This window comes from Grampus griseus, assembly GCF_964374135.1.
Source record: "Grampus griseus genome assembly, chromosome: 1".
NCBI classification, from domain to species: Eukaryota; Metazoa; Chordata; class Mammalia; order Artiodactyla; family Delphinidae; genus Grampus; species Grampus griseus.
Genome location: NC_139017.1, coordinates 182,823,982 through 182,954,985, shown reverse-complemented (window position 1 = coordinate 182,954,985; position 131,004 = coordinate 182,823,982). Strand labels below are relative to the sequence as shown.

The following is a 131,004-nucleotide window of genomic DNA, read 5'->3' as shown; positions in this document are numbered from 1 at the left end:
GGACGCACAGCTCAGCCCCGGTGACAGCCTGTGGTCAGAAAGGAAGCAGATTCTCAACTTCAGCAAAACAGAGCACACGTGCTTTTTCCCAGGAGGAACCTGCTTCATTCTAAGTAAACACAAATGCCAAAGCCCAATCCCCTGACCCACCCATGGCTGTCCCCGGCCAGCGGGCCCCGGGCCACCCTGCCAGGCCCCCAGCCACCCTGCCAGGCCCCCGGCACTGCCTGCCGAGTCAGAGCTCCACACTAAGAACGCACGCAGAGTGTTGGATAGGCATCAAGTTTTATATTTTTAAGTGACCAAATCTAATAAAATGAAAAACAGATTACTAAAATAGATCCAAAAGACAATACAGGAGATAAGCTATAAAACCAAAGCGTGAGGCCCTCTCGTGGACATGGAGCCTCCCAGCCCCCAACAGACGCCAGGGCAGAATGGGGGCTGGGAGTCTCACGTCTCCAAATCCAACTACACACTTTGGTTTGTGTTTTCCTTTTGAAGGTTTTTAAAAAGCTAACCCCAGGAGTCAGGCAGGCCCGCCCAGTGCTCGGCGGCACGTCCAGCCAGCCCACGTCGAGCTCGGGCCCAGCGTCCCTCGTTTCCGACCACCTCTGCTGGTCGTGGCGGCGGCTCACTCCTGCGCTATGCTTCTCAGCACGTACTTGACCGTGTAGGCGAAGGCTGCAAACCCAACTATAACAAACAAGTTCGCCAGGGCACCGCCCAGGAGTCCGTGGTGCCGGTTGGCCTGCTGGAGCCCCGCGAGGTGCGGCCCAGCGCCCGGCGCGTGCCCATTGAGGAGCGGAAGCCCGTTCTGGCCGTGGTGCGTCTCCCCGTCTGGAACCACGTCTGGTAAGGGGAGAGCCTGGGGTCTGCTACTGAGTTCGTCTTGTGCTCTCTGTTTTTGCTTAATTTCCTAAGACAAAAACAGCAAGAAACAAGGGTTGGTTGAAACAAGCCAGCTCCTTCAGGGCTAGGGAGGGGACCGCGGTCTACTACAGAGACCCTGCAGGGTCGGCGGGCAACGGCTGCACGTTTCGTCCTGACAACTGCCCTCGGAGGCAGTGCCGCTGCGAATCCTGTTCAACAGACGTGGAGGTCACATGACTTGCCAAATCCGCCAAGCCTACGCCTCACGAGCTAGGACCGAGCCAGGTCCGAGCTACTCTGAACCACCAGGGCCCCGACTTGCGTGTGGCTCAGCCTCCCGTTCATGGCCAGGTTGTCTGCTCTGGCACCAAGACCAGCAAGCATCCCTGCCCCTCACCCCTGGCCCCCCAGGACCTCGACAGGCCCAGCGGCCTTCCCCCGACTTCTCCCCGTCTCCAACCCACCATCCAACCCCCAGACCCCGGAGGAGAGGGTCAGGTCTTTGCACCTAAACACCCCCCCACTCCCGGTCTGCAGTACAGGAGCACATGTTCTCTGTGGAAAGTATTGAATCAAAGTGTCCCTGACACGGGGAAAGCAAAACTAATGGCCAACTTTCACTTTCTTACCTCCACGACTTCGGGAAACAATTCACAAAACACTTTGTCTTTTAAATTAAACACTAAACTTTGTGCAGCCAGTTGTCTTTTCTAGGAAGAGAAAAGAAGAAATATCAGCCCGAAGGTTAATTTCAATTCTTTCACATCTAAACACACACTGACAGACAGTCGAGGGCTGCTGTCTTCTTGGTGTGGAAAGGACTCCACAAGCACGCTCCTCGTGACAAGCTGACGTGTGGTCTCCGAAGGCTGTTCACCTTCCTGCATCATCCACTGATGATGCTAGACCTGACCCCTACTTACAACGGGAGAGAAATGAAAGCCCGGTATCAAGGAGTCGCTGTCCTGACTGGGTACAGCAGCTGTGGAGACCAACCGCACTGCCCCCCTCCCGCCCCCAGCTCACTGTGAAGTCCGAAGTCTCAATGCTGCCCAGGGTGGGGCCCTTCTCCACCATGAAGCTCAGGAGCCCCGTCAGGATGGTGGAGACGGACCAGGCCGGGTTCCACGTGTCTGGGTGGAAATCCGTGATGGAAAGACACAGCCTGAAGAAAGGGACCCAGTCAGCGGGGTGCACACTCCTCAGGACCCCAGTCCCACTTCAGAAGCACCCTGGACGCCTTACCTTGTGTTGCACTTAAATCTTCCATTAGGAGTTATCATATAAATACTAGGAGGTTTAAAAGGAAATTCTCTGGGAAAAATTAGTTTTCCATGATAATAGCCACCTGTATCAGAACAGAGAAGGAGCCTTGTCATTGTTCAGAGCGCCGACAGGCCCTCACTGCCCTCAGGGTCCCGGCCCGGCCCAGCTAGGTGTCCCCACCCGCTACCCACCAGCCGACCATCCCTGGAACACACACATCTCACTGGGGCTCACGACCACCAACCTAGGGGGGGGCCCTTACCCCCACTGCCGACTACACGTCCCTCCTCCACCCTCGCGTGCCCCCCTCCCCGAGAGCAGAGCATCAGGACAGAACCTCCAGGCTCCTCGCTGGCCCCACGTCCACCCCCGCGAGTGGCAGCTCTTCCGGTCCCCTCACTGCTGCCCCACCTGCCTCTCCTCCACCAGACCACACCCAGCAGCAGGCAAACGCACCATCATTTCCCCCCCTTAAAAACAAGTAAACAACAAAACTCTGACCCCCCCCCCCCCCCCCGCTCCCCTCCAAGCCCTGCCAGATGCTCCGCCTCCTTTATGTAAAATTCCTGACCTTGAAGTCACCAGACATCCCCGCTGGGCCACGTGACCCCATCTCAGGCCTCACAACCGTTCCTCAAGGCCCAACCCGAGCCTGGCATCCTCCCGGCACCTCCAGACCCTCCCCCACTCCAGACCTGCGTACTGACCGTCCCGGCAACACTGCCCCAGACGGGTACAAGATGGAATTCCTGCTTCTTCCCTCAAGCAGCAGCTCCGTCCTCTTAGTTATTCAGACTAAACTCTGGGGGTCCCCTGCTCCCGTATCACACCTACTCCATCAGCAAATCCCAGCAGCCCCACCTTCCCACAGATGCAGCCCCCAAAGCTTGGAGTGACCTCACCGGACCCCTGGCTTCCATCCCTGCCCACCCAGCTCCAGGTCCCACCATCCCGTCCCCACTGGAGGCCTCACCCCCTTGCTCTCAGGGTGGCACCTGGGAGCCTGTTGGAAATGCAGAGCCTTGGGCCCACCCACACCGGCGGGGCAGAACGTGAGTTTCACAGGATTCCCAGAGACGTGTGCGTGTCTGTGCATGTGTGCGTGTACAGCGAGGCTTGGGGTAGCTGCCCTGTCCTCCCACTGGAACTCCCAGCTGTCCCCCCAGCCCTGCAGGTCTCCGCTCCAGCACCCCACCAGGGCAAGGCCTCCCACCGCCTTGTACGGCTGCAGCATCCCAGCTACCTGGTGTGCTCTCACTTCCACTCTCACTGTCGGGGGTGGAGGGGTGACTGAGACCAGTGTCACCTGCGAGGACAGCTCGGCACACAGAAAAGCCCACCAGCAAGGGACTAACTCTAGAAGCGACGCTGAAGCACACCTGCAACCCACAAGTACTGAGAAAAGCCCAAATGGAAAAAGCGCAGGAGATGGGAACAGGCGCTCGGCCCAGAGAAGACCATGGTGGCGCGGTCGTGACGGGAAGCAGCGGGCTCACACCACAGGAACACTGTCCGTCTCGTTCAGTCGGGGGCGGGGGGTGGGGGGTGGCGACCCCGCCTGGCTGATCCAGAGGGGACCCGTCGGCACCCCCCGCCAGTCCCCAGAGGGAAGGGCTCCAGGCGCGGCCGAGCACAGCGAGGGGCTCAGGCAGAGCCATGAGCAGGGTCCACGGTGGCGGGGCCTGCAGTTCTCCTTGCACCCAGGCGCACACTCCCAACCTCAGAGGGTCCGTCCCGGGCCGGGAGGTGCATCCGAGGGCGTGAAAGGCCCCTGGGCCTCTCCTCCGGCTTCATTCCAAGTGTCCACAGGCACTGAGCCCCGGGACAGACAGACAAGACTGTGAGCACCGGGCCGGGAGGAGGCCTAGGAGAACCGCGCCTGGAACCCCAGGCACCTCCGGCCCCGCCCCGCTGACAGAGAAGCTGTGCGGGGCGATCCCTGGGCCCTGCTCCACCCCGGGACCCGCCCCGGCCACACCATCCGGTCCACACAAAGACACCGCAGAGTCTCAGAACGAGGCACGGTGACTCCCCCAGTTTTATGATTTTAAAAAACTATGTTAGCTATTCTAGGTCCTTCGCCTTTCCATAAGTTTTAGAAGCAGTTTTTGAATAAGCCTGTGCTCACCTACAAAAACCTGTTAGGGTTTTAATGGGATGCTGTAAAACCTCTAGACACAGATCAACACTCGTGTACTACCGGGAAGCCCACCGGAACTGTGAAACTAGTGTCACAGTTTTGGCACCGGCAGAGCCCAGAGCAAGGACCAGGTCAGCGGGCAACCGACACGGAGCCAGACAGACGTGGACGTGGGAGGGAAGGGTCAGAGCATCCGGAAGTCAGAGGAGCAAAGGAGGAGGGAGCCAGAGTCCACACAGGCCCAGACCCTGAGGCCTGAGAGCCATCCACCAGATGCGGCAATTCTGAGGGTCCCTCCGAGACCCTGATGGGAACAGAGTCAGCAGAGGATGGCACTGCAGACAGCAGAGCCCTGAGCTGAGGAGGGGACAGGCATCAGGAGAGGGCACAACAGCAGGTGCTGAGGGGAGAAGGGCAGCGTGTGGGCGGGGTGCAGCGGAGGAGGGGGAGGGCAGCAGGAAAAGCTTTGGTCTCCGAAGGAAAGCTTTACAAGGAGGATGAGGACTTTCCCAGCCTTTAGACCGGGAACAACAGGGACACACAGGAGAACAGATGGGGCAAATGAGAGGAAAAGTGACAAGGTTGGGTCTGGAAAAGGAGAGCCTTTCATCCAGCTCAGAGGGGCTGGGTGGGCGGGGGTCTCCTGCAGTCCCAGCCACCACACCGCTCGCTCGGGGCTGCCCTCTCCTCTCCCTGCCACCTCTACCCTCTGCCCAGGTGTCAGCCTCACTTACGCCACCAACAGTTCTGGCTGGTCCTGGGCTCAGTGTGTGGGGGGCTCTCATCACACAATTAGTAAGCAATGTTCTCTACTGTACGTTAAACACTCAAACCACAAAGAATAAGAAAACTCTGAAACCAGGCCTAACCCTACTCGCGAGAGAACACTGCTCGTTCTCGGTGTCTGTCCAAGTTCGCTAAAAACGTATCGTGTGTTTCGTAAGCGTCTTAACATGAGCTGTGCAAGCTGTTCTGCAGCCTGTCTTCCGCCCTTTCTCCTGGAACCCCCACGCAAGGCCATCGCCGAGCCCGTTACCCTGTGGTCATGACACATCCACCCTATAGATACGCTTCTGCACACTGTTTCCCTAGGGCAGGTCATCCCCCAACAGGGATTCCTGGGCCACAAGAGTCCCACGAGGCTAGTGGCTTGTCTTCCCAACTACCCACAACACTCCTGGGCGTCCCGAGCACCCACACTTCCTCCCCAGTAGCACGGGTCCTCTAGTGGCATCGAATGCACAAGCCCCAGGAGGAAGACCCAAGTGTGCTGCTCCGGCCACCCGAAATCAGGACCCAGGGACTAGAGTGCCCACCTGGCCACAGCTCTGTCCCAGGCTCCACCACCCGGAGGCTGGCGCCACGCTCCCCTCGGGCCCCTGGAGGCTCACTGACTGACAGCTCCGAGATCTGTCTGCAAACACCAGAGGATGCTGGGTAGCACCACCTGACCACGGCAGGCCCTGCAGCCCCCTACACCTCAGGGTCCTACCCGCACAGGGGCCCGCCCCTCAGCTCAGAGGACTCGGCACAGAGTGAGCACTCAGGAAATGACCCTTCTTTCCTTCAACAATACACATGTTAGTCTTACTCTTCCCCCGTCTGTTCTCTCAGCTCTGATCCCACTGACGTCAGAGGCTGGGTAAATTCGATACTCACAGCAGCCCCTGAAGACGGAGGTACATGGGCAAAACCAAACCGAGCAAACCCCTCTATGACTTGTAGGAAACCAGAAGGGGCTCCACACGCGTGCGGTCTACCTCACGCACATCCAAACCAGAAACAGTGTTATTTACAAATAGGTGTTTCTCAGGCAAGGGCAGCTCTGAACACAGACGCCGCCACTTGTTCCTCTAACTCAGGGCAAAGACTTACCTTCGTAGGGAGTCATCTCAGGGCCTCGGACCACATAGTGCCTGAGGGAGGGAAGAAAATGAGTTGGCTTTGGGGACGGCAAGTTCTCCAAAGTCTGAGTCACTCCAAGGCCAGGATTTTTAGCGCCCACCCGCAACTAGACGTTCACAGACGCTCAGTAGGGGAGCTGAAGGGTGAACCCGACCAGCTACCCAGCTCCCAGCTCTGCAGCTTCTCCAGCTGCTGGCACGTTAGCCGCTCTGTAACGGGATCAGAGAGGCTGTGTCTCCCAAGTTTTCCACAGAGTACTTCTGTATCCACAACACAATATGCAAAAAGCTAATCCTCTCTAACCGTCAACCGACGATTTAAAAATTAACTTCACGGGCTTCCCTGGTGGCGCAGTGGTTGAGAGTCCGCCTGCCGATGCACGGGACGCGGGTTCGTGCCCCAGTCCGGGAAGATCCCACATGCCGCGGAGCGGCTAGGCCCGTGAGCCACGGCCGCTGAGCCTGCGCGTCCGGAGCCTGTGCTCCGCAACGGGAGAGGCCACAACAGTGAGAGGCCCGCGTATCGCAAAAAAAAAAAAAAATTAACTTCACAATTTATTCTTGAGACGTACCTGAAATCTGGTATTTTTCAGCATGCCCAAATATCACGCAGTAGCTAACCCGGGAACAGCTGGAGACACGCAGAGGCTGGGTCCCCGGCCCTGACGTCCTGGAAGAACCAGACTCGACCTCAGAGCAGCTGCCCTCCAGCAGGAGGGACAGGGACAGCCCGTGACTGTCACCAAAGTCCTCACACGCAGAGAGCCTCAGTCCAGGAGCACCAGCCGCCATGGACTCTGCTCTCCACGTGAATAAACGAGGCTTCATCTCTACGTCAAGAAGCATTTGAACTTATGATTTTTTTTTTTTTTTTTTGGCCGCACCTCTCAGCTAGTGGGATCTTAGCGCCCCGATGAAGGGCTGAAACCTGGGCCCTCAGCAGTGAGAGCGCAGAGTCCCAACCACTGGACCGCCAGGAAAGTCCCTGAGCTAATGAATCTTCAAAGAAGACAGAGAGGCACAAAGAAGAAAGTAGACCTAACCAAAAATACCACACCAGACACACTGAGCACAGGTCAGTAACCGCCCCTTCGGGCGCTGCTTCCCACCAGGACGCTGCGACAACCCCTACCCCCTGCTGCCTGATAACGTCTGACTCAAAAAATACTGTCGTCCCGTGTCAGCAGACCAGGAACACACCAAGGAACGTGGCCTTAATTTGTTACTGCTCCCAATTCCTGTGCCCAATCTGAGGACACCGGGAAGGGCCGGTGAGCAGCGCTCTGAGAGCGCCCAGCAGCCCTGGGGCAGCAGAGCAAGGAAGGCTTGGAGGACAGGCATCTTCCAGAAAAACACGCTCTTCTCCCAGCTGAAGCAACAGACACCCACAGCTGAGCAGAAGAGCCCACGCAGCAGGCCTGACACTGCTGTCCTCAGCCAGCGTCTGGGAACTGGATTCCAAGGGGTTCTCATCACCCCAATGCATCTCAACTATTTGTGCAGAAAACGTACTTAATGCTGAAGGGAAGCCTGCTGTCCTGCTGGGAGTCTGGAACACTGGCGGGTACCAGGCAGAGCTGCCCGTGACCCACCCCACTGAAATCCCTGGTGCTCAGTCCCGAAAGGCTTTCCCTGGTGGATACACCTCACAGGGCTTGCCACAGCTGGCCACAGGGGAGGGGAAGCTTGTGTCCGGTCTCCAACGGACTCTGCCCTGCGCCTCTTCCTTTGCAGCGGGTCCTCCTAACGAATGATGGAGCGTAGGACCCGACTCGACTCACGTGCAGCAGGGGCCCACACAATGAGGATGTTCCCCTAGACTGCCATGGGACCCATCTGTCCACCTGCCAACTACGTCCTGGGGGCCACGCTTGGTTTTTGTCGTCTGGGGGCAGGGAGAGCTCTGCTGCGACACTGATGCCTCCCCCACATGCCAAGGCCAGTCTCCCCCTGAGACCCTCTGCCCCACCTGCCGGCGCTGGCCCTTCTCTGCGAGCCAAGGGAGGAACGCAGACCCAGAATCCTCGAACACCTGTCCAACTTGGAAAATGCTTTTTAACTCAGATCTCTTTTCTCTGAATTTCAAAAAAATTCTTCAGTATTTGTTAAGAACAAAACATAACAAGGAGAAAACCCTCCTTGCTATTTCCGCCCTACGCTTTGTCTCTCACAAAATCACCAGCAAACCTGGTAGGAGCAGCTCTTCTACAACACGGCGACCATCACTATGAAATGCACGTTCCCGAAACACAGAGCTGGAGCATCAGGACCCGCCCCCCGTCACCAACTCGCCAAAGTACGACAGGGCGCCTCACAGCACCAAGAAGCAAAGAGCAGAGAAGGAGAGCCTAAACGCGCAGCTCCGCCAACAGCCGTGCGGCCTGCAGGCCCCAAAGCCTCGCCCAGGAAGGGCCCTCTCTCTGGCCCCAGCACGCAGGGGCCAAGGACAGCCCACCACACCCCCAGCTGCTGCCCATCGTGAAGACACCCGGGCAGCGTCCACAGGCCTCACAGTCCACTCACACCTGCCAAGGGCACAGGAGCCCCTTCCCCGCGCCAAGACGGCCCATCCGGCCCACACAGCCCAGCCCGAGAAGCTGGGTGACGGGTGGTGTGGGCGAAGGAGGATGCAGAGCCTTACCACTCAAGGATGTTGGAAGGGAGGGGCTCGGCACAGATGTAAGGCACGGGGTCTTTCTTAATCCGGAGGTAGTCCTGCTTCAGGCGCTGCGTCGCTGTTGTGGGTGCTCTCTTAGCGCTGTTGCTGCTCATCTGTGGAAGACAAAGGTCTATGCTGACGAGGACAGAGGTGTTCCCTGCCGCCCTCCCTACAGGCAGCCCCCGCCACCCAGAGTCAAGGCTCATGGGCCGCGCTGACTTGCCTGAGCCCTCAGACACCCGCGGGCCTCGCGGAGTCCCCTTTCCTGTCTGCCCGCTAGGATCTTCGCTGACACGACATCGTCAGACAGAAAGGTTAAGAAAAACCCTGCAGCCACACTCCTGTTTTCAAAGAACCTCCACGGGGAGAGAGAGCTCTATCTGCAAGGGTCGCGGGAGGAGGCCCTGACCGCCTGCCACGCGAGCATCTCCCCAGTGCCGTGCTGGGCGGTGCCACTCCCCCGCCACGGCCCACTGACGCCCGCTGTTAAACATTTTCCAGCACACCTACCACTGGCCACAGGTGGGTGGGAGCAACAGAGGAGCAGAGAAAGAGCCTCTTTTTGGGACTGGAGAGAGAGACGGGGACCCCAGAGAGACTCAGGAAGCGGCAGCTGGACAGGCAGAGATACGGAAGTGTCCTGCATCCAGGACACACCACTGGGTCACCGCGGCAGGAGCCAAACACAGTGAACAGCGGCCGATGAGGCCAACCAGGGATGCGAGGCCAGGCCATCAAGCGGTGCCCACAGAGATTTTAGGCCCAAACCTTAAGGCACATCAGATCTTCTGTTAGAAAGGTCACTCTGGTGGCCCAGCAGAGGATGGATGCGACACCATGGGACATACAGGATGGCACAGGACAGCACTGAAGGCTGGGGACAGGGAAGGAGGGAGCAGGCACCATTCAAGGCAAGAGACCTGAGGGGGCCCTGGGACACCTCAGCTCTGCCCCAGAGGCGGGAGGGCAGGATGGGGACGCGCAAGACAGGGCTCCCCACTCTCACGGGCACCACGACGGCTCCAGCTCGATCCACTTAACCTACCAGAATTTCTCACAACGTAAGGTGCAAAAGCAAAAAAGTTCTACTGCTAAAAATAAAGCGCGAAAGCCACTGGTGTAAAACATGGTGGAGACAGAGAACACACCAGGGTGTGCAGCTCAGGATGGACAGGAGTGTCCAGGCTAGAGGAGAGGCCAACTGGATGGGGGGCAGTGAGGGAGGAGTCACTCTGCCCGAGTTCCCAACCTGTCCCGCCCACAGTGGCCAGGATCTCCACCTGCAGCCAGCCACTCCCCGCACCGGGCCGGCCCCGCCTCACCTCAGCCCGGGGCCTCTGCATGCCCCTTCCCTCCCATCAGCCTCTGCCCACGTCGCTGCACCAGAGGCCATGGACTCCTGCCCAGTGGGATCCTCCTCAGAGTAGCCTCCCCACCAGACGACGACCAGGGCTTGCTGTCTCGCTCCGCACCCCCGGGGTACCCGCAGTGGTCCCGCCACACGCATCACAGCGCAGCCCTGCTTCCTACTCTGGGGCCCCTAAACCTCGGATCCCCATTCACCCCCACTCTCCCCAGCCCCACCACACACCCCTGATGCAGGGCCCGCTGCTCTGCCCGTCAGAGACCTCGAGACTTCCGCCCAGCCTCCCGGCTCGCAGTCTCCCTCCATTTCAGTCCATCCTGTTCGCTGAGGTCGGATGACCCTTCTCATCGCACAATTCTGATCGCAGCCCTTCAGGAGGCACCCAGAACTAAGCAAATAAACGTCAACACCTCCACCACCTGCCAAGAGCTCTCCGGAGCAGCCCCAGACCGCCCTCTAGCACCCGACTCCCAGGGCCCCCGACATGGCCTGAGCCGACCCCGTCCTCATCCCAGCCACACGGCCCCTTCCCGCTCCAGCCTCTACTGGCAGACAACTCGCCGAGGCCCTGGTCAAGCGCCTCCATGCCACCCAGCTCCGCTCCGCACAGGTGCCCGCCAGGCCCCCGCAGACACCACTGGCTGGTGTGCCCTCGCAGGTGGCTAGACCAGCCTGGGGGGAGCACTCCGTCCACAGCACCGCCCCAAAGGCCGGAGAAGCCAAGGGGACCAGGGCGATGTGTAGTGACAAACACAGCGACAGTCCAAAAGTAGGGCCACCACCCAGGACTCGTTTCCTTTAACTGCTCGCCGTAAAGTTAACTCTGCCGACACAAACCAGCTCACTGGGTAATTCAGATACAGCCGTGCGGGCCTCAGTCAAGCGGCCAGCTGGGTGCTTCACAGAGGGTAGCGCACGGCCACAGAAAATAAATAAAACAGATCCTGCCCGCCTGGGCACAAATGGACTTTTCTCTCGCTTTTGCTTCCAAAGCCGACTTACAATCCAGCTACCGGGTCCCTCAAAGGAAAGGGCTCCCTCTGCGCAGCGGCCTCAGGCCCCTCCGGGTGACTTCCGGTGAGCCGGCCTCTCCCAATCCGCCCGTGCGCACAGACCAGGCGCCTCCACAGGCCATGAAGCGCTCCTCAAGGGCCCTTCAGGCCACGTCCCCACGGAGAGAGCATGTAAGGCGTGTCACACTGAAGGAAACAAGGCGCAGACGTTCAAAACAGAACAGAACAAGAAACAGGGCCCGTGCACAAAACCGCAGGGCAGAGAAGCTGAAGGCGGGCAGCCCGAGGCAACGGGGGACAGACGTGCCGCCCGCCCCTTTCTCCCGCTCGGCGGCTGAGTGCTCCAGTGACTGTGCGGCACGAGACCTTGGCCTGACCCGCCAGAGGGCACGTGACACACCCGTGCCCGGGACTCGCACGGAATTCTCTCCCTTCACCAGCAGGGTTGCTTCACAGGCCGGACGGAGGCCCGGGGCTGATGGGGGCCGCCCCGCCGCCACTCCCGCACCTGCCAGAGATCGGCGCGGCCAAAGTGTGCGGATGACTGAGCGCCAGTTCTAGGTGCCGAGATCCAACGGTGCCTGCAGACACGCGGGACCTTTCAATCAAGCGAGACCCTTAAGTTCCTCTCCGCGAAAACGAGCCTACACCGAGGGCCTCGCACCTCCAAAGAACAGAGCCGCGACCACCGCCCTCACTAGCTCCGCTCGCCGCCCCCTCCACCGGCTGGGGCCTGACCTCTCTAAGTGTTTCATGCCTGGGCCCGCGTGCGGTCGGGAATGGATGGGAACTAAACATAGACCAACTAAGTGGTACTAACTGGAAAAGGGGCGAGACGCTTACACATGGCCAGACGAGAGAGCGGGCGTGCACAGGCGAGGAGCCGGCCCAGGGCCCACTCCGGCCGCCCGGCGTGGAGCGTCCCACTCTGACCGCCCGGATTTTCTCTCAGTTACCACCCCAAGGGCGTCAACCAGGCACGCTCACTGCTGGGGGGACATAAGGGGCGGTCTGGAGTCCTAACTGCTCGGGGATGAAGCGGCGGCGGGCTGGACGGCAGTCACCCCATCCCAACACGGATTCCCAGAGCAGTTTACGAACCAAGCTCTACGCCGGCCCGTCCTGACGGCAGCCGTAAGTGTGCCACTAACGGGACGCCTTTCCGTGGGACGCCAACCGTGTAACCACCCGAATCCCCAAGCTAGCCGGAGGGAGAAAGAGCCGGCCCGGAGCCCCGGACGCCCCGCCGTAACCGAAATCGGGTTCCACGCACGGAAGCTCCAGGTCGGGCCCCGCGAGCGCGGACGGGGCGGGGATGGGCCGTGCGGAGGCCCCGCGCCCCCCCGCCCGCCGCTCGGGCCGGCTCCGGCGCGGCGGACGCGCGGCCGAGGCCCCGGCACAGGCCCGCGGCGCGTACTCACCTCTCCCCGTCGCCGCGCGTGGGCCGCCGCCGCGCTCAGGCTCGCCGTGCTCGAGGCCAGAGCAGGGAGCGAGAGAGTGGGGCCCGCGACGCAGAGCTGCACCGCGCCAGGACCGAGCCCACCCCGACCGCCGCCGCCGCCGCCTCCGCCTCTGCTTCCAAGATGGCCGTTCGCGGGGCGGGGTTATCCACGCTTCCGGTTCCGGGGCGCGGTTAGCCGGGGGGCGACCTCTCTAGGCGGCCGGGCGGACGTCGCCTGCGTCTCGCAGCCGCCACCCGCCCCAGGAAGCGGAAACAGTAAGCGCATGGGCAGTGGCTTGCAGCCTCGCGGGGCGGGGCCCGAGCCCTTCTGCACGTCTGGTCTGACAGCTGCGGCCCTCCGGTTGATCCTTCAGCCGCAACGCTGTCCGGCTGGCGGCCCCGGGGAGAGTCAGCAGCCGCAGCGGACCGGGGTCCCCCACCGAGCACGTTCCCCTCCTTAGGAACCCCGGCCTTCCGCGGGAAGACAGGTTCTGTTAAGAGGGTGACCCCCGCGGTGCCGGCGTGAGCCCCGCCCGACTTCTCTGGGACGCCGACCCTCCCGCCGGCCCCCTTTCAAAGGATCGGCCCAGTGCGGACTGGGGGGCCCAGTTCTTGTGCCCATTTAGCAGGAGAGCGCGGGAGGCACTCTGCGTCCCCGGGCCTCAGTGACCGAACCACCTGGGGCCCTGAGAATCGAGTCCTGGGTGGCCTTGTGTGGCTGCGGTAACGCGTGGGACCCGGAGCCCCGCCAGAACCTGTGCCAGGTGGGGTCCGCCGTGGGAAGCCTGCCCAGCCCCTGCCCAGGGGGAGAGCTGTCCTCATAAAAAGTGTTGCACTGTTTCCCGACCGAATTTTCCACCCAGCCCATCAACAGGGTCATTATGCACCGTGGATGCCGCACTGAGGCTGGCTTTCCGCTCCCACGGCCCCCTCCCTGGCCCTGGGGGAGGGGGAGGGAGAGCAGGGCGGTGGGGCGGCCAGGGAAGGCCCCGGGGAGCAGAGGGTGCTGCCACTGGGACAGCATCAAGACAGCCCTGACCACGGGGCCTGGAGGTGTCATGTGCACCTCACATCTGCCTTGGGGAACACTGGGGGGCACGTGAGGATGGCACACAGGTGGGGTTCTGGAAAAGGGAGGGCTGGGCAGCTGGGCAGGCCGACACACTACCCTTCCTGGTGAGTGGGGCTGGGGGTGCCCACACAGGCTGTGCCATTGCCGGCTCGGCTGTGAGGCTGGTGGTGCTCGTCAGCCAGGACCCATCTGGAGGGGCCGTCGCTGGGCAGAGCACAGGGCTCCGTGCAGCAGAGCTGCAGTTCAGACCCCAAGTTCTCACCCCTGACCACGACCCTGACTGCCTCTCGGAATAGACCACCGGTCAACGGGGTAACTGACCACGTGGCGATTGACGGTGGACTCCAAGCCCTGACGGGTGTAGCCGTGGCCACTGGCAGAGGGCGGGAGGGCGGCCATGCTCGCCCCCGAGTCTGGCCCACCCAGGGCGCCTCAGGCAGGATCTGAGCGGCCACTGCAGGGCTGGCCCCTGACCCAGGGCAGAAGCAGAAGGAGTGCCCGTCGTCCCTCGGCCCAGCACCAGGCGAGTCGGCCCGTGGGAAGCCAGCCTGCTACGTCTCTGGCCCCCAGTGTCCCCCGGTGCTGGCCCGCCCTCCTCCTGGGGAGGCTGACAGTCCCCAGGCCCCACCTCCTGCTGCCACGCTCAGGAAATAGCTCAGCCTGCCCTTCACTCCCCCGCCTTCCCCCCCACCCGGGCTCTGCCATCCCCACACAGGGTGGGCCCAGCTGTTTCTAGCTCACGGAGAGTTCTACAAGGGAGGCCACCCTGAGGCGCCAGAGTGTTTCAAACGCAGGTGTGGGGCAGACCCACGGCCGGACCCTGAGCCCCACACGGGCAGCGTCACGCACTCTGCCCACCGCAGCCAGCCGGAGCCCCCTCTGTGGTGGCAGGAGCCCCTGCCTGCCACTGCGGTCAATGCCTGGGGGATGGAGAGTTTCTGCAGTTGCACCGAGGAGGCCCCTTACCCTCCGGCGGGCATGGACTCCAGATGGGCCAGCTCCAGGGCGGGGAGGATGCCCCTACCTGCCCACCCCCCCAGGAATCCCACACACACGTGCAGAGCCCATGAGCTCAGACTTCACGTCTGTTGCACTGGAATTCCCCCAGGGCCAACCCTGAGCTGTCCCTGAGGGTGGAGGTGGAGCCCAGGCACCCGCAGTCTGCAGGGCAGCCCCGGCCTGCAAAGGGACGCCTTGGTGCCTCTAGGCCCAGCCTCGGTGAAGGCCACCACTTGAAGGCTAGGGCCAGCCGTCCTTCTGGGGAGAGGGCGGGGGACGGGGGCCCTCCGCCTTTCCCTTCTCTAATCCTTTCAACATACAGCCGTCAAGGGAGCTGGGGAAGCCCTGTCCCGCCCCCAGACACCACCTACTGCTCCTCCAGGGACTGGAGGGGCCTGGTGAGGCAGGCGAGGGCACGGGCCCAGAAGGGAGGAGGGGGCTGCTGGCCTCACTGCCACTGGACGCAGTCTCTGTGTCTCTGCCCTCCCAAAGGCAGGCTCTGGGGTGGCCGCCTCAGGAGGAGGAAGGAGGGGCTCTGACACTGGCCCAGTGACATCAGTTGGTCTCACCTCTGAGCCTCGAGGAAACTCAATCCCACTTTGTACCTGAGGAAACGGGCTCAGAGAGGTTGAGCAACTTGGGCAATGTCATACAGTCGATGAGTGGCAAAGCTGTGATTCGCACTCACGCCCAGATGAGTCCAGGGCCAGCTCTTCCCCAAGCGTGACTTCCCTCTCCCAGAGGTCTCCTGTGGCCATCTGCCTCCTTCCAAAGCCACGAGGCTGGTGACCTCACGCCTCCTCAGAGCCAAGGCCCCACCAGAAGGGCCTGGTGGAGGTGGGGGCTTCCTCCCTCATCTCAGCCCGGGTCCTCAGCACCGATTTGGGGTGGGGTGTCAGGAACCCAGAGCCTGTGTGGGGAGGGGCAGAGGGCCTGAGTCGACCCCTCAAGCCTGGGACCAGGCTGAAGGTCCGGTCACTTGGGATGACGAGGCCTCTGGGTCATCCTAGAGCCATGTTGGGTCCCCCGGCCTGTCACCCTGGGGCTGTCCTGCCTCCAGCACACTGGCTGGCCTCATGCAACCGCACTGAGGCCGAGGGTTTCAGCAACCGAGATGGTGTGTCCCTAGGGTGTGGTGCTGTCTTCGTGGGTGGTGCGTGGTCTTAGTATCTCCTGGGAGGCTGAGCTGTGGGCGCCATCTCCCACCTGGGCCCCAGCTCCTTCCCACAGTCCCCGCCTGTCCCAGGGGCTGGGCAGCCAGCCCTGGCAGACCCCTGTGTTCTGGGAATGAAGGCCCCTGCCCAGCGACCCTTGGCCACAAACACTTGTGGTCAGAGGCCTGGCAGGTGGAGGCGAGCAGGCATCCTTGCAGGCCAGGCTGGAGGAGAGTGGACAGGGTAGGGGGCATGCAGGGTCTGCTGCTGCGGGGTCCCTCCTAGCCCTCCAGAAACCTCGGGCCCCTCACCCCAGCCAGGGCCAGGGCCCCAAGCCTGGCGCAAGGAACCGGGGCAGGAAAGCTTCCCACCGGGGAAAGACGCCAGTGCCTGCAGCCAAAGGCTTCCCCTTCCAGGACCAGAGCAGGTGTGACTGCCCCCAGCCGGGTCCCTCCCCACCGCCACGTCCCACGCCCAGCCTGTTATAAATAGGAGGCTGCCTGGCCAGCGTTGGGCCACGGCTGCTTTGTCACCTGCTAGAACCGCCAGCAGCACCACCACTGTCGCAGCCACCCAGCACGGGAGGTTGGAGACACCCACACAGGGAGGCTCCAGCCTCAAGGTCCCAGGGGTGCCTGAGGTGGCCTGTGGCCGGGGCAGTTGGGGCAGGCCATCTCTCCGGGTCTCCCCTGCCTGAAGTGGAGGGGCCACATCCCACGTGAGAGGGCAGGGGCTCCTGTCCACACCTTCATCACGCCACCCTCACTGACAGAGGGCTTGCTGTGTGTGAGAGGAGTGTGTGTTCGTGCAAGTGTGTGTGTGTGCGTGTGCTGCGTGAAGGGGCCATGCACCCCTGCTCCTGCCGCAGCTGAGGCGTCAGGGACCCGCGGTGCCCACACTCACCCCAGCGCATCCGCCCCAGTGGCAGGACCCTGCTCCCCGTCTCAGGAAGCCCTGGAGGTGCCTGGGTCTCCAGAGCCACCCTCCTCCTGCTCCAGCTGGGGCGGGAGGCGGCCGGTACGGAGTCCCAAAGAACCTTCTGGAGCCCCTTTTGCCTCGCCAGTATCACAGGGCTGAGGATCCTGCCTTCCCTGTGAGGGCTCAGTGTGATCACGGGACACACGTGTGGGCAGCGCTCTGTCCCGTGTGGGACGCGCCATCAGCACCCCATGCTGGCATGTGCCCCTGGCCAGGCCACCTCCACAAACCCGAGGCCTGGGCCCCACACAGCTGGCTGGTGCTAGGGTGCCAGCACGTGCCAGCTGAATGCACCAGGCCCTTCCTCTGGCTCAGCGCCCTCCCCAAGCGCCAGCCCAGGCCCCATTGGCTGGAGGGGCCAGAACTCAGGGGGCTGCACCCCAAGTGTGAGAGGCCTGACGATTCAGACCAAGATGGGGACATTGTGGGAAGTCCACAGTAGGCCCGGGCAGTGACTCAGTGCGTGTCCTGGACCGGCAGGCCTGACCTGGTCAGGGCTCCACGGCCCTGCACACTGGGGGACCTGGGTCCCGGGACGCTGGAGCCTCCGGGTGGGAATGGGGGCCAGGCAGGCCTCGGGTCCACCTCCTTGCGGCCCTCAGATCCCCACCACGTCTGGCCCATCAGCCTGCTGCCTACTTTTCCGGAAGCCCGAGGCCCACGAATGGACCATCCCTGGGGACTCAGCTCGGTGGACAACTCCCCACCCCAGGCCAGCAGCGCCCACCGGTCTACAGGCCTGACCCTTGGCCCAGATGTGGCCAGACCTGCCTGGCTCCATCGGCCCCAGTCAAAGTGGCCATGCTGGCCGCTGAGGGTTGGTGGAGGCCGTGGAGGCCCAGAGTCCCGTCAATCCTCAGCACTGGGCTCTAGGCCCACCCTGAGCAGGTCACCTGGCTGCCCCTCACCAGAGGCCCCTGGCCCACTTGGCAGATGGCAGCAGAGACCCACCCAGCCTCGAGCCTGCCTGCAAACAAGGCCAGGCGTGGCCTGAACACCATGTCCCCTGCTGTCCCTGCCCCACCGCCCAGGCTCAGCTCTGGCCATGACAAGACACACCCGCGGAGGCCGCCTGGTGCCCTGCCGGTCATCACAGGGGAGGGCCGCAGCGTCGGTCCCAAGTATGGACCAGCTTCTGATGGGGCCTCTCTTGGGCATCAGCAGGCCGGGCTGGGCCACTGGAGGCTGAGGGATGCGACGGTCCCGGGAGTTCCCAGGGACAGAGAATGGAAGTCGATGGCATGGCCCCGGGTGGGGACACCTGGGTGGGGTCAGACCGGACGGTGGGCTGGGACCCCACTGAGGCTCGCTTCTGGGATTCAGGCTGGAGCCATGGCCCAAGCAACTGGTGGGGGGCCGGGGACCCGAACGTGCCCCCAGCTGCCGCCATCGCCACCACCGCCCCCGCCCGAGGAGGAGCGTGGGGAGAGGCTGGTGGAGCTGCGCGCCTCGTTGAGGGAGCTGGTCGCCACCTTCTGCACCAACGGCACCATCCACGGCGCCATCCGCCTTGTGTGCTCCAGCCAGAACCGCCTCAAGACTGCATCCTGGGGGCTGCGGCTCGCGCGGGCCCTGGGCGTGCTCTGCTGGCAGCTCGGACTCCTCTTCAGGCAGTACTGGCGCTACCCGGTCATCATGACGGTGTCCGTACACTCGGAGCGCGGCACAGCGCAAGCTCTTCCTGTCAGTCACCCTGTGCGACATGAACCCGCACCGGTGAGGGCTGCAGCCAGCTTGGGGCCCTCCCCACGTGCTGTCACAGCGGGAGCCCCCATCGTGGACCACTTGCCTTCCCCAGCCCTGAGCCTTCCCCAGCCCTGAGCCCCGGGAGCGGGCTAAAGGGCGAGAGCCAGCGGAATCCTGGTGTGACCACTGCCACCCGGAGGGACGCTGAGGCGCTGGGCAGCCCGGGGAGGGGGAGGGGAGGGTGGCAGGGGACTTTCCAGAAGGGCAGGCCCCCCGAGAAAGGAGCAGGGCAACACTCCAAAGACAGGGAGGGGCCGTGAACGAGCCAGAGGGTGGCGGGGTCCACGGTGGGCGGGGCAGGCAGGCCGGGGATCTGACTTCCCTCTGCAGCCCCGGCTCCCGAACCCCCTCCTAGGCTTCTGAGGACGGCGGGGGATGGGGGCCGCTCTGCTCTCCGTGACACCCAGGTCAGTGCCGTGGGGACCGGCGTGGCTCTCCCCGCAGTGTGCGTGGCTGTCGTGGGGACTCGGGGCCTGGCTCTGGCTCTGCTGCCCCCCACCCTGGCCCTGCCCCCAGGCCACACCCAGCCCGCCGCCCCCTGTGGGCGCTGGACAACTTTGCCCGGCAGAACATCTACTCCCTGTGTGGGTTCAACTTCAGCGACAGCGTGGACGCCCCAGGGGCCAAGGCCCCGGGCCCCGAGCCCACCTTCCAGCTGGACCGCGGGATCCACCTCCAAGGCTGAGCCCCCTGGGGGGCCAGAACAGAGTGGGCTGCAAACTGGTGAGTGTCCCAGCCCTGGGAGGTCTGCATGGGACGGGGCAGGTTGGAGCCCCACGCTGACCCCATGCCGCCCAGTGTAACAGCGCCGGAGGCGACTGCACCCAGCAGGCCTACTCCTCCGGCGTGGTGGCCGCCCGGGAGTGGTACCGCTTGCACCGCGTGAACGTTCTGGGCCTGCTGCCCACGAGGACGGCCACCACAGCCGCGGCAGACACTGTCTTCTCCTGCCGCTACGACGGCCAGGACCGCCAGGCCCAGTGAGTGCAGGCGGGTGGCTGCTCGCCCCGCCACGCCCCATGCAGTGGTCTGCCGGCCCCACGGCTCCCTCCAGAGATAAGGCAGCTGTGGTCCCCTCCCTGCAACCCCGGGGCTGCACACAACAGGGTGATGGGTCAGGGGTATGTGCGGGTCTGAGCGTGGCCCCTGGTTCCAGACGCTTCCAGGCCTCGCACCACCCCAGCTACGGCAGCTGCTACACCTTCAACGGTGTCTGGGCCGCGCAGCACCCTGGCATCACCCACGCTGAGTGCCAGCCTGGGCTGGGTGTGGGCGGGGTGTCCAGGCCGGCCTGGCCTCACCCCCGGCCTCCCCCAGGGGTCAGCCTGGCCCTCGGGGCGAAGCAGCAGGATCATCTTCTTCTGCTGCCCACGGAGGCCGGCATCAAAGTCGTGATCCGCACGCGTGAGCACACGCCCTTCCTGGAGCACCGGGGGCCTTCAGCATCGGCCAGGGACTGAGACCACCTCCGAGAGGTGGGCCGCCCAGCCTCAAGGCTCCTGGCCTCCGTGCCCAAACCTGAACCACACCCCCTCCCCCAGGACAAGGTGCACCGGCTCGGGAGCCCCCGTGGGCACTGCACAGACAGCACGGGGGGCGTGGACGTGCAGCTGCTGTACACCGCCTCCTGCACCAGGCAGGTGAGGCGGGGCCTGGGGGGCATGAAGGAGGGGGGAGGGGCCCAGGGAGGGGGTTGGGGAGTGGGGGGGCTAAGGCAAGGAGTGGGAGCTGGGGGGCGGACAGGCCAGTGGGAGGAAGGTGGGCGGGCGGCAGGCCCGGAAGAGGGGCGGCGGTCCTGGACCCACAGCCCCAGTCCCCGCTGTTCCCCCAGGCCTGCCTGGTCCCCTGCTTCCAGCCGCTGATGGTGGAGACCCGCTCCTGCGGCTGCTGCTTCTACCCCCTGCCTACGGGGCCAGCACTGCAGCTCCGTGCGGCACCCGGCCTGGGGTAGCCCCCCCACTCTGCCGGCCTGCATGGGCTGTGGGGGGCAGAGTCCCAGGCTGCCCCGTCAAGGGCAGACCTCCCCACCGCCCCGGGCCATTCCTAGCAGGCTCACCCATGACCCCCTCCCCAGGTCACTGCTTCCGCCGCCTCTGCAAGGACCTGGAGACCCACCGGCTTCCCTGCGCCTCCCGCTGCCCCCGGCCTTGCAGGGGAGTGGGGAGTGCCGGGGTGGGGTCCGCCCGGAGGCACCTCGCAGGGATGTGACGGGGTCTGTCTCTCCCAGGGAGTCTTCGTGCAAGCTCTCCGCTGGGACCTCCAGCTGGCCTTCCTCCAAGTCAGCCGTGAGTCCCGGAAGCGGGGTGAGGCCTCAGGGGCAGGGAGCCCTCCCCGGACTGACCTGTGTCCCCGAGGCCCTGCCCTCACACTGCCCCACAGCGCCCGGGGAGGAGCCGCAGCCAGTGAGCCTTGTGTGTGCAGGGCGGGCCAGGCCCCCGGAGCCCGAGCCCCAGGTGGGTGCAGCCCCCTCCTGCTGAGGTCATGTCCTGGCGCCCCCCCTGCCATCCTCGCCCTTCCGCGCCCCCAGGGACGGCCCCGCCCCTCTCGCCTGTGCCCCGCCCCAGGAGCAACCTGGCCAAGGTGAACATCTTCTCTCAGGAGCTCAGCTACCGCACGGTGGACGAGGACACCCGTCTACTCGGCAGCCACCGGGCCGATGAGCGGGGGTGGGGCAGGGCTGGCGCCCGGGGCCGCCGCTCACCGCCCGCAACACCCATATGTGCCACAGCTGCTTTCAGTCACGGGCAGCCTCTGGAGCCCGTGGTTCGGCTCTTGTGTCCTCTCAGTCGTGGAGATGCTGGAGCTGCTGCTGGACGCTGCGGCCCTCGCCCTGCTGCTGTGCTGCCGCCAGCTCCACGGGGCTCGGGGCCAGCCCAGGGCAGCCACGGGGATGCCCGCTCCGAGCCAGAGGCCGGCTGGTGGCCGGGTAGCTGCAGGCATGACGTCGAACGCCCGGGGGCCCAGCTCCACCTCCCATGATGTTGCAGGGGCTCCGGCAGGGGTCTTGGCTGGAGGTCAGCCCGGTGTGGGCCCCGGAAACTCCTGACACCTGAACCAGCCTGCGAGTGGCCTGACCCTGGGAGCTGTGGCAGCAGTGGGCTCTCCCGGCTGCCCAGGGCCGGCCAGTCCCGCCCCACAGGCCCCCCCCACCCCCGGCCAGCCGAGCCAAACCCGGGGCCCAAGAAGCAGCGGCACCAGAGCCCGAGGGCGGGCAGGCGCCAGGCGCTAGCACACAGGGCCTTCTTGGCGCAGCTGCCTGCCGGGCAGTGACCTCACAGGTCTCGGGGAGGCCTGGGGCAGGGGGCAGGGGAGCGTCCCCACCACTCGGGAGCCTCGCGTTCAGGGCGTGACGGAGCATCTCCCGTATGCAGGAGTGTGCACGCGTGCATGAGGTAGGGGGGCGCCCCAAGGGAGTGTGTTTGTCTGGTGTCAGCGTCATACATCCACATGTTTCCGAGCATCAACACGTCTGTCTACACCTCCGTGCAGGTGTGTGCAGGCATCGGGCAGAGCCCCCCTCGCTCAGGGCCAGTGGGAGAAAGGGCAGGATGAGGCCTGGGCACTCAGTGACCTGGGCCCGCTTTGCAGTAAAATGGATGATTCTACCTGGTGGCTGTAGTGTGTCCTGCCGTGCGCCCCCCCCCACTCCCCCCACCCCCGCAGCGAGCTGAAGACCTCAGACCACACCCCCACACCCTCAGTCACGGACACGGTGGGAGCTGGGGAACGGGAGGGCGTGGGGCCAGAGCTTGCCCAGGGGACAAGGCCAGGGCCAGAGCACCCTCGCCAGTTGGTGTCCATCCCAGAGGAGAGCAGAGGGCCAGGGAATGGGGTATCAGGAGTTGGTTTTAATCAAAGCAGCCCGGGCTTCCACGAGGCCGCCAGCAGGGGCACTGGGCTCTGCCTTACTACATGCTTTGGGGGCACGACTGGTACTGTCCCACGCAGGGCCTCCCCTTGGGGAAAGCAGGGGACGCAGAGACCGCCCCCCCCCCCCCGTCCCCAGCCAAGACAGAGCGGAGTGAGGTGGGCGAGGCGAGGGAGCAGGTGCAGGCGGCCGTTTATTAACTGTGATCTGGAACGGAGGCGGGTCCCGCCAGCCAGCCGAGGCCGCAGCAAAGGCCCTGATGCAGGCAGTGGGGCGGGAGGCGGGGGCAGAGCTCAAGCAGGGAGAGAGGAAGGCATTGATTCTGCTCTCTAGGGGTCACAGCCAGCAGGAGAGGGAGCTGGGAGCCCAGTCCGCACCCACCTTGCTGCCCATGGGGCCTCCCTGGGCAGTCTTTGCATAGTGAGCAACCAACTGGCCTAGGCCTGGCCGAGGGCCCGAGTTGGGGAGAGGCCCAGCCGGTGCCCCAGGGCTCTGGGAAGGGGAATGCAGAAGGCCTCAGAGGGCCCTGGGGAGTGAGCCGAGGCCCCATGGGTCTAGCCGGAGGTGGTGGTGGGGGAAGGCTGGCGAGGGGGCAGGGCTGAGCTGCAGGCGCCTCCCCTAGCAGCAGGCAGAGCTGGGGGTCAAAGTGGTCCTTGAGTCCAGAGAAAAGATGTGAGACAAAGTGAGAAGGAGATCATTGTAGAAAACCCCTCAGTCCGTGACAAAGGATGTCGGATGCAGGGGTGGGAAGAGCCACACCCCTGCCACCCGCTGTGGGAAAAGGGGGGGATGGGTGGGGCTACGGGCACGAGGGCCTGCATGGCCAGCCACGCGGCCTCGGGACATCCGCACCCAGCCAGGGCTAAGGCCCCAGGCCAGAGCCCCCCGAGCACCCAAGAAGCCCAGCCTGGATGCTGGGGTCGCTAAGTGAGGTACGCGGGTTGATTCCCTGGATGGGCGGCCCCTTCTGCCCTCGCCACGTGCTGGTGGCCAGCCACCAGCCCCAGGGCCTAGTGGAGGGGTTCTGGGGATGTGGGAGGGCCCCTACTAGCAGGTCAGTGTTCTTGGGCAGTAAAGTGGGGGCACAAGGTGACACAGGCCCTGAGGGCAGAGTGGGGCACCAAGCGGCATGGGCCCCAGGGATAGAGGGGCATGAGGTGACACGGGCCTGGGGGAGCAGAGAGGGGCACGAGGTGATGTGGGGCCTTGAGAGTGGTTTGTGACACGAGCCAACCCAGGCCCCCTAGGGAGGGGTCACCCGAAGACACAGGGTCCCTGGGTGGGGTGATGCAGCACCTCCCAGGGGAGACATGGAGCTTCAGAAGACTCAGTGCTGGGGTCCTGCTCCGGGCCGTGGGGGTCAGGGCAGCTCCGAGGGGGGCAGAGCAGGCAGCAGGGCTCCAGGAGCTCCGGGGCTCTCAGGAAATGGGCCGGTGGGGGTCCCGCCAAGGCCCTGCCACCCTAGCTCTCATCCAGGTGGAGGCTGATGAACTCCTGGATGCACCTGCGGTACTGGAGCTCGGTGGGGCTGCTGCCAGCCAGGGGCCCCGGCTGGCCAGCAGGCGCCTCGGCCTCACGCATCTCCTCGGCCATGCGCGCCAGACGGAGACTGGAGGAGGGAGGGCCACGTGAGGCGCTTCCACCCGCCGCCCGCTTCCCGCCGCCCGGCCCCCGCCGCCCCCGTGCTGTGCTCACAGCGTGACGATGTCTGCATTCGCCTCCTGCACCGCAATGCTCAGTGGGTCCTGCTGCGTGTGGTCCAAGGCATGCTGGTCCGCCCCCCGCTTCAAGAACAGGCAGACCTGGCTGAGGGCGGAGGAGCAAGTCGGGGCGGGCCCTGGGCAGGTCCTGGCAGGCGACTCGGGTCCACGGGGGGCAAGGGGGGGTGGGGAAGGGGAGGGTGGGCGAGGAGGGGGCAGGGGCGCGGCCCACCCACGACTTACCCGGTGCGGCCCAGGAGCGTGGCATGGTGCAGGGGCGCCCGACCCCGGCTGTCTCTTTGGTTCACATCCGCTCCGTTTTGCAGGAGGAATTCACAGATGATCAAGGAACCCTGGGGGGTGGGTGGGGGGTGGGTTCAAACCAAGCGGACCAACAGAAATGGTCCCTTACAGGGCCCCTGTCCCCCCACCCCCTACCCCCTACCCCCCAACCCCCCCACTATGCCTCCCTGGGCGCCCCAGCAGGACGAAGCCCGGTCCTCAGCAGAGGGCAAGGGCCCCGCGTGCGCGCCGTGGAAGGGTGCAAACCCGCGCCCACTTACCCCCAGCACGGCCTGCACCAGCGGCGTCTTGCCCTCGTCCTCCGCGTCAGCCCAGTTGACCTCGGCTCCTTGCGCCAGAGCCGCGGCCAGTGCAGGGAGGTCTCTAGTGCGCGCCGCTCGATGCGCCAGTAGCCCGGGGTGCAGCTCGCGCACGTCCGCCAGGCCCCAGGCCTCCGCCTCTCCATCTGCCTCGCCGCTGGACTCCTCCGACTCGGCACCCTCTGCGAGGAGGGGGCGGTCAGGGCCGTTGACCTGGCCCGCGGTGGGGGACAGGTGGCACGGGACTGGGGAGCTGCACACCCACCCTCCTCAGTGACGCGGTCCACCACGGAGCCCACGCCGAAGGCCAGGACATCCGAGCTGCCGTCGGAGCTGCCCCCTAAGCCGCTGTCGCTGCTCAGACCTGCAGGGTCCGCAAGCAGAGGAGGTCCTGAGCGCTTCTGCCTGCTCCCACAGCCCTGCGGGAAGGCTGGCACCCTACCCACCCTCCGGGGGATGCTGCGGGGTGAGGGAGAGGGGAGTCTTGCCCAGGATGGGAGGAAAGGGGAGAGAATCAAGTAACAGCTTGAGAGAGCCAGGATCGCCCGTCCCCCAGGAGCACAGCCACAGGTGGAAGTCCGCCCTCTCAGGTCAGCCCTAGCTGTGGCCAGTGCGGGCTGGGCGGTCACCGCCCAGAGGTGGGGTCTTTGCCAAGCCCCAGACACAGCCCCAGGCCACAGCGAGCGAACTTGGCCCTGCTCACCCAAGGGCAGCCCTCACAGATGAAACCAGGCTGAGGGATGGTGAGACAGTGCCCTCTGCTGCCTGAGGGGACCTCCGTCACCCCAGCAGCCTGGCCAGTTCTTGGCCCCAACCTACGCCTCTGCCCACACGCCCCAGGCCAGTGGGTGCTGACAGACGGTTAACGGGGTGAGCCCTGACTTGTAGCGTTTGCACCCCCAACTCCAGCAGGGGTTGGGGAAGATGCACACAACTCTCTCAGGATCTGGTCCCGCCCCCAGCAGCCACGTGCACACGTGCATGGGCACACGCACACGCAGGTACACACGTATGCACGTGCACTCACAGGCGTGCACCTGTGTGCACAGTCACGCCCTTACACGCACATTCCTGTGTGCCCACGTCACTCCTGAGGGTCATGGCCCCAGCCTCCAAGCCAGTGGCCAAATTACCCCCGGCCCCTCAAGATACTGTCCCAGCCTCAGCCCTGCTTGACCTCCAAACTCTCCCCATCCCCAGACCAGCCCCTCCTGCAAGGAAAGCCCGTCCCTCCGGTCCCTGAGCGAGTGGCCGAGGCTGTCCCGCACTCATCCACCCTCCAGGCGAGCGTGCCTGGCTCCTGCCCTGCTACCCCTGCTGAGCGGGGGTGTGGGTGGGGGGGGTGGGCAGCAGGGGACTTACTGCGTGGACCGGCTGCAGCAGCCCCCGCGTCGAAGTAGGAGAAGAGGGAGTCCAGCTCATCCGGGCAGAAGAGGGAGTCCCTGCGGAACCTGGGCTCTGTGGAGCCTGCAGGGCGGGAACCAGGCTGCGGTGGGAGGTGGGCAGAGCTTGGGGTGCCCGTGAGCCCTGCCCCCCTCCTACCATCCCCCCACACCCCGGCCTCCCTGGGATCCAGAGTCTGGAGGCTCACGCCCTGCCCAGGCCTGTGAGCTGGGGCGCACCTGCCAGACCCTCCCACCTGCGCACAGAGCAGCCACAGAGGGCGGGACGGGCTCCATCCGGATCTTGCTGCGGCGGGTGGTGCGGGCACGGGGGGAGCTGTGGTGGCGTGGGCACTTCTGCGCCCGCCAGCGCCGTGGGGCCTCCCGGGCCGGTGCCGAGGGCGGCTTCCGCACGAACTTCTTTTCCACGTATTTGTCCTTGATCCAAACCTCCTTGTCCTGCCTGGACCAGGACTGGACGTGAGGCTGCACTCGTGGGCCGGGGGTCCCCTGGCCCTGCCCAGGCTGCCCCCCACCTCACCTGGGGCTGCTGGCCGTGGGCTTCCTGCTGCCTGGCCCTGCGCACTGGGCCTCGTAGATCTGGTTCACAGTGCTGTTTCCCAGCTCACACATCAGCTGGCAGGAGAGGGTGGTGTGGGCATCAGCCCAGCTCACTGAACGCCCCCCAGGCTTGCAGACCTGGCTCCCGCCCCCGACCCGCTGCCCCCAGCCATCCAGAGGCCTGTGACGGCCCCCCACACCTTCAGCAGCTCCGGTTCCCACGAGTCCAGGGTCAGGGACCGCACCTTGGAACAGTGGACGCCCAGGCTCCTGGATGGCGAGGCGGGGGGAGGGGGAGTCAGGGCACGCCTTGGCCCCCGCACCCCACCTGGCCACCCCGTGGTCCCACCTGTGGATGCCCGAGCACTCGATGCAGAGCAGCACGCCCAGGTTGATGCTGGCCCAGCGCGGGTCCGGCCGCCCGCAGTCGCCGCACTGGCTGTTCCCCGCCACGTGCTGCATGCGCTGCAGCACGCTCTCGCCCTTGACGCTGCGTTCCCGAGAGTCCGTGGCAGAGTCGATGCTGCTTGTGGACGGGGACGCCGTGCGGTCCAGCCTCTGGAGACAGGGTGAGGGGTCGCTCAGCCCCATGGGAGCTCCAGCCCCAGTCTCCCCAGCGGGGCCCCTCCTCCTCCCCAGACGCAGGTGCTGGCACAGGCCAAGGCCCCTGAGGCCCGAGCCCGCGCCCGCATGTGTGCACACACGCTCACGTGCGCGTACACACGATGCACACGCCTGCTCGCGTGCGGCCTGCGGGAGCTGTGCGCGCGTGTGCAGAGCGCTGGAGGGCCCACCTCGCGGTAGCAGCTGTCGGGGCTCTCCCGGTAGGCGGACGCGATGCTGGCTTGCACAGCCTGAACCCACGCCTGCCGCAGCTTCTCCGAGTCGGCCTGCAGCATGCAGCTCCTGCGGGGAAGGGCCGTCAGGCCGCGCGGGCAGGGGCTCCCTCCGCGCCCGCCCTGGGCCGGGCCTCCTCACTTGGTGGGCGACACGACCTCAAAGCAGAACCTGCGCTCGACGTCCTCACAGGGCTTCACGGAGCAGAGCCGGAGGTCGTCCACCACCACGGTCAGCACGTCCTGCGGGCGGCACCGCCGTGGCCCTCGCACTCAGTGCCCAGCCCTGCCCCGCACCGACCGCCCATCCACTGCTCTGCTCAAGAGACGCCGACCGCCTGAGACTTGAGTGGCCTCTGTCCCTGGCCACTCGGGCTTTGGTGCCTGTCAGCACCCTCAGCCCTGTGACGCCCCCCACCGATCGCCCACCCCAAGGCCTGGTGGGGAGGCCCCGGTCGTTGCTGCCTGGGCCCAGCGCACCTTGAGCTTCTTCTGGTAGACCAGCTGGCTGTTCTGGATGGAGAACCAGCGCCTGGGCAGGGGGATGGGCCAGGAGGGGTCAGGCCGGGCCGGCCCCCATGCCTGCCCCTCACCCCCTGAGGAAGGGCCCTCCCTTACCGGTTCCATGTCTTGAAGGCGTTGCTGGCCCTCTTGAAGAGGTAGCCCTCCATCACCACACCACTGGGAGCGTCCACATCAAACTCCACCTTGGGCTCATCGTAGGAGAAGTCCTGGGGGTGGTCGGAGCCCAGCCCCCAGTGAGCACCCACCCGCGGCTGCGGGGACACTGCCGCCCTCTCGGGCTGCCCCAGAGGCGAGGTGGGGGGGGCGTCTTCACAGCCGCTTCCTGACCCAAAACCCCGTGGGGGCAGATGCCTCCCGTCACAGCTGGGGGCCCGGAGAGCTCCAGCCCCCACCCCCCAGCCTGGCAGAGCAGCAGGCTCTGGGATCAGGAAGGAAGCTGTCCCCCATTCATGTCGCCAGCTGGGCTCCCCGACCAGCCTGACAGAGCTCCATTCACGCGGGCTGGGGAGACACTGAGCGTTGTCCTGGGCGTCCGGCAGTGGGAGAGGAGGCCCAGCCACCTGCTCCCCTGGCTGAGTGGGGGCGGGAGGGGACAGCTGCAGCTGCTCCCGAAGGGGACGAAGGGGACGAAGGGGACGCGGTCCCAGCTCAGCCACCTCCGCTGGAGCGGGCCGCGCGTCGGGAGCTGCGCCGGGGCCGTGGAGGTGTCCTTGGTGCTGAAACGCCGCGGGGCGGGAAGGGCAGAGGCCCTGCCCACCGGGGGCCCCCTCCCCCCGGGGTGGGCGCCCACTCACCTGCAGCAGCGTCTGAGGGCGAGAGCAGGAGAGGTGGGAGGAAGGAGAGAGCCAGTGAGTGAAGCCCTGCCCCCTCCCTGACGGCTGGGGACTGTCAGCTCCTGCCCCGCAGCCCGTCTCTGCCCCCGGCCGCGCCCGGCCAGCTGTGGCCGCAGTAGGATCCCCGTCCCAGCTGCAGCCCCAGCGTCTGTGGGCTGAGGGGGCTGGCGCTGGCATCTAAGTGACCGTTCCACTGTGCTGAGACCCTGAGGGTGGGGACCCCCGCCTCTGACTGCAGTTCAAAGATCAGAGTCAGCCTGGGGAGGGACGGGGCACGTGTCTGTGCGCTGGGCCCCCCAGGTCCTCGCGTGGAGCGGGGTGAGGGGCAGTGGACCCGGAGCCCCTCGGGGGGGCGGCCAGGGCTGCAGGGCCTCACCCGCTGCTGGATGGCGGCGTGCTTGCGCTCCATCTCCCGCTTTTCCACTGCCGAGTCGATCACCAGCTGGTCCAGCTGTGGGGAAGGGCACAGAGAGGGATGTGGACCCCCTCCCCTGACAAGCCGGCCCCAGGGCCCCCTCCCCGCAGGCTCACCTCAGCCGCCAGCTTCTTCATGTAGGGGTCCAGCTGGTGCAGCAGGCTGTAGCCCTGCTGGAAGAAGCTGTACTGGGCGTGCATGAAGGACAGCATCTGGGGGGTGGGGCGGGGCACGCAGGTGAGGCCCCGCCCCCCAGGGGCAGTGGCCGGGGCCCCAGCTTTTGCACCCGCACCCAGCACGCCTGCGGCACGTGCCTATTCTTGAGGGCAACCCCTCTCCCTCATCCAGCACTCACAGAATCCAAAATCTCAAACTTCTTCTTGGCCTGGAGAACGTTGATCTGCCAGGGGAGGAGTGAACAGGTGAAGGGGTGTCAGGGCCAAGGTCGGACCAAGACCTGGACCTTGCCACACTGTCCACTCAGGGTGCTGTGGTCCCCCAAGACCTCCAGCTCATCTTCAGCTCCCTGAACTGGTGCCCATCCATCCTCTTGTGGTCGCAGTTCAGGACACTGGGTCCCTCCCATAGGCAAAAGCCACAAATTCTCTCCCTTGCTTCAAGTCCCTCCAAGCCCTGCCTCAGCAAGGCCTTCGAGGCCTCCACCCCCTGCAGCCTGGCTTGTCCCTAGCCCAACCCCACCTCGGGCCTTTGCGTGGGCATCCGCCCCCCATGTCCGTTCCCAAGCATCTCAAGTTTTCTCAAGCCAGAGGGGCCCCTCCAGACAGCAGCTCCCTGTCTGCAGGGACACGGGAACACCCAGGGGCTGACCTGGAGCACGTAGTCCAGCGCCAGGTGGCGGAAGCACTTCCGGGCGAGGACCAGGGCACCCGCGGCCTCCTCCGCCTCATGCGGCCGGTGCCTCGGGGCCTGCGCGTTCCTCGCCAGGGACAGCTCCATGTCCTCCCGGACCCTGTCGAACTGCTTCTTAGTCTCCTTGAACTTGCGCACGTCTCTGGAGGCCGGTGGGCGTCAGGTCAGGGGGTCCGAGGAGGGGTGCACGTGGGGTCTCCCACCTCTAGGGAACGCTCTCCCTGCTCCCAGCCCCTCTGTGCCCCGAGCCTCCAGCCCCGCTGCCCCACCCCCTAGCCACCGCTGGCTGCCTCTTCCTTCTCAGGCCCCTCCCCCTCACTCCCGGGATTGGTCCAGCCTGGGGGGACCCCCAGCCTCACCCCGCTCCGGACTCTCCACTCTGGGGGTTCCCCAGCTGTACACACAGCACTGAGCTGAGACCCCTGCCAAGGCCCCTGGACCCTCCCAGATCAAGCGTAGCTGCGTCTGCTCCCCCTTCCAGCGTGGGTGTCACCCTGACACCTCCCGGGGCCGGGAGAGGCCAGGCCTCCCTCGGGGCCACTCACTCTTTGACGAAGTTGTGGAGCTGCTGCCGCACAGACCTCTGGGCCTGGTCAAACAGGATCTGGGGGCAAAGGAGGGTATGGGTGTCAGGCGTCTGTCCCCACATGACCCCAGAGGCCAGGCCCCAGGCCCCTCAGGTGAGAACCAGGGAAAGGCCCGTCCAGCCCCACCCTCACAGAGCCGGACTCGCAGGGTCACGGGCCCCCAGGCCTGGGTCGGCGGCCAGAGGCGACAGCTGTGACCACCTGCCCGTCCCCCCCACCTGGCTCTCAGCCAGACTAGAAGCCAACGCTGTCCCAGATGGACCCCCTCTTATGGTCCACCCCACATCAGCCCAGACAGGGCAGGCGCACACAGAATCCCGAGGGACACCCATAGCTGCCCGGCATTGGGAGGCCACCTGGGGGATGCCCAGCCCTGCAGTAAGAGGGATGGAGATGCAGCCGGAGCTCCCGAGTAATCTGGCCCGGGGGTAGGGTGGGGCCTCCCTGCAGCATTGGCCGGACCCAAAATCAGACCCCAGAGAGAGCTGGGGCCTAACCAGGAACAGACAGACAGACACACGGGGCAGGACGGCAAGCCATCCGGCGCTGGTTTATTTCTGAACTTCCCCTACAGGGGATGGGCCCCTTGTTTAGTCTGGGGCTCTGGTTTCCAGGCCACGGTCTGACCACCCACGTGTGCCTCGGTCTGTTCTGTGTGTCCACAGTGGGGGCCGAGGGGCTCGAGGGGCTCACACAGACCAGTCTGGGTAGCAGCGGGGTTGGGAGTCATCCGGTAGCTGTGGGGTCAGCCAGGGAGATGCTTTCGTTGCCTGGCCCATGACCCCTGCCGGGTGGCCCTGGATGACCCTCTAAGGCCTTGCCCACCCCAAGCCCCCGCTGCCCTCAGCCCCGGGCAGGGTCGAGGTGCCTCCCGGCTGGCGGTCTGGCCCTCACCTGGGACACAGCATTGTCTCGGCGATGTGCCACCCCCCACCCCCACCCCCGGCAGGAGCAGAAACGTGGCCTCCCCCACCGCCCGCCCCTGCCAGCTCAGCTCAAGCGCGCGGAGCCAGCCCAGAGCCTTCCAGGCTGGGCGGGGCCTGCAGGGAGCCCGCAGGGGTGGGGGCGGGGGCCGCCTGGGATGGGGGTGGATGGGACGACAGATCAAGAAGCCGCCGGGTGGGTGGGCCCTGCCCTATCCTCCCCTCCGCCCCCCCATCGCCCCCACCCGGCCAGGGCTCACCATGTGGTAGGTGACCATCTCCTGCAGGCTGTCTCCGAACCTCTGCAAACATTCCTGGGGGCAGGGTGGGTGGGTGGGGGAAGACCCTTGCTCAGATGGGATGGCTGTGCCCCAGTGTCCGGCACCTCCCGCCCACAGGCCGCAGCCCAGCGCAGACGCCCACCTGCTCCCAGGGACAGGGCACCCTGAGGGGCTGTCTGCCCTCGCCCGCCCCTGACTAGAGGTCAGAGGTCAGCTGCCCCCTCACCGAGATGACGGTGTCGCCCTGGCACTGCTGGGACAGGTCGCGGACGCCACTCACGAAGAGCCTGTTGGTGGTGACGTAGGCCTTGCCAGCCTCGATCACGCCGCTGCACAGCTTCACCAGCTGCGGACAGGACGACGGATGGGGCAACCCTCACGCCACCAAGAGGCCAGGACACACGGGCAGGCACCCAGACAGGGCAGCCGGAATTCAGCTCAGGGTCGGGTCCGTCAGTGCCCAGGACACAGCTGCCCCCGAGCAGCCCCGGGCGGGAAGGGAAGGCCACTGCCCGCCCGCCCGCCCACCCTCCTGAGCCCACCTGGCACTGGGGGACAGCTTGGCATGCCCCAGGCCTCGGCTCCAGGGTGGGAGGTGGGAGGGAAGCCAGGAGCAGGGAACCCAGGGCCGGGGGGGGCGTGTGGTCCTGGACAAGGGTCAACAGAACCCAGCCAGCGAGGGGCTCAGGGGTGCCACCCCTCCTTCCTCCCTCTGGCTTTGAAGCCTGTGCCCTTGGCCCCTAACCCAGGCACTCGGAGGCACAGCCCCCGGCAGCTGCCCCCGCCCCCCGCCAAGGTCCCCCACCCTGCTTGGCTTGGCGGGAGGAGACCCGGCAGACACAGGTGTGTGTGGGATGTACACCCCGGTATGGGTGTGACAGGCCGGTGATGGACAGGCCCACGTGCTGTGCACACGCATACTCGCGTTCACACTGGTGGCCATGGGTGAACTGGGCCAGGGCCGCGTGGGGGACAGGGAGAGTAGCCGCGGGCCCTCCGTGTGCCCCCAGGCCCCCCTCACCTTGTCCAGTTTGGCCTCGATCTCAACCACGTCCGTTTCCACCTCGTCGATAGTTGCCCTGCGACAGGGACAGGGTGGCTGGAGACCCACCTGCAGCGAGCCTCCCCCACTGACTCAGCTCGGCCTCGTCTCCCAGGCACCTCCCCAAAGGGGTCAGCAGTGGGAAGGGGCTACTCTGCCGATGGCCACTGGCTCCTGCAGGCCCACCTGCCTCCACACGCCCCTCAGACAGACCAGGAGGTGGAGGGTGGCGGTGAGGGGGGATGGAAGAGGGAGGGGGAGAGGGGGCAGGACTGGGACCGTGACTCCAGAGCCGCAGAGCCACCAGGGCCCACTGCCACCCCAGGCACATAGAGGCCCAGTTGGCTGTGACGCCCCCATCTGGGGTCTGTGGACGGGCGGGGGTGGGGGAAAAGGGGTGGTCAGACAGGTCCCTAGCACAGAGGGAGCGGCCGGGGTCCCGTGGAGGTGCACATGCAGGGCCTCGCTGGTCACCCCCCCCCCGGCCCAGCCCCTGTACCTCTCCAGGTCTCAGGGTTGACCCCGAACCCCTTCTGGACCCCCCCCCCCACCCCTCAGCTTCTGCTGCAGCCCACCCCGGCCTGGGGCTGGCAGGCCCCGGGGCAGACCTGTCTCAGCAGCTCTGCGGCCCCGAGAGATGCCTGCAGAGGCGTGCCCCTACCTCCTGCCTGCTCCCCAAGCTCAGAATACCAGGTAGGCCTCGTCTGCCTGGCAGGAGCAGTGGGCCAGACCCCGGAGGAGCCCACTCCCACGGGCGCGGCCTGCCAATGGGGCTGCCTTGGGGAGGGAAGAGTTAACGTCTGACATCACCAGAGAAGCCAGTGGACGGAGAATCCCGGAAGGCAAGGCGAGAGGCAGATGGATCAGGCACGTGACAACCCCCAACACTCCGGGAACAGGAAATAGGGAAATAGGGCCAGGATCCTGCCCTCCCCGCCCCACTCAGCTGGCGAGCTGGGCCCATCTGGCCTCCGGGGGACCAGGGACAACAGGGAAGGAGCTCCGGCCAGGGCCAGGGCAGGGCGAGGCAGAGGAGGCGGTCCAGGTCTAGCGGCCCGTCGCTGGCCCCTCGCTGCCCCCCAGCTGGCAGAGGAGGGGCGTGTTCCAGGCTTTCCCAGGCCTGGGGGGAGGGACTTAGTCCCTCACGCGGGGTGCAGCTCGGGACGCCCTCAATTAGGAGGTATGGGGTGAGTGCCAGGCTGCCCCGTCAGGACCCTTGGACCGTCCCACCACCCTCCTCCTCTCTGAGCAGCCCCTATCCCTTCCCCATGGGCTGAGGGGCGTCTGAGTTCCAGAGAAGGAAGGGGTCAGAGGGGACATCCGCTTGGACCGGTGGTGGCCCACGGCCTGCAGGTGCCCCCGCCTGAGACTGCAGGACCCTGACGGCTGCTGTAGCCTCCCCTCCCCCTCCCCCTCCGAGGGTCCCAGGGCAGGGAAGGACCACCCACCCAGAAGAGGGGGATGAGGCTCAGCCGCCCCAACTGCCCTGGCCAGCTGCGTGGAGAGCTGTCACCCTTGGGCTGGGATGGGGGGTTTGTCCCTAGAGAGCTGGTGAGGGTGGGATGCACCAGAGGCTGACAAGTGTGCTCATGGAGACAAGGTGGGCGCTCAGCAGACAGTCCGTCCCGGGGGCCCCACGCCCCTCAGGTCTCTCCTCCCCACCCCCATGGACCAAGGCCTCCTCTCCTGCTCTCCCTCCAGGATTTCCTCAACAGCTTGGATGCTGGGGAAGAGGGTGAGGCCAGCTCCCCCACCAGAGCCATGACTCAGCGCCTGAAGCCCCACCCCGGGGAGGGGGCACCGAAAACAAGGGGTGAGCGGCACCTCGCCGGTCTGAGAGAGTCTGGACCCCTCCAGCCACGTGCATCCCGGGGCTGTGGGGCTTCCCCAGGCCAAGAGCACGTAGGCAGGGTCCCCCTTCCCAGGGCTGGGGCTCCCATCGCTGACCACACTCTCCTGCCTGGCCCCGCCCTAACCCCCTGCCCCCAGGCTGGCCTCCAGGAAGTCCAGGTTACATCCTCAGCGGCACTGACAAGGGGACCCCAGAAAAGCCTCAAAAGCCATCACATCTCAGCCCAACCAAAACCCACCCAGTGCAGCTTCTGTGGCCCAAGGTCGGGGGATCTCCTTGGACCCCAGCCCGGTCTCGGCTGGGCACTCTCCAAGGAAGCATGGCAAAGCCCAGGCGCTGCTGCACCCACTGCCGCACCGTGGGTGCCACCAGCGAGCAGGCTGGTGTGGGAGGGAAGGCCTGGAGGTGAACGGGGTGCCAGCGGCCCTGATCCAACCGGGCAAGCTGGGCCTGGGCCCCTCCGCGACGGGAGGGGGAGCACGAGGCTCCGCAGCCGGGGGCCAGGGTGATGCTGCGGTGCTTCGGCCAGGACCAGGCCCCCTGCTGCGGCCCTGGCTACACCTCCGCCCGCCGCCTGGGCCGTGCTGGGGGCCCAGGATCACGGGTGCCGAGTCGCTTACACCCCTCCCTCAAGCAGTCAGGAACAGAAGATGGGAGAACACAGAGGGTGGCCCTCAGCACTCTGCCCGGGGCCTGGGGCCACTCTCTGGTCCGACCCCTACCCCTCATCCAGCCTTTCTTGGCCTTTGTTGCTGACCCCTTGTGTGGCGGTTGGGCAAGGGGCTGGCTCTAGGGAGTCGGGGGTAAGGGTACTGATGCTGAGGCCCTCCAGACACCCACACACAGGCCCTCTGGCTAACACACCCCAAAGACCCAGCGCACGCGCGTGCACACTCGCGCACGGCCAAGTGCGTGTGTGCAGAGGCGTGGCAGATATGCACACGTGCCATCAAACACGCATGCACGCAGCAGCGCAACGCACACGCAAAAGGGTGCACTCGCGGATACCGTGTATAGACACGCAGCCCGTGCTGAGATGCACACAGGAAGAAACTAACGTATGCTTAGTGCCTAAACTCACACTTTTATGACACACACCCACTATGCATCTGTATTCACACCCAGAGGTGACACATGCACACGTGTGCGTGCACCGAGCACTAGTCTGGACGCACGCATCAAGCAGCCAGTCCAGGGGTGCACAGCTCACCCACACATTCACGTCCAAGGTCTGGCACCTCAAGGGAGGGTGCAGAGGAGCAGAACTCACACGTGTGCACCCGAGCACGAGCACAAGCATGAGCACCTGACACACGGGAGGTGCCCCGTTAAAGCAGATGCGCGCGCACCATGAACGTGTTCACACGGATAAGCCCGCCTGCACTCCCAGGAAGGACTAAAAGCACAAACCCAGGGCCGGCCACAGCGCAGACCTCCACCAGTCCCTGGAACCCAGTCTGCTCTGGTAGCGCCCACCCTGCCAGGTGCCTAGGTCACCCCTGCCAAGCAGCCGCCCGAGGCCCTAACCGAGGCTCCAGCTGCCTGCCCCCTTGACTGCTCTGGGCACGAGGACCAAGACAGATTCCATGGGCAGACGCCCCACGCACGCAAACGACCCTGGCCACAGCCGGGCTGCAGCGCCCGGCTAGGTCTCAGCCCTGTGCAGGTGGCCAGCACGAAGGTGCAGACACAAAGCGGGGCGGACACTCCCACGGAGAGGTGGCCGCGCCGGCGGCCGCCCCGCCCCACGCGCGCACCCTCCGCGCGCGGCGACCAGCACAAGGGGCATCTTTTGTTCCGGGCTCTCGGGCCGGGGCGCTGCGGGCTTTGTACAAGACGTGTCCTCCTGCTCTCGCCTCTGGCCCCGGCGCCGGGCACAAAGGTGGCACCGGCGCCCCCGCCCGCGCCCATCCCCCGGCGGCCCCGGGTGCCCCGAGGGGCGGCGACCCCGCGGATCACAAAGGGCCGCGCCGCGCCCCGGGGGCGCACCTGAAGCGCGGCGAGTCCTTGATACACTCCTCGAACTCCACCGTCATGGCTGCGGCGGCGCGAGGCGCTCACTGGCACGAGGACCGCGGCGCCCCGAGCGGCATCCCCTGCCGGCCCGCCCGCCTGCGCCGCGCCGCGCCGCGCCGCGCCGCGCCGCGCCGCGCTCGGCGCCCGCCCGCCCCGGAACGAGGCCGCCGCGCCACCGCCCCGCCCCGCCTGTCACCGCTGGGGAGCGTCGCCAAAGTCCGCCGCCCGCGCGCGCCGCCCGCTGTCACCGCCGGGGAGCGTCGCCAAAGTCCGCCGCCCGCGCGCGCCGCCCGCTGTCACCGCCGGGGAGCGTCGCCAAACGCCCCGACGTCCCGCCCCCTTCGTCCGGGCAGGCGGTCGGAAGTGTGGGTGGGCCCAGCAACAGCCGCGGGAGCCGTCGGGCCCCGCGCGTTCCAGCGATCCGGCCGTTAGGCAACCCGGGGAATTGGCAACAAGCGCTCGGCCGGACTGCGGCGGGAGGATGGGGTTGGGGGCCAGTGTGTGGCCGGCGGAACGTGAGAGTCTGCGTGGGGCTGTCTCCCCTGGGTCGGCACTTTGCACCCGCTCCCTAAGTCTGCCCCGCCTCCGCCCCCGCCCTGGGCGGCCAACCGCGGCTGCCTGGGCGGGGCGAAAGCACAGGCGCAGGCGCGGGATTGGCCCGGGGGCGTGACCAGGCTGGGTTCGCGGGCGCGCGCGGGCGCAGCCCCACGTGCCGTCCCAGTCCGCCTGCCGCTCCGCGGGGTCCGGTTCCGCCTGGCCCTCCGCCTGCCCCAATGCCGGGTCCGGCCTGGCCATGGGCGCGGGCTCAGTGCGGGCGCGCTACCTCGTGTACTTCCAGTACTTGGGCACGGACTTTAAGTACGTCATCTAGGCCTCCCACCCGTGCCCGCAACCCCCTCATGTAGCTCGGCCCCGCGGGAAGCACCCGAGCTCGAGCCAGAGAGCAGCCGACGGCCGGCGCCCGAGGGGTTGGAGGGATTTAAGTTTAGGGCCCACACCTCCGGCCTCGGGCCCCGGCCTCCCGGGCATGGAACGGCCGCCTTTGGCCGCATAAGATGGGACGGGCGGGGTCCGGGGCGGGGCGGCCTCGCGCGCTAACCTCCGCCCGCCCTGCCCACAGCGGGGTCGCGGCAGTCAGGGGCGCCCAGCACGCCATCGGAGTCCAGAACTACCTGGAGGTGAGCTCCGCCGGCCCTCGCCAGGGAGGGGTGAGGGAGGAGGGCGACCCGGGGGTGGGGCAGATGGGAGCCCCGCCCGCGGCCGCTGTGCGCTCCCCGCCCCCCTCAGGAGGCCGCAGAGCGGCTGAACTCGGTGGTGCCGGTAAAGTTCACTATCTCCAGCCGCACGGATGCTGGGGTCCATGCCCTGAGCAACGCGGCGCACCTGGACGTCCAGCGCCGCTCAGGCCGGCCCCCCTTCTCCCCTGAAGTCCTGACGCAAGCCCTCAACACCCACCTGAGGCACCCGGCCATCCGGTGAGCACCTCTCTGCTCTCCCGGAACTCGTCCATTGTGGTGGAGGCGGGAGGTGAAGAAGGACTCTGTATCTGGACAGGACTCCTTGGGGGTGATGGCAGAGATGCCAGGGTGTCACATGGACAGGGCAGGGGGTCATTCCTGGCCTCGTTCCCACAGGGTACTGCAGGCCTTCCGTGTGCCCAGCCACTTCCATGCCCGCCACGCAGCCACGTCCAGGACCTACCTGTACCGTCTGGCTACTGGCTGCCACAGGCCTGACCAGCTGCCCGTGTTTGAACGAAACCGGTGCTGGGCGCTTCGGGCTGAGTGAGTGGGTGTGAAAGTGACCCTGAGGGGTTTGCCAGGCTCGCCTGGCCGGCCATTCGCTCCTGACCACTCACCTGGCTCCCTGCAGCTGCTTGGACGTCGCTGCCATGCGGGAGGCCGCCCAGCACCTCCTGGGGACACACGATTTCAGGGCCTTCCAGTCGGCTGGCAGCCCGGCCACCAGCCCGGTGCGCACCCTGCGCCGAGCCTCCGTGTCCCCCGACCCTGCCAGCAGCCCCTTTGTCCTCCCCGAGGAGAGCAGGTGAGAAGGGCAGCCTACACTCTGGTCTGGAGGCTGCAAAGGCTGGATTTAGCTCCAGCACCTTCCCTGGTGCTGCACTGGGGGCTCCCTGGGCACCCGTCCAGCCTTGGGGGAGAAGGAGGTGCCAGTCAGCCAAGTGGTGTGGCCCCAACACCCGTGAGCCTGCAGCTGTGCCCTCCCCTGGGCTAGGGTCCTGCCAGGCTGGGGGGCAGAGGGCAGAGAAGGCTGCCTAACCTGCCAGAGCTCACTGCCTCATGGATGGATCCCGGCGGTCGGTGAAAAGACTCCACTGGGGGAGAAGCACCAAGCCAGTGGTTCGTTCGGGCCCAGGCTGGCAGGGGGTTGGTTCCACTGCCCCCAGCACTGTCCCAGGGGCCTCTGGCCAGACCGCAGCTACTGACTTCCAGAGCCTTCCCACTTGGGCCCAGCACTGAAGGGAGGAGGGACTTTGCACAGCCAGCTTCCAAGCCTCCGACTCCTGCTGGAGAGCCCAAGCCCCAGGGCTTGAGTCCCTGGGAGAGAAGCTGGCCGCTCCACCTCCTTCGCAGCCCCCGAGCCCAAGGCCTCCTCCTGCAGCCAAGACCCTGGAGGCGCTGCTGTCCCCGCTCACAAGCAGCAGTCCTCTGGCTTTAGTCTCCCTTCCGCCAGTTTCATTTACAAGGGGTTGGGGGGGAGTAGGTGGGGGCCCCTGGGGTGGGACGCGGGGACGCCACACTGGAGGGTTGAGGCTGCCCTAAGGTCCAGACCTCATGGGCACCTGTGTCCCCAGGCGGTTGCGGTTCTGGAGCCTGGAGTTTGAGAGCCAGTCCTTCCTATACAGACAGGTGGGCTGTGTCCTGGGGCCCTGCCGGGGGTGGGGCCTGGGGCTCGGGCAGCTGCAGCACTCTTCACCTTGGGTCACAGGTGCGGAGAATGACATCTGTGCTGGTGGCCGTGGGGCTGGGGGCTTTGATGCCTGCTCAGGTGAAGATGATTCTGGAGAGCCAGGACCCCCTGGGCAGGCACCAGAGCCGTGTGGCTCCCGCCCACGGCTTGTTCCTGAAGGCGGTGCTCTACGAGGCCTTCGGTAAGAGGCGGCATGGAGCGGTCCCTGCTTGTACCCCGTTGACTGACGGACCCCTCCCAAGGCTGAGTCCTTGCCGTGGGAGGGGCTCTCAGTGGCAATGCTGTCCCAGCAGCTGGGACTCCAGCCTGTGGCCAAGAGGAAAGCCAGAGCCCAGCAGCCCAAGCCCCAGCCTGGCCCTGTGGGGAGGGAGGCTGAGAGAGCGTTCTAGAAGGCAGCAGAGGGTAGAGAGGGGCTTGAACTCTGGGGCGAAGGCAGGGGGCTCTGCAGTCCTGCTGAAGGCTCTGGCCTGGCCCCTGCAGAGACTGTCACGCCCCCAGGATGACCTGGGGTCTGTTCACAGGTCCTGCCTCTATGTGCCCTCAGAGTCCACAGCACAGAGGTCACACGTGACCCGACACGCAGCAAGGTCAGGGCAGCCGTAGCACACTAGGCCCAGCTGCTGGACGCTGCCCAGCTCTGTACACCACGGTGCATCACACAGGGACCACGGCAGGCCCCACGCCTGTCAGCCTGGACCTGCCACAAGTCCCCGCCTGCCCCGGGTGGGCTGCCAGAAGTGGGGTGTAGGAGACAGGCGCAAGCACCGGAAAACGAGACACCCAAACAGCCTGTGGTTGTTTTTACTGGAAATCAACACCCCGGGAGCCCCCCCCCCCCATCTCCTGGGAGCCCAGGAGCAGAAATAAAAGGTGAAAAGCCCCCCAGGTCCGTTTCTTTCTTCGGCCAAAAGCAGCCACTCGGGCAGGGGCGTGGTGGCACTGTGGTCTCTGCACAGATGAGGGTCGTAGCCAGCTGTGGGCTCCACATCCGAGGACACAGGGAAGACCCAGGGTGCACACAGTCCTGGCGGCGGGGCCTCAGCTGGCCTGGGGCAGGCCCTTCTTGAGCAGAGACGTGAGGTAGCTTCCCAGCTCCTCGTCCTGCAGCCACAGGCAAGAGGGGCCATTGGTCCCGGTGAGGCAGCCCAGGGCGACTGGGTGACCCCACCAGTCCCGCACCTTACCTGGTAGGTCCAGGAGACCAGCAGCACCTTGGTGCCTGGGTCCTCTGAGTGGGCAGCGGCCTGAATGAGGATGGACTCCACGGTCACGGAGCCGTCAGGAAGGTGTTGCACGCAGTGGTCCTTGAGGACGCTGCGGGGAGGCACAGTGAGCCCCTGCCTGGCGCCCCCGCTGGCGCCCCGCCCCCCAGGTCCGGAAGGCGCGGCCGCAGCGTCTACCTCTTCAGGTGGCTGTACACGCGCACGGCTGTCTCCTGCTCTTTGCGCGTGTCGTGCAGGTGCACACGGCAGGTAAAGCGCAGCTGGTGCTCGGCCAGGCCCAGCTCCTTGAGGGCCTGCTCTGAGGACACGAGCCGGAAGTTCTGTGGGGCAAGGGCAGGTCAGGGACGGCGAGGGCGGACCCCACCGCCCCCAGTGATGGCTGGCACTCACACTGTCCTTCATGATCAGGGTGCCATGCAAGAGCCGGGGCTTCTTGGAGTCAGGGAGCAGCCCTGTGGGGCAGGGGCAGCGGTCAGAGCTGTCAGTGGGGCCACCTGCCCAGCAGCTGCCCCGCCCCCGCTCAATGGGCCCTGCCGCTCACCCTGTGCCATCTCCCGCTTCAGCAGCCCCAGTGAGATGCCCACGGGGATGCTGGGGCTCGTGGGCAGTGTCACCGTCTCGCCGTTGGCCGGCATGTAGCAGTTGACCCCTGGGCCGGGGTGTGGAGAGAACCTTAGTCCAGACTGGCGGGCCCTGCCTGCACCGACCCAGCCCGCATACCCTCCGTGTCACCCAGCCCGCCCTGGCCTGGGCTGCCTACGGAATTCCTGCTCAATCTTCTGCTTCAGAAACTCCATCTTCTTGGCCTCGCCGTGCACCAAGAGCACGTTCTCCGGCTCCGCCTGACCCACCAGCTGCATGATGCCCTTGGCGTCCGCGTGGGCGCTGAAGGACATGTACTCCACCTGCATCTTGACCTCCAGCTGCGGCATCACGGCAGGCAAGCCATCAGCACAGGTGGTGGCTCCCAGGGCCGCGGCCCCCCCCCCCCCCGCCACAAGAGGGTCCACAGAGCTGGTGAGAGAGGGTGAGGACTCACCACCTGCCGCCCCTCCATCTCCAGCTTGCGCTGCCCGCTGAGGATCTTGTGGCCCACGGTGCCCTGCACGCAGTAGCCGGGCATGATGACCTGCAGGAGGGAGGGATGGACGAGCAGCTCCCCTGCACCTCCTGCCTCCTACCTCAGGGCTTCCTCCCGGGATGTTCTCCCACCCGCCCCTCTGCCCACCTGAACCCAAACCCTTGGTGGAGGCCCCTCCCCCTTCCAGGGCCCACTGCAGACCCAGGCAGGCTCAGGGGTCTCAGCACAAGCCCGCCCAGGCCTGACCCCCATGATGGCTACTTGGGAAGCCGGGGGCTTTCTTGCCTGGTGCAGACAGGCCAAGACACAGCAAGAGTCTGAGCCTGGGTCAGACACCGATGCCCAGGGTACCAAGCTGCCGCCTCCTCCTGACAGCAACAGTGTCCCCCCAGCCAGGGGGAGCCCCTGCCCCTCAACCTCGCCAGCCCTCCAGGGAACCGGCCCTGGGGCCCAGACCCCTCACCATGTTCTTCTCGTTCCCTGCCCACTTCCTGAAGATCTGTAGGGACTGGCCGGCATGCAGCATCCCTGGTGTGGCAAACACGACCTTCGGGGCAGGTGTGGGACAGTCAGGGCATCAGATGCCCCCCTGCCCTCAGCCTTCTGACCGCTGGTCTTCCCGGCACAGAGGCGCCCCGCTCCCCTGCGCGACTTGCCGGCAGGGCCCCGGCCCAGCAGAACCCCACCCCAGCCGGCAATGGGCCGCACCATGGGACCCGGGCTGTCGGCAAACGCCCGATCGAAGGCCTTGATGTGCTTGAACTCAAACATGTTCCTCTGCACAAAGGTCTTCCGGATCTTCTGGTTGGTCCAGGGGATGAAGAGCTTGTAGTAGTGGTTGGCCTTCTCCGTCAGGCCCGTGGAGAAGTAGATGGGGGCCTTCAGGTCCATGCGCTCCCTGTGGAGGACGGGGCTGGTGGGGAGGCTGCAGGGGCAGGGCTGGCCTGCAGCCCCCATGTGCCCTCAGCCTGGGTTGGGTCCAGTGCCAGGAAGGGCGCTCCCCGCCCTCTCTCACCCCACGGCCAGCAGGGCCGGGCCTCCAGAAACCGTTGTGGCCACACCTACCAGAAGGTCTCGAGCAGGATGCAGAGCTCCTGAGCACGGCCCAGCGCAAACACGGGGATCAGCACCTGCAGGTGGGGTGGGGGTGGGGATGGGAGGCCAGCTCGGGAGGAACCCCTGGCCGCGCCGCCTGGCCACCGAGCCCACAGCTGTGCAGAGGCCAACAGTTGCTCCTGTGGCCACCTTCTCAGGAGACCAGCCCTGCCAGCAGCTCTGATGGCCGGAGGCCCCATGCAGACTGCCGGCAGCCCCCCCCATTCTGTCCCAGCACAGCCTGTCCCAAAGTGACCATGGTGGACACTCTGGCCAGCCCTGCATTGGGATCTGAGTCACGAGGAGTAGGTGAGCCCCACTAAAGGGTCTTCGGGGGAATCTGTCTTCCCAGTGCTGAGCAAACCTTCCTCTCTCTGTGCCCAGAACACAGCACCCCTGTCCCTGACCGCATGCCAGGTCAGCCGAAAGACCCATGTAGCATGGCCAGAGGCACACAGCCAGCCCCACCTGGGGCACCCGCTGCCCACCAGCTACCTTCCCGCCACGATCCACGGTCTCATGGACCTTCTTTAGGAAGTCTCGCTCCCGGCAGCGCTTCGAGTCTCGGATGGTGGTGGCGTACGTGGATTCTGTGATCAGGAGGTTGGGCCGGCATTTGTCAATCCAGGCAGCTCTAGAACACAGGTGGGTGTGGCCAGAGGTGGACAGGCCACACAGTGGCAAGGCTGTACACAGCCATGGCCCTCCTGGACCATCTAGCAGGCAGCCTGCCTCCTCTGCACAGGCAGCACTTGAGGGGACAGAACATCCAGGGACAATGACATGCAGACTGCTCGGGAACCCAGCACACCCCTCAGGGACCCTGTCCCCCGGGGGGACCCGCCCAATAGGATGAAACAAACGTACTGGCCTACTTACCCCAAATGCCGGTCTGGGGTCATGTTATAATCCCCCTAGCAAAGAATGTGGCAATGAGGAGGGTGCCTCCTTCCTCTGCCTGGCCAGCCAGCCCTTCCTGTGCCCCAAGTGCTTCCACTGACCGTGTAGACCACAGACTCTGAGCCCACTTTAATCTGGAACATGGCCGCCCCCAGCACGTGGCCCGCATAGTAAGCCTTGATTTCCAGCTCATCGTCCACCTACAGAGAAGAGGGCTGACCTCAGGTCTGCTGGCTGTGCCGGGCAGAGGGCAGAGGGGCAGGGAGGTGGAGCCTGGGGCAGTAGTGGGCGCAAGTTGATGACATCATTCTAGCCTTTCATCATCCCTGTTTTTTCATACACGACATCCAGTTCTCAATCAAAAGCAGACACAAGGGCTTCCCTGGTGGCGCAGTGGTTGAGAGTCCGCCTGCCAACGCAGGGGACACTGGTTCGTGCCCCGGTCCGGGAGGATACCACGTGCCGTGGAGCAGCTGGGCCCGTGAGCCATGGCCACTGAGCCTGCACGTCCGGAGCCTGTGCTCCGCAACAGGAGAAGCCACAACAGTGAGAGGCCCACGTACCGCCAAAAAAAAAAAAAAAAAAAAAAAAGCAGACACAAGAGATGAGACAATAGGGCCAGAAAGAAGAGGAACAACAGTCCAGAGAAACAGATTCAGGGCTCCTGGAGTTTTCAGACACAGGCTTTAAAAGGATTGTGATTAAAATATTCAGAGAGAGAAAAAATTAAGAATGTTGGCAAAAAACTAGAAACTATTAAAAACAGTGGAAATTGTAAAACCAGGAACTATAATAACCCAAGTTAAGGATTCAAAAGAGCCATACTATCCCAGGTAATCTACATATTCAATGTAATCCTTATCAAAACACCAGTGGCATTTTTCACAAAACTCAAACAAATAATTTTAAAATTTGTGTGGAAACACAAAAGACGCCAAATAGCCACAAGAATCCTAACAAAGAACAGAGCTGAAAGAATCACACTCCCTGACTTTATACTACAAAGCTGCAGTCATCAAAACTGCATGGTAAAGAAAATCGGAGCTGGAGCAATCAGGCTCCCTAACTTCAGAGTACACTACAAAGCTCCAGGAATCAAAAATGGTACTGGCACAAAAACAGAAATATAGATCAATGGAACAGGACAGAAAGCCCAGGAATAAATCCATGCATCTACGGTCAATTAATCTATGACAAAAGAGGCAAGAATATACAATGGAGAAAAGACAGTCTCTTCAATAAATAGTGCTGGGAAAACTGGACAGCTACATATAAAAGAATGAAATTAGAACATTCTCTAACACCATACACGAAAATAAACTCAAAATGGATTAAAGACCTAAATGTAAGACCAAATACTATAAAATTCCTAGAAGAAAACATAGGCAGAACACTCTGACATAAATAGCAACAGTATTTTTTTTGGATCCACCTCCTACAGTAATGGAAATAAAAACAAAAAAATAGAACCTAATTAAATTAAAAGCTTTTGCACAGGGACTTCCCTGGTGGCACAGTGGTTAAGACTCCGTGCTCCCAACGCAGGGGAACCGGCTTCGATCCCTGGTCAGGGAACTAGATCCCCCACACATGCCACAACTAAGAGTTCACACACCACGACTATAAACAGACATACAGATGGCCAAGAGGCACATGAAAAGACGCTCAACACCACTAATTAATACAGAAATGCAGGGACTTCTCTGATGGCACAGTGGTTAAGAATCCGAGCTCCCAATGCAGGGGGCCTGGGTTCGATCCCTGATCAGGGAACTAGACCCCACATGCATGCTGCAACTAACAGTTTGCATGCCACAACTAAGGAGCCCACAGGCCACAACTAAGGAGCACATGTGCTGCAACTAAGGAGCAGGCGAGCCACATCTAAGGAGCCCACTGGCCACGACTAAGACCAGGTACAACCAAATAAATAAATAAATAAATAAATAAAATATACTTTTTTAAAAACAGAGAAATGCAAATCAATACTATAATGAGGGGCGCTTCTCTGGTGGCTCAGTGGTTAAGAATCCGCCTGCCAATGCAGGGGACACGGGTTCGAGCCCTGGTCCAGGAAGATCCCACATGCCGTGGGGCAACTAAGCCCATGCGCCACAACTACTGAGCCTGCGCTCTAGAGCCCGTGAGCCACAACTACTGAGCCCACGTGCCAAAACTACTGAAACCCATGTGCCTAGAGCCCGTGCTCCACAACGAGAAGCCATGGTAATGAAAGGCCTGCGCACCTCAATGAAAAGTAGCCCCCACTCGCCACAACTAGAGAAAACCCGTGCGCAGCAATGAAAACCCAAAGCAGCCAAAAATAAAATAAATAAATAAGTTTAAAACAATTAAAAATAAAAACAATGAGGTACCACCTCACACTGGTCAAAATGGTCATCTACAAATAATAAACGTTGGAGAGGATGTGGAGAAAAGGGAACCGTCCTACACTGTTGGTGGGAATGTAAAATGGTGCAGCCACTTCGGAGAACAACATGGAGATTCCTCAAAAAACTAAAAATAGAGTTGCCATATAATCCTGCAACCCTACTCCTGGGCATATATCCGGAGAAAACCATTATTCGAAAAGATAAATAGACCCCAACGTTCACTGCAGTGCTATTTACGATAGCCAAGATATGGAAGCAACCTAAATGCCCATCAACAAATGAATGGATAAACAAGATGTTGGTACAAGGACTTCCCTGGTGGTCCAGTGGTTAAGGATCCACCTGCCAATGCAGGGGACATGGGTTCGATCCCTGGTCCAGGAAGATCCCACATGCCGCAGAGCAACTTAAGCCCATGCGCCACAACTACTGAGCCTGCGAGCCACAGCTACTGAGCCCACGTGCCTAGAGCCTGTGCTCCGTAACAAGAGAAGCCCCTGCAATGAGAAGCCCACGCACCGCACTGAAGAGTAGCCCAACTCACCACAACTGGGAAAAACCCGCATGGAGCAACAAAGACCCAGTGCAGCTGGGGCGAGGGAGGGAGAAAAAGGGACTTCCCTGGCGGTCCAGTGGTTAAGACTTCACCTTCCAGTGCAGGGGGTGCGGGTTTGATCCCTGGTCGGGGAGCTAAGATCCCACATGCCTCGTGGCTAAAGAACCAAAAACCGTAAAAAACAGAAGCAATATTGTAACAAATTCAATAAAGACCTTAAAAATGGTCCACGTCAAAAAAAAAAATCTTAAAAAATAAAAAGGAAGCTGTGGTACACATATACAATGGAATACTACTCAGCCATTAAAAAAAATGAAATCTTGCCATTTACAGCAACATGGATGGACTTGGAGGGTATTATGCTAAGTGAAATAAGTCAGACAGAAAGACAAATACTGTATGATATCACTTATATGTGAAATCTAAAAAATACAACAAACTAGTGAATGTAACAAAAAGGAAACAGAATCACAGACGTAGAGAACAAACTACAAGTGGTGAGAAGGAAGAGAGGAAAGGCAAGACAGAGGTGGGGGAGTAAGAGATACAAGCTATTACACACAATATAAGCTACGAGGATATACTGTACTACAGGGAAGATAGCCAATATTTTATAGTTACTATAAATGGAGCATAACCTTTGAAACCTGTGAATCACTATGTCGTCCACCTATAATATATAATATTGTAAATCAATTATATATCAATTAAAAAATTTCAGCAAATTTAACAACCACTTACATATAACCAAAAAGAGACTTAATGAACTAAAATATCTCGTAGAGACTATCCAGCATGAAGCACAGAAAGATAAAAGGACGATGAAGGCTCTGGAGAAGCAAGACCTACATTCAGCCGGGAGAGAGCAATGGGCAGACCCAGAGGCCTCAAACCTGAGCAGGCGCAACAGGACGAGAACAGGTGGGGCCAGCATAGCATCCCTCCAAAGTCCACAGGAAAGGACATAATCCCACAAGCAGCCAAAGAAAAGATTCTCTTCCAAACAGCAGATGGGAAGACACATTCAAAATACTGATAGTAAATGCTGCCCCAGAATTCCAAACCTAAGGGGAAAAGTCTTCAACATTTGCAGACAAATAAAAGTTGAGAGCATTCATCACCAGCAGACCCACAATGGTGTTCTTCATCCCAAATACAAAGTGAAGAACACAGGCAGTAGAGGGGAACAGTGGGAAAGGCAAACAGAGACGGCGCCCGGCAAATCTGACCTTACCAGCATCAGCGGTGAGGTCCCAGGGGTCTCGCACGCTGAGGGAATTAAAATACGTGGAAACAAGAGCCAGTGAGTCAAGGGAGGAGTAAATGCATTTGAGGTGCTCTGAGCCTCTTGCACCGTCCCGGAAAGAGGCAGAAGTTCCAAGTACCTTAGAGCTCTGTTGTCATGGATGTGTTTTGTAATCTCTACCACTACAAAAATTATAAAACAATATTTAATTACTTACCAAATAAGAGGAGAAATAGAGTTTTTAAAAGTCAATCCAGAAAAAGGCAATAAAGGAAATAAAGCATAGAACAGGCAGCACAAATAAGCAGCAAACGGTAGGAGGATACAGCTAAATCCCAAACTATTACCCGTACAGTCCAAACCCTCCACCTACAGGACCGGCTATCAGGCTGGATTAAACCCAAACTACTTAAAACATGATGCAGAAAGAAAGTACAAAGATGGGAAAGGATGCCCCGTGCAAACGCTAACTAAAGGTGGGGGAGGGGGAACGGTGACCCGTTCACCAGAAAGGTGGACTCAAAGGTAAGAGCGTTCTTGAGGAGAAATGCACTACTTCATCTTGACAAAAGGTTCAACCAGGATAAGACGACCCCAAATGCTAGACACGTGGTAACAAGCAAAACCCAGACTCTGAGGAAAAGCAGACAACTCCGCGAGCCGCGGGATAAATTTCTCCACATCTGGTATCACTTTCCTGCCTCCTCGCTGGCCCGCGGACAACTGCCACTGAGCCACAGCCCACACTCCGGTCGGCGTCCCGCCCAGCCTGCCCCCCCGCCTCAGCCCCGGCGTGCTCAGGTGGCACAGGTGCCCTCTCCCGCCTCTTCAGTGCGCTCAGGCAGCGCCGGGGAGCAGCAGAGGCCCTGCCAAGTGCTGCATCCGCCTCCAGGCAGCTCCCCGCCGGCAACACAGCGGGGTGGGGGTGGGGGGCCTGACCTGCACCGTCTGGTGGAGGTGGACGGCCACCACCTTCTTCATACAGTCCTTGATCATCTGGGACGTGAAGAAGTTGGCCTCACCCTTCTTGTCCACGGCAATCTTGCGGTAGTCCTCCAGCAGGATGGGGCAGATCGCCTGGGTGGGCTGGGTCATGTAGATGGGCCCGTCGTAGCCCACCATCTCGCTGAAGTAGGGGAGCGCCCCGCAGTGGTCCAGGTGGAAGTGGCTGGGGAAGCAACACGGGTCAGCCTGGAGGGCCCTCCGCACCTCCCCACGGGGGCTACCGTCCCCCCTCCCTCGCTCGCTGAGGGCCTGCCGTGCACGCCTCAGACACCCCGCCCTGAGAGCCGCAAAGCAAGAGGGAGCGAAGGGGCCGGAGCGCAGTCGCCCTGGGGCTCAGCGCCCCAGCGTCTAGCGGCGCCACCAGCACGCAGTCACTCTGGGGTCAGCCTAATGCTCCAGGAAGGAACAAGGAGGGGCTCAGGGGGACGCGTATCAAAAGTCGCCACTTGCGTGGGTGGGCGGGTCCTGGGGAAGGCACCCACCTGATGATCACGCAGTCCAGGAAGTCAGTCAGCCGGCCGCCGCGGGTGATGTAAGAAAAGTCGGGGAAGCGCCTCTGTGGGGTAGGGGAAGGGTCAGGATGCCACCGGGGCTCGGGAGCCAGTGGGGCAGCTGGGGCTGCAGGCACGGCCCCCGGGGCTTAGGGTGCAGCTGAGCCTGACCCCCACATCCCCACCCCGCAGGCCCACCGAGACCGCCAACTGCTCAGAGCCTCGGAGCGTCCAGGAAGCGGGTCAGCTGCCCAGCTGGTACCTGAGCCGGGAGCCCCGATCTGGTACAGACCGGCCCCGCGCAAGTGCCCCACCTTGCCCCCTCTGTGGGTCAGAGCCTGAGACGCCGAGGCCCGGGCCCACGGTTGGTGATGCCAAAGAGCAGGCTGGGTGGCGGCCGCCCACCCAAGGGACTCACGTCGTCGCTGAAGCCCATGTGCATCCCGCAGTCCAGCATGACGTTCTTGCCCGCAATGGAGACCAGGATGCAGCTTCGGCCCACGTCCTGGCCAGCCCCTGCACGGGTGGACGGGTGAGAGGTGCTACCACGCTCCTCTCCCCGAAACTGCCCCTGCGAGGATGGCCCCAGCCCCAAGGCCAAGGTCCAGCCGCCTGCTGCAGACCCCTACAGGACCCTCTGGGCCCCTGGCCCTGCAGAACCCTCTGTGGCTGCTGTGTGGACAAGGTGTGAGGTGAGAAGCATTGCCACCTCTGCACATGGGCAAGGGAAACGCACAGGGAGGGGACAAAGCACCAAGGCCACCTTGGACCCTTCCCCATGATGCCTCCAGCCTCGGGCCCTGCCACTCACCTCTCAAAGCAGTGGCCCACAGGCTTGAGGCCAGGAGCTGAGTAAGGGGTGCTGGCCTGTGGTCCCAGCACTCAAGAGAGGCAGGCCAGGGCTCCTTGGGGCCTCACCACCCCTCCCAAAACCTTAGCTGGGGCCACATCCGAGCTGTGACCACCAGGCACCTCCTGGTGGTGCCACTGCAGAGGGACACTGCGTGGCTTTAGCCCAGCCACGGGGAAACATGGCCCTAGCTGTCCAGCAATGACCAAATAGAGTGGCCACAGTACAGACGCCCCACCGCTGGGCCCCCTCAGGTACCCCCAGCCCAGACCATAACCCGAATCTCATCCACAGTGCTGACCTCCAAGCCCTGCCCAGATGCTCCAGGCCCAACGGGGCATATCCCGGCCACCTCATACGGCCATCTGTCACCTCCTCTAGGGTCTGGGCACCCAGAAGGAAAGGGACACAGCCTCACAAGGCCCGATGACAGCAAATGACCTATTTTTCATCTTGGATCCTACAAGCCTCCCTCTGCAAGGAACCTTCTGAACCTTCTGTTAGCACCACACACACCAGGGTGACCAGGCCACCGCCCAAAGTGGGCCGCGGCTGGTCCTCAAGAAGCTTCAGTCACCTGTGGCAACGGCAGGTGAGAGCAGCCACGAGCTTCACCTGTGAGCCTCAGGCAGCCCAGCCACAGACAGTGGCCTCGAAGTCTCTCACAGGCCTGCTCCCCCACCAGGATGTGAGCTCCCTGAGGGCAGGGTCTCAGCCTGCTTCCTATCGCACCTCCAGCCCCAAGCCATGCCCCGCTCAGAGGCACTGCAGACATGTGTGGGAGGGAGAAGGGCCACCCCTCTTCACGGACGAGGATGTGAAGTCCCAGAAGTCACGGGATCCGCCCACGGCACATGGCTCCTGAGCATGGGACCAGGGACAGTTTTCCAGACTCCGGAGCTCAGCTCTGAGGCACTGGCCGCCTGCTCCCAACAGGAACACCCACAACAATCCCAGGAAGCAGACAGTGGCCCGAACTGGGCAGGCGAAGTGGGGACAGAGCCTGGGACACACAGGAGGGTGGGAAGAAAACAAGGAGACATGTGGCCGCAGGGAGTTTAGGTTCCAGGTGGGGTGTGTGTGTGTGTGTGTGTGTGTGTGTGTGTGTGTCCGAGAACACGGACAATAATCACCTAGACAAACTTGCATTCGGGGAGATCAGCACCTCAGGAAAAAGTAAGGCAGGGAAGGGCACACAAACTTCCAGCCCTGCCTGAGAAGACGAATTCCGAGCAGGGTGGAGAGGGACAGCTGGGATGAGAGGGGCAGCTGTGCAAAGGCCCTGTGGTGGGAGAGACCAAGGGGGTCATGAGGCAGAAACTGGCAAAGGCAGATGGTGACACAGAAGTAGTTCTGCTCTGATGGTGCTGCGGCTGAGTGACTTTGGGGGCACACCCAGGTGCAGATTTGGGGTAAAAGAAGCAGTAAGAAGATAGGATCATTCAAGAATGAGCGGTGACAGAACAACTAAGCCCGTGAGCCACAACTACTGAGCCCGTGTGCCACAACTACTGAAGCCCGCATGCCTAGAGCCCATGCTCCGCAACAAGAGAAGCCACCACAATGAAAAGCCCGCGCACTAAAACCAAGAGTAGACACTGCTCGCCACAACGAGAGAAAACCCGTGCCCATCAATGAAGACCCAACGCAGCCAAATAAATAATAAATAAATCTTAAAAAAAAAAAAAGAATGAGTGGTGAGAAAGGGGTCACCTGAGAAAGGGTCAGGCTGGAAGGATCCTGCAAAGGCCCCTGGAGAAGAACCAGGCGTGGGGAGAGCGTGGGGCTGAAGCAGCCAGAGGGGACCCGGAGCCAACAACTAGGAGAGGCCGTGGGGGTGACGACACCTTTGGTGGGGTAGGATGTGCGCTGTGACCCAGCAGGCCAGGGTCAGGAGTGTTCACTGCAGCTGTCAACAGCTCAGTGTCCACGCTGGGGGCTGGGTGGGCTATTTTGAGGAGAGCTCACCACAAAAGAAAGGATGTGGAGCTGCGGGGGACATCCCTAGGAGAAGATGCTTCCAACACACGGCCAGGGCAGGGGGCAGGTTCCCGAAAAGCCCCTGGCACGTGTGCACGGAGACCCCAGCTGTTTCTGATTCTGAGTGATCTTTCCTCCTTCACACTGTTCTGTACTGCTTGAGTCTTTAAACTGTGCACTTACATCTTTTGCAAAAAGCAAAGTTTTGAGGCTTGTTTTGTTTTGTTTTGTTTTTTAACGCTGCGGCGGTCAAGTAAAACAAGGGCTGACTTGGGGTGGACCGCAGACGGGTAAACGGGTAAACGGGTAAACGGAGGCTGCAGGGAAGCGGGACGCGAGACAGATGGAGGAGGTGGAAGGGCAGGAAGTGGCGAGGATGCAGAAGCAGAAGAAAGGCGCCCTAAGCACCGGTGCCGGGCAGGGGGCCGCGCGGCAAGGACGACACGTCCCGGGGTCCCCGGCCCTCCGAGCCTCCCACCGGCCTTTTCGGGCGCTCCTCCCGCGCCGCGCCGCGCCGCACCGCGCCGCACTCACCCAGGGGCGTGACCCTGATCTCGGGCATCCTGTCGGGCGCGCTCAGCGAGCCGGCGGGACCAATACTGCCTCACGAAACCCAGGCGCCTGCGTCCCGGACTCCGCCATGCGCGTCCGACTCGCGGCGACGCACTGCGCAAGCGCAACCCCAGAGGCGCCAGCTTCCGGCGCGCCCGACGGAAACTCGGACCCGCGCATCGGACCTTCTGATTGGGCGGCCGGCAGCCAATCCCGGGCGGTGGGTCAGTGGCCGGGGGCGGGGCCGCGGCCTCCACTGCGGCTGCGCGGGGCAGGTGAGGGGCGGCGTTGCAGGTGAGCCGGACGCGGTGGGATCGAGCTGGCGCTGAGGAAACCCACCCCAACCGAACCGGGCGTGGGAGGGGGCGGCCGAGGACCCGACTCCCGCGCTGGCCCGGACCCCGGGCCCCTGAGCCATCCCTGGGCCTCAGCTGGAGCAGGACCCACCCGAGCCCCGGATCCCACCTCGGCGCCACCCGGAGCCCCCTTAGCAGGCGAGACTGGGGCTGTGGTGCCGGAGGGTTGCCCCCTTTTTCCTGGGGTCCTTCAGCTTGCTGTCAGCCACAGGGCTGCGGTGCTCAGGCCGGCCTCAGGACGAGCCCTGACCTTGGGGCCGTGCACTGCCCCTGGGGGAGCCTTGGCGGTGCCCTGCATCACCTTCCCAGAGCTGGCAGGCTGCCCGCCCCCGGCCGCGCCGCCCCTGCCCTTCCTGTTTTTTCCAAGCTCTGAAAGGCTGCTGGCACCTCCTGTTGGCTGCTGGCTCAGGTTCTGGGCAGGAAGGCCAGGCCCACAGGATGTCTGGTGACCAGGAAGGTAGCCCTGAGGGCCTCAGAGGCCATCTGCTCGGTGGACAGAAGACTGAGGGCCTGAGAGAGGGGAGGGGTGTTCTAGAAACCTCCGGAGTGTTATCTTCCTGAGTCCAGGCCCGGCTGTCCCCCACACCTGAAGACAGGGTGAGCTCACCTCTGGGCACTCCACCCAGTGCCAGGCATGCGGCCAAGCCGTGGGGCCTGCAGGGCCTCAGCAGCACCTACTGGGCCCCATCAGATGCTCCCAGCAGCCTGGGTGGTGGGCAGGGGAGGGTGTGCGGGCCCATTTTCCCCAAAGATGTGGGACAGGATCTTAGAACAGTGCACGATTTGCCCGCACAGTGGAAGGCAGACCCTGCCCAGGCACACCAGTGTGCTCTCCTGGCTGAGCTCTCACCACACACCTCGGGCGACCGGGCTCCCACAGTGCTCCCAGCACCAAGAGCACAGGAACCCCCATGCCCAAAGGGGTGAGAGCTTGTCCTGGACATGAGGTGAGACACAGCTCAGTCCCCAGGGCCTGTCAGAGCCACACCGCAGTGCAGGCCCCAGGCACCCAGGGAGGCAGGGGCTGAGGTGCCCAGCGACACCCACTAACGCTTGGGCACTTGGGTGTTTGTGGAGTGACTATATGAATGCTAGAATCCAGAGCAGGCCTCTGGCCTGGGGCACTTCTGGACTCCCTGGGGCTGGGGGAGGGCCTGTGGCTGTCTTCAGAGCGTGAGAAAACCTGTGTGTGCTCCAGCTGCCCTTCTGTGTGCGACGGGTACAGTTACAGTAGGAGTGAGAAGACTGGTGTCTGTCCATCTGTCGGCAAATGCTGACCCCGCAGCCTCTGCTCTGTGTGTTGCGATGCAGCTTCAAGCAAGGAAGGGCGTGGCCCTCCAGCCTCAGCCCACAGTCTGTCTCTCCACGGTGCTTATCCTTTTACCTACTGTGTTGAACTTCCTGTCTTTGCTATTATCACACACACACACACCTGCCACTAGGATGTTGCCTCAGCGGGGCCAGGCTGTCGGTCTCACTCACAGTGCACTGGAATGGGTGCCTGGCTCTGGGTGGGGACTCAGCAAATACTTCTCCAGTTAGTAGGAACAGACATACACTCAAGAGAGACAGACTATAAACCAGCAAGGAAACCTGAGCAGAGACGCCTCCCGCGAGTGAGACGTGGCAGTGGTTTGACAAGCCTGAGCGTCGGGGGGCCGTGCTAAGAGCCGGGCCAGGCCTGTGTGTCTGCGAGTGTGTGACCCGAGCAGAGCGAGGTGGGCTCCTGGGGAGGAGGGGCTGGCCTGGGAATGGGGGTTATTGTGGGCTTTCACTGGGGAGCAGCAGTAGCCCAGCTGTTTCTTTCCAGCTGCCCCTGCCCCCCCTCCCCGAAATAATGACCCAAGGAGGGAGCCTCCTCACCAGGAGACAACCCACAGCCTGACTCCCGGTGTGTTTCAGTTCCTGTTGAAATGGATGACTTGGAGTCAGAGTTTAATCTGAAAGTTGTCCTGCTCAGTTTCAAGCAGTGTCTCAACGAGAAGGAAGAGGTGCTGTTGGACCACTACCTCGCCAGCTGGAGGGGGCTGGTCAGGTGCGTGCGAGGGCCTTTCCTGGCCACGTGTCCCACTGCGTCCCGCTGGCACTCGTAGTCACCTGCCGGCCCGGTGCTGGTCGGCTGTCCTCACTAGCGGCCCAGAAGGTGGGGGTGCTCTCCCCCGCACCCCAGCTGAGCGCCCGCCTCCCTCGCGCAGGTTCCTGAACAGCCTGGGCACCATCTTCTCGTTCATCTCCAAGGATGTGGTGGCGAAGCTGCAGATCATGGAGCAGCTGTGCGGGGGCCCCCAGCAGGAGCACTATAGCACCCTGCAGGCCATGGTGGCCTACGAGGTGGGCAGCCAGCTGGTGGACCTGGAGAGGCGCTCCCGCCACCCCGACTCGGGCTGCCGCACGGTGCTGCGGCTGCACCGCGCCCTGCACTGGCTGCAGCTCTTCCTGGAGGGCATCCGCACCAGCCCTGAGGACGCGCGCACTGCCGCGCTCTGCACTGACTCTTACAATGCCTCGCTGGCCGCCTACCACCCTTGGATCATCCGCCGCGCCGTTACCGTGGCCTTCTGTGCACTGCCCACACGCAAGGTCTTCCTGGAGACCATGAACGTGGGGTCCCCCGAGCAGGCCGTGGAGATGCTGGGCGAGGCCCTGCCCTTCATCGAACGCGTCTACGACATCTCCCAGAGGCTGTACGCCGAGCACGCCCTGCTGGACCTACCCTAGGGGCTGGCAGGCCCAGGTGGGGTGGGCTTCCCCTAATCCAGAGCTGGGTGGGGGCAGCCGGGACCTATCAGTCCCACCGTGGAACTTTCTGGGTCCCCCTGTGAGCTGAGCTCGTCGGGAGCCATTCAGAGCATCCAGCCGCTGCAGACAGGCTTCGCGGAGAAGGCAGACGCCGGCCGTCTGCTCCACGCCCGGCCTCTCCTTTGCCTGGGCATCTCATCTTTACCCCCAGCTAAGGTACACTCATGTCCAGTCAGGCCCTTCCCGGGTGGATGAAGTGCAGGAAGCAGTCAGTGGGGGTCAGGATTAGTGTTCATGGAAAAGCTGCCCCTGCCGGGGAGTCGTGGGGCGCAGGACGCAGGGTCTGCCCAGCTGGGCTGCCTTGGGCCCCTCTGTAACGGCTGGCTGTCCCCAGGACAGGGAGGAAGTCCTGGGCAGGGGTCAGCACTGCAGGCTGTCCCCCCGCCCCTCGCCTCCTCAGCCAGGGGCCCACGTGTCCTCAGCAGTGACAGCAGGACCTGAAGCCCCGAGGGAAGGACTGCCCTGCTGCCACCGCCCTGCACACGTGTCAGCCGCTGCCTGTGGCCTAGAGTCTGCACAGCACAGCCTGAGAACCCCCAGGATCCCAGGACTCCTCTGGGCCAGTGCTGGCTTCTCCCTCTCCAGCATCCAGCGAGATGCTGTGCTCCCTCTTCCCTGCCCCTTACTGCTCCATCCCCGTGGAGCTCAGGAGTCCCAGGATGACATAGCACAAGGGAGGGGGCCTCGACCGCTTTGCCTCAGTGACAGGCTGGCAGGTGGCCACACCCATCCCAGCCATCACCCAGTGCTTGGGGGCCTGGCCCCACCCACTGCCTCTTCACTGTGAGGCCAGGACCTCAGGTGCCAAGGGGACATTATTCACCGTGCAGCAAACGTACATAAGTGCAAGCTTTCAGGTACCCTTAGAAGCTGTAATACGGGTGATGGCTTTTCCAAAATAAATAAACTGCACTTAGCAGAACTGCTGCTCTCCAGGACGGGGGTGTCGGGTGTGCCAGGTACCTGCTCCCAGGCAGTCAGGGCTGTGTCAACCACAGGGACGTGAGGTATGCCCCGGCCAGTGCTGGGGTCCTGCCCATCTCTGTGCAAGCTTTAGCCCTGCTGAACCCCATCTGTTGCCAAGGTCCACATTATCCCCACTTTAAAGGTGAAAAAACTGAGTCACAGAATCACCTAAGTGGCTGAGTTGGAAACGCAGGTCTGAGGCCAGCCACACACCGTGTAGAGAGAAGAAAATTTGCCTGGACTGCAGCCAGTGGAGGGGGGTGCTCACGCCATGGCAGTGGCCTGGACAGAAGGAGGATGCCTGTCAGGGAGGGTCCTCTCAGACGCTGCCCCAAAGCCAGCACTGAATAGCAGTGCCCAACACAAGCCACCTCCAAGTCCCCACACCCAGCGGGGACCAGAGCCTGGTGTGCCTGCAAAGGCCAGTGACTGGGGGAACAGCCTGGGATTCCCCCGGGCCAGACAGTGAGGGCTGCACGTGTGTGCACGTGTGCATGCAATGGTGCAGGTGCAGGCCCTGTGCATGCGTGTAGCGTGTGTGCTGTGCCATGTGTGCGTGCCCCACAGGGCAGTGGAGACAGGCAAGGACTGGATCCCTAGACCACGTCCCATAAATGTCTGCCGGGCCCCACCGCCATACCCCAAGGCCATCGCTAGCCTCCCCCAGCTCCTCTGGGTGCCTGCAGCCTGGTGTCAGTGAGGCCCCCAGCCCCAGACTGGGGGAGACGGGTCCTCAGGCACCCAGAGGCTAAGTGGGAGCTGCTGGCCTGGCCCCCAGGCCCCCGGCACACCCTGGGGCTGACCTGGCTGCAGCAGCCCGCTTGGTTACAGCATTTCCTCCCTCGCTTGCATGCCGCTCCTCGGGCCCAGCTGTGAGCCTGGCCCGTGCAGGCAGGGCCCAGGCCAGTGTGAGCACGGCCAGCCACGGGGCCCCGCAGCTTCTAGGCCTTAGACCCTCAAGGTGCACTGTCCCCAGGCAGGCCGAGAGCCCACGGCCTCCCCCTCGGGACCCTCCCCACCCTAGCCACGGGGTGGGAGTGGGCCATCCGGCCATCCACTGTCCTCCTGGCTGGCCTGCAGGGCTGTGGGACGCACCCCCCCAGGCTGCCCCTGGGCCTGCCAAGGGAGCCACCCCTGCAGTCTCCCACCCCGACTGCCGACAGTGCCTCCCCAGGGCTGGAGGGAGTGTTTCTGTGCCCACTCCCTGGGGCATTGGCACCTCCAAGCCTGTCTCACAGGCAGCCGGAGAATCCAGGCCCCTCTGGCAGACGGGTACAGGGTGACCCCTCTCCAGGAATAGGTGGGTGCCAGGGGCTTGGGCACAGGCAGGTAGCAAGGTCACAGTCAGCGGCTGCCCAAAGCCTGCCTGCCCGGGTCACTGTCAGCCAGAGAGCCTAGTGGTGGCATCAGGATGAATCCAATGTGAGCACACCTGTGGGGCCCAGGAGATGGAGGACATCTCCAGGGCCCCGAGCTGGCAGGTGAGGACAGGCAAGCGCTTTGCTAAACAAATCCTCTGCCCCTCCACGCCCCGACTCCCCATATCTGGCGCCCCGGTCAGTCTGCCCACTTGCCGTCCCTGCTGGAAGCTGCCACCTGCCATGCCAGGCCTGGCTCTCCTGGGCCTCGCGGCTGTCCTGGGCGTCAGGGCAGGGGCCCCGCTGTGCCTGTCCCGGCAGCTCAGCTGGCCAGGGGACTACGTGCTGGGGGGCTCTGTCCCCCTGGGCTCAGCTGAGGATGCTCTCGTCCCCTGGGCTGCTCTGGGCGCTGGCCACGACGATGGCCATGGAGGAGGTCAACAGCGGGTCCACCCTGATCCCCGGGGCTGCGCCTGGGCTACAACTTCTTCAACACGTGCTGGGAGCCTGTGGTCGCCGCGAAGCCCAGCTTGGTGTTCATGGCCAAGGCCGGCAGCTGCAGCGTCGCCGCCTACTGCGATTATATGCAGTACCAGCCCCACGTGCTGGCCGTCATCGGGCCCCACTCCTTCGAGGTCGCCCTGGTCACCAGCTTCTTCCTCATGCCGCACGTGCACCCCCCAGCCCGCGTCCCCCCTCCTGCCCGCCTCGGGAGCCCCTGCGTCAGGAGCTGCCTTGGACCCGCAGGTCAGCTACGGCGCCAGCACAGACTGGCTGAGCAGCCGCGAGACGTTCCCGTCCTTCCTCCACACGGTGCCCAGCGACCGCGTGCAGGTGGCGGCCGTGGTGGAGCTGCTGAGGGAGCTGCACTGGAGCTGGGTGGCCGCCGTGGGCAGCGAAGACGAGTACAGCTGGCAGGGCCTGTGCCTCTTCTCTGGCCTGGACGACGCCAAGGGCACTTGAATCGCGCGCGAGGGCTGGGTGCCGCTGCCCAGAGCCGGCAGCCCGCGGCTGGGCTCCGTGCAGGGCCTGCCACGCCGGGTGAACCAGAGCAGCGTGCAGGTGGTGAGGTGTTCTCCTCTGCCCGCACTGCCCGCACCCTCTTCAGCTACAGCATCCGCTACAGGCTCTCGCCCAAGATGTGGGTGGCCAGCGAGGCCTGGCTGCCCTCAAACCTGGTCATGACGCTGCCCAGCATGGACCGGGTGGGTACCGTGCTCGGCGTCCCGCGTCAGGGCGCCCAGATGCCCGAGTTCCCGTCCTACGTGCAGACGTGCCTGGCCCTGGCCGCGGACCCCGCCTACTGCGCCTCGCTGGACGCAGGGCAGCCAGGCCTGGAGGAGCACATGGTGGGGCCGTGCTGCCCTCAGTGTGACTGCATCACCCTGGAGAACGTGACTGACGGGCTGCTGCACCGCCAGACCTTCGCGCCTTCGCAGCTGTGTACGGCGTGGCCCAGGCGCTCCACAACACGCTGCTCTGCGACACCTCGGGCTGCCCTGTGCGGGAGCCCGTGCGGCCCTGGCAGGTGAGGGCACGGGAGCTGTGCCACCAGCGCCACCAGGGAGGAGGGACAGTGGGAGCAGGTCTGGGCTGGGGGGGCTGGGGGGGCTCCCCGCCCCCCCGTCCCCCCCCCCCCCGCCAGCACCCGGAGAACACGCACAACCTGAGCCTGCGGTTTGACACCAACGGGAACGTGGACGTGAATCATGACCAGAAGCTGTGGGTACGGTGGGACCGGACGCCCACACTGCGTACCGTGGGCACCTTCAATGGCAGCCTGCAGCTCTGGCACTCCCAGGTGAGGTGGCACACGCAGGGAAACCAGGTGAGCGCCAGCCCTGCCTGAGGGAGCGGGGCGGCCCCCAGGGCTCAGGCAGCTGCAGCCAGCCGTGCGGAGCCTGAGCCCCGGGGCCCGTGCCAGGAGCCCGTGCCCGGAGCCCGTGCCCCAGTGCTCACGGCAGTGCAAGGAGGGCCAGGTGCACCGCGTTAAGGGCTTCCACTCCTGCTGTTACGACGGTACCGACTGCAAAGCAGGCAGCTACCAGCGCAACCCAGGTGAGCCCTCCGAGAGCCGTGGCAGGGGCGAGGCTGGGGGAAGCCGACGGCCCCCAGCACCCCCCTCTCCTCCCCCTGCCCTCTGCAGCAAGTGTGACCAGGACCACAGGTCCCCGGACTGGAGCACCGGTGCCTCCCCCGCCGGCCCAAGTTCCTGGGGCTGCTTCTGCTCTGGCCCTGGCTCTGGGCCTGGTGCTGGCAGCCCTGGGACTCTTCATCTGGCGCCGGCACAGCCCATGGTTCGGGCCTCGGGTGGGGGGCCACAGGCCTGCTCTGCCTGGGCCTCGTCTGCCTCAGCGTCCTCCTGTTTCCCGGCCGGCCCAGCCCTGCCAGCTGCCTGGCCCAGCCGCCGCTGCACCACCTCCTGCTCACCAGCTGCTGGAGCACGCCCTTCCTGCAGGCGGCTGAGATCTTCGTGGGGTCAGAGCTGCAGCCGAGCTGGGCAGACCGGCTCTGCAGCCGCCTGTGGGCTGCTGGCTGGTATCTTCCCGCCGGAGGTGCCGACAGGCTGGCAAGTGCTGCCCACGGAGGCGCTGGTGCACTGCCACGTGCGCTCCTGGGTCAGCTTCGGCCTGGTGAACGCCACGCTGGCTTTCCTCTGCTTCCTGGGCACCTTCCCGGTAAAGAGCTGGCCCGGGGGCTACAACGGTGCCCGCGGCCTGACCTCTGCCATGCTGGCCTACTTCATCACCTGGGTCTCCTTCGTCCCCCTTTGCCGACGTGCACACGGTCTCCCAGCCTGCCGTGCAGGTGGGCGCCATCCTCTTCTGTGTGCTGGGCATCCTGGGCACCTCCCACCTGCCTAAGTGCTACCTGCTGCTGTGGCGGCCGGACCTCAACACCCCTGAGTTCTTCCTGGGAGGGGGCCCTGGCGATGCCAGAGGGCGAGGCAGCAGTGGGGGCGGGGAGGAGACTCAGGGAGAAAACAAGCGACCCCTGACCCAGTGACCTCACCCCAGTGAACTCATACCTAATCAAGGTGCCCCCAGACCAAGTCCCTATGCAGCAACCTAGACTGTGCCCCAACTCCGCTGTGACTCCCCAGCCCTACATTCTGCTGACCTTGACCCCACAGTGACCTCCAGAGTGCATAAGGGGCCTCAGCTCCGTGGGATCTCAACCCCTGGGGCCCCAGAGGCAGGCTCTGTCCCTGCCCCAGCCAAGCCCTGGCCTGCACAGGTGACCCAGTGCCACTGTTCCAGACAGAGGCCCATGGAGGCTTCCTCGGGGCCCCCCGTAGCCCAGGCTGAGCGCACAGGAAAGCCCCCAGCCAAACCATGTGAAGGCAAAGCTGGATAGCACTTGCCTGGCTGGGCCCAGCCTGGGCCCCCCCCCCCCCAGCATCCTGTCCAAGCATCGTAGGAGTGGGAGGTTGGCGGGTGGGTGGGGATTTCTTGACCCCTCTGCAGGGGTGTGTGCCTGACTGTGGGCCGCACTGCAGGGCAGAGACCCGCTCAGGAAGGAGGGGGCACCCAGCTTCCTTCTCTCCCTGGCCAGCGAGCCAGTAGAATGTGGCCAGTCCCCTCCAGCACCGCGGACAGAGCCCGGCCAGGGTCGGGGATCAGACCCAAGGCCAGCACCAGCCGCAAGGACGACCCACCCCACCCCACCCTCCACCCCCCGCACCCCCCACCGGAGCCAGGAGCCAGCGCCACAGACAGAAGACCGCCCGCCAGGACTGCTGCGGCCAGGGCCTTGTCGCTGGGTCCTGGGTCCTGGGTCAGCTCTCGGACGGACCCTGGGGAAGCTGACCCGGCCCCTGCACCCCAATCTCCTAAAGTGGTTAAAAAGAGACAGATCACACGTCGGTCCCATAAAATTAAATGCTTTTTAGTGTTTAAAATAGCATTTACACAGAAGCAGCTCTATTAACTACCTGGACGACGCTCCAGCTCCGCACAGTATCTACAGTGCAGACGTGTGCAGGCCAGCGACGCTGGACGGAGGGAGCAGCGTGCGTGCGTGCGTGCGTGCGTGCGTGGGCGGCCACCCCAGGACCGCGGGGAGGGGCGAACTGGCCACGCCCTCTGCCCCAGACCCCGCCCCGGCAGCAGCTGTGTGCATCTGTGGCCCTTGCCCTCAGTGTCACCTTCCCTCTCCTGCCATCTCCCCCTCACCGTCCTCCCGCACACCTTCAGACACACCGTGTGTCCCTGCGGGGTGGGGGTGAACACATGAAACTCTGCTCCAGTGGCTGGGAGTGGGGGACAGCTGACTTGGCCGCCACCCCGTGGAGCACACAGGCCAGGCAATAAATAAATAAATTAGATCCCTACCCTGGGCAGCCAGAGAGAGGCCTCGGGGCTAGGACCCTACCCCCGAGAGGGCCCCCCACCCCGGCCTGGGCAGGATGGGGGGTGGGGCCTGTGAACCGGGTGAAGAGGGGGGCCCAGGCCTAGCGGCCACCTCTCAGCTCAACCTGAGGCCCCGTGCACAGCACTGTGGGCGAGTGCGGGTCCCTGAGGCACACGCCAAGGCGGGCAGGTCAGACCTGCCTGAGCACAGGGAGATGGAGGCCCCCCCACCGGGGTCTGCACAGACACAGCTGCTCTGGCCAGGAGGACGGGCTGCCATCCAGGTTACGGTGGCCTGGGCTACCCTCAGCCCCTCTCCTCCAGCCTGCTGCCACTCTGGCCAGGCCCAGACCCCATGGCACGAAGCACAGGCTGGTCTGACCCAGGAAGGCCACGAAGGCCACACAAGCTCCAGGTGCAGCCCCTCCTGCAGGGGCAGCAGGAGCACTGGCTGGAAGCAGTGGCCAGGCCGGAAGCACTCTCTCCTTGGTCACATGATATCGACAAAGAACTCACAGGGGTTCCCCATGGCCTTCTGGAAGGACTGGCGGCTGCCTGTCAGCTCTGGGGGGACAGCGGCCAGCTCCCGGACAGGCGGCCCCCCAGGCGGCCCGCCCACCACCGAGTACGCCTTTGTCAGGGGGTGCAGCGGGGGGAGCCCTGGGGCGGCGGCCGAGGCCTGGCTGCGCGGGCTGCTGCCACGGCTGAGCTGGCCAGCAGGACGCTCCCGCCAGCCGCCGCTGCCCACCCCGCTTGGCACTGTGTGGTCCGACTCGCTGCCACTGCCCCCAGCTCCAGCCGACCGGCTCTCCTTCTCGCGCCCCAGGGCCCGACGGCTGCTCCCGCCAGCGCTCCGGGTGGACCCACTGCTTTTGCTTCCTGGGGTCAAGAAGGGGGGAGAGGAATGCGACGGTCAGTGCCGGGCCTTGACTCTTCCAAGATGGCCGGCCATCGCGAGGACAACCAGGGGCAGAGCCTGGTGGTCCTGAGCCGGGGTGCAGGTGGAGGGGGGAGCCATGCAGACACAAGGGCTGGGCCGGCCCCGCCCAGGGAAGCAAGAGCAGCTGCAGCAGGCCGGGGGGGGGGGGGCGCGGGGGGGCAGTGGCAGACAGGCAGGGACACCAGGGCCAGCTCAGTGCCCCCACTCCTCACCCCAGTGCCTGGACCGAGGGCCTGGTCTTGCAGCTGAGAAACCGAGGCCCAGAGAAGGCCGTGTGTGCTTGGCGCACCTGCCGGCCATCTTGGGCTCCCCACCCAAGACCCGCCTTTCGTCTGACCCTGGAGCCCTGGCTGGCCACTCGGCTCAGCCCCTCCTGGGCTCAGGAAGTGTCGGGAACCTGAAGACGCCCACTGGCTGGGGATGTGCCGGGAGGGACGCCGGGCAGGACCCTGGCTTACCGGCCCCGAGGGTCCGTTCCGCTAGTCCTTCAGTCTAAGGCTTGCCCAGCACAAAGCAAGGGATAGATGAGTTACAGAGCAGGCCCGGCTGGGCACCCACACCCTGCTACCAGGGTGTGACCCCACCGGCTGGGCCTGTCCAGGGTCCACAGGTGCCCAACACGGCTTCCCCTCAGACACCACTATCCTCCGATCCACTCTCCTGTCTCCCCGTCCCTTTCTGGGTCCACCGGGCCAGCCACCAGACCTCTCCCCAGACGCTGGGGGCACGGGCCCATGGACCTCACTGACCCCACTCAGCCTCGGGACACTTCCAACAGGTCCCCTCCTCAGGGACACCCCAAGCTTCCCGCTCAGCTGCCCCACACATCCCAGCATCGGGCTGGGCCGTCTATGAAACTGTCACCTCCTGCTGCAGGTGGAAGGCGGAAGTCTCTGTCCTCCACTGTGTCCTGGGGTCCCCATGCCACTCCCCCACCCGGGCCACCACACCCCGACGCCCCCATCCTTCCCACACCACCTCTGGCCTCTGCCACGGCTGGAGCACCGGCCCCCACACGCAAGCCCTGAAGCCTCCGGGTTCTTCTCTCTGGCCCCCCTTCGACCACTCGCCCCTTCTAGAAGGAGCCACCCAGGGCCCAAGCACAGAGCGGATGGGAGCACACAGGGTGGAGGAACCGGCACACAGGGCAGAGCTAGGCGGTGGGGAAGGTGTGGCGGCCGGGCGGGAGGCCCTCACCTTCACTCTGCTGACTGCCAGCACTGCCGCTGCCGTAGCCGAAGCCGGGGTCCTGGTACGCGGGCGGGAAGCAGGGCGGGGGCCCCGGGTACTGGTAGGGGTAGCCCTGCCCCAGGGGCCAGGGGGCGGCCGGGTGGGGCAGCGGGGCCAGCGTGTCCTGATCCGAGGCCCCGCTGGAGCCGCTGTTGAGGTTCAGCGCCGCGAAGTCTGCGAAGGGGTAGGCGGGGGTGAGGGGGGCGGGGTTGGCGTGGGCGGGCCCTCTGGGGACCCCGCCCCGCAGCCCCTACTCACTGCTGCACAGGTCCCCGAAGACGTAGTAGCACTGCTCGGAGAAGGTGATCTTGTTCACCGTGTGCCGCAGGAAGCCGCGCTTCAGCATGCTGCTGGCGTACCTGCGCGCCTCCCGCCGCTCACGGAAGCCCTCCAGGTGCGTGTACAGCCAGTCCACCACGTCCGCCCCTGGTGTGGTGGGCGGCCGTCAGGCAGGGGCCCGGGGCCGCCCCGCCCCGCCCCCTCTGCTGGCCGTGGGACCCTCACCAATGACGGCGTTGGCGATGGTGATCTTGAGCCACATGCGGTCGCGGATCTCCAGGCCTGAGTCCGGCAGCTGCATGACCCGGACGACAGCGCCCATGTCACTCTTCACCGTCAGCGGCACCTCCTCCAGCTCTGCAAGGCACGGCCTCCTCCTCAGCCCGAGTGGCTGACAGACGGGGCGGGGGTCAGAATGGACCCCAGGCCCCACCTGCCGCACCCCCTCAGAGACCAGACTCTGCTGGCCCAGTGACTGGGGGGTCCAGCCCCACTGCTTGACAGCTCCGAGGGTCAGGGAGCCGGCACATGGGGGTGGGTGGGGGCTGGACCTTCGTCTCCTACCCTGCAGGCGCTTCATCAGAATCTGGGATCCAACCAGGACGAGGAACCCACGGGCGGGCGGAGATCGGGCCTCTTCAACCCCCTCCCCCGCGAGCTCGGGGCTATTAGTCATGTTAGTGGCAGGAAAGCCAGGTGAGGGCCCTGCTCAGACAGCCGCCCCTCCCCGCCCCGCCCCGCCCCGGCCCGCAGGCAGACCCCTGGGCTGGCCGGGCCCCTCCAGGCATCTTCCACCTCCACCAGAGGCTGGGAGGAGGGCGGAGCCCTGTGGGCGCTGCATCTGACTGCCGGAGCCTGGCATGGGCTGGGCCTCGGGTGCAACCGACCATCCCCATCCGGGGCGCCGCGGCCAGGCCCTCGCCTGGGGCCTCAGTTCCCTGGTCTCGTGAGCCACCACTTACGCGGAGCGCCGGGCACCGAGCTGGTTAGTGAGGAGGTGCTGGTGCGCGTGACGGCGCTGGAGCAGGGGCTCGTACCGTAGCGGGGCAGGGCTCCGGTCAGCGCCGCCGTGTGCGACAGCCAGGCGGCCGGGTCAATGGGCCGAACGGGGTCAGCTGGGCGGCCACCGCGCGGCAACAGACGGACGGACGGACGGCGGGAGAGAGAGCAGAGCACAGGGGCGCAGAGGAGAGAGGACCTTCAGGCCGCGCTGGGCACCCCCCGCCCCCGCCCCGCTGGCCCCGTAGGGTCACTCACCCCTCGGGATGGTGAAGTAGCTGCGGGGCGTCGGGTCCCAGCACTTGGCCACAGTGAGGCTGATGGGCCTGCGGGGAGGGCGGGTCACACGGCGAGGCCCCGGGGGGACCCCCCCCAACTCTCAGCCCCTGCCCCGCCCGCCCCGCGCCTCACCCTGTCTGGGACACGATCTCCCGCAGGACCCGCACCGCGTCGTCGTTGCTCATGTTCTCAAAGTTGACGTCGTTCACCTGGGGACGAGGGGTCAGCGGGGTGGGTGCAGGTGCCGGCCCCCCGGCCCCCCAGTGGCTCCCCCGGCCCCGCACCTGCAGCAGCATGTCACCCGGCTCGATGCGGCCGTCGGCAGCCACGGCGCCGCCCTTCATGATGGAGCCGATGTAGATGCCGCCGTCGCCCCGGTCATTGCTCTGGCCCACGATGCTGATGCCCAGGAAGTGGTGCCTCTCTGCAGAGAGGGGGGGTGAGCAGGTGCCCCCCACCCGAGGACCCCGTGCCAGGCCCGAGGACCTGCCCCGCCGAGGCCTCACCCATGTTGAGCGTGACGGTGATGATATTCAGGGACATGGTGGAGTCCGTGATGCTGCTGAAAGAGGAGGCCTGCGGGGGGCGCCAGGTGAGGGGCTGCGGGTGGGACCGCGGCTGGGACCCACCTGCCCGCTCGGGCCTCCACACCTACCCGGTCTGTCTGCCGCAGGCGCTGCTTCCGCCGCCGGCGCTTGTGCTTCCGGATGAGCCGGGAGGAGGTGCTCTGCTCCGTGGAGCTGCTCAGCCTGGCGGGGTCGGGGCGTGGGGGGTGGGGGTGGGGGGTGGGGGCGGTCGGCTCAGAGTCAGGGCCTGGCCACCCCTCCCCCACGCGGCAGAGGAAACTGAGGCCAGAGGGGCGGGGGCGGGGCAGACCTGGGGAAAGCCGCCCCCCCAAGACAGCGAGCCACCAGCAGGGCCCCCTGCCCACACGTGCACATGCACGCGGACACACCCTGCGCACACGCCCCGCCCCGCCTCGCACCCCAGCCCTCGCCCACCGGCTGGTGTTGTCGTCCTCCTCCGAGTCGATGAAGCTGCTGGACTCAAGTTCACTGCTCAGCACGGTGGACGCGCTGTCGGGGGGCAGCCCTAGGTCCCGCCGCCGGTCCCCCCTTGGGTGCCCGTTGGTCCGGGCGGCTATGGGGACAGCAGGGAGGGGGGCTGGCTGTGGGGTCCCCTGGAGGTCACGGGCGGCCCTGCAGCCTAGAGCACCTGTTGACCTGGGAGCTGGCAGGGTGACCGCTGGGTTGCTGGGGGGGGCCACTAGGGTCCTGGAACCTCTGCCAAGGGACCCCCGCTGGACAGGGCAGTACGTGGGGGTCAGCAGGGGCTTGGGGCGCCCATGGGGTCCCGGGGAGGTCAAGGGTGTGGCCTCGTTACCCTCCTCGCGGTTCCGGCGTCGGGCTCGCTCCCGCCGGTGGCTGACCAGGGACTCCGTGCCGGTCTCGTTGTCCATCCCATCTCGGCTGCCGGCCACATTCGGGCTGTGCCGACAAGGGGGGCTGGGCTGGGGCGGCCGGGCCACTCATGCCTCGAACGCCCTCTCAGCTCCTCTGCTGCCCTCGTCTGGTGGGACCCCGACTCCAGCAGGGGCCCCCATCCACCCGCCGGCCCACTCCAGGCCTCTCCGCCCGCCCCTCCTCTGCTGACCAGCGCCTACTGACCGTGGGTCCCTGCTCAGGGACCTGCCCCTCCCCACCCCTAAGAGGCCTGGCAGGACACAGGCCCCTCAGAACCAGTGGGCTCAGCGCCACCCCTCAGAGTCCTTACTGGAAGGAGGGGGGCCGGGAGTCCCCGATGCCGCCTGTCCGCTCGAGAGGCGGAGGCAGGTCTGCGTGGCCGTCAGTGCCCTGAGACCCTGCATCCGAGTGTGTGCCCTCAGCCAGGACCAGCTGCGGAGGAGAGCAGGGCTCAGGGACCGGCTTCCAGGCAAGCCTTGGCAGGGCACCGGGGCACAGGTGACCAGCCTCCTCCACTCCCACCAGCCCAGGGCCCTCTGCCAGCACCCCGTGGACTCACCCAGGAGACCACGCGGCCGTTGAAGCAGGGCAGCCTAGCATTGTCGTCGGAGATCTCCTCCTTCACAACCCTGCAGGCAGATGCAGCCGTGAGGCCACTGCAGTGGGGCCTGCTCCCAGCACTGGGCTCTGGACGAGGGCCCCAGCTCGTCTGGGGTGCAGGCCACACGGGGCGTCCAGCCACACGCCCAGATGTCAGCCTGTGCGGATGCCCACACCTGGCACCTCCCTTCCCAGGAACCTTTACCACCCTTCCAAGGGCCCCTTCCAGGGCCCAGGTCCAAGGGGACCCAGACACTCCCAGCACCAAGGGTCACTGCCTGGACGGCCCTAAAATGCGAGTATCTGCCTTGCTTTGCGCCTCTGTGCCCCCCCGGCCTGTGCATGGTGAGGGCAGAGCCCACCCTGCCAGCCTAGAACAGGGCCTGGTTCACAGCAGGCCTCAGCACAGATGCGGGCAGGTCGAGAGGGCACAACACACAGACCGACACGCACACACTCCAAGGGCAGGCGGCCGCCCCCCGGCCCATCGGCCCAGCCAGGGAGACAAAAACAGACCCCCACTCAATGGCACCAGCCCAACTCGAGACCTGGAAGGGTAGCCAAGCTCAGGGCCAGCTGGGGCCACAGAGAAGCCTCAGGCCCTGGAGGGCAGCGAGTGCCACCAGCCATACCACTGCCCAGCGGCTAGCCCTGGCCTATCCCTTAATGCCGCCCCCAGTCAGGGGGGCTTGGGGTGGGGTGGGAGAGGCAGGTCGCCAAGGGCCCGGCAATGCTAACTGGGAAGGAGGCCAATGACCCTGGGGCCAGAAACTGGTTGGAGAGGTCCAGGTGTCAGGTTCAAAAGGGTGAGGAGGGCAGCAGGGGAAGGGCCACGGGGCAGGGCGGGCAGTGCTGTGGCCCAGACACATCCCACACTGCGGCCTCCCCGGGGAGGCCCGGAGAGCAGGGCAGGCAGGGCGGGGCCTGTGGCAGGAGGTGCCCCGAGGCCCTGCCCCCTGGAGGCCAGCCCTGCCCAGCGTGGCAGGTTCCTACACTTGGGCTTGGGCCCAGTGCAGAAACAGGAGCCGGGAGACCAGGCGGGAAGCGGCCTTGTGGCCCGCTGGGCACAGACACCGCGACTCGGCTAGTCCTTGGCAGCAACAGGTGGCACAGGACGCTCCCATCCAGAGAGCAAGGCTCCAGTCCACCCCACCCACCAGGAGAGGGCCCAAGACCTCAGGGCAGAGTGGACAGAGGAGACGGGCCAGCTGGGGAGGGAGGGGGCACCCCGCCAGGGTCCTTCGGTGACCCCCCCGTTCTGTGCCTGTGTGGCATCCCAGGGCCAGCCACACAGGTACAGATGAGATGGACAGAACAAGGGACAGAAAGAGTCATTTCTCAGGACACCCCCTCTCCCCAGTGAGGAGCAGACACTGTGTTTGTGGCCCCCACTCACACATCACAGTCCAGCAGAGCTGAGCTCTGGGGAGGCCGAGACCCAGCCCAAGATTTAGTCAAGGAGGCCACACAGAAGTTCGTCACCCCAGGAAGACCTGCGGTGGCCTGGGGACACTTGTGGTTCTGCCAGCTGCAGCCAACAGACGGGGCTGCAGCAAGCCCTCCCGGGGGCCCAGCAGGCCCCAAGCACCGTCTCTGAGCGACTGCGGTGACAGAGACATGGGAGGGACCTGGCTCCCACTTCACAGCCCCAGTGGCCCGGCCGGCGGCCTCCCCTGCCGCCCCCCCGCCCCCGCCCTCGCCCTTTCTGACTTACACCACGGGGCCTGCCTGGCTCCCCCAGAGGTGGACACCCCAGGCAGGGGGGCCCAGGGGCATGCTGAGTGCCCACACAGCCAGAGCCTCCAGGTGACCGCCGCCCGGGGCTGCCTGAGGCCCCCATGTAGCCCACCCACACACGAACGCCCCTCCCAGGGCCCAGAGGCGCTGCTTCCCTGGCCCTCTCCAGCCTGCGAAACACATACCTTGCAGCCTGCACTACGGAGCATCCTGCCCTCCACCGGGCGTTGGGGCGCTGAGGGGCAGCTAGGCCGGGACAGCAGGGAGGGAGGGGCAGGTGCCCCAGCCCCCAGGACAAAGGGCACAGGGGCACACGCTGCCCACCCCCGGCGATGACCAGGGATAGGGACGAGGTCGGGGGTGGGGTTGGGGGAGGCCTTGGCCAAGCCTGGGGAAATGCCCCCCACACAACCCCAGGGCTCCCCTGAGGTCTGAGAGTAGACCTCAGGAGCAGTGGTCAGTGAAGACACTGAACCTTGTGGTGGCCACCCAGGGGCACCCCCATTGGCATCTTGCCCACAACCTCAGGATTCCTGGCGAAATCCCAGTTACCCTAGAACTTGGGCTGCCCAGCCCCGCCCGCTACCCCTGCAGACTCGCCCCGCCAAGGAATCTGCTCAGAGCGGGGCCCTTGGAGCTGAGCCAGGGGCCCAGGGGGACCCCTGGGCTCCCAGAGGCCCAGTGGGATGGCCCCAACTATGTCCCCAGAGGCACAGTGTTCCCCCATGGGTCGGGGTCCTCAGCTCCCCCAGAGCCTTCCTCTGTCCCCTCACTGCCTCCTGCCCAGGCCCAGGCTCTGCAGGCCTCGGGGTGAGTGGATCCAAGTCCTCCAAGCCCTGCCACAAGCTCCGGGGGGTGACCCATCTAGACTCTCCCAACACCACTAGGGGCACTGACTCCAGATGGTGGGCAGAGTGGGAGCTCGGGCAGCCTGCGCCAGGCCAAGCACAGCCCCCCACTGCACCCCCCAGGGCCCACAGACAGATGGCCCCACAGACCAGAGCTCCTGGCGCAGAGATGCAGGGGCCAGGGCCACTGCCAAGTCCAGCCAGGCCTGGAATCGGCAAGGCAGCCCTGGCAGCAGAAACCTGTGAGCCAGACACCCTCACCCTCTGCCACTCAGCCCAAAGGCTGGGCCCAGACGTCTCCCTGCACTGCCGCTCACCAAACCCAATGCCTGGCACTTCCAGGCCAGCCGAGCACAAGCCCAGAGACCCTCCCCAGCTTCGCTGGGACACAAGAGCTGTGACCTGCATGGGAAAAGTGGGAGGTGGGTGCAGGACTCGCCACCCACTTGGCCAAAGATGCCCGTGGGGAGTGGGACCCGGCCCAGAGCATGGGGCGGTGGCCACACCTTAGACTTAGTAAGGGAAGGGGTTCCCTTCCTGGCCAGCCGTGGCCAGGAACAGAGGCCCCAGGAACTCAGGGCCCAGCCCACAGTGGGCTGAGGGGTTAGGGCAGGAAGCCCAGGCTCACAAGGTGCCCTCACAGTCCCCAATCTGAGGCCACCCCTCTTATGAGGGGGCTGCTGCCCCAGCCCAGCCAGGACCTGCCCCCACTTTCCCCAACCTCCAGCTACATCCACTAGGTATCTAGGGTGAGCTTCCAGCTCTCATTTATACTAAAGTGTGAGTGACTATTCAGCCCCTCCCAGAGGAAATTTATTACACTGAGTAAATGATTCTACAGAATAAATAAAACTTGGAGCTCTGTAGGTAGACCTCAGGGGAGGGGAGGAAGAGGCAGATCCTCTCCAAGAGTCCCTGAGGCCAACAGGCCACAAACCAGAGGTCTCGGGGGTGGGGAATAAGGTGAGCCTCCCCTGCTCTGTCTGCCCATTTCGCCTTCCAGAGTCACCCGAATCCCTCCCCGTCCCAGCCCAGCCTACTAGCCCGGTCTTGTTCTCTCCCCCCTCATCCCAGTCATGCTGAGACAACCTGAAGAACTCCTACTTGTGCTTCAAGACCCAGATCTGCCTGCCCACTGACCTCCTAGGCCAGGGCACCCATGGGTCCTGCAAATCCTCCAGCAGGCCCAGCCTCTGCTGGGAGTGCACCTTGATGGGGGCAGGGGTCTCTGCAGCTCAGCAGCTACCAGACGGAGGACCAGGGTCAGGGCCCTCAGGATGCACCCCAGATCATGGTCCAAGGGCAGCAACCTAGGGGGTTGGGCACACACTGTGCCTCACATTCCCTGCAGGCTTTGGTTTGTGACAGAGCATGTGTGACTTCAGTAATTTTTGTTGAAATAATAAACTACGTTAAAAACAAAAGCACCCTTTCACATACCCAGTGCTCACAGTCAAAGCACAGCAGACCCAGAGCAGTGAGACTGTAGGAGATCACCCAACGAGGGCTGGCTCCCCAAATCAATGCCCTACCAGGGGAGCCCAGCCTGGGGGTGGCTCCTAACACGAGCCCGGCAGGGCTGCAGGCTGCCAAGAGCACATGCCCCCTTCTCTGCCTCTCCCTGGTGCTGGGGAGGCATGAGAGTCCAGCTGCCCACATGTCCCTCAGGCCTTCCTGAGAGCCACAAAGTAGCCTCAGCTTGACCTGACCTGGGCCTGCCCAAGGCCCATGCAAACCACAGAATCCAGGAAATGGCTCAATGTCAAAGTTCCGAGACGCAGCCACAGACAAGGACACGGGCTGCCTGAGGGCACCCAGGCACACCTGCTCCGCGCACGAGGCCTCTGGGTGCCCCCCCCCGCCCCCGCCCCAGCACCGCTGAGCAGGGGACTCAGGTTACCCGTGGCTGTGCCGGGTCAGGCCTCAAGCGGACAGCCAGCCTCCAGCTCACCGCTCACCGTTCCAGAGGCCCAGCCCAGCACAAGCGGGAAGTCCCCACGGCCAGAACAGCCACCACTAAGGGCAGACATGCGGACGCTGACACAGAAGCTGCCCCGAGTCAGCAGTTGGCCTGGGCCGCTCCCAGGAACCCAAGTGCCATGTGGCTCATTAGGGACAGAAGCCCTGTGGCCAGCAACCCCGGGGCAGGGGTGGGTGGAATAAAGCCCCACATTGCCCAGTGACCCTTGACCTCTGCCCTGTCCCGAGGGCCCGGGAGAAGGGGGTCAGGAGGAGGCTATCCTGAGCCTCCAGAAACGTCTGCAGACCCCAGCAGACAGATCTGTGCCCCTGTCCCAGATCACCTCATTTCCCCCATGCTAACTAGGGAACCCACTGGGTGGCCGGCACCCTGTCCCCACCCCCACCCCTCCCCTCCCAACACTCGGACACTCCTCTGATCCCAAGCCCCATGAATCGCAAGCTCTCCAGGCCATCCCTAAGCATCTGACCTCCACATAAGGGGGGCAAAGGACCCTGAGCCTGACAGGTGCCAAGGTGGTATTTTCGAGGTCGACCTGGACTACAGACCTCCACCACAAGTCACACTCAGGACAGGACCCAGGGCAGGTGGAGAAGCCAGGACCCTCGCCTGCCCACCGTCCAGAGCTCTCAGGCTCCTGGGCAGGCAGTCAGGGGCCCAGGCGTCCCCTGCTCAGGGCACAGACAGGTGGGACACACCGCACCGGGGCGCGCAGGCAAGGGGAGGCACCGCCCGGGTCACAGCCCCAGGATCTGCCCTGCCTGGCGCAGACAGGTGCCCACACGCGCGCCCGCGCACAGGCCCTGTGGCCCACTGACCCGAAGTCCTGGTCCATGGACTTGAAAAAGAATTTGTAGGCGTGCACGGGCCGGTTGCTGAGCACGTTCTTGAAGTCGGCCAGCGTGACGCGCTCGGGCGCCACGGGCAGCTTGACCAGGTACGGCGTCTCCTCCTCGTCCATGTGATAGATGATCTTGGTCTCCGCCATGGCGCGGCGCTAAGGCCCGGCCCGGGCCTTGGACGCGGGCGCTTCCCCGCCGCCGGCCCGCGCCCCGCCCGCGCGCCGCTCCCGGCCCAGCCGCGACCAGGCCCCCGCGCCCCCGCCCGGCCGCTCCGGCCCCGCCCGCCCTGCCGGCCTTAGCTCCGGCCCCGGCCCCGCACACACCACGGCTGCTGCCCCGCCGCCCGCGGCCACCCATGCGCCCCCGGCCCGGGACGCAGGCAGGGAGGGCGCGAAGCCCGCCGCGTCCGTGCGCCCCGCCGCCGCCCCCTCGGGCCGCGCGTTAAAGGGACGGCGGGCCCTGCTGCGCGCGGCCGTGGGGGGCGCCAGAGAGCGGCGGGCCTGACGTCACCGGGCTGCCCGCGGCAAGGGGCGGGGCTGCGCACGCGCGGGCGCGGCGAGGGCGGGGCCTCCCTGCCGGCGTCCAGGCCGGGAAGCCGTGGCGCGTGCGTCCCGCGGCCGCCGCGTGCACAGGCCGGCAGCCTTCGGCTCCCGGCTCTCGGCCCTTGGGCGGCCGGGGCGCGCCCCGCGGGGAGGAGGTGGGTGGGGGCCCTCAGGAAGCTCTGCACCCGGCCTGGAGCCCTCGGAGGGGTTCCGCGCGGCCAGGCTCCGGTCCTCCTCCTCTTAAGAGTCCGAAGGCGCCGTGGTCACATCGGCGGGGTGCGGGGGAACCGCGGGAAACAGAATTGTGTCCGGGCCGGAGCCGAGGACAGTCGGTCACATTGCGCCCCCGCGCCAGCTCCGAGCTGGCGCGCCCTCTACCGAGTCACACGGGGGCTCCGAGAAACACGGGCCAAGGGAATGCCGGTGCCCCCGTGGACGAGGGAATGCAAGTGTGAGCACGTGTATGTGATGCTCAGGCGACGGCGGGGTCAGCGCGGGCAGGTGTGCGCACGCAGGGGCACGGTGCTTCTGGCAGCAGGTGTAGGGATTCTTTTCCCGGCCGCTCTCCATCGAACCTGCCTGGGGTCCTCCTGCCTGGGGTCAAGGGAGACGCGGAGCAGCGCCCCTCCGGCTGTGAAGGGTCCAGCCCAATGGGGAGAGCGGCTCTCCCTACCCCCCACCCAAGGAGGAAAACTTGAGGCCACTAGAAGGAGGCCCACGCTGGCAAGAGTGAGAAGGGAGAGGCCCTAGGATGCGGCCTGAGAGTTATGCCGGTGGGCGGCACATGCTGCTCTGAGGCCCGTCCCCAGCGCCCCGCCTTGAAGCTGGCTGGAGCTGAGACTCTCCCATCTGTCGGGTCACGACCATCCTCACGCAGTGGGCCAGCACAAGAGGAGACCTCATTAGTCCATCACTGACTGGAGGAGCTAGAGTTTGGCCATAAGTCCCTGAGTCCAGGCCGGGGACCACCCCCAGGTGAGCCTAGGCAGGGGTCCTGACCTCCACTCCCCTGGGCTCTGTGAGGTGGGCACCCGCTCAGCCAAGCCTGGGCCTTCTCCCCTCGGGGCTCAGTTTCCCCAGGCAGGACTGCCTTAGAGGAAGGGTCCGCCATGGCTCTCTTCTGGGTGCTCAGGGTTAGGGAGGAAGACCCTGAGAGCTCACCGGGGGACCAGATCCCCCAGGCCAGGCACAAATGGCTGCCAGTCACACAGATGCAGGGGCTCTGATGCCTCAGCTGCACTCCTGCCCCTCAGCCCAAGCCACAGGACAGAGGCTGGTAGCCAGAAGCCAATCCCGGGACTGATGCTCATGTGGTCGGGCTGGGGCCCTGCAAGGGGCCTGAGTCTGTGGCCAGAAGAGTCCTGACAGGAAGGGCCTTGTCCAGTGGCATGGGGCCACTGGGGCCGGGGGTCACTGGGCTGGGGGGAGTCACAGCTCCGTGCCCCAGCCTCCCTCCTGTTGCCACTGTGGGGTCCTTGTGGGGGTGTGACGAGAGAGCAGCTATTTTGAGTTACTGCCCAGGTGTTTCACTGTATGACTGTCCTGCTTACACCCAGAGCCTGGACATTCAGATGAGGACCAACGCTCAGGACTCCCACCCCAAGTTCCTGCCTTGCTTTTCCTGGGCACCTTTTAAAATAACCACTCAGAGCTGAGCCCATGAAAGTCAGTGACTGCTGCTGCAACCACCTTACAAGTTCTAGGTGCTTGCTACCCTGCTGGCCATCTCCTGGTCACTGGTGACCTGGATGGAGGACTGCCCTTCCCCTGGCTCCCTGAGCACACACACCGCCACCCAGTGCGCGCACGCGCACACACACACACCCAGCGCACACGCACACACACCTAGCACACACACACACCCAGCACACGCACACACACACACACACCCCACCCAGCGCACACGCGTGAACAAACACACACCCAGCGCACACACACACACCTAGCACACACACCCCCACCTAGCGTGCGCGCACACACACCCAGCGCACACACACACACCTAGCACACACACCCCCACCCAGCGCGCGCGCGCACACACACACACCCAGCACACACACACACGCCCAGCGCGCACACCCACCCACCCAGCGTGCACACACACACACACACACCCAGCACACAGACACCCCCGCCCCCCCAGGATCTGTAAGGAACACATTTCGTGCGTGACTCTTTGTGTGAGGGCTTGAAACTGGGCCTTCATCAAAATGACCCCGGGGTTTTCACCTCCTCCAGGTACGAGCTCGGATGCAGAGGGAGCCCCCTGTGGGCCACCCCCCCCACCCCGTGTGGGTGGCTCGTGCTTCCTCATTCGGAAGGTCATGATCTCAGCCCATCGCTCTGGGTTTTCCAACTTAGGGTGACAGTCGCCCCTCCTGCCCCCTGCTGTCCCTGAGGGCCTTGGAGGATGGGGTCAGGGTTGGAGAAACAGGCTTCTTCCTACCGCGGCTCCCTTCCCTCCCCCTCCTGTCCTGCTGGCACCCCTCTGAGGGCGCTCCCGCTAGCTCCCGCTACCTGCTTCCTCCCCCTTTTTCCTCACTCGTTGAGCCCATCCTGGCATCTGCTTCTCTTCTCAGAGGACTGAACTGATACAGTCTGCCCTCTGTCCTCGCGTCCAGTAAGCCCTTGGAAGAGGATCTGAAACTGCTTCACAGCCAGGAGCAAGTGCACACAATCAGCTCCGACGCTGCCCTTCTCAGGACACCCAGACCCAGACTTCCCACCCAGAGGAATGGGTGATGACAGTAGGACTCCAGATGAAGGAGAACACTTGGGGGTCCCCAAGGGCCAGACTCTGCCCCCCGGGGAGATGGACGGGAGCTGTGGAGGCACAGCTGGGGCCAAGTCTAAAATCAGATGTGGTCTTTATTGAGATGATAGCGATTCCCCAGGATGAGCAAATATGGGGTGTCAGGAGTGGCAGCACCAGCCACTCTAAGACCATCCTCACCGCCCCCCCCCCCCCCCCCCCGTCCTCAGCCAAAACGCAGTCCAATGAGGCCTCAGCCTGGACTCCAGCCCAAGGAGGGGCCGAGGGAAGGGAGTCAGGCTCGGAAGTCACATGGAGCCTAGTGACTGTCAAGGCAGCTTGCTGGAAACAGGGCCGAAGCAGGGTGGGAAGCAGAGAGGGGGCCCCAGGAGGCCGGAGGCAGCGCAGAGGGACACTAGCCCCGGGCCTGGAGTGCGCGGTCCTCGGGTTACCATGAAGAGCCCAAGACATCCTGGCAGCGAAACTCGGGGTGCCGTCGAGGGGAGCTGGCAGGCAGCTCCCCTAAGGAAAGGGCAAGGAAGGGGTGGGAGTGCCAGGCCTGAGGCTGACCCCAGCTCCAAGGATCCCCACTGAGCCCCCTCACGGCCCTCTCCCTGCAGAGGTGGGGCTCCCAGCCCCCAGTGGGCAGAGGCCAGGAGAGCCTGAGAGACTGGAGAACATCAGCGGGGTCGTGGCCATGCGAGGAGGGAAGAGCACCGGCCGAGGGCTGCGGAAGGGGCCCGGCTGCAGTGCCGGCAGAGTCCTAAGGAGCCCACGATCGCAAATGAGGATCAGGTGGCCCCCAAGAGGGGTCTGGAGGCAGCCTCACCCTGCACCAGTCCAGGCCAAGTTCCAGGACAGCGGGACCAGCCGCTGGAAGGGGGGCCAGGCGAGCTGCATGGGGGTCAGGAAGAGTCTTCCGAGGTGGACAGACAAGAGCTGGCAGAGCTGCTGGCCCAGCCAGGAGCCCGGGGTCGCCTTATTTGCAGTACTCCTTCCTGAACTCTGGAAGCCAAGGGGACAGGCGGGTGTCTGCCCTCTGCCCCTCTGCTGCGGGGGAAACAGGGCAGACTACCATCAGGGCTGCCCAGGGACTTCGGGGGCACTGAAGCGGCAGGGGACTCCTGCCCGCAGGGCTGGCTGGTGCCTTGGGGCTCTGAGTGGGTGGCAAGGGATACAGCCCAGCTCTGAGATGGGCAGGGGTCTCCCCCCGCACCTCAGCTCACCTTTGTCCAAGTCGATGCTCTTGGCGGGCAGGGGGCTGTGGGACAGCTCAACCCTCTCCTTCAGGAGGTTGTTTTTGTAACCTGATGCAGGGAGAGAGCAGGGTGAGGTCTCAGAGACGTGCCTCCCTCACCCCAGGCCTGGGCGCCACAGTCTGTCCCTTTGGTCTCCCTCACCTAGTCGGATGTCCTCCCTCCTGTAAAGAGGCTGGTCGCCGGCAGCCACAGCAAACTCCACCATGTTCACGTCCTTCCTGGAAGCGGGAGGGTGGTGGGAGGTTAGAGCGGTGGGCAGGTCTGCCTGGTCCCCGGGAGAGCCGGAAGGGGCACTCACCCCTTGGACTTGGACTTCTTGTCGGAGTATTCGTAGCCTGGGGAGGGAGAGTCGTGTTGGGAGCAGCCTCCCCCTTCCCCAGCGCCCCCCCCCCCAGCCCACAGGAACCCTCGCAGCCCAGGCAACGAGGCTCATGGGGCCCTCTGCTCGGACCACTGCGCCCCAAGTCCCGCCTCCGGCCGGGAAAGGCTTCCCAGTGCTGGCCTCAGCCCCGGCGTCGCGAGTCCCCCCCCACCCCCCGCTCACCTCCGCGGCGGCGCTGTCGGGTGGCCAGGATGACCGTGATGAGCAGCAGAATGAAGAGCAGCAGCGTGGCCAGCACGTAGCCCAGCTGCTGGAAGAAGTGGGCCCGGCCCTCGGGGACGATGACGTTGATGACGCTGCGGCCGCGCGTCAGCGTGGGGTCTGCGGGGGCCGGGCGGGGACCGTGTCAGGGAGCGCGCAGCGCGCCTACCCGGGCCGGCCTCAGCCCGCGGGGCCCTCCCCCCGCAACGCTGGAGTCCCTGATTTGGGGCCGGAGGGGGCCACAGACGTGCCTCCTGCACCTGGGCCGGGCGCGCCGCTGTGGCTGGAACCGTTGCCCGGCGAGTCCCGCGGGGGCGGCCGGGCGGCGGGCTCGGTGACCTTCAGGTGGAAGACGCGGCGCTCGTGCAGGCCGCAGTAGTGGTGGTGCAGGTGGCAGGAGTAGGTGCCCTCGTCTGCCGGCTCCAGCGGGTCGATGCGCAGCGAGAAGTCACCGCGCGCAAAGGCGTCCGCCCCCACCGCCACGCGCTCCCGCAGGAAGGGCGGCCCGTAGGCGCGGCGCTCGCCCGACGCGTACAGGTCGAGCAGGCGGTCCGCGCGGTCGTGCGGCACCCCGGGCGGCTGCCGGTCCCAGTGCACCACCTGCTGCGCCTCCTCCAGGTGCCGGTCGGTCCACACGTGCGCGCGGTTCACGCACGTCAGCAACGCGGGCGCGCCGCGCTCCACCGCCAGCACCTCCTTCTCGCCGTCCCAGTGCGCGCCGGCGGCCCGGGCTGGGGGAGCGAGGCCGGTCAGGGACCCCGGGCCGGGAGGGTGCCCGGAGGGAGCGGGGCGGGGGGTGGGGGCAGGAGTGGGAGAGCACAGGCCGGGAGTGGGACACACTCACGGTCGTCGGTGACCTCGAGGCGCACGGCCAGGCTCTCGTAGAGGTGGCAGTAATGGTGGTGCAGGTTACAGGTGTACAGCCCCTCGTCTGTGTCCTCCACCGCTACGCACCGGGGGAACCCAGCAATGAGCTCCGCGGCCTCGCCCGCGCCCCCGCCCGCGCCCCCGCAGCCCCGCCCCCTCTCGGTCCCTCGGGCCGTACCGCGGATGAGCAGCGAGAAGTTGCCGTCCTGGAAGGCGGTGGGGGTCAGCAGCAGGCGGCCGCTGTCGCGCGGCTCGTACACGCGCTGCTCGCCCGCCGAGTACATGTCCACGAGTCGGCGCGCGGAGCCGCCGGCCGGGCCGCCGCTGAGGTCCCAGTGGACCACGCGCTGGCGGTCGTGCAGCCGGTCTTGCGTCCACACCATGCGCGGGCTCTGACAGCGCAGCACCGCCCGGGCGCCGGCTGCCCAGCTCACTGCAGACTCGGACACCACGGAGCTGCCGGGGGTCGCGGGCCCGGCTGGCCCTGGTGGAGAGGGGAAGTGACCGCGGGAGGGGTGAGACCCAAGGGGACAGATACAGGATGGGGCTAGCAAGGGTTCCCAGGGGAGGGTGGTCACTAACCTGAGGACAGAAGGACAGAAGAGCCTGGAAGGAGAGGAAGCAAGAGTCATACTGTGGAGGGGTCACCCACCCGAACCGGCCCCCACTTGGCTCCCTGGGCCCCTTCGGTAGTCCTTGCTGAGGTGGGTGCTAGTGACACCCTCTTAACAGGTGGAGGTAAATCCAGAGAAGCCGGGAGGGCAGAGGCGGGGGTCTCCTTCCCCCCCACCTCTCCCAGGCCCCCGCTTAATCCTCATGGCCATCTGCCCAGGCTGCGGGTGAGTGGTGGGGCCAGGCCAGCTCTGTATGTGTGCCTGTCACCAAGCGCCACATTCAGGAATGGTGGCCACCCTAAACATCACTGCAGCAAGGCCACAAGAGTACCAGCGCCTGACACCTTGGGCTGGTTTGCAGGGCTTCTGCACGTGCATATCCGGAGTGGCACCTGCCCGGGGGCCATGCCTCACAAGCCCGCCCTCCAGGGTCCTCAGACGGCTGGCGCCCCACCCAGGAGCCCCCTCGGCCTTCCCGAAGGGCAGAGGTCTGAAGCACGAGAAGGCTGGAAGTGGGGAGTGACCCCACCATCTGCCACCCCACACGCCAAATTCCTGCTCCAGAGATGTGGCCCGGTGCCCAGCCGGATGGAGGAATGTGCCGGGTCAGCAGGCCAGCCCGGCAGGGGTGGGGTGGGGGGGGGTGAGCTCCGGGGCCTGGGAGCAGACCCTGCGAGCCCCCCCCAGTCCCCCACCCACTCCCCTCCTGACAACAGAGAAGCACAGGCCTGAGGGGCGTCCCAGAGAAGTCGGGGGGCGCCAGGGAGCCCAGGAGGAGCCCCCGCCTTGGCCTCCCTCCCTGCCCGGCCCGTCTCCAGCGTCCAGTGAGGGGAAGTTCTGTGGGACCTGACGTGAGGCCTCACCACCTCCACGTCCTGGGGGCCTTCTCGTGGTGAGCAGCTCCCTCTGAGGCCCCCAGACCCACCCCTTCCCAGCTGAGGCACCCCCCCCCCAACCCTGGGCTCGGGCTCAGACCCACCAGCGGCTCCCGCCCCCCGACCCCGCCCCCACACCCGAACTCACTCTGCAGAAGCACAAGTTTCCAGAGCAGGACCCGGGCCCGCAGCTCCATGGCGCCTGCCTGGCCCGCCTGGCCCGCCGGCGCTTTGTCTTACTCAGGCTCTAACTCTCCAGAAAAACAGCCCGGCCCCCTCCCCCTCCCCCTCCCCTCCCCAGCACCCGCTGTGACATCAGAGCAGACCGCCCCCTCCGCTCCTGCCCGGCCCCTTGGCCTCCCCGCCTTCCCCCGGTCCTTGGTCCTTGGCCGGCCTGGTGGGAGGTGTCAGGCCTTGGCCACTGTGTTCCCAAGGGTGAGGGGAGTCACTCTGGCTTGGGTCCTGGAGAAGGTGGCAGTAGCCCAGCCCAGAAGGGGCAGGGGGGCCTGAGGGTATGGCCCCAGATGCCTCGTGGGTGTCTGTGACATGCATACAGAGCCCTTCTGGGGCCACTGCAGGTCTGGGGTTCTGGGGGGAGTATCTCCTCACCAGCATCTCTGTAAGTGAACACTGGCCAAGGCATCCCCCCACTGCAGGAGAGCAGAAAGGCATCCTGGGTCTGACCCCAAGGACCCCAGGCTGCCAGACCACCAGGTCTTCCCGTTGGCCCTGTGGTGACCCTTCGCCTCTGGGGGCTGCGTTTCCTCAACTGTGAGGTGGGGATAAGAGTCGCACGGGCCCTAGGGAGGTAGGGGGGCCCCTTCCGGAGAGCATGATGGGCACTGCTGTTCATCAGTCATCTTCAGCCAGCCAGGGGGATGAGGGGTGAGGCCCCTGAGAGCTGAGCGGGGAGCCGGGTGACCCCCTGTCCTGGTGCCCCCACCCCATCTGCCCACCATCAAGAGCAGAAACACCACCCAGACCCGGGTACGGTGCTCCCAGGATCACCCCCCACCCCTCCCAGAGGGGAGGAAATGAAGTGGGGTATGGGAGCCTTCCCAACAGAAGGCACAAATTTGAAGCTCTGGGAGAACTTACAGAGTCACGTAAACAAATGTGAAATAACAGAGCATGCACTGTGTACCAACCCACTCTTTCTAGTTAAGCAAACCTCAAACAAAAGAAAAGAAAAAAATCCACCGAACGACCACAAAAACCCACGGTGCATTTTTGGACTGCCCATTTGGACTGAATTATGGTCACAGGCCCAGGCCCTGTTGGGCTGGAGTCTCTCTTGAACGCTGCCCTGGTCCCCAAGTCCTCAGACAAGCAAGGAGCCCAGCCCAGCCAGACTCTTGGGCTCCGGGCAAGGGGAGGAGGCTGCTGCTACTGCAGCAAGAGGGAATGAGGGCTGACAACAGGTAGGACCCACTGGGAGGACACAGGGCTGTGAGGACGCCCCACCCCCAACCTAACGGACCCATTTCCTCAGCAGGATCCAGACCCTGGGAGGCGGAGCCCCCTTTCCAAACTGGAATCAGGACTTGTCTCCGCACCCCACCCCCAGCTCCTCAAGGGCCTTTCATTCTGGATAAACAAGCCCTGCCTGGCTGGCCTTGAGGCCTGGCCTCTCCTCCTGTTTTTCTAACTGGTTTATATTAGCACTGGTGGCCTCCTTCCCAGCCCTCCTCCCTCCTCTGCGCCCCCGCCCTTGTCTGTCTCTCTCCATCGGCCTCGACCGCTCTATTGCTCCATCTCAGGCCTCTGTTCCTGCCTCTGGCTGCCAGGCTGTCTCTCCTCCATAGAGGGAAGATGTCCAGGCAGGGCTGGAGGGAGGCAGAGACGGCCCAGGTCCGGCCCCTCAGTCTGGAAGGGGAGCAGGGTCAGCTCCCAGCGCTGAGCTAGGAGCCTGGAAGCACCCGGGCCACACCCTAACTCCCTGCAGAGCCCTCCCTCTCTCAGCCCTGCGTGGAGGTCGGTGGATTCCTGGCAACGCAGATCCAGCCCTCGGCTCAGCCCCAGTACAGAAGTCTGAAGGAGGAAGCACACTCCTGGCACCACTGGGCAAGGATGGACAGGGCAGGGGAAGGCTACAAACCCCTCCTCCCTGCCCCATCCTGTTCTCTCTGCTTGAGCCCACCTCCCCAGTCCTTGGCAGGAAATAGCCGCAGATGAGAACAGAGGCCCAGGAGAGAACAGACCGGAACTAAACGGCTGCAACATCACCATGGTCCTCCTGAGCTCCAGCCCAGCCCCAGCCAGACCAGAGCCCTGGACCCACGTCCCCCTCCTAGGAGTCCAGGCCAGACAAGGCGGGTCAGCCAGCGAGCCCCACTGAGACAGACTCAGACTCTGGCTCCAATCCTGGGGACCCGGACATTCCAGGCAGCCAGGATCACTGGGAGGAGAAACCACAGGCACTCAGAGGCACAAGCAGACACACAGACACGTGTTCACACACGCTGTCATTCAGCAAACGCTGCGCACCTACTGTGTGCCAGGCACTGGGACTCAGCACCGCACCGGCTGCCAAGCTCCTGCCCTCTTGTAGCTGTTAGAGGGCAGACAGCCTGCAGACCCAGCTGCTGATGAATGAGGGCATTTTAAACATGGCGAGATTAACGCAGGTAAGGGGCTCCCTCAGCCAGACCAACCAGGACAGCCCCTCGGGGACCCACACCCACAAGTGAATAGCTAGGCTGGGGCCCAGGAAGCTGCCTGCCGGGTAGGGGAGAGCGTGCTGGGCTCTCACGTGAAGTACGATGAGGCCTAAGGGGGTTTACATGCGGGAGAGATGTGGTCTGATGATGCAGGAAACGCCAAGATGGTTAGTTTAGACCTGTCAGGATTTACACGAACACATCAGGGAAATGGACAGAGTTCTGAGATGCTCCCCAGGGCACCCAGCCCGTTTCCTCCCCCAGAGTGTGACCAACCTTGGCGGGATAGCCCTTCGCACCCACGTGACAGACGTGACTGCAAGTTGCTCCCTGAGGCAGAGTATGCATCTCAGCCGGACAAAAAGCCTCAGCTTCTCTGCCTGCTGGGCTGTGAAAGGGCCCATGGGGTTGACCCAAGTGCAAAACCCTGAGGCCCCAGCCACCCCCCCACCCCCCCACCCCCGCAAGAAGAAAATGGATCTCAGTCCTACAACCGCAAGGAATGGATTATGCCACCCACCAGATTAGCCTGGAAGAGGACCCCAGGTGAGGACACAGCCCTGCCGACACAGGTTTCCCCTGGTGAGACCCTGGGCCGAGCTCCCAGCAAACTCACACCCAGACGCGTGCCCCACGCAGCCGTGCGGCAACGAACATGCCGAGGGAAGCTGCTGAATTCGCGTTGGTTTTTGATGCAGTAACAGGAGACAAATAGGACTGTCTCCCTGAGCAAAGCAGGGGCAGGACTTAAAAGGACAAAAGCACAGGTCTCAGGGATGGTGTCTTGTTAGGGACTGGCTTGTGGGCAGGTCGCTGAGCAGCAGGGTCCCTGGGGTGTCCTTGGGAGCTGCGCTGACCCATCATCAGACAAGGTGAGGCCAGAGCGTGGGGCCGTGTCACAGGCCACGGCACTCGCCATGTCCCCCTCACGCTGCTTTTGTGCTCATTCTGACCAGGTCTCGTACAAGCACCAGGTTACTTGTGAGTGTGTTGGTCCTTCTTCTGGGGACCTGGTGGCCTGCCCGGTGCCGGGGCTCACCCCGTGAGGCAGGGGCTCTGCAGGCCCCATGTCCGAAGAGCCGGGTGTCCCGTGGAGGCTCTCTTCTCCTTCCGGTGGAGACCACAGGTCAGACAGAGGCTGGGAGATCATCAATCCACTGAGACACTGATTCGAAAATACAGACGAGAAAATCTGGAAATATAGATCCATTATTTCATGGGCCAGCCAACCCTTTTATCTTGAGAAAACGTCAGGGAGCCAAGATCAAGGATTTTAGCGGTCGTGGTCAAACCCACATCAGTGGTTTCCTGCGTGGCATTAACAGGGTTCAGGCACCCCTCATTGTACTGCACTTCGCAGACTGTGCCCTTTTTACAAACTGAAGTTTTGGGGTGACCCTCTGTCAGGCAAGTCTATCAGTGCCATTTTCCCAACAGCGTTTGCTCACTTCATGTCTGTGTCACACTTTGGTAGTTCTCACATTATTTCAAACCTTCCACCAGCAAAAAATTCTGACTCGCTGAAGCCTCAGATGATGGTTAGCATTTCTTAGAGACAAAGTAGTGTTAAATTAAGGCATGTAAAATTTAAAAAAAAATATATGGGACTTCCCTGGTAGTGCAGTGGTTAAGAATCCACCTGCCAACGCAGGGGACACGGGTTCGATCCCTGGTCTGGGAAGATCCCACATGCCGTGGAGCAACTAAGCCCGTGCGCCACAACTACTGAGCCTGCGTGCCACAACTGTTGAAGCCCGCGCGCCTAGAGCCTGAACTCTGCAACAAGAGAAGCCACCGCAATGAGAAGCCCGTGCACCGCAACGAAGAGTAGCCCCCACTTGCCGCAACTAGAGAAAGCCCACACGCAGCAACGAAGACCCAACGCAGCCAAAAATAAACAAATTTTTTAAAAAATTAAGGCATGTACGTTTTTTAGACATAATGCTATGGCACACTTAATAGCCTACACTTTAAACATAACTTTTATATGCGCTGGGAAACCAAAAGGTTTGTGTGCCTCGCGTGCCTGCGGTGGCCCGAACCGAGCCCGCAGCGCCTCTGACGCCTGCCTGCATCCCGTTTGGCTCGTTCTGTTCGTGAAGGTGCAGGGACGCCGGCCGGATTGTATGGGTCATAGACTCGAACCATGACCTCAGGCTCCGAGGTTGGCCATTGTATATTCTTCTCTCCCATCACGCCAGAAGTGTTTCCTTACCGCCCTTATCGATTCATCAGTTTTGCAGCCAGGAATCAAGGACCACAGACCTGACTCCTAGCAGATTTCACCCGTGGTGCCTCTCACTGCGGGAGTTAACAAAGTTACAGAGTCCCCAGGTCCAGCTGGTTGCTGGCGCCTTGGGAAGGCCAGGGCTGACAAGCTTAGAGCAGCCACCAGGCTGGCTTCCTGGGGGCCGCGAGCGCTGCTTCCACGTGGACGGGCGCCCTGGGTCCCTGGCACCTCACCAAGGAGATTTACCTTTAAATGCGATGCTTCCAGAAAGGGAGCCCCTTCACCACGGGTTCTGGTGACAGCGAGGCTCCCTTCAGCAGCTCTGCTTTATGAAGAGGGGCTCGAGCTCCCCACAGAGGGTGTGGGGGAAGCCACGGGAGGGAGGGAGGGTGGTCCGTGGTGTCCTGCCTGCAACACAGTCCCTCAGCCACCCCGAAGCCTTGACCTGGCCTCCCTGCGGCCCTCGGCATGGCCACCAACGCCCCTCGGCCCTGCAGCCTGGAGGGCTCCCACCTCCCCTGCCCGCCCAGCCTGCCAGCCCAAGGACTCCTCTGCTGTCGGGGTTAGGGGGGTGGGAGGAGTGGGGGTGAACCTACCACCAGACTCCCCGAGCTTCCTGGTCCCGACTGGACCCAGGGCCACCCCTCGGGCACCGTCCTGAGTGGTTCCCTTCTATCACTTCCTACAGAATTTTCAGTTTATCTGAAGAATCACTGGCTTCACATCTGTATTAAGAGTTTCTTGTGGTATTTTGTCCTGAACTCTGAGGGCCAGTTGAATGAGATACATTTACAGACACTCCATTACAGCCTGTGCTGTCTCATGCCCACACCACCCCAGCGAGACACGTCCAACTCCTCTGCCTGTCCTGTGGACTCGGGCCGGACTGCAAGTTCCGGGTCATCTGCTTCTGGTGCACAGGGGCCCCCGGCCCTGACCTGGCCCCTGGGGACAGTGTGGCAAGTGTCGGCCTGTCTAGTGAGGCTGTTTCCTGTCGCATCAACAGTCAGGGACCCCGGAGACGGCCCCCGGGACACCACCACTGCCACCCGGCTGCACAGCATGTCCAAAAGCCAGAGAGCGGAATCTCTTTTAAGGTGTCACGTACTTCCCCAGGATTCAGTCACGAGAGTGTGTTTACCTCATAGAGCCTTCCGACCTGCAGGTACTGGCGGGGAGGGCCTCACAACACAGCAATCAGAGCCATCCTCGCCGCACACGCGAACGTGGCAGCTTCCCACCAACGCGAGATCGCAAAGTTGCTCCAACACAGTCAGAACAACGTTCCTTTTGTGTATAAATGGTCTGACTTTCCCGTATTACGGGCTTCGTAAACAGGGGGGCTTCCAAACTTGCGAAGAGGTGGTTAGATACAGTAGTGATAAATATGTTCCATCGTCTGCACTGCTCTTCATTTTATCCAAGGGAGGAGGCCTTTGTGTTGCCACTGGCGGTCTGGGGGAACCCCAAAGACAGGTGAGGTTGAAGACACATGGCCAGTTTTTCCAAGCCTGGATCTCAGGCCTGGGTTTGGGGCAGGCACGTCGTCACTGTTGGCCACACACAAGACATGATGATCACGTTGGCTAGAGTTTTAACCAATCCGGGTGACAGCATCTAAAACGAGCACAGCACTGAATGATTACTGGCCGCGTTCGCCATCTTAGAAACAAGGACCATCTGGTCAAACAGAGTCAAGTCGTGGTGGGAACCTGAGGGGAGAAGGGCCCAAATGGGCATAAGCCTGGGGGACAGAAATGCACTCCCTGACCCAGCAGAGGAAACAACAGCTTTGCTTTTTGTTTAGAATATGCTGTGCATGTAAAAGACAACTCTTTTTCTCTTTACTATATACTATATGCGCTTCCTCCACTTAACGATATTGATGTGCCTCTCCATGAATGTTTATTGTGAGCACACAGATATTGATAGTTATCGACAGATTTAAACGGAGAGCTTTACATTACGCAGCTGTACATCACACAACGTATGTTGTAACTTCACCATCCAAATTAGACGTAATTTGGACAAAGAAGGGCTCTTTTTAGATAGTAACACACTATTTCTGTAATCGCTCTCTTTGTGAATTTCACTATCTTTAGAAACGCTCCAGGTATCTGCTGCGTAACAAGCACCTTAAAACCACAACCCGGGGGCAGGGATGAAGAGGTGGTGCACAGGGGGTCTTTCAGAGCAACGAGACTGTTCTGTATGATCCCCCAGTAGGGGGATTCACGGCACTATGCGTTTATCAAAATCCAATGAACTGCATGGCACAAAGAGGGAATCTTAATGTGTGAAAAGTCTAAACAACTCATTTAGGTGGTCAGGTAATCAGAATGTGGCCAAGAAATCTGGCTGACTCACAAACGGGGCAACACCACTGAAGGGGTGTGAAGTACCAACCTGAGGGCCTCGGGAGTCAGCAGAGCCTGTGACTGAAGGCAGAGGGGCCTGTGCGCAGCACCGTGCTGGAGCTGACACGAGTGTTTCCCACCGGCTGGGGTTTATCAGCTCTGATACTGCCGCAGGGGACGTGGACCAGGTTATGGAAAAGCAAGAGAGGGGCTGGAATGACCCGCGAGGTCAGGATCACAGTTGGAGACACTGCTGTGAACATGAGTTCACAGCTCGAACCTGTGTCCCGTCGTGGCGCAACACAAATAAAGGTGGACGCCTGTGGCAGCGGTTTTAGGTGTGTGGATGCGTGGTCGGCTCTGTCATCTGAGAAGGCCCAGCAGCAGTGAGCACACCCAGCTCCAGATCAAAATGGTTTCTAAGACCATTTCCCACACAAGGAACCCGGGCTCCTTGGAGAAATGGCGGGTCTTAGGGTGCGGGAGGGAACACGAGATAAGCCTGGAGTGCCGAAAAGGAAGGAAGTGCTAAAAAGTGAATGATGGGGGCTTCCCTGGTGGCGCAGTGGTTAAGAACCTGCCTGCCAATGCAGGGGACATGGGTTCAAGCCCTGGCCCCGGGAAGATCCCACATACCATGGAGCAACTAAGCCCGTGAGCCACAACTACTGAGCGTGCGCTCTAGAGCTCACGTGCCTAGAGCCCACGCTCCGCAGCAAAGCCACCGCAATGAGAAACCCACGCACCTCAACAAAGAGTAGCCCCCGCTCACCGCAAATAGAAACTAGAAAGCCCGCGTGCAGCAACGAAGACCCGACGCAACCAAAAATAAATAAATAAAATTGAGTCTTTAAAAAAAAAAATTACCTGGACTTTTTCTAATACTAGTTGTTAAACTCCACATTTTCCAGCCCAACATTTAAACAATATTAACGTTTATATGACATAGTCTCCTTGGCAATATTTGCTCTCTGCCAGAATTCACACCTCTCTGCTTGTTATCCAACGATGACCAATTGTCCCAGGTTAATTTTTTAGCTGTGGATTCTGCAAGAAAATGACTTTTTTTTTTTAAAGCATTAGAAGTTCAATTCCTTTTTTCTTTCTGGAAATCTAACGTTCTCTATTTTAAATCTATGAAAGCATGCATTAGTCTATTTAAGCCATCAGCATGGGAGCTTTATAATCAATATACATTATTTTGGTTTCCAGGAAGCCAGGAAGTTATACTAAAATGCTCAGAGAATGTGCCCAGTCATACGGCCCAAGAACCTAATAGAATCTCAGCCGAGACCCTGGGACTTGGGCCTCTGTATCCTCCATGGCTGCCCAGTGGACGGGTCTCAACACGCTTCGTGTGCCTCAGCCCAGTGTGGACGGGTCTCAACACGCTTCGTGTGCTTTAGCCCTCATATTGTCCCATCTTTGGCCAGTGAAGCCCTTTGCACCCTCCTGGCGCCTCCCGTGGCCTCTGACATGAAGAGACACGGCAGGTTCTCATGCACTTCCTGCCACAGGTCTGGCGTTAGGGTTTCCAGGTAAACATCGCACAGGACATACTGAGAAATTATTTGTTGCTTATCTGAAATTCAAATTTAACTAGGGGCCTGTATTTTTATTTGCTGAAGTTGGCAACCTTACCAGGAACTAGCCATGTCTCCAAAGAGTCCTGGCTCCCACCAGAAGTGGGGGAGGGCACTTAGAGCCACTTCTGGGGGTCTTGGTTGGTAGACCTCACTCTCAAACATAAGCACACAGCCAAGTGCCACCAGAGGAAGCCCACTGATGTGGGAAACAGAGGCCAAAGGCAACAGAGGAACGCACTGGGCAGAAACAGAAGCTAGACTTGGCCGTGGGGGGCAGAGAAAATACGCAGCATTAACATCCCCACGAGGAGACGCCGCCACACCCGTGAGACACACAGGGCGCCGCTAAAACGCCCAAAAGTCAAGTCTCTTAGAAATTAAGACGGTAACAGAAATGAAAGAAATTCATTAAACGGATTAGAAGAAAATGTTGAATATGCCAACGAGATAAAATATAGAAGAGAAAGTCATCCAAACAGGCGTTTCATAAAAAGAGAAGAAACAGAGTGGAAGAAATGATAACAAAACGGTTCGAGAAAACGTCCCCAAACTGAATCCCAGAAGGTTAGGAGTTTCCAGATTGAAATGGGCTCCTGTGGGGGCAAAAACAGATCCACACCAAAGTATATATGTCACTGGGAGTGTCTCCACCAGTGAAGGAAAAGAGGAGCTTCAAGAGAGAAAATCACAAAGGCTCTGGACTCAAATTGGGTTCAATTTTCTCAAGAGCAACACTGGGAACCAGAAGACAACAGAGTGACACCTATGGGGTTTTATAGGAAATAATTTCCAACCTAGAATTCCATATCCAGCCAAACTGTGAACCAAGAAACAGGACCCAATAAAGATTCCGCAGATTTGCAAGGTTTCAAAATTTTCTCTTGTGTTTCTTTCCGCAGGAGACTGGAAGATGTGCTCTTTCAAAGTAAGGTAAGGAAAAAAGGAAAAAAAAGTAAAAAATGAAGAAAAAAAAAAAGGGAAGGAAAAGGGAAGATGAGGGATCAGGGGAGCAGAGAGTCTGAGAGAATCCCCAGGGTGAAAGCTGGGCCTAGATGTGATGGGCAAACAGCCAGCTGGACAGGTGAGAAATCCAGGAAGAGACTTCACTCTGAGATGAATGAACCTCAGCTGTTTCTGGGAGTTGGGCTGAGAAGTTGGTGTTGAAATTGTGATGAGGGTACAGAAAACTAAAGCAACTGAAAAGAAAGAAAAAAAAACAACACAATTACTGATTCCAGGGAAAACAAAAACTCACAGGGAAGGAAAAGCAGTGACAGTGTCTCCACGTGAACAGACACTCACGTCCCCCAACTCACAGGCCACCGAGTCAGAGGAGGGGCAGTGAGGAGGGGCAGCACATGACATCCACGAGGAAAACAAAATGTAGTGCCACGACAGGGGACACAGGTTCGAGCCCTGGTCTGGGAAGATTCCCACATGCCGTGGAGCAGCTAGGCCCATGTGCCACAACTACTGAGCCTGCGCTCTAGAGCCCGTGAGCCACAACTACTGAGCCCATGAGCCACCACTACTGAGCCCGCACGCTACAATTACTGAGGCCCGCGTGCCTAGAGCCTGTGCTCCGCAACAAGAGAAGCCACCACAATGAGAAGCCCACACACAACGAAGAGTAGCCCCCGCTTTCCGCAACTAGAGAAGGCCCGCACACAACAACTAAGACCCAATGCAGCCAAAAGTAAATAAACAAATTTATTTTTTTAAAAATTAAGTTTTGGAGTCAAACAGAGCTGAATCATGGCTTCGCAGCCATGTGGGCAAGTTCATCTCTGTACTTAAGGGTCCTCCCTTATCGAACAAGGTTCATTATAGATTTGTTGTGAGGTAAGTCCTGTGAAGAACCTAGCACAATGCCTGTGGTGGAAAGAATCACTCAAACATGTCAATTACTAATAGTTTAAAAACATAATTCTTATTCTACAATCTATCTCTGATGCACCTTTTCTCAGAAAGCCATTCTAGGAGGTACTCTGTAAAAACAAGGAAGTAAACCACACGGCAGGAAAACACGGCATTCCAGAAACAGAGGCTCCAGCTGATGAGGCCAAGGGTATCCCAGGGAGACCCTGCTGGTACCATCAAGGGCCCAGGGCGGCCCAGACAGGGCGCCAGGAGGGCGGCTCCACCTGAACAAGTCACTTGAGGAGCTGAACGGAAGTGAGTTTTTAAATTCCGCCAGCAAGTTTGGAGCTGAGTTAGTGATACATAGAAAAACGTGCAAAAGAAAAAACAAGACTGGAGGATAAAGAGCTGAATGAGAAAGGAGACACAAGCTTGCTGAGCTGTGGGGCCATTTAAACTGTGGCAGACTACACCGGGAGGAGGCCGAGGCCAGCAGAGGAGCTGAAGCTGCTGCCCTGGCGCAGGCTCGGGGTGGGTGAGGTGAGGTGAGGCAGGAGCTGACAACCCCACACTGAGCCACGTACAATCCTAACTGGCCGGCAAATCAACAAACAAGAATTCAACTGTAAATACAAAGTAACAAAACCAACAGGAATAAGCAAAGCGAACAGGCTCCTCGTGACGGGGAGAGGGTACCCTTGCCCGGATTCACAGGGAAGCTCAGGTCTGAGCCCCAGAGGACCTGGGGGTGACTCACCCACCCTGTTCACGTGAGGGCTTTGGTGTTCCAAGGCCTTGGGGACTCCAGGATAGACCCCCAGTCTTGGTGGCCTCTGGGGGTCTATCCTCTGGGGGCCAGGTCCACTCGGCAGGACTCCAGGCTGAATCAGTATCCTCCCCTGCACCTCAGATCACCTACACTGGGGTGGTGAGGGTGTGGGGTGCCAGGTCACGGGGCAGTCACCCCTGTCCTGTGCTCCCAAATTCACTGGGTCAATCTACACTCCACACAACACAGGCAGGATGAATGCTGGCGACCTGGCTCACCCCGATCGTGAGTCTTGGCCACGGCTCAGAGGCTCCCACGGAGGTGTCACAACTCCCACCCGCCTGCAGGTTGAGGCCGTCCCTCCTCTTGGCCTCAGGGGCCCTGAGAGCCCCGCCGCTGCACAGCTGAAGCAAGGGGGCTGCCGGCCTGGTGCTGCCCCACCTGAGTCTGCGGTGCTTCCCTCCCTACTCAGCCGGGAAGGATCCTCAAAATACACAGAGGCCGCCCACACCCCACACAGAGAACTCCAATTTGGGAGGTGGCAGTCTCAGCTGGGGTGAACTCGAGCCCCAGCCCTGCTGCTCGGCTGACGTGTGACCCGCAGGTCAGGTGAGGGACCCAATGCCACGGCTCAGTCTGCTCATCCAAAAATGGTCCAGCAGTGCCCTGTGAGGCTGAGAACAGCACTAGACAGAATCCGACAGGGAGCAGGGGCTGTCGCCCCCTGGCCCCCACCCTCAGGCTAACTCCAGACCCAGGTCTGGACTCCTCTGCCCCATCCTGGGGCTGCAGCTCAAGAGCCCCTCAGCGGCTTTTTCCAAAATTCAGACCCGGAGAGGAATGTTCCCTGCCTCCTCTGTCCCCCCAGGTTCCAGCATCCTTCCAGGCAAGTTCAGCAGGCCATGGCCAGGCCAGGGGAGTGAGGCCAACCTCTGCCCACGCGGAGGCCCTCCATCGCCCTCGCCAGCCTGCAGGCTCCTCGGACGGCGGGGAGCACAGCTATTTGCATGCAGTTTGGGGGCGCACACGTATGTGCGTGTCTGACTGGGGCAGGGCCCCAGCCAGCCCCTCCCAGGGCCCAGCGTCCAGCCTCACATCCTCCCGCAGGGCTTGAGCCCCGCCTGGCTCCCTCTTTGGCCCACTGTGTGGGCAGGAACGCCCAGGCCAGGAGACACTGGCCGTGCCCCAGGCATGGAAGAGCACAGGGACAAGGGGCGGCGGCTGAGCTCACCGAGGTGCCTCCACACTGGGTCCAAAAGGCAGATCCCCAGTCAGTGCCCAAGACCACCCCCATCGGCTCAAGCCCTCGCTGGGGCCCTCCTCTGGCTGAACCCAAGCCCTAGGCACTGCTACGGGCTAAGCGCAGACCACAGGCCAGAACCACATCACACAGCACGGGCCCTCCCTCTGCGCCCCACCTCAGGGGGTGCCCAGGGCTAGAACAGGAGCCGCGGGGAGGAGCTGCGGGAGGATGGAGGCCCCGTCGGGAGGTGGGGAGAGGCCTCTGGTGCTCCGGGGGGAGCTAGAGTAAAAATAAAACCCCCAAACCACCTCCTGAGATCATGCTTGGGGCCCAGGGCACCCAAGCCACAGGCAGGATGAGGTCTGCACACACGAGCTGGGGCAGGGAGAGGGCTGCCAAGGTGCAGGGCCTGCAGGGCAGGGGAAGGGACAGGGACTGGGGAGACAGAGCAGGGCTGGGCCAGCTCAGGAGCTGACCCGACAGGATCGGTGACCTCAGGAACAGGGGCCTCGACCATGGTACCACTGATGTCCGGGGCTACCTGCTCTTGGGCAGGGGCTGCCCTGTGCACTGTAGGGCGTTTCACAGCATCCCCGGCCTCCACCAACTGTGACCCCCACTGGGACAACCCAAACTGCCTCCAGATGTGGCCGAATGCCCACTTAAGAACCACTGTTGTGAAGGAATGGTGAGGCCGCGTGGCTTGGAACCACTGGGCAGCCTGCCTTCTGGGGGCGCCCCAGCTGGCACCCACCTCACGGTGGAGGTGGCTGGAGCAGGTGACCCGGGTGCCAGGGCCCTGCGGCGCTCTGCCAGCTGGCAGCCTCCAGGCGTCTGGGTCTGCACCCCCCTGCACAGGTCGGCCAGTTGTATCCCCAGCACTCATGGCCCCAGCTGAGCTTTGTCTCCAGACTCAGCCAGGGAAGGGTGGGGTGAGCCACGGGGCAGCTCCCACACGGGGGCTGGAAGAAACACCGGGAGCAGCTGCTCAGCGGCCGTGGGCGTCAGCCAAGGGCGTCACTGGCAGGCCAAGGCCCTGCTGGGAGGCCTGGTGGAGCTGGGGCCGGACTTGGCACCAAGAGAGCATGGTAATTCCACCCGAGGGAGGCTCCACTGCTGAGGCCCAGACCCTGGCCCTGGGGCCCCTGCCCCACCCACAGTTGAGGAAACTGAGACCCAGGAAGGATGCCCGTGTCCTGGTCCTCAGCCGGGACCCCAAGGGCTGCCAGGAGCCTAATCATTGCCCCCTAGTGGCCACCCATAGAAGCAGTCCTGTGCCCTCAAGGGCCTCTAGTCTCCTCCAGGTCAGGGTCAGCTTCACGCTTCTCACGCCCACTCTATGAGCCCATCTCCCCGATGGACAGGGACTCAGACAGGCCCCACGGTTAGACGCCTGCTTACCCGGCTGGCAGGCACGCACAGGACAGGGGCCCACCTGGCTCACTGAAGCATCGGGGTCGTCTGTTCCCTTCCAGGAGAAATGCTGGGAAGCCCGCGTCCAAGCACACCCCCTGCCCCCAGATCTGCTAAACCCGCAGGGAACCCTACCCAGGCCACAGACGCATCTCTGACAAAACACGAGGAGACCGCACCGCCCTGGTGTGAAGCGGGACGGGGGCAACAGCAACAGAACTGTGCCCCTCGCAGACGCCACTCCGGGGCTCAGGAGAGACGTACCCACCTTTCCCTCCTTGAACCCAGTATCAGGAGCAGGGCAGACGCTGAGGATGAGGACGAGCCTCACCTGCACTCACGGACTCTGACCAGGCTCCTCCGCCTGCAGTCCAGCCCCCCAAGCCTGGATACAGAGGCCCAGGGGCCCCTCACTATTAGCGATAACACGTTCCCCTCCATGCAGGAGAAATCTGAAATTTCTGAGGACCACTAGCTCACACTAAGGCTCTACGCTTCCCCAGCTCCATAAACGGCACCCCTTCCTCAGCCAGCCCAACCCTGAACCTTCCAGAGTGGGCCATCCCTTCCTGGTGAGCCCTTCGCCACCCCCCTTCAGGGCCCCAGAAAGTGGCAGAGGCCCAGGAGCTCACAGCAGGCCACGGGTCCCCAGCTGCAGCTGAGCAGGGGACTGCACTTGAGGCCCAGGTGGCAGGGTCTGAAGGACCCCACCCATCATCTCTGAGGTTCTTTCCTGCCTCCCCTCCCCGTCTCCCCAGTGAGGCCCTCTCTGCCCCCTCAACTGTGCGGCTCCAGCTGCACGCATGTGTTTTTTCCAGTGAGTAGGTCTCACAGCACCACACGACGCACAGTTGGTTGAACCTGGCACCACAGAGGAGCGCTGACTATGAGCTCTGCTCGGGTTTTTCGACTGCACAGAGAGTCAACCGTGTATCCTAATCACATCAGCACCTCCATCGGGGCACTCCCTAACCTCCAAGCTGGTCCCCTTGGCACAGTTCCCATCTGCGTGCTCCTCAGGGGCAGGGCTGGGACTCTGCTCAGCTGTCCCCACGGCACCAGTTCGTGAAAAGCCAGGCTGTCACTCCTGCAGCCCTGGCACCAGGACAAGGGCCAGCTCGGGGAAGGGACCGCCAATCTGCCACCCAGGGCCCTTGTGTCTCTTGTAACAGCAGACGCTGGTGCCAGCCTCAACCCCAAGACAGCTCACCCCAGGCAGAAGAGGGTCCAGGCCAGCAAGGACGACTAAGTTCTCTGAATATTTATTACAATGGGTCATCAGCAGTAACAGGGCTGGGGGAGGGACACACGAGACTCATTTGCCCTTCAGGTAGATCTTGGGGGTCTGCCAGCCTGCGGGGGCTTCCTTCAGGCCCGCCTTCAGCCAGATGCGCCTCAGGTCTCTCTCGAACCTTATCTGCGAGGGCAGAGAGAGGGACCACCAACAGGTCTGCGGCACAGCCACGCACCTCAACCACCCTGCCCAGCTCTGGACCGAGGGCCCACGCTCACCTGCTTCCGTCTCAGGCGTCCCTCCCTGACTTTCCGCCGCAGGAACCGGGTCCTCTTGACCAGCTTGCGGTACTTGTGATGATTCATCTTCCGCCGGCGGATCTTGAGCACGTTTTTGCACTGTATCTGGGGTGCGTCCCAGACGTCCTTACCCCCCTGCTCGAACCCTTCCCCCACCTGGCTGGGCGGACACTCATAGACTTGGGCTGGAGACACAATCTCTGGGGCCCCAGCGTCCAGTCTGGGCAGGAGGTAGCGAACGGTCAGCCAGTTCTCCAGGGGGCTGACACACATCTTCCTGGGGACCAGCATCTCCTCAAGCTCCATGTGGACCCGCCGGTCAGGGAGGGGGGCAACCCCACTTGGGCCTATTGGTTGCATGCTGTAACGAGGCCTGCAGGCATGCCTGCCCAACACCCCGCAGACAGGCCAAGGCCCACTGCAACCTGCAGGAGACAAGATGGCACAGTTAGTTACTGCTCGTGGGGCTACACGACCTACGCACGGCCACCGGGTCTGGGGAGCAGAACCTCCTGAAGCCCTGCTGACATTCTCAGGCCCAGACTTCCCCTCTGTGAAATCTGGACGTTTACGAGGTAGTTTGTGGCCGGGCCCCGCCTCCAGCTGGTGAGGCACAGCAGCGGGGGGAACTGAGCTGCTGACCACATTCCTAACCCAGGTGCGCCTCCCGCCCATCTGCCCCCACGGGGCCTCTCACCTGCCCGGGGAACAGCCCTGAGCAGCTGGGAAGTCAGGCGCACCATGAACATGGTCTGTGCTTGGCGGCGGCCCCAGGCACTCAGCCGAGCTGGAACACAGGTGCACGCCTAGGTCACTCCGGGGACTCCGGTCTCGCCCTGATTCCCGCACCCCGTCTCCCTCACCACCCTATCCCACCACGAGAACGCTGCTTCGAGCACGGCTCCCTCCCTCAAACCCTCCGCCGCTCCCCAGCTGCGCGACTCTGGGCAGGTACTGACTCCCTGAACCTAGTTTTACCCCGAGGCGCCCACCGCGCGGGTGGTGTGGACGCTCGGGTCTTAGGCCCCGAGCCCCAGCCAGCCGCGGTCGCCTCCGCCGTCCCTGGAGCCCACACGCCGCAGCCTCACGCCGACTCTTCCCAAACGCAACCGGTAGTCTCAGCTGGCCATTCCGCCGCCGCGCTAAGGCACTTCCGGTCCGTACCTAAACTGGCCCCCAGCCCGCGTGGGCCGCCCGCTGGTTCCTACGGCCAGCGGCCCCTAGCGCCCCACGGCGCCCCGCTCCGCGTCGGTGCAGGTCCCACCCGGCCCAGAAAGCGACGGTTTCCGGCCGGAGGAACCGCCCCCCGCGCCCCGCCCCAGCTCCTCCCACGGCTCGCCGGCTCCGCCTGTCCCTTGAGGATGCTAGAAAACTACATTTCCCACAACCCCGGGGGGGCCCCTCTGCGCCTGCGTGGCCCAAACTCCCGTCGCCCCCCCCAAAGGGTCAGGGGCCCGCTGTCCCGGGAGGCCGGAAGTGGCGTTTCGGGACTGCGGAAGGGACGTTATCCCGTCGACGGAAATAGGGTTTGCAGGGGCGACGGAAGTGGCCCGAGATACTGGGGCTGCTGGGGCCGGAGGGGAAGAACCGGAGCTGCCGGGTCTGCGGGGCGTGGCCTCCACCCCCGAGCCCTCCTCCCGAGGATGGGAGGGAAGCTGGCAGACAGGTGACGGCGGCTTGGCCCGGGCTTCTGCAGCCCGGACGCCAGGAGTGCCGTGCCGGGCGTTGGGGGCAGAGTCGGGGCGCCGTCAGGAAGGACTCGGGGGTCTTGGACCCGCCGCCCCATCCCTTTGGCTTGCAGCCTCCTCTCTCTGCCAGTCTGGATAAGCAGAGGAGGCCCCGCGTCTAACGCTTTTTGCATAGGTGGAGCTTTTTCCTTCCTCAAAGCAAACAAGCTCCCATCCTGTGCCCATGGGAAGTTTTTGTCCGAAAACCAAAAGAAGCCTCCGTGGAGCATGGTGTTTGGCTAAGACCCAGCGTTGCTCCTCAGGGTAGGGGGCTCCGAGGGCACCACTTCACCCATCTAGGCCAGAAAGGCTCCGTTGTCCTCGCTGAGGTTGGCTAGGATGGCAGGATCTCAAGAATGGACGTGCGGGGGCTCCTGCTGGCACTGGGATGTGGGGAGTCTCATTGGCTCTACTGGGAGGCTTGCTTGCTTCCAGTGAGTCTTAGGCAGGAAATGGCCAGGCCTGGACACCCCCAGGCCCCAACCTGGCTAAGCGGGGAGTGGACGATAGGCCAGTAGGAAGGCAGAAACCGTAGGCTCCCGGCCCAGCTCCGTAACTGAGTCACCAGAGGACACCCTTCTGCCCAAGGGACTGCTTCCGGTTCCCAGGTCGGAAGGTCTCTGAACACGTCCTGGAGCCCACCCCTCCCTCCAGCTGCACGGCCTCCCCAGGCTTTTGTGGTTTGATCATAAGAGTGAGCCACCTGCACCCTGGGCACTGACCCTGCCGCTTTCACACCTTGGCTGTACTGACTTCAAGCACCTTTCTCCAGGCCCACTGGCTCCAGGAAGGCCACGCCTTCCACCCACACAGCAGTGCTGGTCTGGGGAGAGCCAACACGGGGCACAGGACAGGCCCAACAGCCCTCGATCTGCACAGAGCACACGCAGCACCCAGAGACAGGCCCCACACCCATCCTGCTCACCTTCACCACCAACCTGTCTACTCGCCCGCCACCCACTCTGACGGAGGACCCCACCGGGGTGATGCTCCTTTGGGGTCCTTGTTCCTGGCTGCTGCCAGCCTGACAAAACCTGACAAAAGCGCATTACAAACCAATGTCCCTCAGGCACTAGGGAACTCCAGACCATTATGTTCTTTTCAAACCCTCCCTCTACCCCACCAGCAGCAGACAGCTCAGACTCCTCACAAACCCTCACAGAAGAGCAGGTGCACAAAAACTCAATACAAAACCCAACGCTTTAATGAGATGAGAGACGGCAGCACAGACGTACCAGTAGAACAGGTACTGCCAGCTGTGCACGGGAGCAAGCAAGCACGTTGACAAACCACAAACCCTTTAACGTTCCAAATATCCTGAGTAGAGAGAATTGTGTTTATTTAACCACATAAAATGCATATATAGGAAACTTCTCTATTTAGGAGCTGGTGGCCTGCACTCAGCATTGCACAGATAAAAATATACGACTTTCAACACAGATCTAAATACCTTCACATTTTAAAAATCAGAATTCTCTACACAAGTTTTAAGCTGACAGAATTCAAGTTCTGAGTTTTCGTATATAGCTTTAACTTGTATTAAACATGTTTATTTACAACGTGGACAGAGTGAGGGGCTGTTAAGGCCATTTTCTCATAGTGAAACATTGCAAAATACGTACATAAGTACAACCTAATATAGGCAAAGGTTCGAAAAGTCATTTTCTTGGTTTAACGTAATTGAGTATCGGTATGGAAGTGAAGAGACAGCCTGTCGTAGCACCAAGCCACGCCACTGGGACGTGCGCACCCCGCCTTTGCAACCAGCAGGGCTGCTGCTGAGGCGGGCGGGGTGAGCTGGGCCCGGGCCACACTAAAGGGCGGCTTGCTGGCCTCTCCATTCCATCTCCAAATTCATCACACAGTCCCGAGTCAACAACCATTTCCAGAAAGAGTCACGCCCCAGGGCCAGTGGCCGAGGTGGGCATGCCGAGGGCCGAAGGGCAGACCTTCAGGGAGCCTGCCCTCACCTCCGGTGCCTGCTGTGCCCGGGGTGGTCCCGCTCATAGCGATGGCCCGCTCGCTCGTAAGAGCGAGAACGCTCCCGTCGCTGGTCTCTACAGTAATGACTTTTCTTCTTGTATTTTCCAGAATTATCCGCCCGTTCCCGTGAGCGGCTCCGAGAGCGGGAGGAGCTCCGGCTCTGAGACTTGTGTGGCTTCTGGGCAGAGTACTTGCAGTCCTTGGACCTCCGGTAGCTCCTTACTTTGGAGCCTTTGTAGGGAGCGCCCCGATGGGCCTGTCTGGGTGGGGAGTCACTCCGGCTCCGTGAGCGGCTCTGTGACTTGGACCCGCCAGATGTAGAGCCGCTGTCGCTTTTCCTGTGAAGGAGACCACTGGGTGGATGACCGCCCACCCCGCCCACCTCTGGGTCAGGAGCAACTGTCCTGAGGAGAGGCCACACCACCTCCCAGGGAAGACACCCACCCTGCCAGGTGCAGCCCCAAGCGCCCCGAGCGGCACACACCTTCTCTTAGGAGAAGCGGATGGCGACGGGGACCTGGAATAACTCTGCTCGTGACTCCCACTCCGACTTCGAGCCCCTCGCCCCCTCGGCAAGCTGAGAACAGGGCGGAGAGCAGAGTTTCAGACCCCACGTCTTTGCAGCCAACCCCAGCGGCCCGTTGGGGCACGCGGACACTCACCCGTTCACCGGGCTGTCGGCCTTGGCTCTCTTCACGCCCTCCACTTTCCTCCGGGCATTCTTCACAGAGAGTGGGGAAGGTTTGTCTCCTTGGCCTTCCTTGGGGGATTCCGCTAGAATCAAGTATGAGAAGTTACAACCCGACAGCTGTTCTGCTGAGAAACGGGTCAGCCAAGCAAGGTGGGGCCTCTCCCGCAGGACTGCCGCTGCCGACCGTGACTCCCTGCTCCCCGCCGGGCTTGGAACCACCAGACGCAGGAAGGTCACCCGTCCCGCTCCTCCAGGACCGGGGAAAGGCGTCACACCTAACTCTAGAATATGACAACATGATCTACTGCTCCAGATTTATGAGATTTTCATTAAAGACAAACTATTTAGCTAGACTGGGTGAACAGCCATTTCAGGAGCCTGTCCATACCCCTTCCTACTGAAAACAGAAACACAGACGTCCTAGGAGCCCCCCAGAGTGCTCAGACTAGCTGTAGACGTGATTCTAAGAGAAATCGGGAGGAGAGGGCCACCCCTGAGAGGAGCACACGCGCGCCCTGACGCTCACCCGGCTTGGGGGCAGGTGAGAACCGCGACGTGCTGTCCAGCACCTGGGTGCCGCCAGGCAACAGGCCCTTGGCTTGTGCCTTTGCCTCGTCAAGGGCGTACCTGCGCTTCTCCACTTCACCTTCCAGGTGGGTCAGGTCAACCTAGAAAAGCCAGAGTGCAGGATTCAGACCAGATGCTTTCAGTCAAACACAGAGGAACACGTGACGTGAAAAGACACAAAACCTTTTTCCGAGTATATAGCTGCAGAATTTTTAAGCAGATTTCTTGAATTTCTTCTTCAGTTGCTCCAAACAAAAGAAACCAATGGGGACGATTGGGCAAAGGGATCTGTAAACACAAAAAAGTAATAACCGTTATACTTTTTTTTCATTGCCGACAAGATTCTCCGGGCAATAAAAACAAGCCTGCCAGTCACCAGCAAGTAGGCTTTTTACTGGCTCCAATGAGCATAATTTGAAGCACAGTATGTAGAAGTTCACTGGGGTCGGTGAATCCCCCGGGGTGGCCCAGCACTGACCTCCAGTGTCCGGGCAGCAAGATAGATGCAGGCACAGGCGATGCTCTCAGGCTGGAACCTCACAAAAACGTCTGTGCGAAGGCTGTCATTCATGTAGTTCCTGAAAAGCAGATGCAGGAAGAATTGCAACGCCCGTGGCAATGCCCACACCACCTGTCTGCACTGTCTAAGTCAAGTCACTGCTCCACTAAGTAAGTCTACTGCCAGGACTTAGAGCTAGACAGTCCTGTGAATCTCACAAGTTCATGGAGAAACGTTCTAGCTGCTTCTTCTGAATACACGACAGGAAGACAGGGAAATAACTGAAAAAATTTTTTAAAGCTGGCTGAATGTCAGACAATATGTGTTGCTATGAAAGAGAACCGACTTTAACTTTACTTTTCCCTCTCAACCTTTGGCCTGCTCTCATGCAAAACACAGTGCCTCAGAAAGATGTCTACTGTGGCAGTTCAACGTATCTGATTAAGGAAACCTAAATGCTCAAAATCCATGGTGCAGAGAAACATGCAAACTCAAATGAACGGGCTCAGCACAAAGCCTGCGAGGGCCTTTCTGAGACAAGTCGTCCTCTTGCACTCCTTTTCCGGGGAGAGGTGCTCACGGCGTGGCTTCTTCCACACGGGGAGTCCACTTGAAAAGGGGGGAAAACGCCCTTGGGTGTATGGGAACATCATGCAGAGGGCTCAGTGCCCCAAGGGAAATCCTCTTCTCAGGCTTATCAAAGAACCGTTTCCAAACTGTCCCATTTCAACAAGGAGTCTTAAAATGAACATTCATAAAATCACATAAAAGCATCAAAATACTACAAGTTTCATCACAATCAGGACATTTAAAAAACTTTATCACATTTTAGAAGATATAAAAATACAAAACATTTGCATTTTTAAAAAAAATTAAAGAGTTTTGACATTGGCTACATTTTCAACATTTTCATTTAGATATATTTCTCTAAGATTTAATAGACCAAAAATCAGATCTCACCTTAACCTTATCAACATTGCAAAAACAAAAGACTAATTTCACAAGAAAACAGTTGCACAGGTCAGGTATTTAGTGCTCGTAACATCCCCCCATGGTACCAGGCTCCATCCAGAGGGGAGCCAAGTTGTGCTGGGGTCTGACTGATGCACCCCCCACCCTGGTTATCTCTGCCCGAAATCCTGGAGAAGGTGACCTACAAACCCACGGAGAAATTCCTCAGTGATAAATTCTCCGTCTGCCCACTAGCAGCACCTGGCTCTGAAGCTCTTGCTCCAGGCACCCAGAGGGGACCAAGGAAAAGCCTGTGTGATGGAGCCAAGGCCACATGTCCCGAGAGTTGCAAGTAAACGGTTCAAACATTTGATAAACATAACCGTCAGTAACTTTTTTGGTTCTAATAAGAAAAACTTTAGCATTCAGATAGTGATAATATTATTAAACCGTTTACTCTTAGGTCCTAAAAAAATACAAATGAAGTCCTCAAAACATATACTTAAACTTAAGTGCTATTTTTGAAATAAGTCACAATATAAAAAGTGTCCATGGAATGATTTAAAGATGCACACCTTTTACTAGACTGTGTCAACACTTAGTGCTGAAAGAGCAACTCTAGGACTTTCAGAAATAAAAACACCATCCCACACTTGTCTGAACTCCCACCAGCCAGTTTTCACAGCTTCCCATTTTTTTTAAAGAGAAAGGTACTGCATCTTTATTGCACAGGTAGAGCAGTTTCAAATGGACAAAATTCATGTCAAGACAGTTATCAACTCTAATCAATACAATTACCAAGCACGACAGAGGATTAACAAGAAGCACAATCGTCAGAGAACCACAGCAGCAGTGGGCCAGCACTAGACTATCGTGCGCATACCACCATCTAGAGCCAGCCTTCGGCGGAGAGCCTGCACTGGATTGGCTGAGGACGGCCGCTGTCCCTGCACCGAAGCGCTTGGACAGGAGAGGAGAAGTCTTAGTCACTTACCCTCAGAGGCTACCCTTTGATTGAAAGAGTACAGAAAAGAAAAGTCAAAATAGGTTCTCCATTAGACACAGCACAGCACCAGACAATTCAGGCAGCAAAAATATGACCCTTACACACTTCACTCTGTGGGAAAGCACCCAGCTCTGAACTGTTACTTCAGGCTTCACTTCTAGCAAATGCATTGTTAAAATCAGTCCCCAGATTGTAGGAAGGCTTTACACCCCCTCTTCCTCCCATAGGATTCCCTTGACCGAGGCAGTCAGAAGCAAGTTCACGGTACCGTGAACCTCTAAGTCCACATTACCGTGAACCTCTAAGTCCACACTGGCAGCTGAGGGAAAGACCCCTATGTGCCAAGTCCATAGCCCCCAAAGGGCAGCCCAGTGACTGCTCTCCTCCAGGGGCAGGGCGGGTATGGGCCACCTTACCGTTCCACCAGTGCCTGATATCTGGGGAGTCTGGCTGGAATTTACATGGCAGGAACACTGGGCACTCAGACAACTCCAGCCCACAACCAAGTCATGGGACCGACTACCCACTGCCCAAGTGCCTCAAATCAACAAACTCCTGCACTGCCCTGGCTGGTCTCATAAAACAAGGAAGGCCAACTCACCATGAGGTCTGGACCAGGTGTCGGTTACGCTCACACTCTAACACCTGAAGGTACATAACGATTATCTGGAAGATATGGGTCAGGCAATTATTATCAAGCACCTTGAGAACCCAGAATTCAGATCTTGAGGGCATCCATGCAGCAAATAAGGGCCTCGTCCTAGATCCCAGGGGTGGCTCCCGGTCGCACGCCCCGTGCACAGCTCAGCTGGAGGGGAGCTCTTGCCGACGCGCCCGCTCCCTGCTTCTGCAGCCAGGTGCCACGAACGCGCGTGAGAACCTAGCTGCACCCAAGTCTGTCTCGGCCGGAACAGGGCTGATGCTCATTCTCGTCTTCGACACACTTTCCACCAGTGAGATTAGCCTGCCCTGAACATTGCTGTACCCCAGTCACCAACGTATACAAAACGTGGTGTGAAAATACTTTCAGCAAATGAAGAAAAAGCTCTTAAACGTGTGGTGAGTAATCTACCGAGATTCTGAACTAATACCAAGAGAAGATATGAGGAAACCCCGAGTAAAAAAAGGATGGAAACAGAGATGAAAATAGCACTCTTCACGTTTGAGTGTAACATAGAAGATATACATGGTATCGTATGCTCAACTGATACACAGTGCAAAATAGCTTTCGTTCATCTCCAAATAAAGGGTTCAGAATTCTTCCAATTCCCCAATAAAAGAAAATAAAGTTATTACTAAAGCAGCTTTAGAAAAACAGCTGTTGAGAAAGAAAAAGTAAACTGACAGATTTCATTTTTACAAGTTCATCACCATTTTTGAAAGCTCAAACTTAAAAGATGCAATTTCCAAAACTTTTAGAAACATACTATTAAGATAAACATGATACAAGAAGACTAATAAGAAAACAGTTATTTTCCAATTATAGATAAAAACTGGAAAACCAAATGAGGGACACATTTAATCCTTTTCAGTTTCCAATCTAGGTGAGAATGAAGCAATGACTCTGGTGGACTCATGTGGCAGCTGGGCCTCATACCCACCTTGTGAGGGTGCTTCACATGGACGCAGAAACCCAACTCTTTGAGAACTCGCCTTTCTGCCTTGATAATTTGGTTCTTTAAGTTAACATAATCTTGATCCAACAGTAGAGGCACAGGTTTTCTACAAATACAAAGCACACGATCTGCATAAGGCTCAAATAAAACAAAGCCTATCAAATCCCACGGGTTACCCCCAAACAATGACAATCTAAACACGATACAGAGTCAGGAAGTTTGCTTCCTGTAACTAACAAAACCACAGTTTTCCTCAAACCCCAGCGCTGACCTACTCACCCCGCCTCAATGACCCTCTCCCTGTTTTCTTTACGGATGATAAACGCCGCCTGAACAGAGTGGAGGGTCTCACGATCTCATGGCCCAAGGACTACATGCCATCCATCCGCCTCAAGATACAAGCAAATGTATTGAGGATGAAGGGGAAACCAAAACACCAACAGAAGCATGGCATTTAAACAGCCAAGGCTGCATTTTAAAAAGGCCCTCCATTAGCTGGAGCGTTGGAAAGCCTGGGCCAAGGATGCTTCTAAATATCCTGCGACGCACAGGACGGTCCCCACAGCAAAGAATCATCCAGCCCAAAACGCAGACAGTGCTGAGGTTGAGAACCCAGTTCTAGAGCATTCAGGCTGACGTGGGCAAACCACGAAACGAAGGCCACAGCCAAACTACAGCCACAGCGCCCTGTCCTCCTGACTGCGGTTCCTTCACTGATTAAACAGCATCTGTTGGGTACACCCACCCACCCCCGCCACAGGCGCCACACCTCCTCCTGGGCACAGGTTTAAAACCTCATCCCCTAAACCTTGTTTCAGAAACGTTAATGTAACGGAATAACCGTGAAAACAGAGACGGATACGTACGACAGGTCTGATAAAAACTCACTTTTTCTCTCTCAGGTGTCGAAGGCGATGAAACACATTGATGACGTCCCGTATCCGTCTTGGAGCCTCTTCTATCTTGGAGGCCAAGTGAACACAGGCCATTGACACGTGCTGAAACGTAAGCGATGCAACACAGAGATGTTTGTTCCAAGGACGACAGTCTCCAACAGCTGAAGAACGGCGGTTAAGAGCCGTGCACCCTGAGAAAAAGGCCACTTGGAAAAACCCTCTGCAGTACAGGGGGCTTCCCAAAGCCCCAAGTACAGCGCTGCAATTGGGAGACAAGTACTCGTTCCTCTGAGCAACGGGCAACGCAGCAAACCCAGGTTTCCTGTCAACACGTTTCTGAGGGAAAGAAAGGCGGGAGGAAGCCTCACCTCCATGGAGTGCTTCACAAAGGACTTGGTGTAGAAAAACCGCTGGAACAACACCTGCCCGGTAGCCATGGCAACCTGCACAAGAGAAAGATTCCAGCCTTTCCAAAACCCAATTCAAAGCCCTCCAAGTTAAATTACTAGGTTCACGAGACTCCTAACAAGAAGTCAAAAACAAATGCTTCCGCGTCCACAAAGGCTCTTCGCGTTCCGCTGCCTCGCCTCCCTCATCACCTCCGGTGGGCGGCAGCGGGGACTCCCTGGGCCTGGGTCGGCCGGTGGGCCCGGGGCCAGGTGAGAATAAGGAGCGGGGTCGGGGTCCGAAGAGGGGATCGGCGCTGCGCCCGGGTGCCGGGCGGGGACACGGAGTGGGCTCCGGATAAGGCCCCCCCGCCAACAAAGGGGCCGGCAGCCTTCCCGGCGCCAGCGCGGCGGTTACCTCGGCCCGAGGCTCGCGGCCGCTCCCTCACCTGCGGCAGGCGGAGCAGGATGCCGGCCGCCTGGATGAGCTCGCAGCCCACCACGCGGAGGTCGGTCTCCGTGTCAGTGTCGAGGCCACTCGACATGGACGGCGTGAAGCGGAGCTTGTCGTCCGGCAGGAGGCAGTTCTCCAGAGTGATGAGCACCCCGGAGTACAGCCGGTCCCCAATTAGCACCCCCTGCGACCCCGGAGCTGCGCCCCCGGAGGCCGGCGTGCCGGCCGCTGCCGCGGGGGCCGCCGGTCCCGGAGCCCCGGCCCCGGCCGTCGCCGTCGCCGTCGCCATTTTGCGCCGCCGACTCCCTCTTGGGCTCCTTCCCGACAGGGCGGCTCCCCGAGACGCACTACGGCCGCGACCGCCCCGCCCCGCCCTGCCGCGTGCCATTGGTTCGACCGGCAGGCCACCCGGCGCTCCCTTGCTGCGATTGGCTTAGCCGCCTGTCCGTCAGCGGCGCGGCGGACGCCGGAACCCGGCGCGGGCGGGAGCGGGCTTGTTACCCAGGAGGCCCTGCGGCGCCGGGCTAGACCGCGGTCTCGGCCACGACCCGGAAGCACTAGTCGGAGGTGCCAGCCCCGGGCGTGTTTCATGGGCTAACCGCCCCGGTCCGGCCGTGCAGTCCGTGCAAAGACCCGGGAGCTCTCTAGGTTCCCACCGCAGCCCCAGGCTCCTTAGGGGTCCGGCGGGTGCTGAGGGGGGCTTGGGGGGCCCGGGGGCGACCCCGCGTGGGCAGGGCCAGGCGGGACGTCCCCTGCCCCCAGGACCCGCGCGGCGGGGCCGGGGGGCGGCTCTCCTTCGGCCTGGATTGCGTCCTTCGGGCATGTGGTCCAGGGCTTGAATGGAGCTGTCGGAGTTTTCCGAGGCCCCCGACCTGAAAGGATGGGCGCACGCGCTAGTAAGTTGTGCCCTAGCCCACACACAGCAGCAACGAGATGCTGTTTCCCTGAGTTAATTTGTGGCCGCCGGCGCGGTCAATTACTCTCTAGCCTTTACTGAGTCCAGGTCTTGGGATACAGGTATTAACGCCAGATTCCCAAAGTTCTCGCCTTCAGAGCTGAGTCCAGAAAGGAGAGAGAAGGTAGCTGTAAACGTTTAATTCGATGTTTCTACAAAGCCACAGCAGCTACAAAGTTGCAAGAGGCATGAGTTCCCCCAGGTTTGGGAGGAAAGGAGCCAGGTTGGGATGCTCCGGGGGCCATGGGAAGGGGCTTGGGGACTTTATCCTGCCAACAGCGGGGAGCCATCCAGGGGTTTGACCCTCCGTTTCCTCATCTGTTGTATCAGGCGCTCTCGGGATTAGTGAGCGCCAGCTTCTGGTGGTTTTTACGTCAGCTGACAGCAGTGTTGCTCTCGCCTCAGCTGCGACAGCATCTGAGTTATCTAGTTATCCGTTGCTGAACAGTTATCCGAAACTTTCACCAGGACCAGTGAAAGAACCTGTGTGAGGATGATGGGAAAGCAAGACTGGGTGAGGGGGAGCTTGGGGTGGGGGGCAGGTTGGAGAGGAGACTGCAGGGTAGGAGCCTCGGTGGGGGCAGGTTCAAACACTTGGGAGCTGCCATGATTGCACCCAACTCAAACCTGCCCAAACCCAGTGGTGCCATTGACTTCACTCCTGCTGAGACTCGATCCTGCAGCTCAGACCTGTGCGAACTAAGCGCCAGTGTCCTGTCTTCACCTCTGTGGGCAACGTGGCTACAGTGCCCCACCTCCCCTACCCCAGCCGGCAGCTCAGGGAGCTTTCCTCTCTGCGGGCCACAGCAGCACACTCCAGGAAACAACTTGTTTCTTGTGGGCCCTGTCTGGGCTGCCTGTGCATCCCCTAACAGTGACTGGCCAGAGGAAAGGGAAAAACTGATGGCTCTAGACAGTCAGGGCCAGACTCTGGAGCTGGGGACACGGCCACAGCACAAAGGGAAACCTGGTTCTGTGGCCAGGGCAGGGGTGCCAGGAACAGCCCACAGTTGTCTGCCACGTTCCCACCTGCCTTTATCAAGATGAACGAAGAGAAGGCAGCTCCTTCACAGCAGTGCATCTTGCACAGAACTTGGTCCGCCACACCAGAGAGCTCTTTGTATCCTCCACCCTGTTGTTTTCAATATGAACCATTTTCTGACAAGGTGCGTAGTCAGGTGCTGCACTCAGCATGGCAGAACAGGACTCAGGCACCTGCCCCCGAGTGCTTGGTCCAGTGGCCATGTTTGGACACAGCGACAAGGGCCAGGAGGAGGGGCCTCTTAAGAAGCCAGAGCAGTAATTGCAGCTGGAAGAGATGTTCACCCGCGTGAGGATGGAGGAAAGTGGGCAGAGTGAAAAGATTTGACCGGCTCTGTACTGAGCTGGAGATGGGTGTTGTCTGAGGGGGGTGACTTCCAGGGCAGGGCTGGCAAAGGGTGGGGGACGGCATCGCCACAGGGCCCAGCATGGGGGTTCGGAGTGCGGTCAGGCGGGCATTGCCAGGTAAACGCAGGGGTCATCAGCAAGCAGACAGCGACTGCTCTGGTGGGCCTGAAGAGCTCTCCTAGAGCAGAGCGTGTGCGGGAGGGGAAGGAGGGCAGTCCTGGAGGGAAGGGAGCGCATGGTCCTCCAGGGCAAGGGCTGTGTCCCTTGGACTTGGGGACCAGGAGACGGCTTTGGTGAGAGCTATCAGGGCGTGGCAGAGCTGCTCACAGACCCAGTGACAGGAGGCCAGAGCTGGAAGGGGCTCAGAATGCAGACGAGGCTCCTGGAGAAGGCCAAGGGAGGGCCCTGTTCCTGAGCAGGAGGGGCACACAAGTTCCATTCCAGCCCAAGAGGAGGGTGGACACCTCTGCGTGGAAGCGGTCAGAGGGGGAGGACAGGGCTGTAAGGGAAGTAGGGCTGGTAGACCTGTTGTGAGGCGGCCCCTGTCAGAGATTTCTGGGCTTGACTCCGGAACTAATGAAGTCAGCTATTTGGGGGAGGGGCCGAGACCCTTACATTAAGGCTCCCCAGGTGATTTGATGGTCACCCTGCCTGCGGGGGCTAAGGCGAGCCCAGGACCCGGACAGCCACCCTGCCTGCTGGTCTGGGGAGTGAGGGAAACCAGCTAGTGCTCAGTGGCTGAAGAGCTGCGCCAGGGAGTCCCTGCTGGAAACCCAAGGAGGGGAAGGGGGAGGTCAAGCAACAGCAGGGCCTGCTGCCACCCCCCAGCCTGCAGGAGGATCTAGGGTTCCTAGGGGAAGCCTTGCCCTAATTACCACCCAGCACACGGGCACTCAGGCAGGGCCGACCCAAGGTGTTTGTGCCAAAGAACACAAATATTTTATTTACACAATCCATGTGAGATTTCTGAACCTGTGCCAAAAGAGGCAGATAGGGCTTTTTCTCTCAGGCCTGTTACTGAAATGTAAATTAACACAAATGCAAGTCAAACTTACTCATTGTTGACAAATAACTCTTAGTCCCTATTTTAGTATAATCATCACATGGGGGAAGAAAAAAACTTTTCCTAAGATGCTCAGCCTCAAAGGGCAGTCAGTGGGTGTCAGCATCCCCCTCAGAGGTGCTGTGCCACCCTGGAAAAAATGCCTTCGGGCTCCTTCCCATCCCCCAAGGCAGCAGCAAATCCTTCCTGTCGCCTCCTTTTGGCCAAAGCAGCCAAAGATTTAAAAGTCTTTGGTTCGTAGATGGCTAGATCTGCAAGTACTTTCCTGTTGAGCTCCACCTGGCACTGGGAAGAAAATTAGAGCCTGTATCAGCATCAGAAATGCATTTCAGTGAAACACAGGAAGACTTGGAACACGGCTAAGCACCCTGTGATTTGAATCACCTTAGCACACACCACTTGAGCCCCAGTGGGGGAGAGGGAGTGGTGAGTCCTGTTCAAGCAGGACGCGGGAGGAGAAGGGGGGCGGGGGGCAGGGGGGGAAACCAAGGGCTGTCAGCCAGACTTCTGGCCTGGGGTACCCTTTAAGGCAGATGGGAAGAGGAAACCACAATTTCCATTTCACAAACGATGAAAAATAAGACACAGAAAAGGTGTGTGAGGCACAAGCAGAGGAATTAAGATCAAAACCGGGCGCTCATTACATGAGAGAGCCAAAGTCCTCTATCGAGTGAAGCAACAGAAAATGGAGGGACAGTGCCAGTGAGTCTGGGGTGCAGAAAGAAGAGGGGATGGTCTCCTGACATTAAAGGCAGCTGTGCAGGAGAAGTCAGTCCTGTTCTACCACCTGGGACCCCTGTGCTGTGGGCAGAGTCCCTCTCCTTTTGAGCCTAGTTCCCCATCAGTAAAACAGAGGTGTCGCACCTACACTTACCCTGAGGATCTTTGTAAAGTGCCAGACACAGGGCCTGGCACAAGGACCCATTCCCCCTAGCTTTTCAAGTAAAAACGTAAATGCACACAAAAGCAGAGGGAATACCATACTCACCAGAGGCAAGTGACCAAGATTCTGTGGCACATGCTTGCTTTATTCCCTCCAAGATGTTTCCCTCCTTTTTGACTACAATTCAACTTGATCTGCTACCTCACCAGAATTCATTCAGTGTAAAAGCTTTGAAATTAAACTTTAAAGTTAAAACCAAGTTTTTCTACCTTTTTCTCTTGACGGGGAAACACCAGGGCTTATGTCTTGGTGCCACATACCCTATTACCAATTCTGCTACCAGCGGGGCAGCGGCAGAGCCAGTGTGGTGCGTCCCCGAACCCACCAGAACCCCACTCCAAGAACAAAAGCAATGTTGGGCTGCTAACATTCCACTGCCCACGCTGCTGGACCACGGCAACTGGACGGGTTATGAAGACGTTTAACGTCTCGGCAGGACCACATCCTCGACCATACCTTAATCAAGTTGAGGATGAATGCTGGGTACTTCAGGCCGTGTTCCTGGGAAGCAGCTGTAACTCGACTGATCCAGAGCTGAAATGAGAAACACTGAGATGCTTAAGAACCAGCTGTATGTTACATCCACACCTCTCAACGAAGGTTGTCACTGGACTAAAAGGGTTTTTTTGTAAGAGCTAATACAAAAAGTCAGTGTCCTATTCAGGCTGAAGTATAAAGAACAATGAGCAAAAGCTGGTGCTCTTTATCCAAATGCCCGCTGTAAAGCATTAACTCCACACACATCTTTAGGCGCCGAGGGAGGATACAAAGATGAGCAAGAGATTCTGGGGCAGACACAGCTCCGGGCGTAGCAAGGGTCCAGGTCGAAGCTTCAAGGAGGTGAAGGCCTGGAGGGGAGGAGGCAGGGGCCTCGAGAAGGGCCAGAATGGCGGGGCAGCGGCGTCCGCTCCAGGCGCAGCGAGAGATCTGAGCGCTGCAGGGAAGCCGGGCTGGGGAAGTTCTGCGTGCATCTGTCCAACAGGTTCCATGTGAGGCTGCCACGCCGGACCCGCTGCCACCCTCGCGCCCCCGACACCCGCACACCGCATCGGGCCCAGCCGGTGCCAACGGGGCTGCGCGCGAACCGCGTGCACAGGAGCGGCTCGCCGGGCGCGGTGCACCTGCGGCCGCGAGGCCCCGCGGGTTCGGGAGGGCTGGGGCAGCGGGGCGAGGCCGAGCGGGCCGCGCTTACCGTCCGCAGGTTCCTCTTCTTCAGCCTGCGGGCTCGGGTGCACTGCACGAACGCTCGCGTCACAGCCCTGACGGCCAGCCGGTAGCACCGATTCTTCCTCCCCCGGAAGTGCTGATCAAGAAACGGGAGAGGAGGCGGTCGGCGGGACCCGCGCGCGCCGGGCCAGGCGGGGGCGCGGGGCGCACGGCACACTCACCCGCGCGTGCTTCAGCACCTCCTGGACCCGCCAGTAGCGGTCAGTGATGCGATTCCGCAGCCAGAGCTGCGCCGTGAGGAAGACCATGGCGCCCGCAGCCCGCGCCTCTGCTCACCAAGGTGAGCGTCGCACCTCCGCCGCCACCCCTCCCCAGCGATTCCGGGTCAGCTCTTCCCTCACCCAGGGGAACTTCCGGGTCTCTGCGCGTGCGCTCTGGGTCCGCGCCGCTATCCCTCTCCTGTGCGCATGCTCGAGCTCAGGGGGCGGTGCCGGGGCTGGGCAGGGCCTAGGCGGTGGAGGAAAGGATCCCGCCCCCCCCGCGCCCCCCCCACCCCCGGCAGCTGGAGGGCGGACAGCCGAGCGTGGCGTCCGGTGGAGCGGAGAAGCGCTGCCTCCCACCGAGGGGCCTGGTCCTCTTTACGCCGCGGAGCTGTGCACTTTATTTTTTTAATGAAGTTATTTATTTATTTAGGCTGCACTGGGTCTTTGTTGCGGTGCGTGGGCTTCTCGTTGAGGTGGTTTTTCTTGTTACGGAGCACGGGCTCTAGGCGCATGGGCTTCAGTAGTTGTGGCACGTGGGCTCAGTAGTTGTGGCTCACGGGCTCTAGAGCGCAGGCTCAGTAGTTGTGGCGCACGTGCTTAGTTGCTCCGCAGCATGTGGGATCTTCCCGGACCAGGGCTCGACCCCGTGTCCCCTGCATTGGCAGGCGTATTCTTAACCACTGTGCCACCAAGGAAGCCCTCCGTAAATGTTTATAAGCACATTATTGGGGTATTCTTCTGGTCCATTTGAAAGGAAGTTGGAGACAGCTAAATACTTCACTGTGTTTCCTAAGAACAAGGACATTCTCTTACAAATCCCAGCGCAAGGATCAAAATCAGGAAATTCAACATTAATGCAATACTGCTGTCAGGTCCACAGTCTGCATTCCAGTTCTGTCCCATGTTGTTACCGCTGTTTTCCCTGTCCAGGATCATGCACTGCGTGGAGTTCTTCTGTCTAACTTTCAGAGTTAATGTGGAACAGCCCCTCAGCCTTTCTTTGCCTTTCTTGACCTTGGCGCTCTTAAAGAGTACAGGCTGCTTACCTTGTAGAGTGCCTCTCAGTTTGAGTTTGATGTTTCCTCGTGATGAGAATCAGGTTGCACATTTGCAGCAGAATACTTCAGAGACTATTGTGTCCTTCTCGGTGCATGGCAGCAGGAGGCCGTGATGGCAGCTTGTCCCAACACGGGTGATGTCAGCTTTGACCATTTGGTTACAGTATTGTTTGCCAGGTTTCTCCACCGCATTTACGTTTGAACTAATACATAGTTTGTAGTGAAATACTTTGGGAGTCATCACAGGCTCCCCTGTCAGCAGATGTTGAGGTAGAAGCACGTGCGACGGGCCAGGTCGCTGAGGCATCTGCGAACAACACCGTACACCACATTTGGTCTACACTCTGTGAAAGGGAGCCACTGGGGGACTGCGCAGGAGAGTGAATAGGATTATGGCTACTATTCTGAGAACAGCCCCTTGGGAGTCAAGGGATCAGGCGAGAAGAACAGTTAGGCTGGGGGCTGGCCTGGTTACGGCAGCATTCCAGGCAAGGCTGACAGTGGCCTGGACATGGTGGATGCAGCGGGGGAGGTGAGAGGCAGTCGGGCTGTGGGTGTGCTCTGAGGTCGAGCCCGCAGGCTGTGCTGGAGGCTGGCTAGAGGTCCATCCTGCAGCTTTAAAAACCACCCCGGGGGCTTCCCTGGTGGCGCAGTGGTTGAGAGTCCGCCTGCCGATGCAGGGGACGCGGGTTCGTGCCCCGGTCCGGGAAGATCCCACATGCTGCGGAGCGGCTGGGCCCGTGAGCCATGGCTGCTGAGCCTGCACGTCTGGAGCCTGTGCTCCACAACGGGAGAGGCCACAACAGTGAGAAGCCCGCGTATCGCCAAAAAAAAAAAAAAAAAAAAAAACCACCCCGGGACTTCCCTGGTGGTCCAGTGGTTCAGACTCCACGCTTCCACTGCAGAGGACTCGGGTTTGATCCCTGGCTGGGGAACTAAGATCCCGCAGGTCCCACAGGCCACTCGGCGCGCCCCCAAAAAACCAAAAACAAAACAAAGAAAACCCACCCTTACTCTGAGGACTCCAGAGATGTCACTCCAGGCCTCATCTTTGCCCCATTTTCGTCTCCTGTGCATCTGCTCTCCCATCCGTCCCTTCACCTCGGGCCCAGGCCCCGCCAGGAGTCATTGTTATGTCTCCCTTTCCCTGTCCCTCCCCACATCCAACCATCAGCAGGTCCAGAGGGCTGTGCCCACAGAACTGTCCCAATTCTGCCTGTTTCTCCCGCCCCCACTGCTATGCCGCCACTGTCTCACTGGTCTCCCGGGTTTCCTCCTCCCAGTTACAGTTCACTCTGCACTTGCAGGCCCCGTGAGCCAGAAAGACCATGTCACGTGAGCTCACGCTCCCCAAAGGCTTCCGTTGTCTTGGGGGTAAAATCCAAGTGCTCCCAGGGTCCCCGGACAGAGTCGCTAATTTAGCAAGACGGCTCTCACTTTCAAAAGGTGAAATCTGTCCTCTAAAGCTGTTCTTCCAGAAAAATCTAAGGACATTGATTTTCTATGAGGATGCAGGTGTGGACAATCAGAGACAACTGTCACTCTGTATCTGTCGCACTGCAGGGCTTTTAATTTACAGAGATGGCTGAGTGATGACAGGGAGAGGCTAAAGCTACTGAAAGCAGGTTTGTTTTTTTTTTTTTTTTTTTTTGGCTGCGTTGGGTCTTCGTTGCCACGCACGGGGGCTCTCTCTAGTTGTGGCAAGCGGGGCCTGCTCTTCGTTGCGGTGCACGGGCCTCTCATTGCAGTGGCTTCTCTTGTTGCGGAGCACGGGCTCTAGGTGCGTGGGTTCAGTAGTTGTGGCGCATGGGCTTCAGTAGTTGTGGCTTGCAGGCTCTAGAGTGCAGCCTCAGTAGTTGTGGCGCACAAGCTTAGTTGCTCCACGGCATGTGGGATCTTCCCGGACCAGGGCTCAAAGCTGTGTCCCCTGCATTGGGAGGTGGAGTCCTAACCATTGCACCACCAGGGAAGCTCCTGAAAGCAGATTTTTATGCCTTACATTTCCTGAGGGGAGGGCACACCACGCCCCACAGGGACACAGGCAGAAACAGCAGTTTCGATCAGGTGGTAAGAGCAGGGGCCCGGGGAAGGCTCAGGCCTTTATTGGGGTTCCCGCAGGAAAGGCAGGGCAGCGCAGGGAAACAGCTTCTGATTGGTTTGTTTGATAATCCAGTGGGCCTTGGTGCACAGAGGCAGGCCTGGCCCTGGGTGACTTCGGGCAGGGGGATGTCAGCTGGGCACGTGAGAGAAGGCAGCCGTTCAGGGCATGGGTCGGGACAGCAGGGGAGAGGAGGACAACTGGCCCTGTCATTAGTGAGTGGGTGCCGAGAGACAAATACTGAATCTAAGGAAACACAGTAAGCGGGCCGGTGTGCCCGGGGGGAGCACAGAGGCTGGCACCCCGCTGGGGGCGCACGAACAGGAGCCCATCGGGTTTTGGTCAGTTCTGTGGCCAGGACTCAGTCTCTCCGCCAAAGAGCGTGCACAGGGCTGAAGCTACAGGGCTGACGTGGCCCTGGGAGTCTGGAATGGTTCCAGGTCAGCCACACGCTTCTTGCTCGGGCTCCAGCCACCGCTTCCTTCTTCTCCAGGAACCTCTGGGGTGTTCTCCCGTGCACCCTGGCAGGCGGCCTCAGACCAGCAGAGAGGAGCCTGCACGCCCTGAAGGCCGTGGAAGCCTGCAGCCTCTGGTCCTGCTCTGGCCCTGCAGCCCTGGGGCCCATGGGGCACCTCCTGCTCCCCACAGACGGCAGGCCCCAGATCCTGGGCCACCTCCCCCCACTGTGTCCTCTGGGTGGGGCTGGCCCCCCGGCTCAGCAAAAGCTCTGCGGTGGAGCCATGGCCGCGTTCCACGGCAAGATGCAGGGGGGTCACGTGGAGCCAGCCAGCAGCGTCGACCTTCGCGCCCCTGGCCAGGAGGTGGCCGGCGACCTCCATGTGGCCTCCCCGGGCAGCGTGGTGCAGGGGGGTAAGGCCCAACGTGTCCCGAGCATCCACGTCTGCTCCCCAGGCGGCCAGCAGTTGGACGGCGAGCAGATGTCCACCGGCAGCAGCCCTGTGGAGTGCAGAGCGGCCATGCCTGTCCTTGCGGCTTGAGTCGGCCCCGTGCTCAAGCAGCACCTCCATGTCCTAGAAGAGGAGGGGGCGGGGCAGGGCTGGCCTGGGCGGGCCACACGGTGCTCAGCTGCCCTCAGCGCCCCTTTCTCCACACTGCTTCCTTGTTGGGTGCCGCCTATGGCACCTGCTGGGGCTCTACTTGGAGACCCCACTTGCCCCCTAATGGTCCTGAGCCGCCCGGGGCCTGGCTGGACTCTGGCCCGTGGCCAGTGCCCAATAAATATTTGGTGCTGCCGGCCCAGCGCCCTCCCTGGGCTTCCAAGAGCTGGTTACCAAGGGGAGTGACGTCAGGGCGGCACTCAGGGCCCTGGGGCCGGGCCCCTCCCCACCACCCACACGATCACGCGGGGCCCGGGCCGAGACGTACCTGCCGGCGGCCCAGGTCGGCAGCGACACCCAGCGCCGTGGCCCCCGTGCCGTCCCGGGCGTCCACCCGCGCCCCGTGCGTCAGGAGGAGGCGCAGCACTGCCGACTGCCCGGCCACGGCCGCCACGAGCAGGGCGCCGTCCAGGCCCGCGCCACCGCCTGCTGCCAGCAGCTCGAGCACCGGCAGCCGGCCGCCCGCGGCCGCCCAGTGCGTCGCCATCCAGCCGTGTGCGTCCGCCGCCGCGGGGCCCGGGCCCGGTGCGTCCAGCAGGCGCCTGGCCAGCAGCGTGCGGCCCAGCGCGGCGGCCCAGTGCAGTGGCGTGAGGCCGGCCCCACAGCGCACGTTCGCTGACGCCCCGCGCTGTAGGAGTAGCTCGGCCACCCGCGAGGGCCCGTGCCAGGCGGCCTCGTGCAGCGGCGTGCGCCCCACGCGGTCTGCAGCTACGGCCCGGGCCCCGCGCTGCAGCAGGAGACGCACCAGCGGCACGTGGCCGCGCAGCACGGCCAGATGCAGCGGGGTCCTGCCCGCGCGATCCCTGCGGGGCGGGGAGGGCAGCACGGGCGAGGGCGGGGCACGGGGAAGAGACCTGCTACCTTTGCCCAGGAGGGAACCCTCTCCACCCCGCAAGGGACCGCTGCCTCCATCTCCCACTGAAGGGACACCAGCCACCATCCCTACCCCCAGCCCCGTGGAGTACCCGGTCCTAACCCTGGGCTCACCTCTCCTCCACACTGGCCCCTTGCCGCAGTAGCTGAGTCACCAGGCCCACGTGACCCTTCCACACGGCCTGCAGCAGGCGCCCCCAGGCCTGTGGGGCGCTGGGCCCCTCTGTCCCAGCTCCTGGGGCCTCCTCGGAGCCCAGCTCCAACCACCGCAGTTCCTGCTCTGCCCCTGCCTCTGTCAGGTCCTGCTCCCGGGGCTCAGAGACCCTAGAGTCCATCTGGAAAGAACAGGAATCCAGCATGGTTGCTGGAGGCCCAGGCTGGACCCAGCCCACTGTCCCCAGGCCGACACGGACCCCTTATCTCCCCAGGGGAACCTGGCTACCACTTAGCCTTCTGACGGCCTTGGCTCTCAGTTACCCCCAAAGCGAGCCCACCCAGGGGCTCCGTCCTCCGTCTGGGGGTCCTCTACATACCGTCCCGGCCCAGCCACAGCCTGGTGGCCCTTTCATGACACTCCCCCTGAAGGCACAGAGGTGGGGTATCTGCTCCCAGAAGGTGGAAGGCTGGAGCTGCAGTTGTGCGGTGGCGGTGGGGCCTCCCGGGGGCCGGGCTAAGGGCCAGTTCTCCACCTGTTTACCCAGCAACTTAAGGGGGAGGCCCTGCCTGCGGGCCACAGCCCCTGTCCCAGCAGCCGTCAGCCCCTGGCAACTGTCAGGGCCTCTGGCTTGTCCTCCCTCCCGGGAGACAAAGACCAGGCAGGTAGGAACTTGCCCGTGGACCACAGCTCCTCGAGGAGCACAGCCTTTGATGTGCCACGACTCGCCCCCAGGAGACACCCACACACCTTCCCCTGGGTCCCCCGCTCAAGCCCTGCCCGCCAGCCCCACTCCTGTACCTGCTGGCTAAGACCAGGCTGGGGTGGTGGGCAGGGTGAGGTAGGACCCTTCCCCCCACCCAGATGCCGCATGAGGACAGAAGGTTCTCCAGGGACACCAGGCAGGCAACCTGGACCAAGGGGTGGGATAGGAAGCCCCCTGAGAGGAGACTGAGGCAGGTCTCCAGGGGCTGTGAAGGGGCAGAGCCCCAGGCAGTTGAAGGAGGGAGCCAGGCAGAGGGAGGACTGATCGGAGACGGGCTACATCTGGACGGTGGACGTGGTGCTGCAGGAAGCCCTCAGTAAGGCCTCCAGGTTGGTCACCGTGGCTCTGGGGCCCTGGGGCAGGGTGGGCCGGGTGGGTGGCAGGCCCTGAAGGTGCCTTCCCATCCCCCAATCCCTGGGTGAGGCCACCCGTCCAGAGCCCAGACGGGAGAAGGACGTGGGGCAGCCTCTGCAGCCTTGTCCCTCCAGCGCCTCTCATGATGGCTCACCAAGAGGCAGCACGGCTTTGGGGTGGTGGCTCCTACCCCAGCCCCTCCCCAGCTTCCGGAGATGGACGAGGTGTCCTCAGGGCCCTGCCCTCCGGAGAGGCAGCCCTTCCAGGTGCCAGATCCAATGGGTGGGTCTCCAGGCGAGGAGCTGAGAGGCCCCGTCCCACTCCCCAGCCACACGGGTCCCACCCTGTATGCCACGGTCACTCCTCCTCTAGAATGAGAGCTTCGTGAGAGCATGTCGCACAGGCCGGCAGATTCGTCCCGTAAGGAGCAAGGTGTTCTGGGTGGATGCAGACAGTTTACTGGTTAAGCAGCCGGCAAAGGCCAGAAAAGCAAGGGTGTCAGCCCTCTGCACTCTGTCCCCACAGGATGACCCAGGAAGACGCTGAAAGGAGCAGGGCCAGATGACAGGGGCACGAGGACACGGGGTGGGAGGGGACCCCGTTGCTGAGGAGCAGCCTCTGTGCTGCAGCCGCGCCCTGGGGGCCCCGTGCACCGTCCTGTACCTCAGAGCCACGGAAGCTAGAAACTGCTTCCTGGTGGCCTCCCCACAGGCAGAAGGCAGTGAGAGTGGGCCGTGGGGCCTGTCCCCCCGGCTTCTGCCATGGCCTGGGCACTGCAGCTTGCTCAGTGACCTGCAAAGAGCTGTCCCGCTACAGGCAGAGGCCTCTGTTGGCCTCCCTCCGCGTTGAATCCACAGGCATCCATCGTGCCTGGCGCACAGCGGGAGCTCAACGGAGTGCTTGTTTAGTGAGTGAATGAATGAGTGGAGGACCTGGGGGAGAGGGTGGGGCTTAGAAAGGAGATGAGTCCAATACACTTGCTGTCTGAACTCTCTTTTTTGCCCCAACTTCACTATCAGAATAAATAAACAGCTACCGTGAAATCTTCACACGCGTGTGCCAGTGCAAGCAGTTCAATTGCACACATGCTGGGCAGCAGGGCTTGGCGTGTATTGCAGGGGGCCTCAGCAGCTGTCCTGGCCGGCGTGTCTCCAACCGCGTCCCTTGAACAAGCTGTGCATGTCGCTGTCATCGTCCCACATCCCTACGTGTCTGAGGGGTGCTGGTGAGCTTGAGAGGCCTGGAAAACGTTGGAAGAAAAGTTGGAAGGGATGAGGTGGACTGTAGGGGGAGGGAAAGAGAAACATTGCATCTGGTGCCACCCGGCCTCCTTCATCCAGCTCCCAGACAACCTACTCAGTGGTTTAAGTGTCAGCTAGTAATGTCAGTGGTGTTTATTTATTTGTTATTATTTTTCAAATAATTTTATTTATTGATTTATTTTGGCTGCGCCGGTTCTTAGTTGCAGCATGTGGGATCTTTAGTTGAGGCATGCAGGCTTCTTAGTTGCAGCATGTGAACTCTTAGTTGTGGCATGCATGCAGGAGCTAGTTCCCCGACCAGGGATCAAACCCAGGCCCCCTGCATTGGGAGCACAGAGGCTTACCCACTGGACCACTAGGGAAGTCCCTGTACGTGGTGTTTAAAACACTGTATGTCGTGCACGGAAACCCCGGGAGGCTGTTAGGTGCTAAGAGTATTTTGGTAATATTTGGAGAAATTAGTTGGGGTTTTCAGAGGGGCTGGGAATGCTTCCTCCCTGCTTACTTGAAATCACAGAATACACACTCCCCCTGTTTTCAGGATGGATTGGATTCTGACACAAAGGATACCTGTAATGGTAGCTGCCATTATTGAGCACCTACTGTGTGCTGAGTTCCACATTAAGCATTTCACATACGTTACCCACGTGCCCTCTCAACAGCCCTGCAGTGTGGGCACCCAGCATCTTCTGGGGCTGTTCTGATGCTGAGAGGGGCCAGGTTTGGGGATGAGGGAACCAGAGGGGGCGAGGTCAGATGTTGACCTTCCCGTGGCAGCTACGGATGGGGCAGTTGCCAGAGTTGAGACTGATGAAATGAAACCATTGTTGCAGGGTCTGGAAGTGGGGAGAGGGCGGGACCTGGGGTGAGGACGGCCCAGTGCTGAGCTCTCAGGACAGCTGTGCAGGCTCCGACCAGAGCACGCAGGGGCTGGCGGGGGAGACTGGGCAGGGCTGGAGCTGTAGTAACCTGGCAGAGAGAGGGTCAGCCTGGCAGCGAGGACCTGAGGCTCAGGTGTGACCCTGGAGACTGATGGTCAGGGCCGGACCTACCTGGACCAGGGCCCTGCCCTCCAGCTGAGTCCACTATCTGGTTGCTGGGGTCTGGGTGGAGGTCTGACCTGGCAACCTAGGGTTAAAAGGTTGCTAATCTGACCTGGGCGGGGGGCGGAGGATGGGCATCAGTCTTGCCACGTGACCACCACTGTGAGCCCACCAGGCCCACTGCCAAGAGAGCATGAGTGAGCAGGAGAGGGAGACAGAGGAGGAGGAGGGAGGAGGCGCTTCAGACACAGCACCCATGCTGCCCCGAAGGCTTCCTGACCGCCAGGCCTCAGACCTGATGTCCCCAGGGTGGGCAGGCCTGGCTGCCCAAGGCCTGGGGGTCCTGCTGCTGCTGGGTCGGGCCCTGGCTGGGCTCGTGCTCCATCTGCTGCTGCCCGCAGCCGTGTTCCTGCTGCTGCTGCTGCCCGCAGCCACCACTGTGTACCTGGGATTCCTGTGCCACTCAAGGGTGAGCTGCGCCGTCCACGGGTGCGGGGCTGAGGGACTGTCTGGGGTCCTCGGGGAGTGCAGGTCCCTGGAGGCACGTGTGCCCCTCCCTGAAGAGCTCCTTCTCCTGCCAAGCCCCCCCACCCCACTGGCCACAGCAAAAGAAGGGCTTTTGTTTGCCACCCAAGGGGAAGGCTCTCTCCCCTCCCCTGAGGCCTCTCAGCCTTGTACCAGGAGCCGCCAGGGCCTGGACAGCTGGGCAGGGTGGGAAGAGGAGGAGGGTTCCAGGAAGAGAAGATAAAGATATTGTCAGATTTAACCAGTCCACAGTCCCCATCCTCCCAGCCTCCCCCAACACACAGCCCCCCTGAAGACCCCTCCTCCCCTGGGATGGGTTTCCCCACGTATGGAAGGGGTTATGGCTTGGTCTGGGATAGGGAGGGTATTGGCAGATGGGCCCCTTTCTGCCCATCTGGGGAAGGGGGGGCCGGGGGAAGGGGGCCGAACGCTGGGCCGCAGTAGACAAGGTGGCGCCAGATGGCAACACCCCAGGGTAGGGCCTCGGGGTCAGCTGCCAACTTAGGAAAGGGCCATGGGAGAGCAGAGAGAGCTATTCTCTGAGCCTCCCCTCAAGGGGCTCCTACTCGGGCCATTTACCGCCTGGGTCTCCATCTCCCATCCTCGGCTGAGAAATGCCTGCCTCACAGCCAGCCCCAGCCCCCCCACCCACCCCCGACACCGGCTCTGCCAGACCTCAGGCCCCGCTGTCTCCTCTCCCGGCCCCGCCCCGGTCCCCCGGCTCTCAGGCCCCGCCCCAATCCCTCTGCCCCCCCCCGGCCCCGCCCCGGAATTGAGGCCCCGCCCTCTCCCGGTCCTTTTGTCACCAGGCCCCGCCCCGGTCCATCTGCACCGGCTCCCCCCCGCCCCCGGCCAACTCACAGCCGAAGCGGGGCTTAGCTCCCGCCCCGTCCACCTGCTGCCAGGCCCCGTCTCGGAACTGAGGCCCCACAGCCCCGCCTGACCGTCCGCCCCGCCCTCAGGTCCACCCGGCGCCCCGCCCTGCGTGCCGCGCGCTGCTGTCCGACCGCGGCTCCGCGGCGCTCATCGTGTCGGGATTCCTCTCGCTGCCTCCGCTGCTGGTGCTCGCCTCGGCCGCCCGCTCCCGCCTGGCCCGACGCCTCCGCTCGCTGCTGCCACCCCCGACCTGGAGTCCCGGACCCTGCCGCCACCCCGACGGGGAGGAGCAGCTCTAAGCCTGGGTGTGATCCCAGAGGCCTCTCCAAATCCCGGAGGCCCCCGAACTCCCCCCGTGTCCCCCATCGCTGGCTCCAGGCTGGTGAGCTCAGGGTCTGCGTCCAGGTCCCGGCCGTGAAATCCCGTGCGTGCCGCGCGGCCCCGTGCGCAGTGCTCCGAGGGGCCGCGAGGTGGCACCGGACTCCTCCGGACCGGGACGGCCCTTCCCCACCCTCACCGGCCTCCGCAGTCCCCGCAGCCGCCGAGGGGCTGGGACGCCCCCAGAGAACAGGGAGATGGCTCTCGGAGAAGGGGCGCGTGGCCAGGCTCGGAGAGAGGCGGCCTTCCTGGCTTCTGCCACTGTGGCTGTCCTGGGCTCCTGTGCCCCGACAACGGGCAGTCCCTGCGGGCCCCCTGTCTGGTCCGGCAGCGGCCTCCAGCGAGTCCCAGAGGTGGGGAGACTTCCACGCTCCACGGTTCCAGAACTTCAGCGGCCAGAGCACTAGGTCATGCAGGGCTCAGCCCGAGACCAGGGTCAGCGTTTAGAGTGAGGGCTCTGTCTGTTCTCTCTGGATAATTTTAAGATCTTTTCCGTCTTTTGCTTTCTGTGCTTTTAAGCATGTTTGTGGTTGTGGCTATGTTCGTATTTATCCCCTTGGCACACACGGTGTGTCCCGTTTCTACAGATTCACATCTTTCAGCAGTTCTGGAGAATTCTCAACCATTATTTCTTCAATTCTGTCCCATTCATTCTCCACATTTTCTCCTGGGAAACACCCATTACGTGAATGCTTCCCATTGTGCTTTCACCACTCATGTCAGTTCAGCTCTCTTCTGTGTTTTCCATCTCCTTGTCTCCCAGTGCTGCGTTCTGGGCAATTTCCTCATCTCCCTCTTTGAGTTCACTAAGCACTAGCTGAGTCTAATCTGCTGATTATCACATCCATTTAACTTAAATTATTATGTCGCCCTATCTAAAAGTTATACTACTCACTTCTTATTCAAATCTGATGATTTTGATGATCTCTTGGTGCATATGCTCGTGATTTGGGTTCCAGCTTCGACTTCTGGAACGTTTCACACATAGTTGTTTCTTTTTTTTTCTTTTAATTATTTATTTTTTGGCAGTGCCCTGCGGCATGCGACATCTTAGCTCCTCAACCAGGGATCAAACCCTCACCCCCTGCATTGGGAGCGTGGAGTCTTAACCGCTGGACCGCCAGGGAAGCCACACACATAGTTATTTTACAGACTGTACCTAACAACTGCACTCCCTTTGCCTTTGGGGGCCTAAATCTGTTATTCGTTGCGTCTGCTGACTCAGTAACAGCATAATGTTGCTTTGAATGTTTGTACTTGTTAAGCATCAGCGCACACCTGTGAACATTCTGCGGCCACGTCCCTCCACAGAGGATGCCCTTGTGAGCCGTGACCAACCTGGGCCCCCGTTAGGGTCCTGGTTAGTACCCCGCTGTGCAGGGCACCCCCACTGTGGCCCTGATGCACTGTGGCTCCATCCCTGCGTTCAGGGGATTCTCTGCTTTCCCATTTGTTTCCGTTCATCATCCTGGGTTTCTGTTCCCTATTCTGTTTATTTATACACTTCTTTCTAGCGTTTCCTGGAGGGGAGGGGGCTTGGAAGATATCTACTGCCTTGTAAGCCCAGCAGTGTATTAAAAATGTGTTTGTTGTGGGCTTCCCTGGTGGTGCAATGGTTGAGAGTCCGCCTGCCGATGCAGGGGACACGGGTTCGTGCCCCGGTCCGGGAAGATCCCACACGCCGCGGAGCGGCTGGGCCCGTGAGCCATGGCCGCTGAGCCTGCGCGTCCGGAGCCTGTGCTCCGCAACGGGAGAGGCCACAACAGTGAGAGGCCCACGTACCGCAAAAAAAAAAAAAAAAAAAAAGTTTGTTGTAATTCGTCCAGAATCTAGTAATAGCTGGAAGGCCCTGGAAAGGATCTAGCGCACCATGTGGCCAGCAGGGCTCCACCTGTGACCAGGAGGTCAGGGCCCAGACGTGCCCAAGGATCAGCGCTCAGGGCTCACTCGTGGCTTGAACAGGGCCCGAAGTGGGGCTGATTCAGGTCCAGCAGGAGTCCTTGGGGTTTTCCTATTGTCTGTGGCCGGTCAGATGGGGGCCCAGCTGGCTGCCCCGTGCCCGAGGAGAGCTTCCCCGGTCCGAAGCCGCCTTCCTTCCCCTCCCGTCTAGGGTTGGGCAAGCTCTGGCCAGGCGTCAGAGGACTCTCCTGAGGATCCGCCTGGCCCTGGAGTCATCAAAACAACAGCTGGGCCTGGTGGGGGCGGGGAGGCCACCATGGGGAGCTCAGCTGCTGAGCCCACTGGTTCCTAAGGTGTGTCCCGGCTTCCCAGGCCTGCCCAAGCCCCACGTGGCCTCCAGCTGGCCCCGGGACAGTCTGCCTCAGCTCCAGCTCTTCCCACCCACTCACAAAAGGAATACTTGTGGGAGGCTGTGGAAGGTTGACAGAGGAGCCTAGGGGTCTGCTGTAGGGGGCCAGCCATCAGGGAGGACGGTAAAGTGGAGGGTAGAGGCCCTGAGCTACTGGGTGGGTCAGAGGTGACCTCCACTTCGGGCAAAAATTTCTCTTTCTGCAAGTACCCAGGCCCCTGCCCCAAAAGAGCGTGCCTGGCCATGGGGGTGCACGTGCACGCGCGTGCCTGTGTGTGTGTGTGCGCGCGTGTGCATCGTGTGTGGGTGTACATGTGTGTGCATGTGAGGGCGTGCCTGCATCCCCTCTGTCTGCCGGCCCTCACACACCTGGGGGGGGCACTGTCCAGACCCCACAGGTGTAGAGTCTGGGCTTCGCAAGGTTCCCTGATCTGCCCAAGGCCACTTATTGATTCACAAAGCATTTCCTAGCAGCCCAGGTGTCTGCAGGCACACTCTGAGTGGTGAGCAGCTAGGCAGGGCTAGGAGAGCTGGCCCGTTCTGTCCCCATGGTCTGTACCCCAGGTGTGAGCCCGGCCCCACCCAGGCATGTGGGCCAGGCAAGGGGTGCTGGGCAGAAACTGAGCTGTGCTGGGTGGGCTGGGGAGGAACAGGCAGAGCCAGCCCTGTGCTGACTCTGGGGACTGAGGCCCCTCCCCTTGCCCCATGGTCCCACCCCCACCCCGGGGACTCCCCCCAACCAAGGTGCTGACACAGTTCTGTCCCTCCCTGCTCTCTCTTTCCCTATGTAAGCCTGCCTGAACCCTGCTTGGGGCTAGGACAGGGCATGAGGGTCACCTCCCTGTTACAGAAGGTTCCAGCACAGGGAACCCAAACTAGGGAGGGGTCCCCCCTCGGGAAGGGCACCACTGTTCAGTTCCCTGCACAGGCTGAAAACCAGGAGCACCTGCTGCCTGCCTGCCTTTCTGCCTCCCAGCTGTGCCCTTGGGCCTCTACTTCTTCGAGGCCTGGCATCAGTCCCCATCCTGCCCCTAGGCCCTCGCCTCCCCCATGAAGCCTGCCCCTGCCCTTTATGCCTCCCAGGCATCCTTGCTGCCCTCACATACACTGGCAGGCCCCCACCCCAGGGCTCTGGTACTTCCTCTAGCTCCTGCCCCCTGGTCTGACACGACCCCACCCTCCAAGGGGAAGATAAGTAGACATGCATCTTTGCAAACTCACCGCTCCCCATCCTCGTTCTAGCCCGGCAGGGCTGGGAGGACAGGGGCTCTGCCCAGTGCCTGCACGTCCCCAGTGCAGAGCCTGTTGTGTGGCTGGGCCCAGCACACAGATAACTGATGAATGCAGATGGGGTGGCACCCACCCCCGTACCCAGGCTGCCCACCCCATCAGCTGTCTTCCCTGCCACCCTGGGTGTTGTTGGCTGAAGGACTGGGCAGGGGTCGTCTCTGGGGCCGCAAGGGGCAGGCCCGGGCCCCTAGGGAACGAGACGATGGGACCACCAGACCCCCAGGACTGGCCCTCAGGCCCTGGCACGTCCCTGACCACAAACAGGCAAGTGGAGCCTAGAAGAATGTGTGGGTGGGTGTCGGCCGGGGCCTCTGGGCCCTGCCGCTCTCGGCCACCCCTTCCCTCTGCTCCTGTGACTGTTGCGTGCAGTCAGGGGGCCTCGGGCTCGCCCACGCTACCCTCCAGGCCCACAGCAGCCGACCCCCACTTCTGGTTTCTGTGTTCCCAGCTGTGTGTGTGTGGGTGCCTGTGTAAGATACAACTGACACGAAAACCAGCATCACAGGCATCTCTGCGGGGCAGGGTGGGGCCGAGCCACTCTGCCTCTCGGACTCTCAGCTGGGGTCAGGGGTGGGGTCAGAGGCCCCGGGAGCTGCCCTTTTCCCAGGGGTCAACATGACCACAGTGAGCTGGGGACAAAAGGCCCTTCTTCTCTGCAGAGGCCTGGACGGTGTGGAGGAGGGCGCGTTCCTGCAGACCGGCGGGGAGCAGGGGCGGTGCCTTGGAGAGCAAACGTTGTCCCTGGGTTTTGTGGAGCCCTGTCCACCTGCCTGTGAACCGACAGGCCGGGTGTGCCAGCTCTGGGAAGTGATGCTTGGGGACTCCCGGACTGGGCCAAGGCCACAGGCTGCTCCCTCCTCCTGGTCCCCAGAACACAGGGCCAGGCAGGGGCTGGTCCCGGGGGAGGGAGGGGGCTGGGGCCAGGGCCGGATGTGTGCAGGACGCCTTCGTCCTTCTCTGCCCCCCCTGCCCCCAGGCCTGTCTTGCTTCAGAAAGGATGTTTCCCGGTCATTATATTTGTGCTTCCTCTGGCGTCTGTCTCAAGCCCAGCCCTGGCCCTGACCACTACACCCCTGGCTGACCCCTGTGTTCTCTGGGGACCCTCCATCTGCCCATGTCTCACCTCGGGGGGGGGGGTGAGGAGACTCACCGTGATGCTGGCAGCAGGGGGTGGTGTGGCCGGCTGAGCCACAGAGCAGATCAGGGGACTGAGGAGGGCAGAGCTGACCTGGTGGGGATGGGGTGGTCTCAGTTTGCGGGGGTCAGGCCAGAGCTCAGCACGAGCATCAGGTGGCCAAGGCAGGTGGCCGAGCTTGGCCAAGGCTAGGGAGAGGCCCTGGCTGACCACTCCCAAGGCCAGGCCCCCGTCCCTTCTCCCTCTGACGGAGAGGCTGGAGGGAGGAGGACGCCTGCTTCCTCGAGGGCTTGAGTCATGGCCAAGAAGAGTGGCTCAGTTTTTCCAGAAGGCCCCGTCAGCCCAGCAGCACAGCCGAGGTGTGACAGTGGGCCCACCGCTGGGCAGGAGTGGGGACCCACAGGGCAGATCCGGTGCTGCCCGCTTCCTGCTGGTGGGCGCCCATCGAGCTAGAACAGGAGCCAGGCCGTGTGGGCCGTCTGCACCTGGGTCAGCTCCCCGCGGGGCCCCTGGCTCTCCTCCAGCTGCCTCCGCTCACAGCCCCACCTCCGCAGCAGCCCTGCTCAGCTTCGAGTGCCGGAGGGCTGGGGGCCAGGCACGGTCCCTCTGGGTGGTACACCCTGAACTTTGGGGGTTCGAGCCCATTGCCGCCCCCCCGGGGCCCAGGCGGAAGCACCAGGCAGTTTCTGGTCCCAGCCGAGGCCTGAGGTCTGTGGAGCTGAGCCAGCCCCAGCACTGCCAAGATTCCCGGCGGGGGGGTGGGGGGTGGGACGGCGGGGACACAGTTCTTGCTTGTTCCTGCCCCAGCTCCTCAGGCTTAGCTGAGCTGCTTCCTTTTTTAGGCAAAGTCAGAGCTCCAGTCTGTCTCCCAGCCTGGCGTCTCACCTGCCAGAGGGAGGAAGGAAAACCATTGAGTCCCATCCGTCCTCCCTGCTGGGCATCCTCCTGGGGAGGGGGGAAAGGGAGGGGACATCCTGGCAGAGATGGCCCTGCCTCCTCCCCGTGGGGGACCTGTGCCCCCCACCCAGCTGCACAGAGAGGAGTGGCTGGGAGAGGGTGGGGGTGACCCCACAGGAAGGCATCTTAGGAGGGAGGGGGGCAGGGCTCTCCTGGACCTCACTCCTGCCCACGGGACACTGCCCCATCTCGCCTAAGGGCAAGGAATCTGCCCTGGGGGCACTGAGTGTCCCTCAGGATGTCCCCTGCAGCCAACCACCTCTGCTCTGGTCTAGCCAGGATCCCAGATGCGCGGCTCCTGGTCACAGTGGAGGGTTTCCCCAGTGGGTTGCTTGGGGGGGTTCTGTCCTCATTCCTGGAGTTTGGCCTCAGCCCTGGGCCCCTCATTGGGCAGGGCCCATGGGGACAGCGGTATGCCCAGCATGATCACACTGGACAGGCCTGAACCAGCCATCCTCAGCTCCTATGCCTCTTCCTCTAAGAAGCCAGGTGAGGTGTCCCCCCAGAAGCTCCCCTTGAAGGTCTCAGGCTTCTTTCCTCTCCCGACGCCCTGTCTCCTTTCTAAGTTCCACCCTCCTAATCTCTGTTGGTCATTCCTTGGAGGAACATGTCACAGCTCCCATACACCTGCCCCTCCCCAGTCTCTGTGGCCAGAGCCTGGGACTTGTTGGGGGGACGTTGTTTTTGGTGTCACCCACACACTCTCATACCCCCTGGGGCTCTCTTGGGCTTGGCTTCAGGGACTCCCAACACTGCGGAGCCAAGGGCAGCGGGCCTAGGGATGACCCAGCTTGGAGGCTCCCTGCTCGGCTCCTGGCTGGGGGCTGGGGGCAGGGGGTAGGGGACAGGGCTGACTCCAAGGCCTTACAGCCGG

At 62.3% G+C, this 131,004-nt stretch overlaps 14 protein-coding genes across 26 annotated transcripts in view; 5 read left to right on the top strand and 9 right to left on the bottom strand.

Moving 5' to 3' along the window:
* Positions 1 to 12,805, bottom strand: part of UBE2J2 (ubiquitin conjugating enzyme E2 J2) — a 13,778-nt gene extending 973 nt beyond the window's left edge. Inside the window, exons 1-7 of one of the 2 annotated variants that reach the window (XM_082647051.1) lie at positions 12,643 to 12,805; positions 8,825 to 8,955; positions 6,155 to 6,195; positions 2,119 to 2,221; positions 1,900 to 2,038; positions 1,503 to 1,583; positions 1 to 919 (exon numbers count right to left, since the gene is read on the bottom strand). The exon at positions 1 to 919 is cut by the window's left edge and continues 973 nt beyond it. In XM_082647051.1, coding sequence (XP_082503177.1) covers positions 635 to 919; positions 1,503 to 1,583; positions 1,900 to 2,038; positions 2,119 to 2,221; positions 6,155 to 6,195; positions 8,825 to 8,955 — 780 coding nt within the window. In that variant the 5' untranslated portion in view covers positions 12,643 to 12,805 and the 3' untranslated portion in view covers positions 1 to 634. Of the gene's footprint in view, positions 920 to 1,502; positions 1,584 to 1,899; positions 2,039 to 2,118; positions 2,222 to 6,154; positions 6,196 to 6,755; positions 6,854 to 8,824; positions 8,956 to 12,642 lie in introns of those variants that run through there. The other variant, XM_082647052.1, reaches the window with a different exon arrangement.
* A 5,392-nt stretch (positions 12,806 to 18,197) lies between these two features.
* On the top strand, positions 18,198 to 21,657 carry SCNN1D (sodium channel epithelial 1 subunit delta; the record flags this gene model as incomplete). Its single annotated transcript, XM_082678148.1, is given in 14 exon segments — positions 18,198 to 18,533; positions 18,535 to 18,581; positions 19,128 to 19,285; positions 19,288 to 19,334; positions 19,410 to 19,591; positions 19,768 to 20,056; positions 20,058 to 20,090; positions 20,153 to 20,251; positions 20,443 to 20,522; positions 20,524 to 20,558; positions 20,686 to 20,783; positions 20,839 to 21,013; positions 21,139 to 21,243; positions 21,287 to 21,657. Coding segments are annotated over 14 exon segments (2,055 nt in total).
* A 1,003-nt stretch (positions 21,658 to 22,660) lies between these two features.
* Positions 22,661 to 36,959, bottom strand: ACAP3 (ArfGAP with coiled-coil, ankyrin repeat and PH domains 3). Its single transcript, XM_082678531.1, has 23 exons — positions 36,878 to 36,959; positions 33,016 to 33,073; positions 32,221 to 32,340; positions 31,974 to 32,027; positions 30,749 to 30,807; positions 30,162 to 30,345; positions 29,689 to 29,733; positions 29,450 to 29,545; positions 29,295 to 29,369; positions 28,179 to 28,891; positions 28,041 to 28,092; positions 27,703 to 27,803; positions 27,519 to 27,630; positions 27,074 to 27,282; positions 26,925 to 26,994; positions 26,705 to 26,799; positions 26,421 to 26,626; positions 26,144 to 26,248; positions 25,047 to 25,145; positions 24,743 to 24,963; positions 24,423 to 24,532; positions 24,175 to 24,285; positions 22,661 to 24,088 (listed from the first exon to the last, which is right to left on the bottom strand). The coding sequence occupies exons 1-23, from the start codon at positions 36,922 to 36,924 to the stop codon at positions 23,941 to 23,943; spliced, it is 3,090 nt and encodes a 1,029-aa protein (XP_082534657.1). The 5' UTR covers positions 36,925 to 36,959; the 3' UTR covers positions 22,661 to 23,940.
* A 659-nt stretch (positions 36,960 to 37,618) lies between these two features.
* On the top strand, positions 37,619 to 40,505 carry PUSL1 (pseudouridine synthase like 1). Of its 3 annotated transcripts, none has more exons than XM_082665714.1 (8): positions 37,619 to 37,762; positions 38,025 to 38,082; positions 38,245 to 38,379; positions 38,539 to 38,688; positions 38,777 to 38,950; positions 39,720 to 39,774; positions 39,854 to 40,016; positions 40,380 to 40,505. In XM_082665714.1, the coding sequence occupies exons 1-8, from the start codon at positions 37,678 to 37,680 to the stop codon at positions 40,436 to 40,438; spliced, it is 879 nt and encodes a 292-aa protein (XP_082521840.1). In that variant the 5' UTR covers positions 37,619 to 37,677; the 3' UTR covers positions 40,439 to 40,505. The 3 variants fall into 3 exon arrangements, with proteins under 3 accessions (XP_082521840.1, XP_082521838.1, XP_082521839.1); XM_082665712.1 differs by having other exon boundaries at positions 38,192 to 38,379; XM_082665713.1 differs by having other exon boundaries at positions 38,192 to 38,379; positions 40,357 to 40,493.
* On the bottom strand, positions 40,463 to 53,323 carry INTS11 (integrator complex subunit 11). Of its 2 annotated transcripts, none has more exons than XM_082665693.1 (17): positions 53,190 to 53,323; positions 50,244 to 50,341; positions 49,817 to 49,890; positions 49,269 to 49,497; positions 44,236 to 44,334; positions 44,114 to 44,148; positions 43,760 to 43,868; positions 43,205 to 43,269; positions 42,848 to 43,037; positions 42,603 to 42,686; positions 42,098 to 42,187; positions 41,819 to 41,981; positions 41,600 to 41,707; positions 41,449 to 41,510; positions 41,236 to 41,378; positions 41,020 to 41,149; positions 40,463 to 40,936 (listed from the first exon to the last, which is right to left on the bottom strand). In XM_082665693.1, the coding sequence occupies exons 1-17, from the start codon at positions 53,215 to 53,217 to the stop codon at positions 40,874 to 40,876; spliced, it is 1,770 nt and encodes a 589-aa protein (XP_082521819.1). In that variant the 5' UTR covers positions 53,218 to 53,323; the 3' UTR covers positions 40,463 to 40,873. The 2 variants fall into 2 exon arrangements, with proteins under 2 accessions (XP_082521819.1, XP_082521818.1); XM_082665692.1 differs by having other exon boundaries at positions 40,465 to 40,936; positions 43,730 to 43,868.
* A 127-nt stretch (positions 53,324 to 53,450) lies between these two features.
* Positions 53,451 to 57,267, top strand: CPTP (ceramide-1-phosphate transfer protein). Of its 2 annotated transcripts, XM_082670752.1 has the most exons (4): positions 53,451 to 53,501; positions 54,359 to 54,510; positions 55,466 to 55,598; positions 55,759 to 57,267. In XM_082670752.1, the coding sequence occupies exons 3-4, from the start codon at positions 55,477 to 55,479 to the stop codon at positions 56,279 to 56,281; spliced, it is 645 nt and encodes a 214-aa protein (XP_082526878.1). In that variant the 5' UTR covers positions 53,451 to 53,501; positions 54,359 to 54,510; positions 55,466 to 55,476; the 3' UTR covers positions 56,282 to 57,267. The 2 variants fall into 2 exon arrangements, with proteins under 2 accessions (XP_082526878.1, XP_082526879.1); XM_082670753.1 differs by lacking the exon at positions 54,359 to 54,510 and having other exon boundaries at positions 53,457 to 53,501.
* Positions 57,268 to 58,929: 1,662 nt separating this feature from the next.
* TAS1R3 (taste 1 receptor member 3) lies at positions 58,930 to 61,692 on the top strand (the record flags this gene model as incomplete). The annotated part of the gene is given in 15 exon segments (XM_082678015.1): positions 58,930 to 59,069; positions 59,071 to 59,146; positions 59,148 to 59,357; positions 59,434 to 59,646; positions 59,650 to 59,752; positions 59,755 to 60,111; positions 60,114 to 60,214; positions 60,332 to 60,514; positions 60,567 to 60,867; positions 60,870 to 60,911; positions 60,914 to 60,979; positions 60,982 to 60,999; positions 61,002 to 61,227; positions 61,229 to 61,453; positions 61,455 to 61,692. Coding segments are annotated over 15 exon segments (2,499 nt in total).
* Positions 61,693 to 62,553: 861 nt separating this feature from the next.
* Positions 62,554 to 74,446, bottom strand: DVL1 (dishevelled segment polarity protein 1). 2 transcript variants are annotated; one of them, XM_082651680.1, is made up of 15 exons: positions 74,213 to 74,446; positions 68,788 to 68,857; positions 68,539 to 68,660; positions 68,149 to 68,252; positions 67,767 to 67,905; positions 67,421 to 67,514; positions 67,272 to 67,341; positions 67,050 to 67,189; positions 66,898 to 66,974; positions 66,745 to 66,812; positions 66,450 to 66,602; positions 65,713 to 65,844; positions 65,467 to 65,634; positions 65,176 to 65,382; positions 62,554 to 63,917 (listed from the first exon to the last, which is right to left on the bottom strand). In XM_082651680.1, exons 1-15 carry the CDS (start codon positions 74,380 to 74,382, stop codon positions 63,529 to 63,531), a joined length of 2,103 nt encoding a protein of 700 aa, XP_082507806.1. In that variant the 5' UTR covers positions 74,383 to 74,446; the 3' UTR covers positions 62,554 to 63,528. The 2 variants fall into 2 exon arrangements, with proteins under 2 accessions (XP_082507806.1, XP_082507807.1); XM_082651681.1 differs by having other exon boundaries at positions 66,525 to 66,602.
* Positions 74,447 to 77,628: 3,182 nt separating this feature from the next.
* MXRA8 (matrix remodeling associated 8) lies at positions 77,629 to 81,980 on the bottom strand. Of its 4 annotated transcripts, none has more exons than XM_082657197.1 (10): positions 81,877 to 81,980; positions 80,822 to 80,845; positions 80,418 to 80,723; positions 80,217 to 80,318; positions 79,624 to 80,103; positions 79,334 to 79,492; positions 79,088 to 79,124; positions 78,931 to 79,007; positions 78,757 to 78,837; positions 77,629 to 78,580 (listed from the first exon to the last, which is right to left on the bottom strand). In XM_082657197.1, the coding sequence occupies exons 1-10, from the start codon at positions 81,923 to 81,925 to the stop codon at positions 78,510 to 78,512; spliced, it is 1,386 nt and encodes a 461-aa protein (XP_082513323.1). In that variant the 5' UTR covers positions 81,926 to 81,980; the 3' UTR covers positions 77,629 to 78,509. The 4 variants fall into 4 exon arrangements, with proteins under 4 accessions (XP_082513323.1, XP_082513325.1, XP_082513324.1 ...); XM_082657199.1 differs by having other exon boundaries at positions 77,629 to 78,535; XM_082657198.1 differs by having other exon boundaries at positions 79,633 to 80,103.
* A 15,118-nt stretch (positions 81,981 to 97,098) lies between these two features.
* Positions 97,099 to 98,594, bottom strand: AURKAIP1 (aurora kinase A interacting protein 1). Of its 3 annotated transcripts, none has more exons than XM_082647690.1 (4): positions 98,358 to 98,594; positions 98,077 to 98,166; positions 97,359 to 97,804; positions 97,099 to 97,263 (listed from the first exon to the last, which is right to left on the bottom strand). In XM_082647690.1, the coding sequence occupies exons 2-4, from the start codon at positions 98,126 to 98,128 to the stop codon at positions 97,162 to 97,164; spliced, it is 600 nt and encodes a 199-aa protein (XP_082503816.1). In that variant the 5' UTR covers positions 98,129 to 98,166; positions 98,358 to 98,594; the 3' UTR covers positions 97,099 to 97,161. The 3 variants fall into 3 exon arrangements, with proteins under 3 accessions (XP_082503816.1, XP_082503815.1, XP_082503817.1); XM_082647689.1 differs by having other exon boundaries at positions 98,372 to 98,593; XM_082647691.1 differs by lacking the exon at positions 98,077 to 98,166 and having other exon boundaries at positions 98,358 to 98,535.
* A 1,713-nt stretch (positions 98,595 to 100,307) lies between these two features.
* Positions 100,308 to 108,444, bottom strand: CCNL2 (cyclin L2; the record flags this gene model as incomplete). Of its 2 annotated transcripts, XM_082655571.1 has the most annotated exons (11): positions 100,308 to 101,427; positions 101,574 to 101,666; positions 101,752 to 101,863; positions 102,307 to 102,448; positions 102,531 to 102,635; positions 102,826 to 102,925; positions 105,405 to 105,469; positions 106,405 to 106,525; positions 107,308 to 107,417; positions 107,684 to 107,758; positions 108,151 to 108,444. In XM_082655571.1, the coding sequence occupies 11 exons, from the start codon at positions 108,442 to 108,444 to the stop codon at positions 101,073 to 101,075; spliced, it is 1,572 nt and encodes a 523-aa protein (XP_082511697.1). In that variant the 3' UTR covers positions 100,308 to 101,072. The 2 variants fall into 2 exon arrangements, with proteins under 2 accessions (XP_082511697.1, XP_082511698.1); XM_082655572.1 differs by lacking the exons at positions 106,405 to 106,525; positions 107,308 to 107,417; positions 107,684 to 107,758; positions 108,151 to 108,444 and having other exon boundaries at positions 102,826 to 104,805; positions 105,405 to 106,341.
* Positions 108,445 to 111,415: 2,971 nt separating this feature from the next.
* MRPL20 (mitochondrial ribosomal protein L20) lies at positions 111,416 to 114,082 on the bottom strand. The gene is made up of 4 exons (XM_082662499.1): positions 113,894 to 114,082; positions 113,698 to 113,808; positions 112,962 to 113,039; positions 111,416 to 111,847 (listed from the first exon to the last, which is right to left on the bottom strand). Exons 1-4 carry the CDS (start codon positions 113,978 to 113,980, stop codon positions 111,674 to 111,676), a joined length of 450 nt encoding a protein of 149 aa, XP_082518625.1. The 5' UTR covers positions 113,981 to 114,082; the 3' UTR covers positions 111,416 to 111,673.
* Positions 114,083 to 117,489: 3,407 nt separating this feature from the next.
* Positions 117,490 to 121,558, bottom strand: ANKRD65 (ankyrin repeat domain 65; the record flags this gene model as incomplete). The annotated part of the gene is given in 9 exon segments (XM_082677898.1): positions 117,490 to 118,122; positions 118,478 to 119,012; positions 119,197 to 119,472; positions 119,474 to 119,511; positions 119,514 to 119,552; positions 119,554 to 119,607; positions 120,097 to 120,147; positions 120,282 to 120,355; positions 121,513 to 121,558. Coding segments are annotated over 9 exon segments (1,746 nt in total).
* Positions 121,559 to 122,854: 1,296 nt separating this feature from the next.
* On the top strand, positions 122,855 to 124,361 carry TMEM278 (transmembrane protein 278; the record flags this gene model as incomplete). Its single annotated transcript, XM_082672505.1, has 2 exons — positions 122,855 to 123,130; positions 124,149 to 124,361. 2 exons carry the CDS (start codon positions 122,855 to 122,857, stop codon positions 124,359 to 124,361), a joined length of 489 nt encoding a protein of 162 aa, XP_082528631.1.
* Positions 124,362 to 131,004: the final 6,643 nt, after the last annotated feature.

Coding starts and splice junctions, on each gene's coding strand:
- PUSL1 (XM_082665712.1), top strand. CDS start 37,698: ATGGGCGCGGGCTCAGTGCGGGCGCGCTACCTCGTGTACTTCCAGTAC. Junction 38,380..38,538: donor CTGAGGCACCCGGCCATCCG/GTGAGCACCTCT, acceptor TCGTTCCCACAG/GGTACTGCAGGCCTTCCGTG. Junction 39,775..39,853: donor AGTCCTTCCTATACAGACAG/GTGGGCTGTGTC, acceptor CTTGGGTCACAG/GTGCGGAGAATGACATCTGT.
- ACAP3 (XM_082678531.1), bottom strand. CDS start 36,924: ATGACGGTGGAGTTCGAGGAGTGTATCAAGGACTCGCCGCGCTTCAG. Junction 25,146..26,143: donor TGCTGCAGCCGGTCCACGCA/GTAAGTCCCCTG, acceptor CGGACCCTGCAG/GTCTGAGCAGCGACAGCGGC. Junction 24,286..24,422: donor ACGCTCCTGGGCCGCACCGG/GTAAGTCGTGGG, acceptor CTCCGCCCTCAG/CCAGGTCTGCCTGTTCTTGA.
- DVL1 (XM_082651680.1), bottom strand. CDS start 74,382: ATGGCGGAGACCAAGATCATCTATCACATGGACGAGGAGGAGACGCCG. Junction 67,342..67,420: donor GCCTGCGGCAGACAGACCGG/GTAGGTGTGGAG, acceptor CGCCCCCCGCAG/GCCTCCTCTTTCAGCAGCAT. Junction 67,190..67,271: donor CACCGTCACGCTCAACATGG/GTGAGGCCTCGG, acceptor CCCTCTCTGCAG/AGAGGCACCACTTCCTGGGC.
- MXRA8 (XM_082657197.1), bottom strand. CDS start 81,925: ATGGAGCTGCGGGCCCGGGTCCTGCTCTGGAAACTTGTGCTTCTGCAG. Junction 80,319..80,417: donor CTTCTCGCTGCTCATCCGCG/GTACGGCCCGAG, acceptor CCCGGTGCGTAG/CGGTGGAGGACACAGACGAG. Junction 79,493..79,623: donor GCCCGGCCCAGGTGCAGGAG/GCACGTCTGTGG, acceptor CGGCCCCCGCAG/ACCCCACGCTGACGCGCGGC.
- AURKAIP1 (XM_082647690.1), bottom strand. CDS start 98,128: ATGTTCATGGTGCGCCTGACTTCCCAGCTGCTCAGGGCTGTTCCCCGG. Junction 97,805..98,076: donor CAGGGCTGTTCCCCGGGCAG/GTGAGAGGCCCC, acceptor TGTCTCCTGCAG/GTTGCAGTGGGCCTTGGCCT. Junction 97,264..97,358: donor GACGCCTGAGACGGAAGCAG/GTGAGCGTGGGC, acceptor CTGCCCTCGCAG/ATAAGGTTCGAGAGAGACCT.
- CPTP (XM_082670752.1), top strand. CDS start 55,477: ATGGATGACTTGGAGTCAGAGTTTAATCTGAAAGTTGTCCTGCTCAGT. Junction 55,599..55,758: donor AGCTGGAGGGGGCTGGTCAG/GTGCGTGCGAGG, acceptor TCCCTCGCGCAG/GTTCCTGAACAGCCTGGGCA.
- INTS11 (XM_082665692.1), bottom strand. CDS start 53,217: ATGCCCGAGATCAGGGTCACGCCCCTGG. Junction 44,335..49,268: donor ACCTCCACCAGACGGTGCAG/GTCAGGCCCCCC, acceptor TCTTCTCTGTAG/GTGGACGATGAGCTGGAAAT. Junction 42,188..42,602: donor CAGGGAACGAGAAGAACATG/GTGAGGGGTCTG, acceptor TCCCTCCTGCAG/GTCATCATGCCCGGCTACTG.
- MRPL20 (XM_082662499.1), bottom strand. CDS start 113,980: ATGGTCTTCCTCACGGCGCAGCTCTGGCTGCGGAATCGCATCACTGAC. Junction 113,809..113,893: donor AGGTGCTGAAGCACGCGCGG/GTGAGTGTGCCG, acceptor TTTCTTGATCAG/CACTTCCGGGGGAGGAAGAA. Junction 113,040..113,697: donor AGAAGAGGAACCTGCGGACG/GTAAGCGCGGCC, acceptor TTCTCATTTCAG/CTCTGGATCAGTCGAGTTAC.